The sequence below is a fragment of the Giraffa tippelskirchi genome, chromosome 5 (assembly GCF_054371585.1).
Source record: "Giraffa tippelskirchi isolate mGirTip1 chromosome 5, T2T-mGirTip1v1.2.pri, whole genome shotgun sequence".
Lineage (NCBI taxonomy): Eukaryota > Metazoa > Chordata > Mammalia > Artiodactyla > Giraffidae > Giraffa > Giraffa tippelskirchi.
Genome location: NC_137279.1, coordinates 99,296,258 through 99,437,568, shown reverse-complemented (window position 1 = coordinate 99,437,568; position 141,311 = coordinate 99,296,258). Strand labels below are relative to the sequence as shown.

Sequence of the window (141,311 nt, the reverse complement as noted above, 5' to 3'; positions counted from 1 at the left end):
GAAAGTACATGGGTTCGTGCTAAGACACTTCAGTCCTGTCTGACCCCTTTTGACCCTATGGACTATAGTCCTCTAGGCTCCTCTGTCCATAGGATTCTGGGGGTAAGAATATTGGAGTGAAATATTCCAGGGGATCTTTTTGCCCCAGGGATCAATCCCAGATTTCTAGGGTCTTTTGCATTGGCAGGTGGGTTCTTTACCATTAGCGTTACCTGGGAAGCCCCTAAAGTATATATGTTTATTCTATAAATTTCAAATGATGCAGAAAATACAAATATGTAAAATTTTCAAACATCTTAAATTCAAAAGTAACTTCTGTTAATGTAGGTAAATGTTGATGGAGTCATTTAGGCATATCAACAGAGAGAAGAATATATACAAATAAACTTTTATATTTGAGCTCTTCTAGGTTCTATTCCTATTTTAAAGTATTCCCATTTAACAGTGCATAAATTTAATGGAAAAACACAAAAGTAAAGAAACTGTTGAACTTTCAACTTGTTTATCTTAAGAGAGATATATTTCTAAAAGAACTCTAATGCTAATAATAATAACAAACAATGATTATAATTTAATCAAGAAATTAAAATTTGGAATAATTTTTCTCATTACTGTTTAAAAATATAATTTCTTAAGATATAATTTTAAAATAATGCAATGGATCCATTTCAAGTTTGATGACTTTTGACAAGTGAATGTACCCATGGAACCACTACCCTGTACAAGAACATCTCCAGTATTCCAAAATATCCTCTTGTGCTCCTTTGCAGTTAATCCTCCTACCACTCCCAGTCCCAGGTACTCAGTGATCTAGTTCTTGTCACTAGGGATTAGTTTGCATTATCTAGTAATTCGCATAAGTGGGTCCACAGAGTATGAACTCTTTTCATCATTCAGGATGATGCTTTAATCCATATTGTTGCCATATATCAGAAATTTGTTTCATTTTATTGAAGAGTGTCATTCCTTTGAGTGAATATATCACAATTATATCTATTAACCTCATGATGGAAATTTGAATGGTTTTCAATTTGGGAACCTTTTCATAATGGTTTTCAATTATGAACAAAGCTACTGTAAGAAAGTCCCTTTTGTTGGCATATGATTTATAAATTCCATGTAAAATTTTTTATTCTTTAATATGAATTTATTTTGCAAATTGATGTTAATTCATAAAGAAAAAATTTATTCAAATGTTACAAAAGAATGAAGTACCAGCTTATCTTTGATTGTTTCCCACTGTAACATACTTAATATTAGCCACATGCTGTGCCAGCTGTAGTACTTGATTATCTCATTTAATCTCCACAATAGCTTTATGAAGTACTTATTATTTCTTTCATATGACACTTGTAAAATTGACCTAGCAAACTGGAGTTGACCCAAGGTAAAACATAAGGTAAGTGGTGGCATCAGGACTAAAAGGAGGCCCACCCCTCCGATGTTGGGCTCATTGTATTTGGGCTAAATGTTCTCTGCCCTTCCTGGTTTCCCATCTACCTTTCCCCCTGATCTGTGTGATTGAGACTAACCCTGGTAACCAGCATTTCCAGGTCTTTCTTGCCCACAGAATCCAATAGGTGCAGCCAAACAAATGAGATCAAAAGGGAGAGAGGAGGAAAGTGAATGATAAAGGTTACCTGCCATATCAGCAAATAAAGGCTGATCTAGCCACCAGCCACTACCAACCTTAAAAAGTATGTTAAAAAGAAACCTATCTGCTATTTGAGAGGGAAATGGCAACTCACTGCAGTATTCTTGCCTGGAAAATCCCATGAAGAGAGGAGCCTTGTGGGCTACAGTCCATGGCATCACACAAGAGTTGGATACGACTGAGCATGCATGACTGAACACAGACTTTGGGATCTCAGTTCCACAAACCCTGCCCCACAGCTGTGAAAGCACCAAATTCTAACCACTAGACTGCCAAGGAATTCTTGTCACATCTTAAGATGTCAGTTACCTGGGTGTAAACTTTGTTGAGGAACTTCATTATATGTGTACTTGAAAGATGCAAGAGACTGGATCATAAATATTCTCATCACAAAAAAGAAATGAGAATTATATGATGGGTGCTAGTTAATACTCTGATGGGAATCATTTTGCCATATATAACTGTATCCAATCAACATGCTGTACACCTTAAACTCACACAGTGTTATATGTCAATTATATCCCAATAAAGGTGGAGAAAAGTAAGTTAAAAAAGAAAGAAACTTGTCTGTTACATCTTTGAAACCCATCAAAAGCCAATGGGGACACGTTCCAGTCCTGCAAGTTCAAGCACTACCCAGCTGGGGAGGAGGAAGGCCTGCTTACTCACTGGCTGCCTGGCCAAGATTGTCAGCTTTGGCTCCAGCTGTTCAGGGGAGCTCCACTGATCTTCACCAGCACCAGGAGGACCAGATCCCTGCAGATGCCCACTTCATCTTCATGAGGCATTTAGATGAGGAAATCACCAAGGATTTCTTCTTTTCCCCTAATCTATGTCCACCTCTCAATGTGTATTTTCAAGACCATTGTTGGATGCTGTCTGGATAGGGCTATAAGAGATGCTGCCATTCTCCTACTGGTTTTTTTTTGCCCAGATGTTACTTCCCGCAGGATCAGAACCAAAGGGGCCAGGAGGGCACCAGTTGCCTGAGAACCAGAAGTCGCAACATGAACCCAGGTGTACCACTCACCTGAGCCTCGCCAGCTCCGGGCAATTTGAATTTAGGCCCCATCCGGAGCTTCTCCACCAGCTCCCCACGAGGTGTGGGGCTCTAGACCTGGTGACAGGGGCCACTTGTGGTGCTCTGGCCCTGCCCCTGACCCTGGAGGACAGGCCGGAGAGAGGCCAATATTGACTGGCTTGGCCAAGAGAAGTCTCAACCATGGCCCAGCCCACACACTGGAGGTTAAAAGTCTCAAACCCTCAACTTTTAGAGGAGCTAGATCTCAAATTAAGTCCATCTCCACGCCTTTAAGAGGAAAGTTGAGGAACAAAATCAGACCAAGAAAAAGATTATGTGCATCAAAATGCACAACAAATCAAAGAAAAACAGGATTTTCTGACAAGTTAGCAGTGTGGTATGAAAAACTGGTGTCGAAGAGAAGAGTGTTTGGTCTGAGCAAACAGAGCATCAGGTAAGATGGGAAAACACCCTTGTCACAGAGGTGGAAGAGGAAAGACACAGAGTTTTGCTTGGAGCCCTGGGGCCTTCCCTGGTAGTGTATCCATTGAGGCCATCCACTTTCCTGAGTCTGCAGACCTTAGTGATATTTGGGAACCCAGGTCTCAGCTAGGGGCCTCCTCATCCCCCTCCTTTTGTTTCTGAAGACAGAATCCCAAAGGTTTGCACCACTCTGATGTCTGCTTTTCAACTATCAAGCTCCCTAAAGCATCTGGGCCTTGCTAATTGAACAAGTAACTGACCAGAAGCAGTTCACTGACATGCCTGAACTTCAAGCTTGGGAGAAGAGTGAAGGGTGAGGAGAGCAGATTGTATGGCTCCCAAGTGAATTCAAAGCTCCGATCATCTCTGAGAGCCGAGGCCACCGACTCCCTGTGTGATGAACAGGGCAACCTGGGTGCGCATCCACAGCACTGGAGGAGCAGGATCTACATTGTTGGGCGAGAGATTCCTCTGGGTTCAAACAAACATAACCCCTCTCTCCCCACTCCGGTGGCTTCCTGGAGCTGAGGCGTCCACCTCTCAGAGGCATAGAAGTGGGACTGGAGACTCTGTGCTAGGTGAGAGATCTGGAAGCCAGACTCTGGGGGCCCAAGGGTCTGGTTTCGGGAGGAAGGGAGGAGCCCTAGAGCAGGGGCTCTTGGGAGCTGCAGTTTCCTCCTCTGATATATCACTGGTGGTTCCAGGTTCATTCTTCAGTTTGAAAGACTGATGACCAGGAGAATGAGGGCAGAACCAGAGGTTTACATGGACATAGCCTCAAGCAAAACACAGGCCTTTTTTCCGTAGTGTAGTGGTTATCACATTCACCTCACATGCAAAAGGTCTGGGCAAGAAACAGAATTTGCCTTTTCCTAAAATTTACATTCCCATTCAAGAATTACACAGCAGGGTGAAAAGTGTGGCAGCAGGTGCACTTGCATTTTCCCTGGCCCAAGAAACAGGGGGACAGAAAAAGAAATGCAAAAAGGTAAAATGTTTGTCTGAGAAGGCCTTACCAGTAGCTGAGAAAAGAAGAGAAGCTAAAAGCAAAGGAGAAAAGGACAGATACACCCATTTGAATGCAGAGTTCCAAAGAATAGCAAGGAGAGGTTTGAAAGCCTTCTTCAGTGATCAATGCAAAGAAATAGAGCAAAACAGTAGAATGGGAAACACTACAGATCTCTTCAAGAAAATTAGAGATACGAAGGGAACATTTCATGCAAAGAAATGGTATGGACCTAACGGAAGCAGAAGATATTAAAAAGAGGTGGCAAGAATACACAGAAGAACCAGGCAAAAAAGATCTTCATGACACACATAACCACAATGGTGTGATCACTCACCTAGAGCCAGACATTCTAGAGTTTGAGGTCAAGTGGGCCTTGGGAAGTATCACTACAAACAAAGCTAGTGGAGATGATGGAATTTAGGCTGAGCTGTTTCAAATCCTAAAAGATGATGCTGTTAAAGTGCTGCTCTCAGAGGTCAATAAAATTGCAAAACTCAGCAGGGGCCACAGGACTAGACAAGGTCAGTTATCATTCCAATCCCAAAGAAACGCAATACCAAAGAATGTTCAAACTACTAAACTATTGCACTTATCTCATATTTAGCAAAGTAATGCTCAAAATTCTCCAAGTTATGTCAACAGTATGTGAGCCAAGAACATCCAGATGTTCAAGCTGGATTCAGAAAAGGCAGAGGAACCAGAGATTAAATTCCCAACATCTTTTGGATCATAGAAAAAGGAAGAGAATTCCTGAAAAATATCTACTTCTGCTTTATTGACTACGACAAAGCCTTTGACTGTGTGGATCACAACAAACTGTGGAAAATTCTTCAAGAGATGGGAATACCACATCACCTGACCTGCCTCCTGAGAAATCTGTATGCAGGTCAAGAAGCAAAAGTTAGAACATGACATGAAACAATGGACTGGTTCCAAATCGGAAAATGAGTATGTCAAGGCTGTGTATTGTAACCCTGCTTATTTAACTTTTATGCAAAGTACATCAGGTGAAATGCCTGGCTAGAAAATCACAGACTGGAATCAAGATTTCTGGAGGAAATATCAATAACTTCATATATGCAGATGACACCACCTTTATGGCAGAAAGCAAAGAGGAAGTTAAGAGCCTCTAGATGAAAGTGAAAGAGGAGAGTGGTGAAGCTGGCTTAATATTGAACCTTCAAAAAACTAAGATCATGGCATCTGGTCCCATCACTTCATGGCTAATAAATGGGGACACAATGCAAACAGTGATAGACTTTATTTTCTTGGGCTCCAAAATCACTGCAGATGGTGACTGCAGCCATGAAATTAAAAGACGCTTGCGCCTTGGAAGAAAAGCTATGACCAACCTAGATAGCATATTAAAAAGCAGAGATGTTACTTTGCCAACAAAGGTCCATCTAACAAAAGCTATGGTTTTTCCAGTAGTAATGTATGGATGTGAGAGTTGGACTATAAAGAAAACTGAGCTCCAAAGAATTGATGCTTTTAACTGTGGTGTTGGAGAAGACACTTGAGACTCCCTTGGACATCCAGGAGATCAAAGCAGTCAAACATAGAGGAAATCAGTCCTGAATATTCATTGGAAGAACTGATGCTGAAGTTGAAGCTCCAGTACTTTGGCCACCTGATGTGAAGAGCTGACTCTTTGGAAAAGACCCTGATGCTGGAAAGCTTGAGAGCAGAAGGATAAGGGGACGACAGATGATGACATGGTTGGATGGCATTACCGATTCCATGGACATGAGTTTGAGCAAAGTGAGGAAATGGTGATGGACAGGGAAGCCTGGAGAGCTGCAGTCCATGGGGTTGAAAAGAGTCAGACAGGACTGAGCAACTCAACTGAAGAAACTTGGGAGGAGTTCCTTACCACCTGAAAGCCCAATGGGTCCTACAACCAGCCCTTCTCCTCTCTCTGCTTTGAGTCACCTTGCAGAACAATCCACAGTCTGCATCCAAGGAGGGCACAGGACAAGGCTGACTGCAGGATACTTTTGTCTCTTGATATCCCCTCAACTTTTCATCTGGGCCCTACATCGTCTCTACTGGTGACACCTATTCTCTCTGACACCTATTATCTCTCTGAAAACCAAGAAGTTCATCCTTTGTGAAGAAACTTAGCTTTCCATCACCCTGGCCTACTTGCGGGACAAACCGATTTGAGTCAGAGAACAAAAGGGAATGAATTCAACTCTACACCAGGGCTCGAGCCAAAGACCCAAAGGTGAAGAGGGTCAGGCTCTGCAGATTCAGCTGGTCGCGGAGGAAAAGCAGTTGGTCCTCCTGCCATTATCAGGGGAGGCCCCGGAGTCAGGACAGAGCTCAGGGAGTAGACTGACACGCTCATCACCGGCTGAGAACCAAGTGGCCCCTGCTTCACAAGGAAATAGGTTCTGGAAGAGAGCTTGACTTCTCACCAGCCCTGGATTGCAGGTCTTCCCCTACGACCTGCAGCACTTACCTTGACCGGTCTCGGATGAGGCTGAACCTCTGATTAAGGCGTGAGGCAGCCGGTGTTGTGCTTTGTCTTGGGCTGCGTCTCTCTTTGGGCATGTCTTCGGGGGCAGGGAATGGATCCCTCCCTTCAGCGCGCTCCAATCGCCGGCTCTGGATCCCCGCCCCTTCCTTTGGTACTGCAGGGCGCTGGGTAACTGTGGTCCCTCGGGCGCCCGCTGTGCATCCACCCTGACGGGGAGAGGACCACTGCACCCTCGTCCCGTCCAAGTGGGACGGCAGCACGCCGGAAGCGACAGAAAGACGACGAACCCGCTCCTCTGACTGGACGTGGGAGGTGAAAACTAGGACCTGCAGGGGAGGAAAGCAAGGGGAAATCTCATGAAACGCCCTGATCTAAAGCTATTTTCAAGTCCGCCTCGTTGGGGACACAGGCCTCCAGACTGCACTCGGAGTCCACGCGGAACCAGCCGGAGCCCCGCGGCCCTGGGGCCGGTGCGCACTCTGGGTGCGCGTCCCTAGGGTTTGAGCCCCTGAACCTCAGACGGGAAGGAAACGCAGTGACCGCCGCACTAAGAAAAGGAGAAAAGCCCCTACTGGAGAAAACGGCACATGCATGCCTAAACTTGAGAAGCTTAACTTCTAAAGGAAACCAGAGACAGACAGACAGACAACATTGCATTAAAGTCTTTCAGCGAAAAGAAACTCTGCCTGCTGTGAGGTGAACAGGAAAACCCTTCAAGACACCTGCTTTCTGAGAAAACTGCCTTTACCTCTCTGTTAAAATTCAGTCTCCATGAAATGTTGAACTGGAAAATTATAAAAGGCAAACAAAAGACGTTTCAGACATTGTAAAATGTAAAACAAAGCTGTCCTTCAAGAAAAACTTCAAGTTTGATGAGGAAGGGATGAAGACGGTCAGATCTGCGTGGACCACGCCTGGCTTCTCCGCGGCTTTATGCGGGGCCTGGTCGGCAAACGAATTCAACAAATGACCTGATCCTCAGCCTTTGCTGCGCTTCCTGCTAAACGTGAAAATGTGATGCAAGTCTTAGACTTAAACCAGAGGACTGGAATCAGCCACAGAGGCAGGAACCTGAGGAACCTCTCCCCTACCCCGGCCCAGTGCCTGACGGCGCTGTAGAAGAGGTGCTGTGAAAGGGCTGTGAGAGAGCGCACGGGTCAGGCACATCGGAGCAGAGGGGAGGGCAGGTCAGAGGAGAGGGCGTGCCATTCGTGTCACCAGTGGAATTTAAGCATCGAGCCCACAGCCCGCTGGCGCCATGAAAAGGGATTCTAAAGCGCGCATTTGCAGCCTGGAAAGGCTGCGTCCACCTTGCAGGATGTCAGGCCGCCTGGGTGATACTCACCTAACTCCCCTGGCTGCTGGGGCTCCTGAGAACTGAGGACTCAGCGGGAGCGACCTCTGTGCTTGGGCGCAAAGCTTGCACACAGGGACCTCGCCCCTGGAGAGGCGTGGAACCCTAAATCAGGCCCTTTCAGCAACTGCAGATCCTTACTTGACCGATTGCCTGTGTTTCCAGAGTTCTCTTCCTTTGAAAATTTGAAGGTCAGGTGTGTTCAAACATGCATTTCTTGGATATGTCTCTGGGCACTGTTGACTGCGTGGTTTCCGTAGTGTAGTGGTTATCACGTTCGCCTAACACGCGAAAGGTCCCCGGTTCGAAACCGGGCGGAAACAACTCCACTTTACCGCAAGCTTTTAGATTCATATTTTAAACACGTAATGGAGGCCTGAATGGTGAAGTAAGGCTTGGAACTTCAACTTCACCATCAGTCCTTCCAGTGAATAATCAGGGTTGATTTCCTTTAGGACTGACTGGTTTGATCTCTCCTTGACCTGCATACAGGTTTTTCAGGAGGCAGGTAAGGTGGTCTGGCACTCCCATCTCCTGAAGAATTTCCCATATTTTGTTGTGATCCAGACGAAGGCTTTAGTGGAGTCAATGAAACAGAAATAGATGTCTTTCTGTAATTGTCTTGGATTTTTCTTGGAATTGTCTTTTTCTATGATCCAATGAATGAAAAACGGAGGAATAAGATGGAACAAAATTACTCGGGAAAATATATGGAAAAAGTTAAATAGACAGTACTACAAACAACGGAGGAAATTTCACTGGTTAAAGGAGTTTACAGGATGGTGCTGATGAGCCTACTCTTTCATGAATTCTAGGATTCCCAGTCAACCTGTTTTCCTGCAGAGATCCTCTCTGAGGATCAGTGACTATCTGGTCGTAAGTCCTTCTGTGTGTGTGTACAAGACACAGCGGAGTAAGGTAGTAGTGGAGCTTGGGAGAGGATGCGCAGACTAGAAACAATCGTACATCATTTTCTTTCTAAGAGTGAGATAACTCCCTGGGTGGGCTCGAACCACCAGCCTTTTCGGTTAACAGCCGAGCGCGCTAACCGATTGTGCCACAGAGACGTGAGAAAAGTCTCTTCCTCCCTCCCACCGAAAGCAGGCATAGTTAGGGACCTAGGCAGAGCCACCTGTGTTTTGCAGCACGCAGTTTCTGCCTAACAGCACTTCCACAGCACGGCGTTTCTCCAGAAAACAGGTGAGATGGAGTCCACTCAGCTTGTTCCTTCCTGTCGGAAAGCCAAGATGTTCCTAGGGAGAAGGTCATCTGAGCACCCCCGCTGCACATTGCTTCAAGTTCACCACAGATGCCAGGGCGCAGAGACGCCCCAAGCTTGAGCCGAGGGGCCCCCGAAAGAAGCTGTTGGCTCCTGGTGTTTGCTCTCCCTTCATCCGACAGTTTGTGCTTCTGGGCAGTGGTTTAGTGCGTGTTGTCCCTGTGGCTGCAGCTGGGAAAAGATCAGTTTGTCATGATCCACACAGTTAAAGGCTTTACATGTCTTTGGACTTCGGGAAAAGAAAGGTGTGAGGCCGGCGAAAACATCCGAGGAAGGACAAGAGCAGGAGAGAACAGAGAATGAGCCAGAAGAGAGAAAGGGACTTGAAGGGAGGAGCGGGCTGGTACTGCGGCAGGAGCCGTCGCTGGGTTGGGGCATCCCAGCGCTTCACTCTGGAGCCGTGCCCACCCTTTACTGAGGTGTCCCGGAATCCAGTTCGGTTCAGTTCAGTCGCTCAGCTGTGTCCGACTTCTTGTGACCCCATGAATCGCAGCAAGCCAGGCCTCCCTGTCCATCACCAACTCCCGGAGTTTACCCAAACCCATGTCCATCAAGTCGATGATGCCATCCAACCATCTCATCCTCTGTCATCCCCTTCTCCTCCTGCCCCCAATCCTTCCCAGCATTAGGGTCTTTCCCAGTGAGTCAACTCTTTGCTTGAGGTGGCCAAAGTATTGGTGGCCAAAGTAAGAAGTTTCAGCTTCAACATCAGTCCTTCCAATGAACACCCAGGATTGATCTCCTTTAGGATGGGCTGGTTGGATCTCCTTGCAGTCGAAGGGACTCTCAAGAGTCTTCTCCAACACCACAGTTCAAAAGCATCAATTCTTTAGCGCTCAGCTTTCTTCACCGTCCAACTCTCACATCCATACATGACCACTGGAAGAACCATAGCCTTGACAAGATGGACCTTTGTTGGCAGAGTAATGTCTCTGCTTTTCAATATGCTATCTAGGTTGGCCATAACCTTCCTTCCAAGGAGTAAGCATCTTTTAATTTCATGGCTGCAATCACCATCTGGGAATCCGGTTAACCTCAAAATGCAAAGCTGCTGACCTGGCATTTGTTCTGGCATTGTCCTTTGCCAGTTCCATGAGGAAGGGCGAGGTGGGCTGTGTGGGTTTGCAGGTGAATGAAGACCTGTGGGCTCCCTTGGAGATGACTGGTGGGCAAGGCAACACACAAATTCACTTTCCCCTTTGCAGGCTGGTCTTCAGGGTCTCAGTGGGAAACTGGAAAATCTGAGGGCCAATGTCCATATTTATTTCCAGATAAGGAGATAAATAGCCAAGCAGTCAGTGAAAGTGGTTGTGTTGGTTGGGGAGTGGGGGTGGGAACATGAGAAGGGATCAGTGGACTACTCTTCGGGGCATGTGTAACTTGGTATCATTCATATGTGTGTGTGTGTGTGTGTGTGTGTGTGTATACACACATATATACATAGTAAGGTCCATTGGTTATATTTTAATTTTAAATTTTTATGTAGTGATAAGTAAATATATATTGTATGTAAAGTTCTGGGTCTTGTGTCATGTGTAAGAAGGTTTTCCACTGTAAAACCTTAATTTTTTTTATTGGGGGATTTTTAAAGTAAGGAATTGGACTACTGTTCCCCTTTTGATGAGCTGATCAGATGAACGAGTAAACTGGCAGATGCCAGTAGCCCAGGAGGTGACTGCTGGTCAGAAGGGATTCCTTCACTCTCTCTTGAAAGTTCAACTGCCACTGTAAGGTCTCAGTAACTTAAATAAAACCACACCCATACTTTATGCAGTGTTGTGCCAAAATGCAAGAGCTTACACTCAATGATGACATGCAGATTGCCATGTGCCCAGGCATGGTCTACAAGTTTTACATGGGCGTACTCACTTGATTCTTTCAACAGGCTTCTATCATGTCATCATTTCACATATGAGAAATCTGAGACATGGAAGGTTAAGTAACTTGTCTAGTCACTCAATCAGTGAGTGGCATCTGAAACTAGCATTTTGAACTGGAAGCCTGCCTGGCTCCACAGGATATGGTGCTAATCAAAGAGGAACACAAATGGTAAAAATGTTTGGCAAGAAATTTAAGTCTGTATATTTCTTTGACAGAACACCAAGGAGGAGTCACATAACATGAATAAAATTGTCTGCATTATTCTCACGAACCACTTGCCTCCCAAACACCTTTCTTATTCCAAGAGCTGCTCCCCTTGAATCCCCAACTTAAAAACACCCTCTGCAAGAATTAGGTTTTTCCTTCCTTTTGTCCTTTCCTCTCACCTTTCCAATAGCTCTTCCATAGCTCTTCTGTTCTTTCACTTCCAGGTCATTCATTTTTTTAATTAAAAATATTAAATAGAAAAAAAAAAAAAAAAAAAAAAAAAAAAATATTAAATAGATCTAAAGAAGAAAATAAGCAGTCATCCATAGTCCCACCTCCTGGAATGAACTACTGTTATCATCTTTGCATGTTTTCCTTCAAATCTATTTTTAAATTATTCTAAGTTGCAGCAAAAAGTGCCTGGGTTCATGCTAAGTCATTTCAGTCCTGTCCAACTCTTTTGGACCCCAATGACTGTAGCCTGCCAGGCTCCTCTGACCATGAGAGGATTCCAGGCAAGAATATGGAGTGGGTAGTTATGCCTTCCTCCAGGGAATCTTCCTGAACCCTGGATAGACCCCACATCTCTTGTGTCTCTTGCATTGGCAGGTGGGTTCTTTACCATCAGTATCACTTGGGAAGCCCCTAAAGTATATATGTTTATTTTAAAACTTGAAATGATGCACAAAATACAAATATGTAAAATTTTGAAACACCTTAAATTCAAAAGTAACTTCTGTTAATGTAGGTAAATGTTGATGGAGTCACTTAGGTATATCAACAGAGAGAACAATATATAAATATGCTTTTATATGATTGAGCTCTTATAGGTTCTATTCCTATTTTAAAGTATTTCAATTTAATAGTGCATAAATTGAATGAAAAAACACAAAAATGAAGAAACTGTTGAACTTTCAGTCAAATTGTTTACCTTACAATGTGTATGTCAAAAAGAATTCTCTAATGCTAATAATAATAATGAGTATACTTGAATTAAGTTATTAAAATTTGGAATTATTCTTCTCATTACTTTTTAAAAATCAAATTTCTTAAGAATTAATTTTAAAATAATACAATCTATCCATTTAAACTTTGATGACTTTTGACAACTGAACATACCAATGGAACCACTACTCTGTTCAAAAACAACTCCAGTACTCCAAAATAACTTCTTGAGGTCCTTTGTAGTCAATCCCCCTACCACTCCCTGTCCCAGGTATTCAATGATCTAGTGGTTTTCACTAGGGATTATTTTGCCTCATCTAGTAATTGCATAAGTGGATCCACAGAGTATATACTCTTTTCATCACTCAGGGTGATGTTTTAATCCATATTATTGCCATATATCAGGAATTTGGTTCATTTCATTGAAGAGTAGTATTCCTTTGAGTGAATATATCCAATTATGTCTGTTTACTTCGTGATGGACATTTGAATGGTCTTCAATTTGGGGACTATTATGAACAAAGCTACTACAAGCAAGTCCCTTTTGTGGGCATTTGATTTATAAATTCCATGTAAATTTTTTATTCTTTAATATAAATTTATTTTGTGAATGGATGTTACATTCATAAAGACAAAATTTATTGAAATGTTTAAAAAATGTATTCAAATGTTCCAAAAGACTGAAGTACAGCTTATCTTTGATGGTTTCCTACCAAAACATACTTAATATTAGCCACATGCTCTATCAGCTGTGTTACTTGATTATCTCATTTAATCTACACAAGTTTTATGAAGTATTTATCATTTCTTCCATATGACACTTTCAAAATTGGCCTAGCAAATTGGAGTTGAACCAAGGTCAAACGGAAAGTAAGTGGTGGCACCAGGACTAAAAAGGAGGCCCCCAGATGTTGGGCTCATTACATCTGGGCTAAGTGTTCTCTGCCCTTCCTGGTTTCCTGTCTACCTTTTCCCCCTGATCTGTGTGCTTGAGGCTGACCCTGGCAATCAGCATTTCCAGGTCTTTCTTGCCCATGGAATCCAATGGGTGCAGCCAAACAAATGAGATCAAAAGGGAGAGAGGAGGAAAGTGAATGATAAAGGTTGCCTGCCATATCAGCAAACAAAGCATGCTGTGCCATCTAGCCACCAGCCACTACCGACCTTAATAAGTGCGTTAAGAAGAAACCTATCTGTTGTTGGAGTAGAAAATAGCAACCCACTGCAGTATTCTTGCCTGGAAAATCCTGTGAAAAGAGGAACCTGGTGGGCTACAGTCCATGGTGGGCATCCCCCAGAGTTGGATATGACTGAGCATGCATGACTGAACACAGACTGTGGGATCTTAGTTCCACAAGCCCTGGCCCACAGCTGTGAAAGCACCAAGTTCTAACCACTAGACTGCGAGGGATTTCTTATCACATCTTAAGATGTCCAGTTACCTGGGTGTAAACTTTGTCTAAGCACTTCATTATATGTGTACTTGAAAGATGCAAGAGACTGGATCGTAAATATTCTCATCACAAAAAAGAAATGAGAATTATGTGATGGGATGGAGGTGCTAGATAATGCTCTGGTGGGAATCATTTTGCCATATATAACTGTATCCAATCAACATGCTGCACACCCTAAACTCGCACAGTGTTATATGTTAATTATATCTCAATGAAGTTGAAGAAAAAAATTATAAAAAAGAAAGAAACCTGTCTCTTGTATCTTTGGAACCCATCAAAAGCCTAGGGGGACACGTTCCAGTGCTGCAAGTTCAAGTGCTACCCAGCTGGGGAGGAAGAAGGCCTGCTTACTCATTGGCTGCCTGGCCAAGGTTCTCGGCTTTGGCTCCAGCTGCTGAGGGGAACTCCACCGACCTCACCAGTGCCAGGATGGCCTCGTCCCTGCCTACACCCACTTCACCCTCTGGAGTGGCTTAGATGAGGAATCACCGAGGATTTCTTCTTTTCCCCTAATCTATTCCCACTCCTTCACTGTGTGTCTTCAAGACCACTGTTGGATGCAAATGTACAGGACTTAAAGGAGATGCTGCCCTTCTCCTACTGGCCTCTTCTTGCCCGGACGTTACTGCCCTCGGGTTCAGAACCAGAGCGGCCGGGAGGGCACCGGCTGCCTGACAACCTTTGTCACCACGTGCATCCAGGTGTACCACGCACCTGCGCCTCACCGGCTCCCGGCAATTTGAATCCACGCTGCTGCCCGAGCTTCTCAGGCGGCAAGAGAAGGGTAAAGCAATTCTGTTTGACCAGCAGTAATCTCCAGGGCTGGGAGGATCTGTGAGTTTATCAGCTCATCTGATCAGCTCAACAGAAGAGCAATAATGGTCCAACTCCTTGCTTCAAGCAGGCTGAACTTTTCAAAAAAATCATGGTATTATAGTGGAAAACACTCCCATACTCATGACACAAGACAGAATTTTTAAAGAGTGATACATATGACTACACACAAATTTAAATCCAAAATACAAGCAATGAACTTTTGAAAATATCATATATGTAATACAATGTTACACATGCCCCCAAACAGTAGTCTCCTGAGCCCTTCCCATGTTCCTTTTTTCCAGGGATAACCACTTTCACTGACTGTTTGGCTATATATCTCCCTATCTCTAAGCAAATATTGACGCTCCGATTTTCCGAAGCCGAACGCTGCAGACAGACCTGTAAAGGTGAAAGTGGAGTGTGTGTGGTTCCCTACCTGCCAGTCATCTCCAAGGCAGCCGCCACCTGCAGACCTACATAGCCCACCTCGCCATTCCACGTGGAACCCGCAAAGGGAACTTTGTCAGAACAAATGCCAGGCCAGCAGCTTTGCGATTTGGGGTGAATCGGGTCCCTGGACACCTCAGTAAAGGGTGGGAGCTGCTCCAGAGTGAGGCGCTGTGGTCGCCCTAACCCAGCGACCACCCCGCGCGGTACCCGCCTGCGCCTCTCCCTTCCAGTCCCTTCCTCCCTTCTGGCTCAGCCTCTGTTCTCTCCTGCTCTTTGCCCTTCCTCGGATGTTTTCGCCGGCCTCACATCTTTCCTTGTAACCACTGAAAGTTCCAAATTATAAGTATCAGAAAGATTCTTCTTAGCACAGCGAAGGGAGCATTTTAACTAGCTATTCAGGTCCATCACGGGCCTCATCCGTACTTTTCTCCCGAGCAGTAGAGGACACAAGTGTTTCCATCCGCTCACGTCGTGAGAAATCTTCTCGGTGGAGCAGAGTCGCGCCAGCAGAAACAGGACCCAGCCCCCGGCTCCGGACTCCGAGCGGCTCGTCTCCCCGTCGGCCCCGGAGCAGCCTGGCCGGGCGGTCGTGGGTCAGGGACCTAGGGTCTCATCAGACGCCGGAATCTGCTACCCGCGCTCCTCTTTCGGGCTGAGCTTGGGCCCAAAGGACGCGATTTCCAGGAGTGAAGGTTCGGATCTTGACCGAACAGCGGCTTTGTGTGTCCAGCGGAGATCTGGGAGCGAGAAACTCTGAAAAAAATCATAATAAACTGGGACAGGGTCAATAAAAATCAGAATAATAGAGAACTTGACTAAAACACACTTCTTCCCATTCAGGTCTGGAACCCTCGACTCGAAAGCTGTCGGGATTCCCGGCTGATTAGCGACATCGCAGCCCCTCCACACCACCATTTGCTGACAGGGACAATCTTTCTAATTAAACAGAAAGGTCCTACGAGATTTGAACTTGGATCGCTGGATTCAGAGTCCTCTCCATTACACCATGGAACCTGTTTGGCAGCTACCTTCTCTACCGCCAGGGAAGGGTATCTGCTTCTTCAGCCTCCGTAAGTCCAATTCCAACTCCCAAGGCAGTTCTTCTAGGGACCAACAAGACTTGAACACAGTTGACCCGCGTAGGTGCTCATCCCTCTTGCTTGCTTTCTGCTCCTCTCCTTTGATAGTCTCAGTTCACTCTCACCTCAGAAAATGAGGTAAAATCCACTTTGGGGTTTGTGCCAGCAAAGAGCCCCCTAGATCTCCAACATCAACCACATATTCTGCCTTGGTTAAGCAGAGTGTCCCATCTTGAGGTAAAATTTCTGCAAATAAGAGTGTTATTTTCCTTTTCCTTGCCTTCACCCTTTTCACCATTTTCTCATCTGCTCCAAGAAGGCAGATGGTTGTCAGGGCAGGATGCAGGATTTCCTGGGTCCCTTAGTTTTCTCATAGTACAGATTACACTCCAAAGCCACCACCTTCACCTCTTATCTGTAACATGTGAAGTGTGTCAGCAGTGGAGTGAGAATGGAGGCAGGAGAACTCTCCTTTTCTTCATACATTTATGGTATGGGGAGGGGTAAGGTTTCCTCATAACAAGTGTATATTTGTTAGATTTACAATATAAGTAAAAATAACCATTTACATCAACCACTCAGACAAATCAGCTGTCCTCACCTAAAAGTGAAGTGAACCTCGCTCCGTCTTGTGACCCCATGGACTGTAGCACACCAGGTACCTCTGTCCAAGAGATTCTCTAGGCAAGAATACTGGAGTGTGTGGCCATTCCCTTTCCCAGGGGATCTTCCCAACCCAGGGATTTAACTAGGGTCTCTTGCATTGGAGGGAGATTCTTTACCTCCTGAGCCACTAGGGAAGACCCAAACTCACCTGGGGTGACTCGAAATCAACCACATGTTGTGGAGGACGTGAGGCAGGACTCTGATACTTAGACAGTCACAGACTCCTTGGTCATGTTGGTGAAGTCACTTTCTCTCCCATTTCTTAACATATCAAATCCAGAAATTGCAGTTTAAAAAAAGGCATAGAAATAGCAAGGTACCCAAGAGCACTGATTGCTGAATCATAGAGGATGCACATCCAAGTTGTCTTACCGTATAGACAGCATTTATGTACCCAAAATAGCACCACATTAAATATTTGCAGGTATAATAGATATAAATCCTATCATGGCTCAGAGCAATAATCTTTACTTCTTCATTGTATCCTAAAACTGTTTCTTCCCTAAGCCATTACACATAACAGAAAAAATAGCACCAGTTTATGACTGGCCAAAAGAGTCAGAAAGTTGGATAGCATTGCCTGGAGACATATTTGTTTCTAGAGGCTGGACAGAGGTTGACTCAAGGAGGAAGGAGGCAAAGGGGAGGCTCTTGTTTTGAGGAGGAAGTTCAGAGCTCCAGGGTGAGAAGATGAACTTTCTTTTTCGAAAATCAAGCTGTTGAGTGGTAATCAACAACACAAAGTCAAGTTTTATGAGTTCAAGGATCTGAAATGGACTATGGCTCATATAGGAAGAAAAAAAAAATCCATAGAAAGTATGTTGAGAGATCACAGAATGGCCAGGAAACCTGGAGAACTGGGCTCTCACAAGCGGCAAAGACAGAATCAGGTGAGGTTAGAACTGTGATTGGTAGAGATGTGTGTTCTTCCCATTTCCTCCAGCGTGCACATCAGTCCTGATCTGCAAGCAGAGAACTGGCAATGAAGGGTGGTCCACTGCATTGGAGCAAACTGCAAGAGCAATCACAGGACCCTTTGTCTTGATTCTGTTTACAGAAATTTCTAGAAGTAGCAAGTTAATTCAAGGTGAAATAAATAAGGGTAGCATTTGTCAAAAGATTCTGAGAATAGTGACAACAATGTTTATGATTTCACAGCCGATAACATTATTCATCCAGTAGTTTCTAAACCCAGGCACATCTGACAACAAATGCTTTCGTCACTCCCATTTTAAAGCAGAAAGAAAGGAGGCACAAGAAATTTTCTTTATTTGTCTAAGGCCACATAAGGACAGAACTATTTTTACAATCCAGAATTTGTGCACCAAAGAACAGAGAGCTGGGTCTCTCTTCTCAGAAATGGGTGTATCAAGATTTCTCAGCTGTAGGGATGGGAAGAAGACCAAGAGGAGAGAAGGCAGGAGAGAGAGGGGAGAAGGGTAGAAGCACAAATTCTTTTATTTTCTCTTTCCTCCCCTCTCTTTAGGCCTCCTTTATTCTTGCCTGCCCCAGACCTTTCCGTCCTTCTCTGTTCTGCTATCGGACTCAAGCAAAGTTCACCTCCAAGGATTACGGCCCAAGCCTCCTGGGAGGTCTCAATGCCCTCCTTCCCAGCTTGGTTTCACCCTTTCCCGCTCCCAAGCAGACCTCATAGAACGCAGCCTACCCAGGCTGGGCTGCGGGAGCTCCACCCAGCTCCCACTGCTCCAGGGACCTTTCCCGTTGCCCACCCCACTGGGTGCTGCAGAATCAAAAAACTGTGATAAAGGCTTTTAAAAAAGAACTGTTCACTTCGAACACTGCTCCATTCTCAACGTTTTTCATGGGACGAAGGGCTAAAATTGACAATGTATTCATCCAAGTCCGAGAGAGTCCCGGTAAGTGCCTGACTCTGTCCCGGGTATGCGGACACAGGGCGGCCATCCCTGCGACCAATGTGCTTAGTCGTTAAGTCCTGTCCAACTCTCAACCAACCCAGTGACTTAGCCTGCAAGGCTCCTCAGTCGATGGGGATTCTCCAGGCAAGAATACTGGAGTGGGTTGCATGCCCTCCTCCAGGAGATCGTCCCAAACCAGGGATTGAAACCGGGTGTGCTGCATTGCAGGGGGATTCTTACCGTCTGAGCCCCAGGGAAGCCCACTCTGGTGGAAACCGCCTGGTGGACACAGGAAACCTAAGCACAGCCCCGGAGGCCTTTACCAGGGTGGGCAAACTCTCATTCATTGAGTGTAGGCAAAAAAAGGGGAAGAGCCATCATGGGAGCCCACCATGTGTTCAGCTGTCCTTGGATCTATTTCTGTTCAGGACTGCAGGATTGGAGCCCTGGCTCCCGGTATCTCTGGGGGTGCTGGAATCTGTGGTGTGTAGAGGGCACAGAAAGGCACCATTTCCCTAAGGGCAGGGGTCTTATCCTAGGAATTAAGTGTCAATTCCAAAAAGTCCAGGAAAGGCCAGTACTGCTGTCTCCGTAGCGCGTTCGGCTGTTAATTGTAAAGGTTGGTGGTTCGAGCCCACCCAGCCACGGTGGGGTGGCATTTTAGAGAACACCAAAGAGACTCCCTTTTGCCAGGAGGACACCGGAAAGTGCAGCGGCGAGCCGGCTTGCAGAGAAAGAGCACAGGAGTCAGGTACAGAGGAGCAGCGGGGAGGGCGGGTCCCGGTGGATTGGAAGCATTGGTCATTCCTGAGACCCCAGAGTACTGACCGCCGGCGCCATGAAAAGGGCCACCGAGGCGCCGGCCCGCAGCGGGGGAGGGGCGGCGTCCACACTGATGGGCCGCGGGGTCTCCTGGCCTCCGACGCACCCACCTGTCCCCTGGGTCATCCGGGAGCAGGGCAATCGGCTGGGGCGACCCCTGAGCTCGGATGCGGAACTAAGGGTCTGAGGACTCTGCGTTGGGTGCGGGACCACGAATACAGCCTGTGGGGGCCCGAGTGTCCTCACTTGAGGGGAGGGGAGGAACCCTAAAACAGGACCCTCGGGAACCACCATCTCCACGTCTAATCGAGCTTGGGGACTTAGCTTCCTGTCTGAGGGTTAAAATTTGGTGGTCTGGATGCGGGTGGCAGCGTTCGGGATTTCATGGATACAGTGTTAAGTACTAGAGGTTGTCCCGTTTCCGTAGTGTCGTGGTTATCACGTCCAATCACACGCGAAAGGTCCCCGGTTCGAAACCGGGCTGAAACAGATTACTTTCCACTGCCCGCACCCCGCAGATTTGCATTCGCAGTGGCAAAAGCAAAAGGCATGGGGTGAGGCAGCGGCCTCAGCTGTAGGCCGCAGAGACATTTCCTTTCCTGCTTTCAGACGGTTCATCTGACACTCACCTTTCTCCTGGATTAGCTAAATAACCTTTTCTCTACAGGTGGTCCAGTGCCTAGGCTTTGGCGTTCTCACCACCGGGCCGGGTTCAGTTCCCAGGGAGGGAATATTTTCTTTCTTCCAGCGTCTGCACTCACAGAAGTCACTCTCTTCCTGCTCAGATCAGAACTGTATCTTGCTTAAAGGTCCAGTGCAGAACATTTCTGCACAGAGTTTCTCAATGTCGCTGAGTCCTGGCCTCAGTGTCCTTGACCTTGAGCTGGCTGTTGGAGCTGAGATGCCATCAACAGCCTGGGCTGGCCAGCTCTGGCCTCCATTCTTTTCTCCTGGCATGGTAAACCCAGAGTTTTACAGAGTTTCCATTCAAAAAGAATGTGAGGCTTCAGTTCTAAAAATTCATTAAAAACCAAAACCAAAAGCTCTTGAAATATACCAAAAGTTTGCAAGATGGTATATTCTGTACCTATGTGGGCAGTTAACATCATATTCTTTCTTTATGTAAGAGTTCTGATATCACTTGTTAGTAACATGCTGACATCTCAGGATCCTTCCTTTCCTTTGGCGTCCCTCTCAAAGCTATCTTCTGTGGGACCTATCTTCCAAGGACAGGAACATCTTGGCCCTTCAGGAACCCAGAATCTGATCTCTTTCGGATGTAAACAGGGTATGTGTGTTAGTCGCTCAGTTGTGTCGGACTCTTTGAGACCCTTTTGGACAGTAGCTCACCATGCTCTTCTGTCCATGGGATTCTCTAGGCAAGAACACTGGAGTGGGTTGACATTTCCTTCTCCAGGGGATCTTCCCAACCAAGGTCTCCTGTATTGCAGTCCGATTCTTTACCATCTGAGCCACCGGGGAAGCCCAAAACGAACACGACCCCAGTGTATTGACCAGGAATCAAACTGGGTCTTCCACGTGGTAGGTGAGAATTCTACCACTGAAACACCAACGCCCCTACTGAGAGGCTTTTTACAAGAATAGCCTCGATGGTCTTTTATTCAGCTCTTTCCAGGTGCACGCCTCTCATGCCCTGTGCTTGTAGGATGGTCTAGGCTTTCATCCTCTGCCCTCTGCAGCACTGGCTGCCCTCTGGCCTCTTGCAGGTTGCTTTGGTGGGTAGTCCGTGGTGTTTTGATCAGTCTGATTGATGGAACCACCTCATCCTCACCCCCACTGGCTCAGTCATGTCCAACTCTTTTCAACCCCATGAATTGTAGCCAGTCAGGCTCCTCTTTCTGTGGGATTTCCCCGCTACTTTGCTAGAAATCCATCTTGTCAGTGCAGCTGCCCCCTTCCCTCTTGCCTGATTCCCTGTGTCCTGCAGGGAGCACAAAATGTTCTGTTAGGATACAGAGGTGGAGAATCCTTCCGTGTGGCTGGTGGAATAGAGAACCAGATGGGAAACGCGTCGAAGGGAGGGGGCGGATCCTCAAGAGCTTTCCAGGACTGTTGTGTGGGTGCTGTCAGGTGGGTCTAAGCCCCAGGATAATAATGCTTAGTCTTGTGTTGTTCTGGCCTTGACCCAGTCCCAGGTCCAGTCTGAATTCAAGCGCAGAGGCATCCTGCTTTACCACACGTATTCCACTCTCCCTCTCTCCAAAGTGGGGTAGTGAACACTTTTTCTATCTCAGTGACAAGAACCCATGTGGGTTTTTTTTTTCCCCCTTGAACTTTCTGTTTTGCTGAAATGTAACTCAGGAATATAAAAAACGTTCGACTTTAGATAAATTAGTTCTCCCCATGCTACATACAAGAAAAAAATTTCAAATTGATAGTAAGGATGAATCTTAAATACTTTTAACACACTAGATAATTCTAATAATTGATGTATAATAGCATAGAAAATATTTGTCCTGTCATACTCTCAGAGATGACTCCTGGTATGCCTTACACAGCTTTAATAATTTTGGTCTAAAAGCTACTTCATGTTGACTTTCAGATTTTCTAACAATGTGGAAAATATTGGTGCCATAGTATTCTAGATTGTAGAAGTCTTGGATTTATTTTCTATTCAAAAATCCTAATGAAAGCAAACTGCCTAAATTTTCTGTATTGCTTTGTTTTCCTTAAGAAAACTTTAATCCCCCCAAAAATTCCATTTATAAAATTCAAAATTATGTGTCGCAGAAAATTAAATATACCATATCATATCTTTTCAATGATGATTAAGTCTTTTAATTATAGAAAGCATAGTCACTTATATTCCACCCGACGAGGGGGTGGCAGCGACCCAGAGGAGGGGCCAGGCTCTGATGGGCAGAGCCTCCCCGGTCCAGCGAGAACCATGCCGCTGGGGTAACGGGAACCTGAAGGCAGGACCGTAAAAGTGTTCTCCTAACTAAGCAGAAAGGTCCCACCGAGATTTGAACTCGGATCGCTGGATTCAGAGTCCAGAGTGCTCACCATTACACCATGGGACCCCCTTGAGAGGCACCTAGTCTCCCATCACCAGAGAAGGGTATCTGGTTCTTTAGCCTCCAGACGTCCCACGCAAAACCTCAGGGCAGTTTTTCTAACTTCCTGCTGCTGCTGCTGCTGCTAAGTCGCTTCAGTCACGGTCGACTCTGTGCGACCCCATAGACGGCAGCCCATTAGGCTCCTCTGTTCCTGGGATTCTCAAGGCAAGAATACTGGAGTGGGTTGCCATTTCCTTCTCCAATGCATGAAAGTGAAAAGAGAAAGTGAAGTTGCTCTATCGTGCCCGACTCCTACCGACCCCATGGACTGCAGCCTACCAGGCTCCTCCGTCTATGGGATTTTCCAGGCAAGAGTACTGGAGTGGGTTGCCATTGCCTTCTCCCTGAGGAGACTCCAATACGGTTGACTCCCACAGGTGCTCATCCCTCTTGCTTTCTCTTTGCTCCTCTCCTTTGATTGACTCAGCTCACTCTCACCTCAGAAAATGAGGTGAACTCCACTTTAGGTTTTGTACCAGGGAGGACCCCCCTAGCTCTCTATCACCAACTGCATATTCTGTCTAAGTTAACCAGAGTGTCTCATCTTGAGGTAAAATTTCAGCAAATAAGAGTGTTATTTGCCTTTTCTTTGCCTTCACCCTTTTCCCATAGCCCAGATGGGGCAGATGGTTGTCAGGGCAGGAGGCAGGATTTCCTGGGTCCCTTAGTTTTCTCATAGCACTGATTACACTCCTAAGCCGCCGCCACATCTTATGTGTAACATATAAAGTGTGTCAGCAGTGGAGTGGGAATGGAGGCAGGAGAACTCTTCTTTTATTCTTCATGTATTTCTAATTTGGAGAGGGGTAAGATATTCTCACAAGTGTATATTTGTTAAATTTACAATGTGAGTAAAAATAACCATTTAAAGAAAACACTCAGACAAACCAGCTATAATCACTTAAAGTGAAGTCAATGTCGCTCAGTTGTGTTCAACTCTTTGCGTCCCTAGGGACTGTAGCCCGAGAGGCTCCACTGTCCAAAGATTCTCCAGGTAAGAATACAGGAGTGGGTGGCCATTCCCTTCTCCAAGGGATCTTCCAAAATCAGTAATTGAACCAGGGTGTGCTGCATTGTAGAAGGATTCTTCCCGTCTGAGCCGGGAGGGAAGCCCACTCTGGTGGAAACCGCCTGGTGGACACAGGAAGCACAGCCCCGGAGCCCTTTGTCAGGGTGGGCAAACACTCATTCTTTGGGTGTAGGCGAGGAAACGGGAGGAACCATCATGGGAGTCCACCGGGTGTTCAGCTGTCCTTGGATCTATTTCCGTTCAGGCCCGGAAGGTTGGAGCCCCGGATCCCGGTTTCTCTGGGGGCGCTGGCAGCTGTGGCGGGTAGGGGGCAGGGAAATGGCACCGTCTCTCTGGGGACCAGAGCGCTCACCCTGGGAATGCGTTAAGTGTCTACTCCATACAGAGTCGGAAAGAACCCCGTACTGCTGTCTCTGTGGCGCAATCGGTTAGCGCGTTCGGCTGTTAACCGAAAGGTTGGTGGTTCGAGCCCACCCAGGGACGGCGGGGTGAGGTTTTTAGAGAACACCAAAGAGACTCCCTTTTGCCAGGAGGACACCGAACGAGTGCTGCGGCGAACGGGCTTGCAGAGAAACAGCACAGGAGTCGGGCGCAAAGGAATAGCGGGGAGGGCGGGTCCCTCGTGGACTGGAAACATCGGTCATTCCTGAGAGCCCAGAGCGCTGACCGCCGGCGCCGTGAAAAGGGCCACCGAGGTGCGGGTCCCCAGCGCGGGAGGGGCGGCTTCCACACCGCTGGGTTGCGGGATCACCTGGGCCTCGGACGCACCCACCGTCCCCGCCTCCTGCGGCTTCCGGGAGCTGGGGAGTCGGCGGGCGCGACCCCTGAACTCAAGGTGCACAGCTGAGGGTCTGAGGATTCTGCGGGACTCCGAAGGCAACCTGTCGGGGCACAAGGGTCCTCACTTCGGGAGGGGGGGAACCCTAAAGCAGGGTCCTCGGGAGCCGCCGTCTCCATGCCTGAGAGAGCTTGGGGCTTCAAGGTTCCTCTTTGAGTGTTAAGAGTTGGTGGTGTGGATAGTGGCGGCGGGACCCCGGGATTTCGTGGCTACGGTGCTCAGGAGTAGAAACTGTCCCGTTTCCGTAGTGTAGTGGTTATCACGTTCGCCTCACACGCGAAAGGTCCCCGGTTCGAAACCGGGCGGGAACAGGCTTCCTCTTTCTTTTTCTCCCCCTGAGTTCTGCGTTCTCATCGGCGAAACCAACTGGCGCGAAAGGCACGGGGTGAGGCAGGGGACGCAGCTATAGAAAGGGTTGGTGACCACCTGGAAGTCTATTCAGCGCTCGGAGAGGCCCGGGAACCAGGTCCGAGATCTGGAGGTGGACGGATCCGCTCATCACCGGCCGCTCATCTCCGAGCCTGACTCCAAAGAAAGCCGAGGTTCACGAAGAGAGCAAGACCTGGGCTCGGCAGCACGCAGCGCTAGAGCTAGACCAGGAGGGACCCAGTCCGCTGCTTTGTGCCCTTGCCGCAGAGCAACAGCCACGCCCGGGAAAGGGGAGGTGAAGGGCGATGAGCAGCGCGGCCAGGGCTGGGAGCCTTGCCCAGCTGCACACAGCCCTGCGCCGCTGAGACATTTCCTTTGCAGCTTTCTGATTTTCTGAAGGGTCATCTTCCGCTCACCTTTCACCTGGAGAAGCTAAAGAACCCTTTTGTGTATAGTTCCCTGGTGGTCTAGTGGCTAGGATTCGGCGCTTTCACCCCCACGGCCCGAGTTCAGTTCCCGTTCAGGGAAAACCTTCTTTCTTCCAGCGTTTCCACTCAGATAAGTTTCTCTCTTCCTGTCCAGATCGGAACGGTATTTTGCTTAGAGGTCCAGTGCAGAACATTTCTGTTCCAAAAATTCATTACAAGCCAAAACCAAAAGCTTTTGTAAGATACCAAAAGTTTGCAAGAATACTAACATGGTATACTCAGTACCTAAGTGCCCAGTTAGCATCACATTCTTTCTTTATATAAGAGTTATGACATTACTTGGTAGTAACGTGCCGATATCTCTGGATTGTTCCTTTCCTTTGGCGTCCCTCTCAAAGCTAACTTCCGTGGGACCTGTCTTCCAAGGGCAGGGAACAGCTTTGCCGTCCAGAAGGGGGCCCTCTTGGTCCTTCAGGAAACTGGAATCCGTCCTCTTTTGGATGTAGAGAAGGTATATGAGTGTTAGTCGCTGGGTCCTTTTGGACTTTTTGCCACCCCTTGGACTGTAGGGTTCCTCTGTCCATGGGATTCTCTAGGCAAGACTCCTGGAGTGGGTTGCCATTTCCTTCTCCAGGGGATCTTCCCGGCCCAGGTCTCTTGTATTGCAGGCAGATTCTTTGCCATCTGAGCCACCAGGGAAGCCCAAAACAAACAAGGCCGTAATGCATTGGCCGGGTATCAAACCCTTGTCTCCCGCTTGGGAGGCGGGGATTCTACCACTGAACCACCAGTGCCGCTCTGCAGGGGCTATTTGAAATGATAACCTGGATGGAGTCTCATTCAGGTCTTCCTCAAGTGCAGGCCAGTCATGCCCTGTGCTTGTAGGACGGTCTAGGCTTTCATCCTCTGCCCTCCGCGGCACCGGCTGCCCTCTGGCCTCCTGCGGGTCGCTTTGGCGGCAATCAGGTGTGCTTTGGATCGATCTGAGTGGTGGGACCGCTTGGGGCTCGTGCTCACTGACTCAGTCTTGTCTGATTCTTTGCGACTCCTTGGACTCTAGCGCACCGGGCTCCTCTGTCCACGAGATTTCCCTGCACCTTTGCTAGAAACCCATCGAGGCAGTACAGCTGCCCCCTTGGCGCTTGCCTGGCTCCCTGTGCCCTGCAGGGAGCATAAAGTGTTCTGTCAGGACACAGAGGTGAAGAATCCTTCCCTGTGGTTGGAGGATGAGAGAACCAGATGGGAAATGCTTCAAAGGGAGGGGAATATTCTCGAAAGCTTTCCAGAACTGCTGTGTGGGTGCTGTCGGTTGGGTGGCTGCCCTATGACAATAATGCTTAGTCTTGTGTTCTGGCCTTGACCCAGTCCCAGGTCCAGTCTGAATTCAAGCACAGAGGCACCCTGCTTTCCCACACATATGTCATTCTGCCTCTCTCCAAAGCGGAGTTCTGAACCACCTTTTCTCTCTCAGTGAATAACAACCATGTGGGTCTTTTTTTTTTTTCCCCTTTAACTTTGTTTTGCTGAAATGTAACTCAAGAATATATAAGAGGTTTCACTTTAGATAAATTAGTGCTCTCCATGCTACAAACAAGAATAGCATTCAAATTGATCATAAGGATGAATCTCAAATACTATAATAGTCTAAAAAATTCTGATAATTGATGTGTAATTACATAGAAAATGTTTGTCCTGTCATGCGCCCAGAAATGACTCCTGGTATGCACGACACTGCTTTAATAATTTTGGTCTAAAAACTACCTCATGGTCACTTTCAGATTTATTATTATTTATAAAATTTGAAATTATGTGTCCCAGTAAGTTAAGTATACCATATAATATCTTTTAAATCAGGATTAAGTCATTTGATTCTAGAAATCATAGTGACTTAATTATTCCCTTTTCAATTTGGGGTAAATGTTTTTAGGTATCATCTAATACGTCATTCTCAGTAGCATTTATCTGCCACAATTCAGCTTAATTTGCGATTTTAAGATCTATCAATAACTTTAAGTTCTCTGATATTAAATTGGTTGAATTAATGTATAATCTTTGCTTGGAGAATTTCTAATTAAGGTAGAAATGATGCTGCCCATATTTTTATAGATTATATATAGAAGTGCTATAGCTTAACAGCTTAAGAGATTGTGTGGGTACCTTTAGGAGATGTTCCTGAATGTAGCTGTAATGTCACTTGAAGAGGAGTAGAACACATGGACTCTCTAAGTTAAGTAAGGACCAGTTGCTTACCTGAGGTACTCCTTCATTTAAAAACACCTTCCTGATTCTTAGTTACCTACCTTCTAGATCTCAAGTCACCCATTTTCCCATGTGCTATGTAATTTTTTTTTTACTCACTACTGAGGTCCTCAGGAGCTGGCAGGCAGATGAACCTGAGAAGAACGTGACAGGTTGTTCTCCTGCTGTGATTCCTATTTGTCTGTGTGTGTGTGTGAATCTTATTTTTGATGCCTCCTGGTGTGAGTGCAGCAAGGAGTGGGACTTTGACTTTGCTCCTGATAGGGCGGTTTTCCTGGAGAATGGCCTGGTACCTGGTGAGCACCTAGTAAGTGCTTCCTAGTTGAAGCACTCCTAATGCACAGTCCCAGAAAACTTACCCGGAAGACAGAAAGTGGGTAAGATCCACAGCAGCCTAGAGTATCAGGGACAGAGATAGACAGAAGGGCATACACTCCAAGAGGGAGGGAGAAGGGCAGAGAGAAATGTCCTAGAACCTAGAGACATCCTCATCTGAGTACGGAAAATCTGAAGAGCTCTCTTTTCCTCAGGAGCTTCAACACAGGAATCAGTGGAAGGTGAACCAATAACTCTAAGGATCCAGGTTTGCACAAGATGTATTATTGGTGCAGCCTTCTGTAGCTTGCAACAATTTGTCTCAAATGAGATAATTTTTGCAGATGTAGCCACTAACTCTTGAGATATCATTCAGAGACAGTCTTGGGCTTGCAAATGCACCCGTATACAGGAGGGAGACCCCTCATTAGATTGTGTGCACCCAACCAAAGCAGAAATGCAGCTCATAAAGAGAAGGGAAAAGGATAAATATCTGGGATCAGTTGGCGTTTTTTTAAACTCCTGTAATCCATAAGCTGCTCTGCTAGAGGCTCTCCAGAATCCTTCTGGCTGGCCTTCTCTGGACTCCATTACTTGGTCACCACTGAAAACAATTACAATTATTAGAATACTTTCCAATCAGCTTGGAAGTTTAGCTGCTGAATATGTGCAATCTCTGGGAAATGTACACATTGTCTTTTCAATGTACTCCCCCACCAAGTTGAGTCAGTAGGGCACAAATTACTTTGTTAGAGTAACAGACATGAGTACTGACAACACATTGTGATGGCAAGACCATGAAGAAAAAGACTCTTTCCTTGAGTCGGCAAAATACATGTGAATATAAATTAGCACATCTATTTAGGGAAAACTAAGAACATAAAGAGATGCCTTCAGTTTCCAGCAAAGGTGCAGTGACAGAAATCAGATTAACCCTCCTTCCTAAATCTCACCCTCCCTCTTTGTCCCTCTCCCAAAGGAACAAAAAGAGAAAAAACATGAAATATTGGTTTCTAAGACACTGGAAATCAGGCAGCAAAGGATAGCAAGCCCTGAGAGGTGACAAACAAACAAGATGAGTCTTGCCATGGGCTCAGCTTCCGGCTTTCAGTGAGTTCCCAGGCTGGGCACCAAGAGGAGGATTTGAGGTCAATTCATTGGACTCTGGAGACAAAGCTGAGTGTTGGTGGAGAGCAAGGCAGCCAGAGCTCACAAGACAGAGATCCAGTGATTCCTATTTGCAAAGCAGGAGTAGAAAACAAAGGCATGGATATCAAGGCAGAAAGAGGAGTTGGGGGAACTGGGAAATTAGGATTTACCTATATACACTATTGATGCTTTGTATACAATAAATAACAAATGAGAACATACTGTATGGCATAGGGAATTACTGGATGCTCTGTGGTTACCTAAATGAGAAGGAAATCCAAAAAAGAGGGGCTATATGTATATGTATAGCCGATTCACTGTGCTGTTAACACAACATCGTAATTAACACATTGTAAAACAGGTATACTCCAATAATAGTTAATAATAATAAAAAGAAACATGAAGAAAGGTCCAGTGATGAGAGAGAGTGGGAGAGAGAGAGCATGCTGGGATATGAAAGGGTCTCCCTCAAGTACTCGGCAGAGTAATGATCGGGGTATCTTTATGAAGAAGTGCCTGAGGCCAAGGAAAGAAAGTTTTAAAAAGATCCTGGAACAATGCCTGGTGCTCACACAGGACAAGCAATTGTATGTAAGTGATCTCCCCAGACAGATTGGACTGCTTGAAACTCATGGGCCATTGGGAAGACCATTCAAAAAACTCTTGTGATGGACAGGGAGGCCTGGCTGTTAAAATGCTGCACTCAATATGCCCATAAATATGGAAAACTCAGCAGCGGCCACAGGACTGGAAAAGGTCAGTTTTCATTCCAGTCCCAAAGAAGGCAATGGCAAAGAATGCTCAAACTACCGCACAATTGCACTCATCTCACATGTTAGCAAAGTAATGGCTAAAATTCCCACTGTGAGGCTTTCACAGTATGTGAACTTAGAACCTCCAGATGTGCAAGCTGGATTCAGAAAAGGCAGAGGAACCAGGGATCAAATTGCCGACATCTGTTGGTTCATAGTAAAAGCAAGAGTGTTCCAGAAAAACATCTAATTCTGCTTTATTGACTATGCCAAAGACTTGGACCGTGTGGATCACAGCAAACTGTGGAAAATTCTTCAAGATATGGGAATTCCAGACCACCTTACCTGCCTCCTGAGAAAGCTGTGTGCAGGTCATGAAGCAACAGTTAGAATCGGACATGAAACAACGGACTGGTTCCAAATTGGGAAAGGAGTATGTCAAGACTGTATGTTGTCAGCCTGCTTATTTAACGTCTATGCAAAGTACATCGTGTGAAATGCCAGCCTGGATGAAGCACAAGCTAGAATCAATATTTCTGTGAGAAATATCAATAACCTCAGATATGCGTTTGACACCACCTTTATGGCAGAAAGCAAAGAGGAAGTAAAGAGCCTCTTGATGAAAGTGAAAGAGGAGAGTGGAAAAGCTGGCTTAATACTCAACATTCAAAAAACTGAGATCATGGCATCCAGTCCCATCACTTCATGGCAAATAGATGGGGAAACAATGGAAACAGTGACAGACCTTATTTTCTTGGGCTCCAAAATCACTGTAGATGGCGACCACAGCCATGAAATTAAAAGATGCTTGCTCCTTGGAAGAAAAGCTATGACCAACCTAGACAGCATATTAAAAAGCAGAGATATTACTTTGCTGACAGAGGTCTGCCAAATCAAAGCTATGATTTATCCAGTAGTCATGTATGGATGTCACAGTTGGAGTATAAATGAATGCTGGTGAGGGTGTGGAGAAAAGGGAACCCTCTTATGTTGGTGGGAATGAAAACTAGTACAGCCACTATGGAGAACAGTGTGGAGATTCCTTAAAAAACTGGAAATAGAACTGCCATCTGATCCAGCAATCCCACTGCTGGGCATACACACCAAGGAAACCAGAATTGAAAGAGACACGTGTAGCCCAATGTTCATCACAGCGCTGTTTATAATAGCCAGGACACGGGAGCAACCTAGATGTCCATCAATAGACGAATGATAAGAAAGCTGTGGTACATATACACCATGGAATATTACTCAGCCATTAAAAAGAATACATTTGGATCAGTTCTAATGAGGTGGATGAAAGTGGCGCCTGTTATACAGAGTGAAGTAAGTCAGAAAGAAAAACACCAACACAGTATACTAATGCATGTATATGGAATTGAGAAAGATGGTAACGATAACCCTATATGTGAGACACAGATGTATAGAACAGCCTTTTGGACTCTGTGGGTGAAGGCGAGGGTGGGATGATTTGAGAGAATAGCATTGAAACATGTATATTATCATATGTGAAACAGATCACCAGTCCAGGTTCGATGCATGAGGCAGGGTGCTCAGGGCTGGCTCACTGGGATGACCCAGAGGGATGAGATGGGGAGGGAGGTGGGAGGGGGGTTCAAGATGGGGAACACATGTACACCCATGGCTGATTCATGTCAACATATGGCAAAAACCACTACAATATTGTAAAGTAATTAGCCTCCAATTAAAATAAATAAATTTTTTTAAAAAGGGAAACTGAGCACCAAAGAATTGATGCTTTTAAACTGTGGTGTTGGAGAAGTCTCTTGAGAGCCTTTTGGCCTGCAAGGAGATCCAACCAGTCAATCCTAAAGGAAATCACTTCTGAACATTCATCGGAAGGACTGATGCTGAAGTTGAACCTCCAATATTTTGGCCATCTGATGGGAAGAGCTGACTTTCCCTGATGCTGGGAAAGATTGCAGGCAAGAGGAGAAGAGGGTGACTGAGGATGAGACGGTTGGGTGGCATCACTGACTCAATGCGCATGAGTTTGAGCAAACTCCGGGTTTTGGTGATAGACAGGGAAGCCTGGCGTGTTGCTGTCCTTGGGGTCGCTACTGAAGTGAAGAAATTTGGAAAGAGTTCCTTATCACCGGAAAGCTCCATAGGGCCTACAACCAGCCCACCTTTCTCTGCTCTGAGTCACCCTGTAGAACAAGCCACAATCAGTGAATCCAAGGAGGGCACAGGACAAAGCTGACTGCAGGATCCTTTCACCTCCTGATATCCCCTCACCTTTTCATCTGGGCCCTACATCCTCTCTACTCGTGACACCTATTATCTCTCTGAAAACCAAGGAGTTCATCCCTTGTGATGACACTTCGCTTTCCCTCACCCCAGCACACGTGTGGGTCAATCCGATTTGAGTCAGAGAACAAAAGGGAACGAATTCAACTCTACACGCGCGGTTTCGAGCCAAAGACACAGTGATGAAGAGGGTCAGGCTCTGCGGATGAAGCTGATGGAGGAGGAAAAGCAGCCGGTCCTCTTGCAGCTATCAAGGAAGGCCCCGAAATCAGGTCAAGATCAGGGAGTAGATGGACCCGCCCATCACCGGCTGAGAACCAAGTGGTCCCTGCTTCACAACGAAACAGGTTCAGAAAGAGAGCTCGACCTCTCACCAAACCTGAATTCCAGGTCTTCCCACACGACCTGCCAAGGCTGCCTTGTCCACTTCTTAGATGGGGTTGAACTTCTGATCCAGGCGTTGGGCGGCCATCGTTGCGCTTTGTCTTGGGCTGCGTCCCTCTTCTGGCACATCTTCGGGGGCAGGGGATTGATCCGTCCCCTCTGCGCGCTCCACTCGCCGGCTCTGGAGCCCCGCGCCTACCGTTTCTGCTGCAGGGAGCCGTGTGTCTGTGGTCCCTCGGGCGTCCGCTGTGCGTCCACCCTGACGGGGAGAGGACCACCGCACCCTCGTTCCGTCCAAGTGGGACGTCAGCATGCCGGACGCGACAGAAAACGATAAATCCGCTCCTCTGTCTGGACGTGGGAGGTGAAAACTAGGACCTGCAGGGGAGGAAAGCAAGGAGAAATCTCATGAAACGCCCTGATCTAAAGCTATTTTCAAATCCGCCTGTTTGGGAACTCAGGCCTCCAGCGCGAGTGAGGGTGCTGCCGCGCGGTCGCCCCCTCGACCACACTCGGAGTCCACGCGGAACCAGGCGGAGCCCTGCGGCCCGCGCCTTCCTCGGGGTCTGAGCCCGTGAACCTCAGACGCGAGGGCAACGCCGCAATGAGAAAAGGAGGAAAGCCCCTGCTGGAGAAAACGGCACACGCATTTCCAAAAGTGAGAAGCTCTACTTCTAAAGGAAACCAGAGACAGACAGACACACAGACAACATTGCATTAAAGTCTTTCGGCGAAAAGAAACTCTGCCTGCTGTGAGGTTAATACGAAAACCCTTCAAGACACCTGCTTTCTGAAAAAACAAAACCAACAAAAAACAAACAAACAAAAACTGCCTTTACCTCTCTGTTAAATTCGCGCTCCATGACCTGTTGAACTGCAAAATTATGAAAGGAAAACAAGAGGCACTTCAGATATTGTAAAATGTAAAACAAAGCTGTCCTTCAAGAAGAATCTCAAGTTTGGTGAGGAAGGGATGAAGACGGTCAGATCTGCGTGGACCGCGCCTGGCTCCCCCGCGGCTTTATGCTGGGCCTGGTAGGCAAACGAATTCAACAGATGACCTGAGCCTCAGCCTTTGCTGCGCTTCCTGCTAAACGTGCAAGTGTGATGCAAGTCTGGACTGAAACTAGAGGACTAGAATCAGCCACAGAGGCAGGAATCTGAGGAACCTCGGTGCCAGGCGGCGCCGGAGAAGCGCTGCTGTGAAAGGCCTGCGAGAGAGGAGCTCACGGGTCAGGCGGGCAGAGGGGAGGGCGGGTCCTTTGTTTCACGAGTGGGATTTAAAGCATCTAGCCCGGTCCCCACTGGCGCCAGGAAGAGGGACTCTATGGCGCGCATCTGCCTCCGGAAGGGCTGCGTCCACCGTGACGGACGTGGGGCCACCCGGGGCTCAGACGCACCTTACTCCCCCCTATCCTGAGCCTTCTGAGAACTGGGGAGTCAGCGGGAGCGACCTCTGCGCTTGGGCGCAAAGCTGGCACACAGGGACCTCTCTCCGGGAGAGGCGAGGAACCCTAAATCAGGGCCTTTCAAGACCGGCAGATCCTTACTTGACGGATTGCCTGTGTTTCCAGAGTCCTCTTCCTTCGCAAATTTGAAGGTCAAGTGTGTTCAAACATGCAAATCTTGGCCATGTCACTAGACACAAGTGGTTTCCGTAGTGTAGTGGTTATCACGTTCGCCTAACACGCGAAAGGTCCCCGGTTCGAAACCGGGCGGAAGCAACTTCACTTTTCCGCAAACTTTTAGATTCATAGTTTAAACAAAAAGTGGAGGCCTGCCGCAGGGAGTGAGGCTTGGAGCTTCAGCTTCACCATCAGTCCTCCCAAAGAATATTCAGGGTTGATTTCCTTTAGGACTGATCTTTAGGTTTGATCTCATCTTGACCTGCATACAGGTTTTTCAGGCGGCAGGTCAGGTGGTCTGGCATTCCCATCTCTTTCAGAATTTTCCACAGTTTGTTGTGATCCACACAGTCAAAAGGCTTTAGAGTAGTTCATGAATCAGAAACAGATGTCTTTCTGGAATTCTCTGGCTTCTTCTTTGATCCAATGGATGAAAAATGGAAGAAAAGAACAGAACCAAATTAATTGGAAATGTATACGGAAAAGGTTACATAGAGACTACTACAAACAGTGGAAGAAACTTCATTAGTAAAATGAGTTTACAGGATAGATGATGAGCCTACTGTTTCATGAATTCCAGGATTCCCAGTGACCTGCTTTCCCCCCGGATATAGGTCCTCGTGTGTGTGTGTGTGTGTGTGTGTGTGTGTGTGTGTGTATCCAAGACACAGAGTAATGTAGTACTGGAGCTCAGGAGAGGATGCACAGATTAGAAACAATCGTATATCATTTACATTCTAAGAGTGAGACCCCTCTCTGCGTGGGATCGAACCATGAACTTTTCGGTTAACAGCCAAACTCCGTAACAGATTGCACCACAGAGACACGAGGAGAGCTTACTCCTCACCCCTACAGAAAGCAAGCATGCTTACCTGTGTCTCTCAGAATAGCGTTTCCCCCTCCGAGCCTCGGAAAACCTGAGAGATGGAGTTCACTCAGCGTGTTCATTCCCGCGGGAAAGCCGCGCGATTCCGAGGGCAGAAGGTCCCCGGAGTGTCCCCGCCGCGCATTGCTCCAGCTCCGCCGCAGATGCCAGCGCCCGGGAGACGCCCCGAGCTTGATCCAAGGGACGTCCGAAGGAAGCTGATGGCTCCTTGTTTGCTCCGCATTCATCCGACCATTTGCGCTTCTGGACATCGCTTTAGTAGATGGGGTGCGTGTGGCTGCAGCTGGAAAGAGATCTCGTCCAACGAGGAAACGTGAAAAGGAGCGTGAGCAGGCAAAAGCAGGGAGGCGACAATGAGACCTCCCAGGAAGCCTATGAAGAGGCTCAGGACAGATCGTGAGAGATAAAAGATAAATGTATTAAGTAGCAGAAAAATTTGTTGTGCTGTTCAGTCGCTCCGTCCTCTTGGACACTTTGCGACCCCCTGGACTGCAGCACGGAAGGCTTCCCTGTCCATCACCAGCTCCCAGAGCTTGCTCAAACTCATGTCCATTGAGTCGGTGATGCCATCCAACCATCTCATCCTCTGTCACCCTCTTCTCCAACTGCCTTCAGTCTTTCTCACCAGCAGGGTCTTTTCTACGGAGTCAGCTCTTCTCATCAGGTGGCCAAAGTACTGGAGCTTCAGCTTCAGCATCAGTCCTTCCAGTGAATATTCAGGACTGATTTCCCTTAGGGTTGACTGGTTTGATCTCCTTGAAATCTCAAGAGTCTTCCCCAACACCACAGTTCAAAAGCATCAATTCTTCCATGCTCAACCTTCTTTATGGTTCAGCTCTCACATCCATACATGACTACCGGAAAAGCCGTAGCATTGACTATATGGACCTTTGTTGGCAAAGTAATGTCTCTGCTTTTTAATACGCGGTCTAGGTTTGTCACAGCTTTTCTTCCAGGGAGCAAGTGTCTTTTAATTTCATGCCTGCAGTCACCATCTGCAGTGATTCTGAAGCCCTGGAAATAAAGTCTGTCACTGTTTCCACTGCTTCCCCATCTATTTGCCATGAAGTGATGGGACCGGACGCCGTGATCTTAGTGTTTGAATGCTGAGTGTTAAGCCAGCTTTTTCATTCTCCTCTTTCACATTCATCGAGGTTCTTTAGTTCCTCTTTGCTTTTTGCCAAAGGGTGGTGTCATCTGCATGTCTGAGGTTATTGATATTTCTCCCTGCAGTCTTGATTCCAGCTTGTGCTTCATCCAGCTTGGCGTTTCGCATGATGTATTCTGCATAGAACTTAAATAAGCAGGCTGACAATATACAGCCTTGACGTACTCCTTTCCAATTTTGAACCAGTCCATTGATCCATGTCCGGTTCTAACTGTTGCTTCTTGAGCTCCACACAGGTTTCTCTGGAGACAGATAAGGAGGTCTGGTATTCCCATCTCTTGAAGAATGTTCCACAGTTTGTTATGATCCACACAGTCAAAGCCTTTAGTGTGGCCAGTGAAGCAGAAATAGATGTTTTTCTGGAATTCTCTTGCTTTTCCTATGGCCCAAAAGATGTTGGCACCCTGATCTCTGGTTCCTCTGCCTTTTCTAAATCCAGCTTGAACACCTGGCCGTTCTCGGTTCACATACTGTTGAAGCCTAGCTTGGAGAATTTTGAGCATTTCACTGCTAGCATGAGAAATTAGTGCAACTGTGCAGTTGTTTGAACATTCTTTGGCACTGCCTTTCTTTGGGATTGGAATGAAAACTGACCTTTTCCAGTCCGGTGGCCATGGCTGAGTTTTCCAAATTTGCTGGCAAATGAATGCAGCAATTAAACAGCATCATCTTTTAGGATCTGAAATGGCTCAGCTTGAATTCTATCACCTCCACTAGCTTTGTTTGCGGTGATGCTTCCTAAGTCCTTAAGTTGACTTCGCACTCCAAGAGGTCTGGCTCGAGGTGAGTGATCACACCATCGTGGTTATCTGTGTCATGAAGATCTTTTTTGTATAGTTCTTCTGTGTATTCTTGCCACTTCTTCTTAATATCTTCTGCTTCTGTCCTTTATTGTGCCCATCTTTGCATGAAATGTTCCCTTGGTATCTCTAATTTTCTTGAAGAGATGTGTAGTCTTTCCCATTTTAATTGTTTTGCTCTATTTCTTTGCACTGTTCACTTCAGAAGGCTTTCTTTCTTTCTTTTTTTTAAAATAAATTTATTTATTTTAGTTGGGGGCTAACTACTTTACAATATTGTAATAGTGTTTGCCATACATTGACATGAATCAGCCATGGGTTTACATGTGTTCCCCTTCCTGGACCCCCCACCCACCTCCCTCCCCATCCCATCCCTCTGGGTCATCCCATTGCCCCGGCCCTGAGCATTTGTCTCATGCATCGAACATGGAATGGTGTTCTGTTTCACATATGATAATATACATGTTTCAATGCTATTCTCCCAGAACGTCCCATCCTCACCTTCTCCCTCAGAGTCCATAAGACTGTTCTATGCATCTGTGTCTCTTATTCTGTCTCGCATATAGGGTTATCGTTACCATCTTTCAAATTCCATATATATGCATTAGTATACTGTATTGGTGTTTTTTTTCTGGCTTCGGAAGGCTATCTTATCTCTCCTTGCTATTCTCTGGAACTCTGCATTCATTTGGGTATATCTTTCCTTTTCTCTGCCTTTTGCTTCTCTTCTTTTCTCAGCTATCTATAAGGCCTCCTCAGACAACCATTTTGCATTTTTCTTTTCTTTTTCTTGGGGATGGTTTTGATCAAGGCCTCCTGTACAGTGTTGCAAACCTCCATCCATAGTTCTCCAGGCACTCTGTCTATCAGATCTAATCCCTTGAATCTGTCACTTCCACTGTATACTCAATCGTAAGGGATTTGATTTAGGTCATACCTGAATGGCCTAGTGGTTTTCCCTACTTTCTTCAACTTGAGTCTGAGTTTGGCAATAGAGCTTCTCCATCTTCGGGCTGCAAAGAATATAACTAGTGTGATTTTGGTATTGACCATCTAGTGATGTCCATGTATAGAGTCGTCTCTTGTGTTGTTTGAAGAGAGTGTTTCTTATGCCCAGTGCATTCTCTCGGCAATACTCTGAGGGAGAATCAGAGAAGAGCATGAAAAGAGAGAAAAGCTCGAACTTCTGTAGGTGTTCACAAATAAAACAGCAAAAACAGTGTGAGTATATTTATGTGGGACAGTTACCTTATGCCACGTTGTGTATTGTAACTGTATAGTGTAAGTGCTGCATTGTGGCAGCAGCAACCTTGGTTCAGATCCAGGCTAAGGCAAGGCAGTGTCTATATCCTGTCTTGCCATTTGCCTTTTTCTCTTTATTTTAGTTTGACTTAGAGTTGATTTACCATGTTGTGTTTGTTTCAGGTGTACAACAAAGTGATTTAGTTATACACACATATACATCTATTTTTGGTTCAGATTATTTTTCCTTATACATTATTTCAAAATATTGAGTATAGGTCCCTGGCTATACACTAGGTGCTTGTTGGTTATCTGTTTTCTACGTAGTAGTAGTGTGTATATGTTAATCCCAAACGTCTAATTTATCCCTCCCCCTTTCCCCTTTAGTAACCGTAATGTTGTTTTCTATGTCTGTGGGTTTATTTCTGTTTTGTACATATGTTCATTTGTATCAGTTTTGGTTTTGTTTTTTAGATGTCTCATATAAGCGATGTCATATGATATGTGTCTTTCTCTGCCTGGCTTACTTCACTAGTATGACAATCTCTTGGGCCATTCATGTTGCTGTAATTGGTATTATTTCATTTTTTTTTTTTGGTTGAGTAATATTCTATCCATGTACTTTTAATTCCAGCACCAGTTATGCCCCCTAGCAGTGGTGGGAGAGCAGAATTCACCGCTGGCCCGGAAGCAAAATGCAGTGAGAAGAGGAGTAAATCCCACAGCGCACAAACCTGCCAGTCAAAGCAAAACCTAGAACAACTGCTTGTCTCGCTGTTGGGCAGAACACATTTCCAGAGTTGAAACATTGCCCTTCAAGGAGCCTCGTCTACAGTTTACACTAACAAAATAACATGGTCGCTGTTGTTGTTGTTGTTGTTTTCTGGTAAAGATATTTCTAATATCAGTGAGGTTTTTTTTTACACTAAAGGAGAAGGCGTATTTAAGAGGTTTACAATAAAATGCAAACTAATCATCATGGTCTAGACCAGCTCTTTTCCATCCACCATCCACTGATTTTTACAGAAACAGCAAATCATTGAACTGTAGGCACAGTGTGTTGAATTTTTGCCAATGTAATCAGCACCCAGATCAAGTTGTAGAAAATTTCCCCCATCCTTGAAATGTCACTGAGCCACTTTCTAGGCAATTCCTACACTAGCTCGCTTATTTTATTACTATTCTGAGGTCTACTGCAATAGTGTACTGTTGCCTGCTCTTGAAATTCAAAGGAAGGAAGCTACATTTTTGGTAACTGACTTTGTTTTCATGCAACATTTTGTTCATTAAACATATTCATAGTGTTATGCATATTTCATTAATTTTGGTATTATTGGAGCAATTTTGTTGGGAGTCTTTGGTGTTAACTGGTGTTCTTGATGAATATTCCATGCCGATTTTTTGTGTATTTGTGCATTCATAGGAGTACTACAATTGCTGGGTCATGAAGTAGGTATCCGATTAACTTTATTAGAAACTGCCAACTGTCTTCAAGAATGAGTTTGAACTGACTACTACAGATGCAATTGCTCCACATTTGTCGGCATTTGGTGCACAAACTTTTTAAAAAGCAGTCATGCTGGAGGCTGTGTAATGATATCTCCTTATAGTATGACGTTTATTTCCCCAATGAGTGAATATGTCAGGAGTATTTTTTTTATAACTTCTGGTCATTAAAATATTACCTTTGTGATCCTTGGCTTAGGCCTCACAGGAAAAGGGAACCAGGTGCTGTGGTCCGTCGCTGAGGTGTAGATGGATTTTCCTAAGTGTCTCTCAGAGACAGAGACCCAGGCTCAGGGTATTCCCAGTGTCGATAGGTTTAGATCCAATGACTGGCCCAGCAATAGTGGACATGCCCAGCCTCCCAGGCTTTTACCATCTCCACCCACTTTCAGTTGAGCAAGTGCAGAACATGTTTTTAAAATATTCTCTTTCAACCTATTCATTCACATTCATTCCTTGAGTACTTTGAATAGCCAATTCATCTCACTACCATAAAGAGAAAATTGTTATCAGCAGCACAAGCAGATGGTTCACGTAATAATCAACATCAGAATATCAGTACGATGGTGATCCAGGGAAATGCCTGACTCTCCAGCTGCTGTTGTTTGGAATCCCCGTGGTCTCCACCAGGCAGTGGGCACGTTTTCCCTTTACCCTTGGAAACTCGCTGAGAAGACCTGTTAGGACAAATGTTATGTTCACTGTAGGGCAAGAGGTGAGCGAGGGAGCGGGGCTGGTGGATGGGGGCCGCGGATGCAGACCAAGCCTGCAGAGGCAGCAGTGGATGAGGCAGCAACAGTGGCTGTGCGTGACCGTGGTTCCGGAAGAGCTGATGAAAGGCTGTGAGTCTGGTGGGTGAGAGTGTGTGCTCTGGCTGTGCAGGGTTTGGGGTGGGGTGGGGGGGCGGGGGCATTGGGAGACCTTTGCTAGAATTACTTTGCAGAGAGTGATTTGGTAAGGGTGGGAGAGGGGAGGAGGGCGACCCTGTGTGAAAGATGGTGGCCCGAGGGGTCCATGCTTATAGTTAGCTGGCAGCAGATACGGTGATCTTGAAGGTGCTTTCTCCAATGCAAAGTCTTGTCCGTTGTCTTCCCGGCGTTCTGACCTCTGTGATTTCCCTACTAGGGTGAAATTGACTTCAGAATTTCTGCTTGATAATCCCTAGATAGTAAAATGTCTATATTCATTCAGGTGAATTGAGGAAAGGACAAACTCAATAGTTTAAAGTAGCAGGGAATGGATAGGCATTACCTGGAAAATGTATCAAAGGGCTTCATCCATGTATCAAAGTGTATCTTCCATCCTTGGTTGAGAAAAAAATTTGTACGTCTTGATCTTGGTGATTATTTCACATCAAATAGCTGTTCATTAATGATTTGTGCATCTTGTTCTGTGAATACACCTTAATAATTTTCTTTTTGGATAGAATGGGCGGTCACTTGTTGGAGAAGCCAGTGTAGACCATTACCGTGTTGAAGAAAAAGAAGTCAGACGCCACGTGTAACACGGATGCCATGCCGTGACTCGGATTCGAACCGAGGTTGCTGCGGCCACAACGCAGAGTACTAACCACTATACGATCACGGCGTGCCACACACATATCAAGCGATGAGAACTGTCTTTAATGTATGTCCTTTGACGTAAAATGATTTCGATCGTTGCGCTGCTTTATTCTTGGAGACTGCAGGTATTCGTTTTCTCTCTTTCATGCTCGATCATCGGTTTCCCCGCTCTTTCTCTCAATTCTGATATATTATGACGAAACGAAACAAAATCAAACCAAACACCAATTCTCATCTCCCCAGATCCGGCACGTTCCTTCTGGGAAGTCTGGCTATCCTCGTCCCCACCTCGCCGGCTTCTTTTCCACCTCTTCGCATTCGCCCCATTAGCTGGTTCCGGCTCACGCCCCACCGACCGCGGCGGAGCCCAGGGAGGGCAACACCAGCGGCGCAGACGGTCGGGTGAAGGCAGAGCAAAGAACCACAAGAACCAGTACGGAGTTCAACCCGGCGTTCAACTTCCCTCTGGCCCCCTCGGCTCCGGCCCGGGGCCTCTCTGGCGCGTTTCTGTCCTCGGAAATGTGTGTGACTCCACCGGTCGTGGAAGCGGGTAATTACCCATCCATGCGGATGAGAAGTACCATACTTCGGCGTGTCTCTGTGGCGCTATCTATTAGTGCCTTTGGCTGTTCACGGAAAGGTTGGTTGTTCTAAACACACCTTAGGAAAGCCTTCCTTAAAACACTCAAAAGCTTTGTGGTTCTTTCTACGCTGCGCAACCTTTCCGGGAAAGGGATAGGCAAAAGGGCTCCTCTACTGCTACCCTCCTGTCCTGCATCTTTGGTGCACAGGAGATTTGCCAGGTCACTCACTGGGAGTCCAGAATTTCCTGAAGCAAGGAAACCAGTAACTGTATTTCTTTACGTTTCTCCTTTACTGAGCATGTAACAAATCCACTGTTCTGTGTTTTAATCAGTTACATATTTCTATAGAGATTTCTATTAAAAATCTTTTATTTCCCCCATACAGACACCATTTCTCTTTTCCTTCGTCCCTGTGGGTACATCCAGACTTCCATCTGGTGGTGTTCTTCCTGGAGGATTCCCTTAGCATTCCTTGTATAGTGGGTCTGCTGCTGCTGAAGTCTTTCAGCATTTGTATGTCTGTAATGGTCATTATTCACCTTCATATTGAAGGATTTGAAAGGTGGGTAGTGATAGAATTCCACCTTGACTTTTTTGGCTTCAGTCCTTTGAAGAGGCTGCTCCACTGTCTTATAACTTCCATGCATCTCTCTCCTCCACTCTCTCTTTTCAGTCTTTATTAAATTTGTTACAATATGGCTTCTGTTTCATGTTTTGATTTTTTTTTTTTTTTTTTTTTGCCATGAGGCCTGTGGGGCCTTACCTCTCCAAACAGGGACCCAACTCACACCAAGAAGGCAAAGTTTTAACCACTGGGCCACCCGGAAAGTCCCTCACTTCTATGCTTCTGATGAAATCTGACATGTGTACTTTGGTTTCTATATGTACCTGGTCTTTTTCCTCTGGTCCCTCGGGGACTATATGCTTCTTCAGTGGCTTTGAGCACTTTAATTATGACGTGACTAGATATGTTTCTTCCATGCTGTTGTGCTCATTCATTTTGTTCATTTCGCTCCTTGGATCAGTGGGTTTAATAATCTTTACTATGATTGGAATTATCTGACATTGATCCTCCAAAAACTGTTTCTCGTCCTTGGGTATTTTCAGGAGCATCAGCCACCCATGTATCAGGTCTTTCGATGATGTGCTACCATTCAATGGGCAGTGCCAAAGAACGTTCAAAGTACTGGACAATTGTGCTCACTTCCCATGCTAGTAAGGTTATGCTCAAAGTCCTTCAAGCTAGGCTTCAGCATTCAACTTGAATCGAGAAATTCCAGATGTACAAGCTGGGTTTAGAAAAGGCAGAGGAAGCAGAGATCGAATTGCAAACATTTGCTGGATCATAGACAAAGCAAGGGAATTCCAGAGAAAACATCTACTTCTGTTTCTTTCACTACACTAAAGCCTTTGACTGTGGATCATAACAAACTGTGGAACACTCTAAAAGAGATGGGAATACCAGACCATCTTACCTGTCTCCTGAGAAACTTGTATGCGGGTCAAGAAGCAACAGTTAGAACCTTATACGGATCAACTGACTGGTTCCAAATTGAGAAAGGAGTACAACTAGGCTGTTTACTGGCACCCCGTTTATTTAACTTGTATGCGGAGCACATCAGGGGAAATGCCAGGCTGGATGAGTTACAAGCTGGAATCAAGATTGCTGGGAGAAATGTCAGCAACCTCAGGTAGGCAGATGACACCACTCTAATGGCCGCTGAAAGCGAAGAGGAACTAAGGAGCCTCTCGATGAGAGTGAAAGAGGAGAGTGAAAGAGCCAGCTTAAAACTCAACATTAAGAAAACTAAGATCATGGCATCCAGCCCCATCCCTTCATGGCAAATAGAAGGGGAAAATGTGGAAGCAGTGACAAATTTTCTGTTCTTGGGCTCTAAACTCATTGCGGATGGTGACTGCAGCCATGAAATTAGAAGACACTCACTTCTTGGAAGGAAAGCTATGACAAACCTAGACAGTGTATTAAAAAGCAAAGACATCACTTTGCTCACAAAGGTCCGTATAGTCAAAGCTATGATCTTTCTTGTAGTCATGTACCAGTGTGAGAGTTGGACGATAAAGAAGGCAGAATGTTGAAGAATTGATCCTTTTGAACTGTGGTGCTAGAGGAGACTCTTGAAAGTCCCTTGGATGGCAAGGAGATCAAACCAGTCAATCCTAAAGGAAATCAACCCTGAATACTCATTGGAAGGATGATGCTGAAACTCCAATACTTTGGCCAGCTGATGAGAAGAGCAGACTCCTTGGAGAAGTCCCTGATGCTGGGAAAGGTCGAAGGCAGAAGGAGGAAAGGGCAACAGAGGATGAGATGGTTGGATGGCATCACCGATTCAACGAACACGAACTTGGGCAAACTCTGAGAGATAGTGAGGGACAGGGAGGCCTGGAGTGCTGCAGTCAATGGAGTCACAAAGAGTCAAACATGAGTTAGCCACTGAAAAACAACAAATATTCAATGACACAATGTTCATTAGAAGCATTTTATCTTGACAGTGAGTTTCCATTTGAATATTGTGAACAGTTTTTCATTGCTTTGTGTTCCATAATCTTGTTTTTGTTGTTTTCTGCAATGTCTAATCTGCTCTTCAATCTGGTGAATTTATTGCATTGGATGTTACAGTTTTCAGCTCTAAAGTTTGATTTTTTGCCATTTTTGTATGTTCTACGTTTCTAATTAACATTTTGGACATATGTATACCATCATGATAACTGTTAAAGTCTTCTCTGCAGATTTTACATTGTGTGCCTTCTGGTTCAATTTGATTGACTGATTCCTTCCTTCCTTCCTTCCTTCCTTCCTTCATTAGTCTCCTCCTTACCTGTCATTTTCCTGCCTCTTTGCATGACTGGCATCCTTTGATTGGAGGCCAAGCATTGTCAAAGTTTCCCATTTTGGGCACTGGCTATTTTGGTATTCCTACGAATCTTCTTGAGTTTTATCTGGGGTACATTTGAGTGACTTGTAAATGGTTTGATCCCTTTGGATCTTCCTTTCATGATTTTTTAGGTAGGTCGGTCTAGAGCTGCTTATTCCCAATACTGTAACAGGAGTTTTCTGAGTGTTCTTCCCAATGGCCCATGAGTTAGGAGTAGTCCATTCTGTCTGGGGGGATCGAATACAATTGCTTGTCCTGTGTGAGCCCCAGGCATTGTACCAGGATCTTTGTAAAATTTTCTTTCCTTGGCCTCAGGCACATTCTTCATAACGATACCCCGATCATTACTCTGATGAGTACTTGAGGGAGACCCTTTCATACCCCAACATTCTCTCTCTCTCCCACTCTCTCTCATCACTGGACCTTTCTTCATGTTTCTTTTTTTTTATTATTAACTTTTATTGAAGTATAGCTGTTTTACGATGTGATAATAGCAAAGTGAATCAGCTATACGTATACATATATCCCCTCTTCTTTGGATTTCCTTCTCATTTAGGTAACTACAGAGCATCCAGTAGTTCCCTATGCCATAGAGTAGGTTCCCACTTGTTATTTACTGTTTACATAGCATCAATAGCATATATAGGTAAATCCTAACTTCCCAATTCCTCCAACTCACCTTTTCCCCTTGATATCCATACCTTTGTTCTCTACATCTGTGTCTCTACTTCTGCTTTGCAAATAAGAATCACTGGATCTTTGTCCTGTGAACTCTAGCTGCCTTGCTCTCCACCAACACTCAGCTTCTTGAGTCCAGTGGATTGACCTCAAATCCTCCTCTTGGTGCCCAGCCCGGGAACTCACTGAAAGAAGGAAGCTGGGCCCATGGCAAGACTCATCTTGTTTGTTTGTCACCTCTCAGGGCTTGCTATCCTTTGCTGCCTGATTTCCAGTGTCTTAGAAGCCAGTAGTTCATGTTTTTTTGTCTTTTTGTTCCTTTGGGAGTGAGACAAAGGGGGAGGGTGAGATTTAGGAGGGAGGGTTAATCTGATTTCTGTCACTGCACCTTTGCTGGAAACTGAAGGCATCTCTTTATGTTCTTAGTTTTCCCTAAATAGATGTGCTAATTTATATTCCAGTGTATTTTGCCGACTCAAGGAAAGAGCCTTTTTCTTCATGGTCTTGCCATCACAAGAAATTGTCAATACACATGTCTGTTACTCTAACGAAGGAATTTGTGCCCTACTGACTCAACTTAGAGGGAGGTACAATGAAAAGACAATGTGTACATTTCCCAGAGATTGCACATATTCAGCAGCTAAACTTCCAAGCTGATTGGAAAGTATTCTACTAATTGTAACTGTTTTCAGTGGTGACCGAGTAGTGGAGTCCAGAGAAGGCCAGCCAGAATGATTCTGGAGAGCCTCTAGCAGAGCAGCTTATGGATTATAGGAGTTAAAAAAAAAAAAAAATCCCACTGGTTCCGGACGTTTATCCTCTTCCCTTCCCTTTATGAGCTGCATTTCTGCTTTGGTTGGATGCACACAACCTAATGAGGGGTCTTCCTCCAGCATACGGGTGCATTTGCAAGCCCGAGACTGTCTCCGTATGATATGTCAACAGTACACGGCTACATCTGTAAAAATTATCTCATTTGAGACAAATTGTTGCAAGCTACAGAATGCTGCACCGATAATACATCTTGTGCAAACCTGGATCCTTAGAGTTATTGGTTCACCTTCCACTGATTCCTCAGTTGAAGCTCACGAGGAAACAAGAGCTCTTTGGATTTTCCGTACTCAGTCGAGGATGTCTCTAGGTTCTAGGACATTTCTCTCTGCCCCTTTCTCACCCTCTTGGAGTGTGTGCCCTTCTCTCTCTCTCTGTCCCCGATACTCTAGGCTGCTGTGGATCTTACCCACTTTCTGTCCTCCTGGTAAGTTTTCTGAGACTGTGCATTAGGAGTCCTTCAATCAGGAAGCACTTACTAGGTGCTCCCCAGGTACCAGACCCTTCTCCAGGAAATCCGTTCTATCAGGAGCAAAGTCAAGGTCCCACTCCTTGCTGCACTCACACCAGGAGGCATCAAAAATACACACGCACACACACACAAACACACACACACAGACAAATAAGAAACACAGCAGGAGAACAACCTGTCATATTCTTCTCAGGTTCACCTGCCTGCCAGCGCCTAAGGACACCGGAAGTGGGTAAAAAAACAATTACATAGCACATGGAAAAAATGGTGACTTGAGATCTAAAAGGCAGGTAACTAAGAATTAGGAATTTTTAAAAAATAAACGAGTACTTCAAGTAAACAACAGGTCCTTACTTCTCAGCTTAGAGAGTCCATGTGTTGTACTCTTCTTCAAGTGACATTATGGCTGCATTCAGGAACATCTCGTAAAGGAACTCACACATTCTCTTAAGCTGTTAACCTATAGCCCCTCTATATATAATCTATAAAAATATGGGCAGCATTATATTAAAACAGTGTTTTGTTATTTCTACCTTAATTAGAAATTCTCCAGGCAAAGATGATACATTAATTCAACCAATTTAATATCAGTCAAAGAACTTAAAGTTAATGACAGATCTTAAAATCACAAATTGAACTGAATCGTGGCAGATAAATGCTACTTAGAATCACATATTAGATGATACCTAAAAACATTTACCCCAAATTGAAAGGGGACTAATTAAGTCACTATGATTTCTAGAATCAAAAGACTTAATTCTGATTTAAAAGATATTATATGGTACATTTAATTTACTGGGATACATAATTTTAAACTTTATAAATAATAATAAATCTGAAAGTCACCATGAAGTAGTTTCTAGGCCAACAGTATTAAAGCAGTGTGGTGCATACCAGGAGTCATCTCTGGGCGCATGACAGGGCAAACATTTTCTATGTAATTACACGTCAATTATTAGAATTCTTTAGACTATTAAAAGTATCCGAGATTCATCCTTATTATCAACTTGAATGCTATTCTTGTTTGTAGCATGGAGAGCACTAATTTATCTAAAGCTAAACCTTTTTTGTATTCTTGAGTTACATTTCAGCAAAACAAAGTTAAAGGGGAAAAAAAAAAGAATGACCCACATGGTTGCTATTCACTGAGATAGAAAAAGTGGTTCAGAACTCCGCTTTGGAGAGAGGCAGAATGACATATGTGTGGGAAAACAGGGTGCCTCTGTGCTTGAATTCAGGCTGGACCTGGGACTGGGTCAAGGCCAGAACACAAGACTAAGCATTATTGTCATAGGGCAGTCACCCAACCGGCAGCACCCACACAGCAGTTCTGGAAAGCTTTCGAGAATATTCCCCTCCCTTTGAAGCATTTCCCATCTGGTTCTCTCATCCTCCAACCACAGGGAAGGATTCTTCACCTCTGTGTCCTGACAGAACACTTTATGCTCCCTGCAGGGCACAGGGAGCCAGGCAAGCGCCAAGGGGGCAGCTGTACTGCCTGGATGCGTTTCTAGCAAAGGAGCAAGGAAATCCCGTGGACAGAGGAGCCTGGTGGGCTAGAGCCCAAGGGGTCGCAAAGAGTCGGACAAGACCGAGCCAGTGAGCACGAGCCCCAGGCGGTGCCACCACTCAGACCAAGCCAAAGCACACCTGATTGCCCTCCAAAGCAACCCGCAGGAGGCCAGAGAGCAGCCGGTGCCGCAGAGGGCGGAGGATGAAAGCCTAGACCGTCCTACAAGCACAGGGCATGACTGGCCTGCACTTGACAAAGACCTGAATAAAAGTCCATCTAGGTTATCCTAGCAAAGAGGCCCTCCGAAGCGGCATTGGTGGTTCAGTGGTAGAATTCTCGCCTCCCATGCGGGAGACCCGGGTTCGATTCCCGGCCAATGCATTATGGCCTTGTTTGTTTTGGGCTTCCCTGGTGGCTCAGACGGGTCCGGGAAGATCCCCTGGAGAAGGAAATGGCAACCCACTCCAGGGTTCTTGCCTGGGGAACCTCATGGACAGACGAATGCTACAGCCCAAGAGGTGGCAAAAAGTCCAAAAGGACTGAGGGACTAACACTCATATACCTTCTCCAGGTTCCCCAAGGGTCAAGAGGGCCCTCTTCCCGACGGTAAAGCTAAAGCTGTTCCCTGGCCTTGGAAGACAGGTCCCACAGAAGTTAGCTTTGAGAGGGTCGCCAAAGATAGGAACAATCCTGAGATATCCACCCGTTACTATCACGTGATGTCATAACTCTTACATAAAGAAAGAATGTGATGTTAACTGGGCACTTAGGTACAGAATATACCATGTCAGCATTCTTGCATACTTTTGGTATCTTACAAAAGCTTTTGGTTTTGGTTTTTAATGAAATTTTGGAACTGAAGCCTCACATGCTCTTTGAATGAAAACTCTGTTAAGACTCTGGGTTTACCATGCCAGGAGAAAAGAGTGGAGGCCAGAGCTGGCCAGCCCAGGCTGTTGATGGCATCTCAGCTCCAACTGCCAGCCTGAGGTCAAGGACCCTGAGGCCCGAGCTCAGCGGCATTTAGAAACTCTGTGCAAAAATGTTCTGCACTGGACCTCTAAGCAAAATACAGTTCCGATCTGGGCAGCAAGAGAGAGACTTCTGTGAGTGCAGACGCCAGAAGAAAGAAAGTTTTCCCTGACCGGGAATCGAACCCGGGCCGCGGCGGTGAAAGCGCCGATTCCTAGCCACTAGACCACCAGGGAGCTGTAGACAAAAGGGTTCTTTAGCTTCTCCAGGTGAAAGGTGAGCGGAAGATGACCCTTCAGAAAGTCAGAAAGCTGCAGAGGAAATGTCTCAGCGGCCCAGGGCTGTGTGCAGCTAGGCAAGGCTCCCAGCCCTGGCCGCGCTGCTCATCGCCCTTCACCTCTCCTTTCCTGGGCGTCGCTGTTGCTCTGGGGCAAGGGCACAAAGCAGCGGACTGGGCCCCTCCTGGTCTAGCTCTAGCGCTGCGTGCTGCCGAGCCCAGGTCTTGCTCTCTTCGTGAACCTCGGCTTTCTTTGGAGTCAGGCTCGGAGATGAGCGGCCGGCGATGAGCGGATCCGTCCACCTCCAGATCTCGGACCTGGTTCCCGGGTCTCTCCGAGCGCTGAATCGACTTCCAGGTGGTCACCAACCCTTTCTATAGCTGCGTCCCCTGCCTCACCCCGTGCCTTTCGCGCCAGTTGGTTTCGCCGATGAGAACGCAGAACTCAGGGGGAGAAAAAGAAAGAGGAAGCCTGTTCCCGCCCGGTTTCGAACCGGGGACCTTTCGCGTGTGAGGCGAACGTGATAACCACTACACTACGGAAACGGGACACTTGCTGCTCCTGAGCACCGTAGCCGTGAAATCCCGAGGGCCCGCCACCACTATCCACACCACCAACTCTTAACACTCAAAGAGGAACCTTGAAGCCCCAAGCTCTCTCAGGCACGGAGACGGCGGCACGGAGACGGCTTTAGGGTTCCTCCTCCCCCCTGAAGTGAGGGCCCTCGGGCCCCCACAGGTTGCCTTCGGGGTCCCGTACCCAACGCAGAATCCTCAGACCCCCCAGCTGCGCACCCTGAGTTCAGGGGTCGCGCCCGCCGACTCCCCAGCTCCCGGAAGCCGCAGGAGGCGGGGACGGTGGGTGCGTCCGAGGCCCAGGTGACCCCGCAACCCAGCGGCGTGGAAGCCGCCCCTCCCGCGCTGCGGACCCGCGCCTCGGTGTCCCTTTTCACGGCGCCGGCTGTCAGCGCTCTGGGCTCTCAGGAACGACCCACGCTTCCAATCCACGCGGGACCCGCCCTCCCCGCTGCTCCTTTGCACCCGACTCCTGTGCTGTTTCTCTGCAAGCCCGTTCGCCGCAGCACTTGTCCGGTGTCCTCCTGGCAAAAGGGAGTGTCTTTGGTGTTGCCTAAAATATCACCCCACCGTCCCTGGGTGGGCTCGAACCACCAACCTTTCGGTTAACAGCCGAACGCGCTAACCGATTGCGCCACAGAGACAGCAGTACGGGGTTCTTTTGGACTCTGTATGGAGTAGACACTTAAGGCATTCCCAGGGTGAGCGCTCTGGTCCCCAGAGAGACGGTGCCACTTCCCTGCCCCCTACCCGCCACAGCTGCCAGCGCCCCCAGAGAAACCGGGATCCGGGGCTCCAACCTTCCGGGCCTGAACGGAAATAGATCCAAGGACAGCTGAACACCCGGTGGGCTCCCATGATGGCTCTTCCCGTTTCCTCGCCTACACCCAAAGAATGAGAGTTTGCCCACCCTGGCAAACGCCTCCGGGGCCGAGGTTGTGCTTCGGTTTCCTGTGTCCACCAGGCGGTTTCCACCAGAGTGGGCTTCCCTGGGGGCTCAGACGGTAAGAATCCGCCCGCAACGCAGGACACCTGGGTTCAATCCCTGGTTTGGGAAGATCCCCTGGAAGAGGGGATGCAACCCACTCTAGTATTCTTGCCTGGAGAAGCCCCATGGACCGAGGAACCTGGCGGGCTAAGTCCATGGGGTCGCAGAGAGTCGGACGGGACTTAGTCGCGGACACTGGTCGCGGGGATGGTCGCCCCGTGTCAGCACGCCCAGGACAGAGTCTGGCACTCGCTGGGACGCTCCAGGACTTGGATGAATACATTGTCGTCTTTAGCCCTTCGTCCCATGAAGACCCCTGAGAAGGGAGATACAGAATAGTTTTCGAAGTGAACAGTTCTGTTTTAAAAGCCTTTATCCCGGTTTTTGGATTTCGCAGCACCCCACTGAGCGGGCAACGGTAAGGTCTCCGGAGCACTGCCTGCCGGGTAGAGCGCCCAGCTGGGTAGGCTGCGTTCTGTGGGGTCCACCTGGGGGCGGGAAAGGGCGAAAACCAAGCGGGGAAGGCGGGTTTGGGAGGAGGGCATTGAGACCTCCCAGGAGACTTGGGCCAGGATCCCTAGAGGTGAACATTGCTTCAGTCCGGTAGTAGAGTGGGGAAGGAGGGAGAGGGCTGGCAAACCCAAGAATGAAGGGGGCAAAAGGAGAGGGGAGGGAGGAGAGAATAAAAGAATTTGCGCTTCTACCCTTCCTCCTCCCTCTCTTGCCTTCTCTCCTCTTCTTGGTCTTCTTCCCATCCTTACAGCTGAGATACCTTAATACACCCACTTTTGAGAAGAAAGACCCAACTAAGCTGTGCTCAGGTGCACAAATTCTGGGTTGTGAAAATAGTTCTGTCCTTATGTGGCCTTAGGGGCTTCCCTGGTGGTTCAGATGGTAAAGCATCCGTCTGCAATGCGGGAGAGCCAGGTTTGATCCCTAGGTCGGGAAGATCTCCTGGAGAAGGAAATGGCAACCCACTCCAGTATTCTTACCTGGAAAATTCCATGGATGGGGGAGCCTGGTGGGCTACTGGCCGTGGGGTTGCAGAGAGTCGGACACGGCTGAGCGACTTCACTTCATGTGGCCTCAGACAAATTAAAGAAAACTTCTCGTGCTTCCCTTCTTTCTGCTGTAAAACGGGAGCAATGAGAGCATTCTACTTCATTCTGATGTTATCAGGTGTGCCTGGGTTTAGAAACTACTGGATCTAATGTTAAAAGCAGAGAAATCATAAATATTGTTGTCATTATCCTCGGAATCTTTTGACAAACCCTTACCCTTATTTATTTCACCTTGAATTAGCTTGCTGCTTCTAGATTTTCGGTAAACAGAATCAAGACAAAGGTTCCCATGACTGCTCTTGCAGTTTGCTCTGCTGTAGCTCGGCAGCCCTTCATCGCCAGTTCTCTGCTTGCAGGTCGGGGACCGATGTGCAGGCTGGAGGAAATGGGAAGAACACACATCTCTACCCATCACAGTTCTAACCTCACCTGACTCTGTCCTTGCCCCTTGTGAGAGCCTGGTTCTCCAGGTTTCTTGGCCATTTTGTGATCTCTCAACATACTTTCCAGGGATTTCTTTTCTTCCTATATCAGTCAGAGTCCGTTTCAGGTCCTTGCACCCATAAACCTTGACCCTTCTTCAAGTTCTCCTGGTGGAGCACTTTGTGCTGTTCGTTACCACTCATCATCTTGAGTTTCCAAGAAGTTTCATCTTCTCACCCTGGAGCTGTGAACTTCCTCCTCATAACAAGAGCCTCCCGCCTCCGCCTTCGCCTCCTTCCTCCTTGAGTCAACCTCTGTCCAGAATCCGGGAACAAAATACATCTCCAGGCAACACTGGGCTTCTTTCTGACTCTGTTTTTTGGCTGGCCAAAAACAGGTGCTATTTTTTCTGTTCTGTGTATTGGATTAGGAAAGAAAGAGTTTTAGGATACGATGAAGAAGTAAAGATTATTACTCTGAGCCATGATAGGATTTATATCTGTTCTACATGTAAATATTTAGTGTGGTGGTATTTTGTGTACATAAATACTGTCTATACTTAAGACAACTTGGATGTGCATCCTCTATGATTCAGCAATCAGTGCTCTTGGGTACCTTGATATTTGTATGCCTTTTTTTAAACTGCAATTTCTGGGTTTGATATGTTAAGAAATGGGAGAGAAACTGACTTGACCGACCTGACCAAAGAGTCTGTGACTGTCTAAGTATCAGAGTCCTGCCTCATGTCCTCCACAACATGTGGTTGGTCTTCAGTCACCCCAGGTGAGTATGGGGCTTTCCTGGTGGGCCAGCACGTAAAGAATCTGCCTGCGATGCGACAGACCTGGGTTAAATCTCTGATTTCAGAAAATCCCCTGGAGAAGGGAATGGCCACCCACTCCAGTATTCTTGGCTGGAGAATCTCTTGGACAGTGGAGCCTGGCGGGCTACAGTCTGTGGGGTCACAAAGAGTTGGACACGACTGAGCAACATTGACTTCACTTTTAGGTGAGTATAGCTGGTTTGTCTGAGTGTTTTATGCAAATAGTTATTCTTACTTACATGGTAAATCTAACAAACAGACACTTGTTGTGAGAATAACTTACCCCTCTCCAAATCAGAAATATATAAAGAAGAAGAGTTCTCCTGCCTCCATTCCCACTCCACCACTGACACACTTTATATGTTACACATAAGAGGTGGTGGCAGCTTAGGAGTGTAATCAGCTCTATGAGAAAACTAAGGGACCCAGGAGATCCCACCTCCTGCGCTGACAACCATCTGCCCCCTCTGGGCTATGGGAAAAGGGTGAAGGCAAAGAAAAGGAAAATAACACTCTTATTTGCAGAAATTTTACCTCAAGATGGGACACTCTGGTTACCCTAGACAGAATATGCGGTTGGTGATAGAGAGCTAGGGGGGTCCTCTCTGGCACAAAACCCAAAGTGGATTTCACCTCATTTTCTGAGGTGAGCGTGAGCTGAGTCGATCAAAGGAGAGGAGCAGAGAGAAAGCAAGAGGGATGAGCACCTGCGGGAGTCAACCGTATTGGAGTCTCCTCAGGGCCTTAGAAGAACTGCCCTGAGGTTATGGGTGGGACGTATGGAGGCTAAAGAAGCCGATACCGTTCTCTGGCGATGGAGACTAGGTGGCTCCCAAGGGGGTTCCATGGTGTAATGGTGAGCACTCTGGACTCTGAATCCAGCGATCCGAGTTCAAGTCTCGGTGGGACCTTTCTGCCTAGTTAGAAGAACACTTTTTACTCCCCTAATAGGACCTGTCTTCCGGCTCCCGCGACCCCCAGCGGCGTGGTTCACACGGACACGGCGGACAGGTGTGGGACCGACCCGCGGCGTCCTCGCTGGCCCCGGGCGGCTCTGCCCATCCCTGGCCATCAGAGCCCGGCGCCTTCCCTGCCCTCCACCACCCCCCCAGCCACCCCCACCCCCACCCCCGGTCAAGGGCGCAGCAACCCAGCCAGTGCCGCCCCCTCGTCGTGTCCCCTGGGTCTCGGGAGTAAAAGGCAGAGGCTGAGCCCACCGAGTCCTGCCCCGCGAGCGCGCTTCGCACCGCACGTCTTGTAACTGCACGGTTGTCCCTGTGAGTAAATGGTGGCGGGGAGGGGCTGCGATGTCGCTGATCAGCCAGGATGGCAGCTTTCGGGTCCAGGGTTCCAGACCTGAATGGGAAGAAGTGTGTTTTAGTCAGGTTCTCTATTATTCCGAATTGTTATTGACCCTATCCCAGTTTATTTTGATTTTATTCAGAGTTTCTCGCTCCTAAGTCTCCGTTGGGCACGCAAAGCCGCTGTTCGGCCAAAATTTGAACCTTGACTCCTGGAAATCTCCTCCTTTGGTCCCAAGCTCAGCCCGAAAGAGGAGCGCGGGTCGCGGATTCCCGCGTCTGAGGAGACCCCAGGTTCCTGACCCACGGCCGCCCGGCCAGGCTGCTCCAGGGCCGAAGGGGAGACGAGCCGCTCGGAGTCCGGAGCCGGGGGCTGGGTCCTGTTCGTCCTGCCGCGACTCCGCTCCACTGAGAAGACGTCTCACGACGTGAGCGGATGGAAACACTTGTGTCCTCTACTGCTCGGGAGAAAAACACGGATGAGGCCCGTGATGGACCTGAATAGCTAGTTAAGGTGTTCCCTTCGCGGTTCTAAGGAGCATCTCTCCAATGCTTGTAACCTGGAACTTTCAGCGGTTACAAAGGACTCAACGACGCATCTGTCTTTGGAGGACGGGAAAAGAAAGGGGTGCGTGCGTGCTCTGCGCTCAGTCGTGTCCAACTCTTTGCAACCCCATGGACTGTAGCCCCCCAGGCTCCTCTGTCCATGGGATTCTCCAGGCAAGAATACTGGAGTGGGTTGCCATTTCCTCCTCCAAAGAACGGGATAAGGCCGGCGAAAAGATCGCGGGAAGGGCAAGAGCAGAAGAGAACAGAGGATGAGCCAGAAGGGAGAAAGGGACTGGAAGGGAGAGGAGCGGCCGGGTACCGCGGCGGGGCGGTCCCTGGGTTGGGGCGACTCACAACGCCTCACTCTGGAGCAGCTGCCACCCTTTACTGAGGTGTCCGGGAACCCGGTTCACCCCAAATCGCAAAGCTGCTGGCCTGACAATTGTTCTGGCAAAGTTCCGTTTGCGGTTCCGGTTCCGAGCGGAGTGGTGAGGTGGGCTGTGTGGGTCTGCAGGTGAGTGGAAGTCCTGGCCGCTGCCTTGGAGATGACTGGCGGGCAGGGAACCACACACACTCCACTTTTCCCCTTTTCAGGCCTATCTGCAGCATCTGGGGTGGGAAACTGGAAAATCAATCGGAGCATCAATATTTATCTAGAGGTAAGGAGATAAACAGCCAGTCGGTTTCCTGACATTAAAGTGTTTATTCTTCGAAGAAAAGAAATGTGGGTTGGGATCAAGGTCCACTTTTTCCCATAACAAGTTTTGGGGCATATGTGACTGTATATAATATATACGTACACATTATATGAGTAAAGCTCACTGCCTGTATTTCCAACGCAAATGTTCGTGTAATTATATGTATCACTCATAAAATTCTGGGTCTTGTGTCATGTGTAGGAATGTTTTCCACTGTAAAACCATAAATTTGGGGATGGGCGCATTCTCGAAGCAAGCAATCGGCCCATTATTCCCCCTCTGATGGGCTGATCACGTGAGCTAGTAGACTGGCAGACCCTCCCAGTCCAGGAAGTCACTGCTTTCCTCTCTCTAGGAAGGTTCATCGTCACTGAAAAGTATCAGTGCCCAAGCATGGTCTACAAGTTTTACATGGGTGTACCCACTTGATCCTTCCAAGAGCCCTGTGTCATGTCATCATCCTCATTTCATATTGAGAAAACTGAGACATGGAAAGGCTAAGTAACTTGTCTAGTCGCTCCATCATGAGTGCATCTGAAAGCAGCAATTTGAACTAAGCCCACATGGCTCCACAGGATATGGTACCAACCAAATTGGAATAGAAACAGTAAAAATGTCTGGCAAGAAATTTAAGTCTGCATATTTCTTTGACAAAACACCAAGGAGGAGTCATGTAACATGAATAAAACTGTCTGAAATATCCTCATGACCCATTTGCTTCCTGAACATCCTTCTTATCCCAAGAGCTGTTCCCCTTGGAATTCCAACTTAAAAACACCTTTGCAAAAACTAGGTTTTTCCTCCCCTTTATTCTCTCTTCTCACTTTTCTGATCCCTCTTCTATAGCTTTCTCTTGCTTTATCTATGATTCAAAGGATGAAAAAAGGAGGAAAAGAAAGAACCAAGTTAACTGGAAAAGTATATGGAAAAGGTTAAATAGAGACTACTACAAACAGTGGAATAAACTTCATTAGTAAAATGAGTTTACAGGGTAGATGATGAGCCTACTGTTTCATGAATTTCAGGATTTCCAGTGACCTGCTTTCCTCCAGAGATCCTCTCTGAGGGTCAGAGACTACCTGGACATAGGTCCTCCTGTGTATGTACAAGACACAGAGTAACGAAGTAGTGGAGCTCAAGAGAGGATACACAGACTAGAAACAATGGTACATCATTTACATTCTAAGAATAAGCCACCACCCCTGGGTGGGCTTAAACCACAAACCTTTTGGTTAAAAGCCAGATTTCCTGACTAAGTGATGGAGCGACTAGACAAGTTACTTAGCCTTTCCATGTCTCAGTTTTCTCAATATGAAATGAGGATGATGACATGACACAGGGCTCTTGGAAGGATCAAGTGGGTACACCCATGTAAAACTTGTAGACCATGCTTGGGCACTGATACTTTTCAGTGACGATGAACCTTCCTAGAGAGAGGAAAGCAGTGACTTCCTGGACTGGGAGGGTCTGCCAGTCTACTAGCTCACGTGATCAGCCCATCAGAGGGGGAATAATGGGCCGATTGCTTGCTTCGAGAATGCGCCCATCCCCAAATTTATGGTTTTACAGTGGAAAACATTCCTACACATGACACAAGACCCAGAATTTTATGAGTGATACATATAATTACACGAACATTTGCGTTGGAAATACAGGCAGTGAGCTTTACTCATATAATGTGTACGTATATATTATATACAGTCACATATGCCCCAAAACTTGTTATGGGAAAAAGTGGACCTTGATCCCAACCCACATTTCTTTTCTTCGAAGAATAAACACTTTAATGTCAGGAAACCGACTGGCTGTTTATCTCCTTACCTCTAGATAAATATTGATGCTCCGATTGATTTTCCAGTTTCCCACCCCAGATGCTGCAGATAGGCCTGAAAAGGGGAAAAGTGGAGTGTGTGTGGTTCCCTGCCCGCCAGTCATCTCCAAGGCAGCGGCCAGGACTTCCACTCACCTGCAGACCCACACAGCCCACCTCACCACTCCGCTCGGAACCGGAACCGCAAACGGAACTTTGCCAGAACAATTGTCAGGCCAGCAGCTTTGCGATTTGGGGTGAACCGGGTTCCCGGACACCTCAGTAAAGGGTGGCAGCTGCTCCAGAGTGAGGCGTTGTGAGTCGCCCCAACCCAGGGACCGCCCCGCCGCGGTACCCGGCCGCTCCTCTCCCTTCCAGTCCCTTTCTCCCTTCTGGCTCATCCTCTGTTCTCTTCTGCTCTTGCCCTTCCCGCGATCTTTTCGCCGGCCTTATCCCGTTCTTTGGAGGAGGAAATGGCAACCCACTCCAGTATTCTTGCCTGGAGAATCCCATGGACAGAGGAGCCTGGGGGGCTACAGTCCATGGGGTTGCAAAGAGTTGGACACGACTGAGCGCAGAGCACGCACGCACCCCTTTCTTTTCCCGTCCTCCAAAGACAGATGCGTCGTTGAGTCCTTTGTAACCGCTGAAAGTTCCAGGTTACAAGCATTGGAGAGATGCTCCTTAGAACCGCGAAGGGAACACCTTAACTAGCTATTCAGGTCCATCACGGGCCTCATCCGTGTTTTTCTCCCGAGCAGTAGAGGACACAAGTGTTTCCATCCGCTCACGTCGTGAGACGTCTTCTCAGTGGAGCGGAGTCGCGGCAGGACGAACAGGACCCAGCCCCCGGCTCCGGACTCCGAGCGGCTCGTCTCCCCTTCGGCCCTGGAGCAGCCTGGCCGGGCGGCCGTGGGTCAGGAACCTGGGGTCTCCTCAGACGCGGGAATCCGCGACCCGCGCTCCTCTTTCGGGCTGAGCTTGGGACCAAAGGAGGAGATTTCCAGGAGTCAAGGTTCAAATTTTGGCCGAACAGCGGCTTTGCGTGCCCAACGGAGACTTAGGAGCGAGAAACTCTGAATAAAATCAAAATAAACTGGGATAGGGTCAATAACAATTCGGAATAATAGAGAACCTGACTAAAACACACTTCTTCCCATTCAGGTCTGGAACCCTGGACCCGAAAGCTGCCATCCTGGCTGATCAGCGACATCGCAGCCCCTCCCCGCCACCATTTACTCACAGGGACAACCGTGCAGTTACAAGACGTGCGGTGCGAAGCGCGCTCGCGGGGCAGGACTCGGTGGGCTCAGCCTCTGCCTTTTACTCCCGAGACCCAGGGGACACGACGAGGGGGCGGCACTGGCTGGGTTGCTGCGCCCTTGACCGGGGGTGGGGGTGGGGGTGGCTGGGGGGGTGGTGGAGGGCAGGGAAGGCGCCGGGCTCTGATGGCCAGGGATGGGCAGAGCCGCCCGGGGCCAGCGAGGACGCCGCGGGTCGGTCCCACACCTGTCCGCCGTGTCCGTGTGAACCACGCCGCTGGGGGTCGCGGGAGCCGGAAGACAGGTCCTATTAGGGGAGTAAAAAGTGTTCTTCTAACTAGGCAGAAAGGTCCCACCGAGACTTGAACTCGGATCGCTGGATTCAGAGTCCAGAGTGCTCACCATTACACCATGGAACCCCCTTGGGAGCCACCTAGTCTCCATCGCCAGAGAACGGTATCGGCTTCTTTAGCCTCCATACGTCCCACCCATAACCTCAGGGCAGTTCTTCTAAGGCCCTGAGGAGACTCCAATACGGTTGACTCCCGCAGGTGCTCATCCCTCTTGCTTTCTCTCTGCTCCTCTCCTTTGATCGACTCAGCTCACGCTCACCTCAGAAAATGAGGTGAAATCCACTTTGGGTTTTGTGCCAGAGAGGACCCCCCTAGCTCTCTATCACCAACCGCATATTCTGTCTAGGGTAACCAGAGTGTCCCATCTTGAGGTAAAATTTCTGCAAATAAGAGTGTTATTTTCCTTTTCTTTGCCTTCACCCTTTTCCCATAGCCCAGAGGGGGCAGATGGTTGTCAGCGCAGGAGGTGGGATCTCCTGGGTCCCTTAGTTTTCTCATAGAGCTGATTACACTCCTAAGCTGCCACCACCTCTTATGTGTAACATATAAAGTGTGTCAGTGGTGGAGTGGGAATGGAGGCAGGAGAACTCTTCTTCTTTATATATTTCTGATTTGGAGAGGGGTAAGTTATTCTCACAACAAGTGTCTGTTTGTTAGATTTACCATGTAAGTAAGAATAACTATTTGCATAAAACACTCAGACAAACCAGCTATACTCACCTAAAAGTGAAGTCAATGTTGCTCAGTCGTGTCCAACTCTTTGTGACCCCACAGACTGTAGCCCGCCAGGCTCCACTGTCCAAGAGATTCTCCAGCCAAGAATACTGGAGTGGGTGGCCATTCCCTTCTCCAGGGGATTTTCTGAAATCAGAGATTTAACCCAGGTCTGTCGCATCGCAGGCAGATTCTTTACGTGCTGGCCCACCAGGAAAGCCCCATACTCACCTGGGGTGACTGAAGACCAACCACATGTTGTGGAGGACATGAGGCAGGACTCTGATACTTAGACAGTCACAGACTCTTTGGTCAGGTCGGTCAAGTCAGTTTCTCTCCCATTTCTTAACATATCAAACCCAGAAATTGCAGTTTAAAAAAAGGCATACAAATATCAAGGTACCCAAGAGCACTGATTGCTGAATCATAGAGGATGCACATCCAAGTTGTCTTAAGTATAGACAGTATTTATGTACACAAAATACCACCACACTAAATATTTACATGTAGAACAGATATAAATCCTATCATGGCTCAGAGTAATAATCTTTACTTCTTCATCGTATCCTAAAACTCTTTCTTTCCTAATCCAATACACAGAACAGAAAAAATAGCACCTGTTTTTGGCCAGCCAAAAAACAGAGTCAGAAAGAAGCCCAGTGTTGCCTGGAGATGTATTTTGTTCCCGGATTCTGGACAGAGGTTGACTCAAGGAGGAAGGAGGCGAAGGCGGAGGCGGGAGGCTCTTGTTATGAGGAGGAAGTTCACAGCTCCAGGGTGAGAAGATGAAACTTCTTGGAAACTCAAGATGATGAGTGGTAACGAACAGCACAAAGTGCTCCACCAGGAGAACTTGAAGAAGGGTCAAGGTTTATGGGTGCAAGGACCTGAAACGGACTCTGACTGATATAGGAAGAAAAGAAATCCCTGGAAAGTATGTTGAGAGATCACAAAATGGCCAAGAAACCTGGAGAACCAGGCTCTCACAAGGGGCAAGGACAGAGTCAGGTGAGGTTAGAACTGTGATGGGTAGAGATGTGTGTTCTTCCCATTTCCTCCAGCCTGCACATCGGTCCCCGACCTGCAAGCAGAGAACTGGCGATGAAGGGCTGCCGAGCTACAGCAGAGCAAACTGCAAGAGCAGTCATGGGAACCTTTGTCTTGATTCTGTTTACCGAAAATCTAGAAGCAGCAAGCTAATTCAAGGTGAAATAAATAAGGGTAAGGGTTTGTCAAAAGATTCCGAGGATAATGACAACAATATTTATGATTTCTCTGCTTTTAACATTAGATCCAGTAGTTTCTAAACCCAGGCACACCTGATAACATCAGAATGAAGTAGAATGCTCTCATTGCTCCCGTTTTACAGCAGAAAGAAGGGAAGCACGAGAAGTTTTCTTTAATTTGTCTGAGGCCACATGAAGTGAAGTCGCTCAGCCGTGTCCGACTCTCTGCAACCCCACGGCCAGTAGCCCACCAGGCTCCCCCATCCATGGAATTTTCCAGGTAAGAATACTGGAGTGGGTTGCCATTTCCTTCTCCAGGAGATCTTCCCGACCTAGGGATCAAACCTGGCTCTCCCGCATTGCAGACGGATGCTTTACCATCTGAACCACCAGGGAAGCCCCTAAGGCCACATAAGGACAGAACTATTTTCACAACCCAGAATTTGTGCACCTGAGCACAGCTTAGTTGGGTCTTTCTTCTCAAAAGTGGGTGTATTAAGGTATCTCAGCTGTAAGGATGGGAAGAAGACCAAGAAGAGGAGAGAAGGCAAGAGAGGGAGGAGGAAGGGTAGAAGCGCAAATTCTTTTATTCTCTCCTCCCTCCCCTCTCCTTTTGCCCCCTTCATTCTTGGGTTTGCCAGCCCTCTCCCTCCTTCCCCACTCTACTACCGGACTGAAGCAATGTTCACCTCTAGGGATCCTGGCCCAAGTCTCCTGGGAGGTCTCAATGCCCTCCTCCCAAACCCGCCTTCCCCGCTTGGTTTTCGCCCTTTCCCGCCCCCAGGTGGACCCCACAGAACGCAGCCTACCCAGCTGGGCGCTCTACCCGGCAGGCAGTGCTCCGGAGACCTTACCGTTGCCCGCTCAGTGGGGTGCTGCGAAATCCAAAAACCGGGATAAAGGCTTTTAAAACAGAACTGTTCACTTCGAAAACTATTCTGTATCTCCCTTCTCAGGGGTCTTCATGGGACGAAGGGCTAAAGACGACAATGTATTCATCCAAGTCCTGGAGCGTCCCAGCGAGTGCCAGACTCTGTCCTGGGCGTGCTGACACGGGGCGACCATCCCCGCGACCAGTGTCCGCGACTAAGTCCCGTCCGACTCTCTGCGACCCCATGGACTTAGCCCGCCAGGTTCCTCGGTCCATGGGGCTTCTCCAGGCAAGAATACTAGAGTGGGTTGCATCCCCTCTTCCAGGGGATCTTCCCAAACCAGGGATTGAACCCAGGTGTCCTGCGTTGCGGGCGGATTCTTACCGTCTGAGCCCCCAGGGAAGCCCACTCTGGTGGAAACCGCCTGGTGGACACAGGAAACCGAAGCACAACCTCGGCCCCGGAGGCGTTTGCCAGGGTGGGCAAACTCTCATTCTTTGGGTGTAGGCGAGGAAACGGGAAGAGCCATCATGGGAGCCCACCGGGTGTTCAGCTGTCCTTGGATCTATTTCCGTTCAGGCCCGGAAGGTTGGAGCCCCGGATCCCGGTTTCTCTGGGGGCGCTGGCAGCTGTGGCGGGTAGGGGGCAGGGAAGTGGCACCGTCTCTCTGGGGACCAGAGCGCTCACCCTGGGAATGCCTTAAGTGTCTACTCCATACAGAGTCCAAAAGAACCCCGTACTGCTGTCTCTGTGGCGCAATCGGTTAGCGCGTTCGGCTGTTAACCGAAAGGTTGGTGGTTCGAGCCCACCCAGGGACGGTGGGGTGATATTTTAGGCAACACCAAAGACACTCCCTTTTGCCAGGAGGACACCGGACAAGTGCTGCGGCGAACGGGCTTGCAGAGAAACAGCACAGGAGTCGGGTGCAAAGGAGCAGCGGGGAGGGCGGGTCCCGCGTGGATTGGAAGCGTGGGTCGTTCCTGAGAGCCCAGAGCGCTGACAGCCGGCGCCGTGAAAAGGGACACCGAGGCGCGGGTCCGCAGCGCGGGAGGGGCGGCTTCCACGCCGCTGGGTTGCGGGGTCACCTGGGCCTCGGACGCACCCACCGTCCCCGCCTCCTGCGGCTTCCGGGAGCTGGGGAGTCGGCGGGCGCGACCCCTGAACTCAGGGTGCGCAGCTGGGGGGTCTGAGGATTCTGCGTTGGGTACGGGACCCCGAAGGCAACCTGTGGGGGCCCGAGGGCCCTCACTTCAGGGGGGAGGAGGAACCCTAAAGCCGTCTCCGTGCCGCCGTCTCCGTGCCTGAGAGAGCTTGGGGCTTCAAGGTTCCTCTTTGAGTGTTAAGAGTTGGTGGTGTGGATAGTGGTGGCGGGCCCTCGGGATTTCACGGCTACGGTGCTCAGGAGCAGCAAGTGTCCCGTTTCCGTAGTGTAGTGGTTATCACGTTCGCCTCACACGCGAAAGGTCCCCGGTTCGAAACCGGGCGGGAACAGGCTTCCTCTTTCTTTTTCTCCCCCTGAGTTCTGCGTTCTCATCGGCGAAACCAACTGGCGCGAAAGGCACGGGGTGAGGCAGGGGACGCAGCTATAGAAAGGGTTGGTGACCACCTGGAAGTCGATTCAGCGCTCGGAGAGACCCGGGAACCAGGTCCGAGATCTGGAGGTGGACGGATCCGCTCATCGCCGGCCGCTCATCTCCGAGCCTGACTCCAAAGAAAGCCGAGGTTCACGAAGAGAGCAAGACCTGGGCTCGGCAGCACGCAGCGCTAGAGCTAGACCAGGAGGGGCCCAGTCCGCTGCTTTGTGCCCTTGCCCCAGAGCAACAGCGACGCCCAGGAAAGGAGAGGTGAAGGGCGATGAGCAGCGCGGCCAGGGCTGGGAGCCTTGCCTAGCTGCACACAGCCCTGGGCCGCTGAGACATTTCCTCTGCAGCTTTCTGACTTTCTGAAGGGTCATCTTCCGCTCACCTTTCACCTGGAGAAGCTAAAGAACCCTTTTGTCTACAGCTCCCTGGTGGTCTAGTGGCTAGGAATCGGCGCTTTCACCGCCGCGGCCCGGGTTCGATTCCCGGTCAGGGAAAACTTTCTTTCTTCTGGCGTCTGCACTCACAGAAGTCTCTCTCTTGCTGCCCAGATCGGAACTGTATTTTGCTTAGAGGTCCAGTGCAGAACATTTTTGCACAGAGTTTCTAAATGCCGCTGAGCTCGGGCCTCAGGGTCCTTGACCTCAGGCTGGCAGTTGGAGCTGAGATGCCATCAACAGCCTGGGCTGGCCAGCTCTGGCCTCCACTCTTTTCTCCTGGCATGGTAAACCCAGAGTCTTAACAGAGTTTTCATTCAAAGAGCATGTGAGGCTTCAGTTCCAAAATTTCATTAAAAACCAAAACCAAAAGCTTTTGTAAGATACCAAAAGTATGCAAGAATGCTGACATGGTATATTCTGTACCTAAGTGCCCAGTTAACATCACATTCTTTCTTTATGTAAGAGTTATGACATCACGTGATAGTAACGGGTGGATATCTCAGGATTGTTCCTATCTTTGGCGACCCTCTCAAAGCTAACTTCTGTGGGACCTGTCTTCCAAGGCCAGGGAACAGCTTTAGCTTTACCGTCGGGAAGAGGGCCCTCTTGACCCTTGGGGAACCTGGAGAAGGTATATGAGTGTTAGTCCCTCAGTCCTTTTGGACTTTTTGCCACCTCTTGGGCTGTAGCATTCGTCTGTCCATGAGGTTCCCCAGGCAAGAACCCTGGAGTGGGTTGCCATTTCCTTCTCCAGGGGATCTTCCCGGACCCGTCTGAGCCACCAGGGAAGCCCAAAACAAACAAGGCCATAATGCATTGGCCGGGAATCGAACCCGGGTCTCCCGCATGGGAGGCGAGAATTCTACCACTGAACCACCAATGCCGCTTCGGAGGGCCTCTTTGCTAGGATAACCTAGATGGACTTTTATTCAGGTCTTTGTCAAGTGCAGGCCAGTCATGCCCTGTGCTTGTAGGACGGTCTAGGCTTTCATCCTCCGCCCTCTGCGGCACCGGCTGCTCTCTGGCCTCCTGCGGGTTGCTTTGGAGGGCAATCAGGTGTGCTTTGGCTTGGTCTGAGTGGTGGCACCGCCTGGGGCTCGTGCTCACTGGCTCGGTCTTGTCCGACTCTTTGCGACCCCTTGGGCTCTAGCCCACCAGGCTCCTCTGTCCACGGGATTTCCTTGCTCCTTTGCTAGAAACGCATCCAGGCAGTACAGCTGCCCCCTTGGCGCTTGCCTGGCTCCCTGTGCCCTGCAGGGAGCATAAAGTGTTCTGTCAGGACACAGAGGTGAAGAATCCTTCCCTGTGGTTGGAGGATGAGAGAACCAGATGGGAAATGCTTCAAAGGGAGGGGAATATTCTCGAAAGCTTTCCAGAACTGCTGTGTGGGTGCTGCCGGTTGGGTGACTGCCCTATGACAATAATGCTTAGTCTTGTGTTCTGGCCTTGACCCAGTCCCAGGTCCAGCCTGAATTCAAGCACAGAGGCACCCTGTTTTCCCACACATATGTCATTCTGCCTCTCTCCAAAGCGGAGTTCTGAACCACTTTTTCTATCTCAGTGAATAGCAACCATGTGGGTCATTCTTTTTTTTTTCCCCTTTAACTTTGTTTTGCTGAAATGTAACTCAAGAATACAAAAAAGGTTTAGCTTTAGATAAATTAGTGCTCTCCATGCTACAAACAAGAATAGCATTCAAGTTGATAATAAGGATGAATCTCGGATACTTTTAATAGTCTAAAGAATTCTAATAATTGACGTGTAATTACATAGAAAATGTTTGCCCTGTCATGCGCCCAGAGATGACTCCTGGTATGCACCACACTGCTTTAATACTGTTGGCCTAGAAACTACTTCATGGTGACTTTCAGATTTATTATTATTTATAAAGTTTAAAATTATGTATCCCAGTAAATTAAATGTACCATATAATATCTTTTAAATCAGAATTAAGTCTTTTGATTCTAGAAATCATAGTGACTTAATTAGTCCCCTTTCAATTTGGGGTAAATGTTTTTAGGTATCATCTAATATGTGATTCTAAGTAGCATTTATCTGCCACGATTCAGTTCAATTTGTGATTTTAAGATCTGTCATTAACTTTAAGTTCTTTGACTGATATTAAATTGGTTGAATTAATGTATCATCTTTGCCTGGAGAATTTCTAATTAAGGTAGAAATAACAAAACACTGTTTTAATATAATGCTGCCCATATTTTTATAGATTATATATAGAGGGGCTATAGGTTAACAGCTTAAGAGAATGTGTGAGTTCCTTTACGAGATGTTCCTGAATGCAGCCATAATGTCACTTGAAGAAGAGTACAACACATGGACTCTCTAAGCTGAGAAGTAAGGACCTGTTGTTTACTTGAAGTACTCGTTTATTTTTTAAAAATTCCTAATTCTTAGTTACCTGCCTTTTAGATCTCAAGTCACCATTTTTTCCATGTGCTATGTAATTGTTTTTTTACCCACTTCCGGTGTCCTTAGGCGCTGGCAGGCAGGTGAACCTGAGAAGAATATGACAGGTTGTTCTCCTGCTGTGTTTCTTATTTGTCTGTGTGTGTGTGTTTGTGTGTGTGTGCGTGTGTATTTTTGATGCCTCCTGGTGTGAGTGCAGCAAGGAGTGGGACCTTGACTTTGCTCCTGATAGAACGGATTTCCTGGAGAAGGGTCTGGTACCTGGGGAGCACCTAGTAAGTGCTTCCTGATTGAAGGACTCCTAATGCACAGTCTCAGAAAACTTACCAGGAGGACAGAAAGTGGGTAAGATCCACAGCAGCCTAGAGTATCGGGGACAGAGAGAGAGAGAAGGGCACACACTCCAAGAGGGTGAGAAAGGGGCAGAGAGAAATGTCCTAGAACCTAGAGACATCCTCGACTGAGTACGGAAAATCCAAAGAGCTCTTGTTTCCTCGTGAGCTTCAACTGAGGAATCAGTGGAAGGTGAACCAATAACTCTAAGGATCCAGGTTTGCACAAGATGTATTATCGGTGCAGCATTCTGTAGCTTGCAACAATTTGTCTCAAATGAGATAATTTTTACAGATGTAGCCGTGTACTGTTGACATATCATACGGAGACAGTCTCGGGCTTGCAAATGCACCCGTATGCTGGAGGAAGACCCCTCATTAGGTTGTGTGCATCCAACCAAAGCAGAAATGCAGCTCATAAAGGGAAGGGAAGAGGATAAACGTCCGGAACCAGTGGGATTTTTTTTTTTTTAACTCCTATAATCCATAAGCTGCTCTGCTAGAGGCTCTCCAGAATCATTCTGGCTGGCCTTCTCTGGACTCCACTACTCGGTCACCACTGAAAACAGTTACAATTAGTAGAATACTTTCCAATCAGCTTGGAAGTTTAGCTGCTGAATATGTGCAATCTCTGGGAAATGTACACATTGTCTTTTCATTGTACCTCCCTCTAAGTTGAGTCAGTAGGGCACAAATTCCTTCGTTAGAGTAACAGACATGTGTATTGACAATTTCTTGTGATGGCAAGACCATGAAGAAAAAGGCTCTTTCCTTGAGTCGGCAAAATACACTGGAATATAAATTAGCACATCTATTTAGGGAAAACTAAGAACATAAAGAGATGCCTTCAGTTTCCAGCAAAGGTGCAGTGACAGAAATCAGATTAACCCTCCCTCCTAAATCTCACCCTCCCCCTTTGTCTCACTCCCAAAGGAACAAAAAGACAAAAAAACATGAACTACTGGCTTCTAAGACACTGGAAATCAGGCAGCAAAGGATAGCAAGCCCTGAGAGGTGACAAACAAACAAGATGAGTCTTGCCATGGGCCCAGCTTCCTTCTTTCAGTGAGTTCCCGGGCTGGGCACCAAGAGGAGGATTTGAGGTCAATCCACTGGACTCAAGAAGCTGAGTGTTGGTGGAGAGCAAGGCAGCTAGAGTTCACAGGACAAAGATCCAGTGATTCTTATTTGCAAAGCAGAAGTAGAGACACAGATGTAGAGAACAAAGGTATGGATATCAAGGGGAAAAGGTGAGTTGGAGGAATTGGGAAGTTAGGATTTACCTATATATGCTATTGATGCTATGTAAACAGTAAATAACAAGTGGGAACCTACTCTATGGCATAGGGAACTACTGGATGCTCTGTAGTTACCTAAATGAGAAGGAAATCCAAAGAAGAGGGGATATATGTATACGTATAGCTGATTCACTTTGCTATTATCACATCGTAAAACAGCTATACTTCAATAAAAGTTAATAATAAAAAAAAAGAAACATGAAGAAAGGTCCAGTGATGAGAGAGAGTGGGAGAGAGAGAGAATGTTGGGGTATGAAAGGGTCTCCCTCAAGTACTCATCAGAGTAATGATCGGGGTATCGTTATGAAGAATGTGCCTGAGGCCAAGGAAAGAAAATTTTACAAAGATCCTGGTACAATGCCTGGGGCTCACACAGGACAAGCAATTGTATTCGATCCCCCCAGACAGAATGGACTACTCCTAACTCATGGGCCATTGGGAAGAACACTCAGAAAACTCCTGTTACAGTATTGGGAATAAGCAGCTCTAGACCGACCTACCTAAAAAATCATGAAAGGAAGATCCAAAGGGATCAAACCATTTACAAGTCACTCAAATGTACCCCAGATAAAACTCAAGAAGATTCGTAGGAATACCAAAATAGCCAGTGCCCAAAATGGGAAACTTTGACAATGCTTGGCCTCCAATCAAAGGATGCCAGTCATGCAAAGAGGCAGGAAAATGACAGGTAAGGAGGAGACTAATGAAGGAAGGAAGGAAGGAAGGAAGGAAGGAATCAGTCAATCAAATTGAACCAGAAGGCACACAATGTAAAATCTGCAGAGAAGACTTTAACAGTTATCATGATGGTATACATATGTCCAAAATGTTAATTAGAAACGTAGAACATACAAAAATGGCAAAAAATCAAACTTTAGAGCTGAAAACTGTAACATCCAATGCAATAAATTCACCAGATTGAAGAGCAGATTAGACATTGCAGAAAACAACAAAAACAAGATTATGGAACACAAAGCAATGAAAAACTGTTCACAATATTCAAATGGAAACTCACTGTCAAGATAAAATGCTTCTAATGAACATTGTGTCATTGAATATTTGTTGTTTTTCAGTGGCTAACTCATGTTTGACTCTTTGTGACTCCATTGACTGCAGCACTCCAGGCCTCCCTGTCCCTCACTATCTCTCAGAGTTTGCCCAAGTTCGTGTTCGTTGAATCGGTGATGCCATCCAACCATCTCATCCTCTGTTGCCCTTTCCTCCTTCTGCCTTCGACCTTTCCCAGCATCAGGGACTTCTCCAAGGAGTCTGCTCTTCTCATCAGCTGGCCAAAGTATTGGAGTTTCAGCATCATCCTTCCAATGAGTATTCAGGGTTGATTTCCTTTAGGATTGACTGGTTTGATCTCCTTGCCATCCAAGGGACTTTCAAGAGTCTCCTCTAGCACCACAGTTCAAAAGGATCAATTCTTCAACATTCTGCCTTCTTTATCGTCCAACTCTCACACTGGTACATGACTACAAGAAAGATCATAGCTTTGACTATACGGACCTTTGTGAGCAAAGTGATGTCTTTGCTTTTTAATACACTGTCTAGGTTTGTCATAGCTTTCCTTCCAAGAAGTGAGTGTCTTCTAATTTCATGGCTGCAGTCACCATCCGCAATGAGTTTAGAGCCCAAGAACAGAAAATTTGTCACTGCTTCCACATTTTCCCCTTCTATTTGCCATGAAGGGATGGGGCTGGATGCCATGATCTTAGTTTTCTTAATGTTGAGTTTTAAGCTGGCTCTTTCACTCTCCTCTTTCACTCTCATCGAGAGGCTCCTTAGTTCCTCTTCGCTTTCAGCGGCCATTAGAGTGGTGTCATCTGCCTACCTGAGGTTGCTGACATTTCTCCCAGCAATCTTGATTCCAGCTTGTAACTCATCCAGCCTGGCATTTCCCCTGATGTGCTCCGCATACAAGTTAAATAAACGGGGTGCCAGTAAACAGCCTAGTTGTACTCCTTTCTCAATTTGGAACCAGTCAGTTGATCCGTATAAGGTTCTAACTGTTGCTTCTTGACCCGCATACAAGTTTCTCAGGAGACAGGTAAGATGGTCTGGTATTCCCATCTCTTTTAGAGTGTTCCACAGTTTGTTATGATCCACAGTCAAAGGCTTTAGTGTAGTGAAAGAAACAGAAGTAGATGTTTTCTCTGGAATTCCCTTGCTTTGTCTATGATCCAGCAAATGTTTGCAATTCGATCTCTGCTTCCTCTGCCTTTTCTAAACCCAGCTTGTACATCTGGAATTTCTCGATTCAAGTTGAATGCTGAAGCCTAGCTTGAAGGACTTTGAGCATAACCTTACTAGCATGGGAAGTGAGCACAATTGTCCAGTACTTTGAACGTTCTTTGGCACTGCCCATTGAATGGTAGCACATCATCGAAAGACCTGATACATGGGTGGCTGATGCTCCTGAAAATACCCAAGGACGAGAAACAGTTTTTGGAGGATCAATGTCAGATAATTCCAATCATAGTAAAGATTATTAAACCCACTGATCCAAGGAGCGAAATGAACAAAATGAATGAGCACAACAGCATGGAAGAAACATATCTAGTCACGTCATAATTAAAGTGCTCAAAGCCACTGAAGAAGCATATAGTCCCCGAGGGACCAGAGGAAAAAGACCAGGTACATATAGAAACCAAAGTACACATGTCAGATTTCATCAGAAGCATAGAAGTGAGGGACTTTCCGGGTGGCCCAGTGGTTAAAACTTTGCCTTCTTGGTGTGAGTTGGGTCCCTGTTTGGAGAGGTAAGGCCCCACAGGCCTCATGGCAAAAAAAAAAAAAAAAAAAAAAATCAAAACATGAAACAGAAGCCATATTGTAACAAATTTAATAAAGACTGAAAAGAGAGAGTGGAGGAGAGAGATGCATGGAAGTTATAAGACAGTGGAGCAGCCTCTTCAAAGGACTGAAGCCAAAAAAGTCAAGGTGGAATTCTATCACTACCCACCTTTCAAATCCTTCAATATGAAGGTGAATAATGACCATTACAGACATACAAATGCTGAAAGACTTCAGCAGCAGCAGACCCACTATACAAGGAATGCTAAGGGAATCCTCCAGGAAGAACACCACCAGATGGAAGTCTGGATGTACCCACAGGGACGAAGGAAAAGAGAAATGGTGTCTGTATGGGGGAAATAAAAGATTTTTAATAGAAATCTCTATAGAAATATGTAACTGATTAAAACACAGAACAGTGGATTTGTTACATGCTCAGTAAAGGAGAAACGTAAAGAAATACAGTTACTGGTTTCCTTGCTTCAGGAAATTCTGGACTCCCAGTGAGTGACCTGGCAAATCTCCTGTGCACCAAAGATGCAGGACAGGAGGGTAGCAGTAGAGGAGCCCTTTTGCCTATCCCTTTCCCGGAAAGGTTGCGCAGCGTAGAAAGAACCACAAAGCTTTTGAGTGTTTTAAGGAAGGCTTTCCTAAGGTGTGTTTAGAACAACCAACCTTTCCGTGAACAGCCAAAGGCACTAATAGATAGCGCCACAGAGACACGCCGAAGTATGGTACTTCTCATCCGCATGGATGGGTAATTACCCGCTTCCACGACCGGTGGAGTCACACACATTTCCGAGGACAGAAACGCGCCAGAGAGGCCCCGGGCCGGAGCCGAGGGGGCCAGAGGGAAGTTGAACGCCGGGTTGAACTCCGTACTGGTTCTTGTGGTTCTTTGCTCTGCCTTCACCCGACCGTCTGCGCCGCTGGTGTTGCCCTCCCTGGGCTCCGCCGCGGTCGGTGGGGCGTGAGCCGGAACCAGCTAATGGGGCGAATGCGAAGAGGTGGAAAAGAAGCCGGCGAGGTGGGGACGAGGATAGCCAGACTTCCCAGAAGGAACGTGCCGGATCTGGGGAGATGAGAATTGGTGTTTGGTTTGATTTTGTTTCGTTTCGTCATAATATATCAGAATTGAGAGAAAGAGCGGGGAAACCGATGATCGAGCATGAAAGAGAGAAAACGAATACCTGCAGTCTCCAAGAATAAAGCAGCGCAACGATCGAAATCATTTTACGTCAAAGGACATACATTAAAGACAGTTCTCATCGCTTGATATGTGTGTGGCACGCCGTGATCGTATAGTGGTTAGTACTCTGCGTTGTGGCCGCAGCAACCTCGGTTCGAATCCGAGTCACGGCATGGCATCCGTGTTACACGTGGCGTCTGACTTCTTTTTCTTCAACACGGTAATGGTCTACACTGGCTTCTCCAACAAGTGACCGCCCATTCTATCCAAAAAGAAAATTATTAAGGTGTATTCACAGAACAAGATGCACAAATCATTAATGAACAGCTATTTGATGTGAAATAATCACCAAGATCAAGACGTACAAATTTTTTTCTCAACCAAGGATGGAAGATACACTTTGATACATGGATGAAGCCCTTTGATACATTTTCCAGGTAATGCCTATCCATTCCCTGCTACTTTAAACTATTGAGTTTGTCCTTTCCTCAATTCACCTGAATGAATATAGACATTTTACTATCTAGGGATTATCAAGCAGAAATTCTGAAGTCAATTTCACCCTAGTAGGGAAATCACAGAGGTCAGAACGCCGGGAAGACAACGGACAAGACTTTGCATTGGAGAAAGCACCTTCAAGATCACCGTATCTGCTGCCAGCTAACTATAAGCATGGACCCCTCGGGCCACCATCTTTCACACAGGGTCGCCCTCCTCCCCTCTCCCACCCTTACCAAATCACTCTCTGCAAAGTAATTCTAGCAAAGGTCTCCCAATGCCCCCGCCCCCCCACCCCACCCCAAACCCTGCACAGCCAGAGCACACACTCTCACCCACCAGACTCACAGCCTTTCATCAGCTCTTCCGGAACCACGGTCACGCACAGCCACTGTTGCTGCCTCATCCACTGCTGCCTCTGCAGGCTTGGTCTGCATCCGCGGCCCCCATCCACCAGCCCCGCTCCCTCGCTCACCTCTTGCCCTACAGTGAACATAACATTTGTCCTAACAGGTCTTCTCAGCGAGTTTCCAAGGGTAAAGGGAAAACGTGCCCACTGCCTGGTGGAGACCACGGGGATTCCAAACAACAGCAGCTGGAGAGTCAGGCATTTCCCTGGATCACCATCGTACTGATATTCTGATGTTGATTATTACGTGAACCATCTGCTTGTGCTGCTGATAACAATTTTCTCTTTATGGTAGTGAGATGAATTGGCTATTCAAAGTACTCAAGGAATGAATGTGAATGAATAGGTTGAAAGAGAATATTTTAAAAACATGTTCTGCACTTGCTCAACTGAAAGTGGGTGGAGATGGTAAAAGCCTGGGAGGCTGGGCATGTCCACTATTGCTGGGCCAGTCATTGGATCTAAACCTATCGACACTGGGAATACCCTGAGCCTGGGTCTCTGTCTCTGAGAGACACTTAGGAAAATCCATCTACACCTCAGCGACGGACCACAGCACCTGGTTCCCTTTTCCTGTGAGGCCTAAGCCAAGGATCACAAAGGTAATATTTTAATGACCAGAAGTTATAAAAAAAATACTCCTGACATATTCACTCATTGGGGAAATAAACGTCATACTATAAGGAGATATCATTACACAGCCTCCAGCATGACTGCTTTTTAAAAAGTTTGTGCACCAAATGCCGACAAATGTGGAGCAATTGCATCTGTAGTAGTCAGTTCAAACTCATTCTTGAAGACAGTTGGCAGTTTCTAATAAAGTTAATCGGATACCTACTTCATGACCCAGCAATTGTAGTACTCCTATGAATGCACAAATACACAAAAAATCGGCATGGAATATTCATCAAGAACACCAGTTAACACCAAAGACTCCCAACAAAATTGCTCCAATAATACCAAAATTAATGAAATATGCATAACACTATGAATATGTTTAATGAACAAAATGTTGCATGAAAACAAAGTCAGTTACCAAAAATGTAGCTTCCTTCCTTTGAATTTCAAGAGCAGGCAACAGTACACTATTGCAGTAGACCTCAGAATAGTAATAAAATAAGCGAGCTAGTGTAGGAATTGCCTAGAAAGTGGCTCAGTGACATTTCAAGGATGGGGGAAATTTTCTACAACTTGATCTGGGTGCTGATTACATTGGCAAAAATTCAACACACTGTGCCTACAGTTCAATGATTTGCTGTTTCTGTAAAAATCAGTGGATGGTGGATGGAAAAGAGCTGGTCTAGACCATGATGATTAGTTTGCATTTTATTGTAAACCTCTTAAATACGCCTTCTCCTTTAGTGTAAAAAAAAACCTCACTGATATTAGAAATATCTTTACCAGAAAACAACAACAACAACAACAGCGACCATGTTATTTTGTTAGTGTAAACTGTAGACGAGGCTCCTTGAAGGGCAATGTTTCAACTCTGGAAATGTGTTCTGCCCAACAGCGAGACAAGCAGTTGTTCTAGGTTTTGCTTTGACTGGCAGGTTTGTGCGCTGTGGGATTTACTCCTCTTCTCACTGCATTTTGCTTCCGGGCCAGCGGTGAATTCTGCTCTCCCACCACTGCTAGGGGGCATAACTGGTGCTGGAATTAAAAGTACATGGATAGAATATTACTCAACCAAAAAAAAAAAATGAAATAATACCAATTACAGCAACATGAATGGCCCAAGAGATTGTCATACTAGTGAAGTAAGCCAGGCAGAGAAAGACACATATCATATGACATCGCTTATATGAGACATCTAAAAAACAAAACCAAAACTGATACAAATGAACATATGTACAAAACAGAAATAAACCCACAGACATAGAAAACAACATTACGGTTACTAAAGGGGAAAGGGGGAGGGATAAATTAGACGTTTGGGATTAACATATACACACTACTACTACGTAGAAAACAGATAACCAACAAGCACCTAGTGTATAGCCAGGGACCTATACTCAATATTTTGAAATAATGTATAAGGAAAAATAATCTGAACCAAAAATAGATGTATATGTGTGTATAACTAAATCACTTTGTTGTACACCTGAAACAAACACAACATGGTAAATCAACTCTAAGTCAAACTAAAATAAAGAGAAAAAGGCAAATGGCAAGACAGGATATAGACACTGCCTTGCCTTAGCCTGGATCTGAACCAAGGTTGCTGCTGCCACAATGCAGCACTTACACTATACAGTTACAATACACAACGTGGCATAAGGTAACTGTCCCACATAAATATACTCACACTGTTTTTGCTGTTTTATTTGTGAACACCTACAGAAGTTCGAGCTTTTCTCTCTTTTCATGCTCTTCTCTGATTCTCCCTCAGAGTATTGCCGAGAGAATGCACTGGGCATAAGAAACACTCTCTTCAAACAACACAAGAGACGACTCTATACATGGACATCACTAGATGGTCAATACCAAAATCACACTAGTTATATTCTTTGCAGCCCGAAGATGGAGAAGCTCTATTGCCAAACTCAGACTCAAGTTGAAGAAAGTAGGGAAAACCACTAGGCCATTCAGGTATGACCTAAATCAAATCCCTTACGATTGAGTATACAGTGGAAGTGACAGATTCAAGGGATTAGATCTGATAGACAGAGTGCCTGGAGAACTATGGATGGAGGTTTGCAACACTGTACAGGAGGCCTTGATCAAAACCATCCCCAAGAAAAAGAAAAGAAAAATGCAAAATGGTTGTCTGAGGAGGCCTTATAGATAGCTGAGAAAAGAAGAGAAGCAAAAGGCAGAGAAAAGGAAAGATATACCCAAATGAATGCAGAGTTCCAGAGAATAGCAAGGAGAGATAAGATAGCCTTCCGAAGCCAGAAAAAAAACACCAATACAGTATACTAATGCATATATATGGAATTTGAAAGATGGTAACGATAACCCTATATGCGAGACAGAATAAGAGACACAGATGCATAGAACAGTCTTATGGACTCTGAGGGAGAAGGTGAGGATGGGACGTTCTGGGAGAATAGCATTGAAACATGTATATTATCATATGTGAAACAGAACACCATTCCATGTTCGATGCATGAGACAAATGCTCAGGGCCGGGGCAATGGGATGACCCAGAGGGATGGGATGGGGAGGGAGGTGGGTGGGGGGTCCAGGAAGGGGAACACATGTAAACCCATGGCTGATTCATGTCAATGTATGGCAAACACTATTACAATATTGTAAAGTAGTTAGCCCCCAACTAAAATAAATAAATTTATTTTAAAAAAAAGAAAGAAAGAAAGCCTTCTGAAGTGAACAGTGCAAAGAAATAGAGCAAAACAATTAAAATGGGAAAGACTACACATCTCTTCAAGAAAATTAGAGATACCAAGGGAACATTTCATGCAAAGATGGGCACAATAAAGGACAGAAGCAGAAGATATTAAGAAGAAGTGGCAAGAATACACAGAAGAACTATACAAAAAAGATCTTCATGACACAGATAACCACGATGGTGTGATCACTCACCTCGAGCCAGACCTCTTGGAGTGCGAAGTCAACTTAAGGACTTAGGAAGCATCACCGCAAACAAAGCTAGTGGAGGTGATAGAATTCAAGCTGAGCCATTTCAGATCCTAAAAGATGATGCTGTTTAATTGCTGCATTCATTTGCCAGCAAATTTGGAAAACTCAGCCATGGCCACCGGACTGGAAAAGGTCAGTTTTCATTCCAATCCCAAAGAAAGGCAGTGCCAAAGAATGTTCAAACAACTGCACAGTTGCACTAATTTCTCATGCTAGCAGTGAAATGCTCAAAATTCTCCAAGCTAGGCTTCAACAGTATGTGAACCGAGAACGGCCAGGTGTTCAAGCTGGATTTAGAAAAGGCAGAGGAACCAGAGATCAGGGTGCCAACATCTTTTGGGCCATAGGAAAAGCAAGAGAATTCCAGAAAAACATCTATTTCTGCTTCACTGGCCACACTAAAGGCTTTGACTGTGTGGATCATAACAAACTGTGGAACATTCTTCAAGAGATGGGAATACCAGACCTCCTTATCTGTCTCCAGAGAAACCTGTGTGGAGCTCAAGAAGCAACAGTTAGAACCGGACATGGATCAATGGACTGGTTCAAAATTGGAAAGGAGTACGTCAAGGCTGTATATTGTCAGCCTGCTTATTTAAGTTCTATGCAGAATACATCATGCGAAACGCCAAGCTGGATGAAGCACAAGCTGGAATCAAGACTGCAGGGAGAAATATCAATAACCTCAGACATGCAGATGACACCACCCTTTGGCAAAAAGCAAAGAGGAACTAAAGAACCTCGATGAATGTGAAAGAGGAGAATGAAAAAGCTGGCTTAACACTCAGCATTCAAACACTAAGATCACGGCGTCCGGTCCCATCACTTCATGGCAAATAGATGGGGAAGCAGTGGAAACAGTGACAGACTTTATTTCCAGGGCTTCAGAATCACTGCAGATGGTGACTGCAGGCATGAAATTAAAAGACACTTGCTCCCTGGAAGAAAAGCTGTGACAAACCTAGACCGCGTATTAAAAAGCAGAGACATTACTTTGCCAACAAAGGTCCATATAGTCAATGCTACGGCTTTTCCGGTAGTCATGTATGGATGTGAGAGCTGAACCATAAAGAAGGTTGAGCATGGAAGAATTGATGCTTTTGAACTGTGGTGTTGGGGAAGACTCTTGAGATTTCAAGGAGATCAAACCAGTCAACCCTAAGGGAAATCAGTCCTGAATATTCACTGGAAGGACTGATGCTGAAGCTGAAGCTCCAGTACTTTGGCCACCTGATGAGAAGAGCTGACTCCGTAGAAAAGACCCTGCTGGTGAGAAAGACTGAAGGCAGTTGGAGAAGAGGGTGACAGAGGATGAGATGGTTGGATGGCATCACCGACTCAATGGACATGAGTTTGAGCAAGCTCTGGGAGCTGGTGATGGACAGGGAAGCCTTCCGTGCTGCAGTCCAGGGGGTCGCAAAGTGTCCAAGAGGACGGAGCGACTGAACAGCACAACAAATTTTTCTGCTACTTAATACATTTATCTTTTATCTCTCACGATCTGTCCTGAGCCTCTTCATAGGCTTCCTGGGAGGTCTCATTGTCGCCTCCCTGCTTTTGCCTGCTCACGCTCCTTTTCACGTTTCCTCGTTGGACGAGATCTCTTTCCAGCTGCAGCCACACGCACCCCATCTACTAAAGCGATGTCCAGAAGCGCAAATGGTCGGATGAATGCGGAGCAAACAAGGAGCCATCAGCTTCCTTCGGACGTCCCTTGGATCAAGCTCGGGGCGTCTCCCGGGCGCTGGCATCTGCGGCGGAGCTGGAGCAATGCGCGGCGGGGACACTCCGGGGACCTTCTGCCCTCGGAATCGCGCGGCTTTCCCGCGGGAATGAACACGCTGAGTGAACTCCATCTCTCAGGTTTTCCGAGGCTCGGAGGGGGAAACGCTATTCTGAGAGACACAGGTAAGCATGCTTGCTTTCTGTAGGGGTGAGGAGTAAGCTCTCCTCGTGTCTCTGTGGTGCAATCTGTTACGGAGTTTGGCTGTTAACCGAAAAGTTCATGGTTCGATCCCACGCAGAGAGGGGTCTCACTCTTAGAATGTAAATGATATACGATTGTTTCTAATCTGTGCATCCTCTCCTGAGCTCCAGTACTACATTACTCTGTGTCTTGGATACACACACACACACACACACACACACACACACACACACACGAGGACCTATATCCGGGGGGAAAGCAGGTCACTGGGAATCCTGGAATTCATGAAACAGTAGGCTCATCATCTATCCTGTAAACTCATTTTACTAATGAAGTTTCTTCCACTGTTTGTAGTAGTCTCTATGTAACCTTTTCCGTATACATTTCCAATTAATTTGGTTCTGTTCTTTTCTTCCATTTTTCATCCATTGGATCAAAGAAGAAGCCAGAGAATTCCAGAAAGACATCTGTTTCTGATTCATGAACTACTCTAAAGCCTTTTGACTGTGTGGATCACAACAAACTGTGGAAAATTCTGAAAGAGATGGGAATGCCAGACCACCTGACCTGCCGCCTGAAAAACCTGTATGCAGGTCAAGATGAGATCAAACCTAAAGATCAGTCCTAAAGGAAATCAACCCTGAATATTCTTTGGGAGGACTGATGGTGAAGCTGAAGCTCCAAGCCTCACTCCCTGCGGCAGGCCTCCACTTTTTGTTTAAACTATGAATCTAAAAGTTTGCGGAAAAGTGAAGTTGCTTCCGCCCGGTTTCGAACCGGGGACCTTTCGCGTGTTAGGCGAACGTGATAACCACTACACTACGGAAACCACTTGTGTCTAGTGACATGGCCAAGATTTGCATGTTTGAACACACTTGACCTTCAAATTTGCGAAGGAAGAGGACTCTGGAAACACAGGCAATCCGTCAAGTAAGGATCTGCCGGTCTTGAAAGGCCCTGATTTAGGGTTCCTCGCCTCTCCCGGAGAGAGGTCCCTGTGTGCCAGCTTTGCGCCCAAGCGCAGAGGTCGCTCCCGCTGACTCCCCAGTTCTCAGAAGGCTCAGGATAGGGGGGAGTAAGGTGCGTCTGAGCCCCGGGTGGCCCCACGTCCGTCACGGTGGACGCAGCCCTTCCGGAGGCAGATGCGCGCCATAGAGTCCCTCTTCCTGGCGCCAGTGGGGACCGGGCTAGATGCTTTAAATCCCACTCGTGAAACAAAGGACCCGCCCTCCCCTCTGCCCGCCTGACCCGTGAGCTCCTCTCTCGCAGGCCTTTCACAGCAGCGCTTCTCCGGCGCCGCCTGGCACCGAGGTTCCTCAGATTCCTGCCTCTGTGGCTGATTCTAGTCCTCTAGTTTCAGTCCAGACTTGCATCACACTTGCACGTTTAGCAGGAAGCGCAGCAAAGGCTGAGGCTCAGGTCATCTGTTGAATTCGTTTGCCTACCAGGCCCAGCATAAAGCCGCGGGGGAGCCAGGCGCGGTCCACGCAGATCTGACCGTCTTCATCCCTTCCTCACCAAACTTGAGATTCTTCTTGAAGGACAGCTTTGTTTTACATTTTACAATATCTGAAGTGCCTCTTGTTTTCCTTTCATAATTTTGCAGTTCAACAGGTCATGGAGCGCGAATTTAACAGAGAGGTAAAGGCAGTTTTTGTTTGTTTGTTTTTTGTTGGTTTTGTTTTTTCAGAAAGCAGGTGTCTTGAAGGGTTTTCGTATTAACCTCACAGCAGGCAGAGTTTCTTTTCGCCGAAAGACTTTAATGCAATGTTGTCTGTGTGTCTGTCTGTCTCTGGTTTCCTTTAGAAGTAGAGCTTCTCACTTTTGGAAATGCGTGTGCCGTTTTCTCCAGCAGGGGCTTTCCTCCTTTTCTCATTGCGGCGTTGCCCTCGCGTCTGAGGTTCACGGGCTCAGACCCCGAGGAAGGCGCGGGCCGCAGGGCTCCGCCTGGTTCCGCGTGGACTCCGAGTGTGGTCGAGGGGGCGACCGCGCGGCAGCACCCTCACTCGCGCTGGAGGCCTGAGTTCCCAAACAGGCGGATTTGAAAATAGCTTTAGATCAGGGCGTTTCATGAGATTTCTCCTTGCTTTCCTCCCCTGCAGGTCCTAGTTTTCACCTCCCACGTCCAGACAGAGGAGCGGATTTATCGTTTTCTGTCGCGTCCGGCATGCTGACGTCCCACTTGGACGGAACGAGGGTGCGGTGGTCCTCTCCCCGTCAGGGTGGACGCACAGCGGACGCCCGAGGGACCACAGACACACGGCTCCCTGCAGCAGAAACGGTAGGCGCGGGGCTCCAGAGCCGGCGAGTGGAGCGCGCAGAGGGGACGGATCAATCCCCTGCCCCCGAAGATGTGCCAGAAGAGGGACGCAGCCCAAGACAAAGCGCAACGATGGCCGCCCAACGCCTGGATCAGAAGTTCAACCCCATCTAAGAAGTGGACAAGGCAGCCTTGGCAGGTCGTGTGGGAAGACCTGGAATTCAGGTTTGGTGAGAGGTCGAGCTCTCTTTCTGAACCTGTTTCGTTGTGAAGCAGGGACCACTTGGTTCTCAGCCGGTGATGGGCGGGTCCATCTACTCCCTGATCTTGACCTGATTTCGGGGCCTTCCTTGATAGCTGCAAGAGGACCGGCTGCTTTTCCTCCTCCATCAGCTTCATCCGCAGAGCCTGACCCTCTTCATCACTGTGTCTTTGGCTCGAAACCGCGCGTGTAGAGTTGAATTCGTTCCCTTTTGTTCTCTGACTCAAATCGGATTGACCCACACGTGTGCTGGGGTGAGGGAAAGCGAAGTGTCATCACAAGGGATGAACTCCTTGGTTTTCAGAGAGATAATAGGTGTCACGAGTAGAGAGGATGTAGGGCCCAGATGAAAAGGTGAGGGGATATCAGGAGGTGAAAGGATCCTGCAGTCAGCTTTGTCCTGTGCCCTCCTTGGATTCACTGATTGTGGCTTGTTCTACAGGGTGACTCAGAGCAGAGAAAGGTGGGCTGGTTGTAGGCCCTATGGAGCTTTCCGGTGATAAGGAACTCTTTCCAAATTTCTTCACTTCAGTAGCGACCCCAAGGACAGCAACACGCCAGGCTTCCCTGTCTATCACCAAAACCCGGAGTTTGCTCAAACTCATGCGCATTGAGTCAGTGATGCCACCCAACCGTCTCATCCTCAGTCACCCTCTTCTCCTCTTGCCTGCAATCTTTCCCAGCATCAGGGAAAGTCAGCTCTTCCCATCAGATGGCCAAAATATTGGAGGTTCAACTTCAGCATCAGTCCTTCCGATGAATGTTCAGAAGTGATTTCCTTTAGGATTGACTGGTTGGATCTCCTTGCAGGCCAAAAGGCTCTCAAGAGACTTCTCCAACACCACAGTTTAAAAGCATCAATTCTTTGGTGCTCAGTTTCCCTTTTTAAAAAAATTTATTTATTTTAATTGGAGGCTAATTACTTTACAATATTGTAGTGGTTTTTGCCATATGTTGACATGAATCAGCCATGGGTGTACATGTGTTCCCCATCTTGAACCCCCCTCCCACCTCCCTCCCCATCTCATCCCTCTGGGTCATCCCAGTGAGCCAGCCCTGAGCACCCTGCCTCATGCATCGAACCTGGACTGGTGATCTGTTTCACATATGATAATATACATGTTTCAATGCTATTCTCTCAAATCATCCCACCCTCGCCTTCACCCACAGAGTCCAAAAGGCTGTTCTATACATCTGTGTCTCACATATAGGGTTATCGTTACCATCTTTCTCAATTCCATATACATGCATTAGTATACTGTGTTGGTGTTTTTCTTTCTGACTTACTTCACTCTGTATAACAGGCGCCACTTTCATCCACCTCATTAGAACTGATCCAAATGTATTCTTTTTAATGGCTGAGTAATATTCCATGGTGTATATGTACCACAGCTTTCTTATCATTCGTCTATTGATGGACATCTAGGTTGCTCCCGTGTCCTGGCTATTATAAACAGCGCTGTGATGAACATTGGGCTACACGTGTCTCTTTCAATTCTGGTTTCCTTGGTGTGTATGCCCAGCAGTGGGATTGCTGGATCAGATGGCAGTTCTATTTCCAGTTTTTTAAGGAATCTCCACACTGTTCTCCATAGTGGCTGTACTAGTTTTCATTCCCACCAACATAAGAGGGTTCCCTTTTCTCCACACCCTCACCAGCATTCATTTATACTCCAACTGTGACATCCATACATGACTACTGGATAAATCATAGCTTTGATTTGGCAGACCTCTGTCAGCAAAGTAATATCTCTGCTTTTTAATATGCTGTCTAGGTTGGTCATAGCTTTTCTTCCAAGGAGCAAGCATCTTTTAATTTCATGGCTGTGGTCGCCATCTACAGTGATTTTGGAGCCCAAGAAAATAAGGTCTGTCACTGTTTCCATTGTTTCCCCATCTATTTGCCATGAAGTGATGGGACTGGATGCCATGATCTCAGTTTTTTGAATGTTGAGTATTAAGCCAGCTTTTCCACTCTCCTCTTTCACTTTCATCAAGAGGCTCTTTACTTCCTCTTTGCTTTCTGCCATAAAGGTGGTGTCAAACGCATATCTGAGGTTATTGATATTTCTCACAGAAATATTGATTCTAGCTTGTGCTTCATCCAGGCTGGCATTTCACACGATGTACTTTGCATAGACGTTAAATAAGCAGGCTGACAACATACAGTCTTGACATACTCCTTTCCCAATTTGGAACCAGTCCGTTGTTTCATGTCCGATTCTAACTGTTGCTTCATGACCTGCACACAGCTTTCTCAGGAGGCAGGTAAGGTGGTCTGGAATTCCCATATCTTGAAGAATTTTCCACAGTTTGCTGTGATCCACACGGTCCAAGTCTTTGGCATAGTCAATAAAGCAGAATTAGATGTTTTTCTGGAACACTCTTGCTTTTACTATGAACCAACAGATGTCGGCAATTTGATCCCTGGTTCCTCTGCCTTTTCTGAATCCAGCTTGCACATCTGGAGGTTCTAAGTTCACATACTGTGAAAGCCTCACAGTGGGAATTTTAGCCATTACTTTGCTAACATGTGAGATGAGTGCAATTGTGCGGTAGTTTGAGCATTCTTTGCCATTGCCTTCTTTGGGACTGGAATGAAAACTGACCTTTTCCAGTCCTGTGGCCGCTGCTGAGTTTTCCATATTTATGGGCATATTGAGTGCAGCATTTTAACAGCCAGGCCTCCCTGTCCATCACAAGAGTTTTTTGAATGGTCTTCCCAATGGCCCATGAGTTTCAAGCAGTCCAATCTGTCTGGGGAGATCACTTACATACAATTGCTTGTCCTGTGTGAGCACCAGGCATTGTTCCAGGATCTTTTTAAAACTTTCTTTCCTTGGCCTCAGGCACTTCTTCATAAAGATACCCCGATCATTACTCTGCCGAGTACTTGAGGGAGACCCTTTCATATCCCAGCATGCTCTCTCTCTCCCACTCTCTCTCATCACTGGACCTTTCTTCATGTTTCTTTTTATTATTATTAACTATTATTGGAGTATACCTGTTTTACAATGTGTTAATTACGATGTTGTGTTAACAGCACAGTGAATCGGCTATACATATACATATAGCCCCTCTTTTTTGGATTTCCTTCTCATTTAGGTAACCACAGAGCATCCAGTAATTCCCTATGCCATACAGTATGTTCTCATTTGTTATTTATTGTATACAAAGCATCAATAGTGTATATAGGTAAATCCTAATTTCCCAGTTCCCCCAACTCCTCTTTCTGCCTTGATATCCATGCCTTTGTTTTCTACTCCTGCTTTGCAAATAGGAATCACTGGATCTCTGTCTTGTGAGCTCTGGCTGCCTTGCTCTCCACCAACACTCAGCTTTGTCTCCAGAGTCCAATGAATTGACCTCAAATCCTCCTCTTGGTGCCCAGCCTGGGAACTCACTGAAAGCCGGAAGCTGAGCCCATGGCAAGACTCATCTTGTTTGTTTGTCACCTCTCAGGGCTTGCTATCCTTTGCTGCCTGATTTCCAGTGTCTTAGAAACCAATATTTCATGTTTTTTCTCTTTTTGTTCCTTTGGGAGAGGGACAAAGAGGGAGGGTGAGATTTAGGAAGGAGGGTTAATCTGATTTCTGTCACTGCACCTTTGCTGGAAACTGAAGGCATCTCTTTATGTTCTTAGTTTTCCCTAAATAGATGTGCTAATTTATATTCACATGTATTTTGCCGACTCAAGGAAAGAGTCTTTTTCTTCATGGTCTTGCCATCACAATGTGTTGTCAGTACTCATGTCTGTTACTCTAACAAAGTAATTTGTGCCCTACTGACTCAACTTGGTGGGGGAGTACATTGAAAAGACAATGTGTACATTTCCCAGAGATTGCACATATTCAGCAGCTAAACTTCCAAGCTGATTGGAAAGTATTCTAATAATTGTAATTGTTTTCAGTGGTGACCAAGTAATGGAGTCCAGAGAAGGCCAGCCAGAAGGATTCTGGAGAGCCTCTAGCAGAGCAGCTTATGGATTACAGGAGTTTAAAAAAACGCCAACTGATCCCAGATATTTATCCTTTTCCCTTCTCTTTATGAGCTGCATTTCTGCTTTGGTTGGGTGCACACAATCTAATGAGGGGTCTCCCTCCTGTATACGGGTGCATTTGCAAGCCCAAGACTGTCTCTGAATGATATCTCAAGAGTTAGTGGCTACATCTGCAAAAATTATCTCATTTGAGACAAATTGTTGCAAGCTACAGAAGGCTGCACCAATAATACATCTTGTGCAAACCTGGATCCTTAGAGTTATTGGTTCACCTTCCACTGATTCCTGTGTTGAAGCTCCTGAGGAAAAGAGAGCTCTTCAGATTTTCCGTACTCAGATGAGGATGTCTCTAGGTTCTAGGACATTTCTCTCTGCCCTTCTCCCTCCCTCTTGGAGTGTATGCCCTTCTGTCTATCTCTGTCCCTGATACTCTAGGCTGCTGTGGATCTTACCCACTTTCTGTCTTCCGGGTAAGTTTTCTGGGACTGTGCATTAGGAGTGCTTCAACTAGGAAGCACTTACTAGGTGCTCACCAGGTACCAGGCCATTCTCCAGGAAAACCGCCCTATCAGGAGCAAAGTCAAAGTCCCACTCCTTGCTGCACTCACACCAGGAGGCATCAAAAATAAGATTCACACACACACACAGACAAATAGGAATCACAGCAGGAGAACAACCTGTCACGTTCTTCTCAGGTTCATCTGCCTGCCAGCTCCTGAGGACCTCAGTAGTGAGTAAAAAAAAAATTACATAGCACATGGGAAAATGGGTGACTTGAGATCTAGAAGGTAGGTAACTAAGAATCAGGAAGGTGTTTTTAAATGAAGGAGTACCTCAGGTAAGCAACTGGTCCTTACTTAACTTAGAGAGTCCATGTGTTCTACTCCTCTTCAAGTGACATTACAGCTACATTCAGGAACATCTCCTAAAGGTACCCACACAATCTCTTAAGCTGTTAAGCTATAGCACTTCTATATATAATCTATAAAAATATGGGCAGCATCATTTCTACCTTAATTAGAAATTCTCCAAGCAAAGATTATACATTAATTCAACCAATTTAATATCAGAGAACTTAAAGTTATTGATAGATCTTAAAATCGCAAATTAAGCTGAATTGTGGCAGATAAATGCTACTGAGAATGACGTATTAGATGATACCTAAAAACATTTACCCCAAATTGAAAAGGGAATAATTAAGTCACTATGATTTCTAGAATCAAATGACTTAATCCTGATTTAAAAGATATTATATGGTATACTTAACTTACTGGGACACATAATTTCAAATTTTATAAATAATAATAAATCTGAAAGTGACCATGAGGTAGTTTTTAGACCAAAATTATTAAAGCAGTGTCGTGCATACCAGGAGTCATTTCTGGGCGCATGACAGGACAAACATTTTCTATGTAATTACACATCAATTATCAGAATTTTTTAGACTATTATAGTATTTGAGATTCATCCTTATGATCAATTTGAATGCTATTCTTGTTTGTAGCATGGAGAGCACTAATTTATCTAAAGTGAAACCTCTTATATATTCTTGAGTTACATTTCAGCAAAACAAAGTTAAAGGGGAAAAAAAAAAAAGACCCACATGGTTGTTATTCACTGAGAGAGAAAAGGTGGTTCAGAACTCCGCTTTGGAGAGAGGCAGAATGACATATGTGTGGGAAAGCAGGGTGCCTCTGTGCTTGAATTCAGACTGGACCTGGGACTGGGTCAAGGCCAGAACACAAGACTAAGCATTATTGTCATAGGGCAGCCACCCAACCGACAGCACCCACACAGCAGTTCTGGAAAGCTTTCGAGAATATTCCCCTCCCTTTGAAGCATTTCCCATCTGGTTCTCTCATCCTCCAACCACAGGGAAGGATTCTTCACCTCTGTGTCCTGACAGAACACTTTATGCTCCCTGCAGGGCACAGGGAGCCAGGCAAGCGCCAAGGGGGCAGCTGTACTGCCTCGATGGGTTTCTAGCAAAGGTGCAGGGAAATCTCGTGGACAGAGGAGCCCGGTGCGCTAGAGTCCAAGGAGTCGCAAAGAATCAGACAAGACTGAGTCAGTGAGCACGAGCCCCAAGCGGTCCCACCACTCAGATCGATCCAAAGCACACCTGATTGCCGCCAAAGCGACCCGCAGGAGGCCAGAGGGCAGCCGGTGCCGCGGAGGGCAGAGGATGAAAGCCTAGACCGTCCTACAAGCACAGGGCATGACTGGCCTGCACTTGAGGAAGACCTGAATGAGACTCCATCCAGGTTATCATTTCAAATAGCCCCTGCAGAGCGGCACTGGTGGTTCAGTGGTAGAATCCCCGCCTCCCAAGCGGGAGACAAGGGTTTGATACCCGGCCAATGCATTACGGCCTTGTTTGTTTTGGGCTTCCCTGGTGGCTCAGATGGCAAAGAATCTGCCTGCAATACAAGAGACCTGGGCCGGGAAGATCCCCTGGAGAAGGAAATGGCAACCCACTCCAGGAGTCTTGCCTAGAGAATCCCATGGACAGAGGAACCCTACAGTCCAAGGGGTGGCAAAAAGTCCAAAAGGACCCAGCGACTAACACTCATATACCTTCTCTACATCCAAAAGAGGACGGATTCCAGTTTCCTGAAGGACCAAGAGGGCCCCCTTCTGGACGGCAAAGCTGTTCCCTGCCCTTGGAAGACAGGTCCCACGGAAGTTAGCTTTGAGAGGGACGCCAAAGGAAAGGAACAATCCAGAGATATCGGCACGTTACTACCAAGTAATGTCATAACTCTTATATAAAGAAAGAATGTGATGCTAACTGGGCACTTAGGTACTGAGTATACCATGTTAGTATTCTTGCAAACTTTTGGTATCTTACAAAAGCTTTTGGTTTTGGCTTGTAATGAATTTTTGGAACAGAAATGTTCTGCACTGGACCTCTAAGCAAAATACCGTTCCGATCTGGACAGGAAGAGAGAAACTTATCTGAGTGGAAACGCTGGAAGAAAGAAGGTTTTCCCTGAACGGGAACTGAACTCGGGCCGTGGGGGTGAAAGCGCCGAATCCTAGCCACTAGACCACCAGGGAACTATACACAAAAGGGTTCTTTAGCTTCTCCAGGTGAAAGGTGAGCGGAAGATGACCCTTCAGAAAATCAGAAAGCTGCAAAGGAAATGTCTCAGCGGCGCAGGGCTGTGTGCAGCTGGGCAAGGCTCCCAGCCCTGGCCGCGCTGCTCATCGCCCTTCACCTCCCCTTTCCCGGGCGTGGCTGTTGCTCTGCGGCAAGGGCACAAAGCAGCGGACTGGGTCCCTCCTGGTCTAGCTCTAGCGCTGCGTGCTGCCGAGCCCAGGTCTTGCTCTCTTCGTGAACCTCGGCTTTCTTTGGAGTCAGGCTCGGAGATGAGCGGCCGGTGATGAGCGGATCCGTCCACCTCCAGATCTCGGACCTGGTTCCCGGGCCTCTCCGAGCGCTGAATAGACTTCCAGGTGGTCACCAACCCTTTCTATAGCTGCGTCCCCTGCCTCACCCCGTGCCTTTCGCGCCAGTTGGTTTCGCCGATGAGAACGCAGAACTCAGGGGGAGAAAAAGAAAGAGGAAGCCTGTTCCCGCCCGGTTTCGAACCGGGGACCTTTCGCGTGTGAGGCGAACGTGATAACCACTACACTACGGAAACGGGACAGTTTCTACTCCTGAGCACCGTAGCCACGAAATCCCGGGGTCCCGCCGCCACTATCCACACCACCAACTCTTAACACTCAAAGAGGAACCTTGAAGCCCCAAGCTCTCTCAGGCATGGAGACGGCGGCTCCCGAGGACCCTGCTTTAGGGTTCCCCCCCTCCCGAAGTGAGGACCCTTGTGCCCCGACAGGTTGCCTTCGGAGTCCCGCAGAATCCTCAGACCCTCAGCTGTGCACCTTGAGTTCAGGGGTCGCGCCCGCCGACTCCCCAGCTCCCGGAAGCCGCAGGAGGCGGGGACGGTGGGTGCGTCCGAGGCCCAGGTGATCCCGCAACCCAGCGGTGTGGAAGCCGCCCCTCCCGCGCTGGGGACCCGCACCTCGGTGGCCCTTTTCACGGCGCCGGCGGTCAGCGCTCTGGGCTCTCAGGAATGACCGATGTTTCCAGTCCACGAGGGACCCGCCCTCCCCGCTATTCCTTTGCGCCCGACTCCTGTGCTGTTTCTCTGCAAGCCCGTTCGCCGCAGCACTCGTTCGGTGTCCTCCTGGCAAAAGGGAGTCTCTTTGGTGTTCTCTAAAAACCTCACCCCGCCGTCCCTGGGTGGGCTCGAACCACCAACCTTTCGGTTAACAGCCGAACGCGCTAACCGATTGCGCCACAGAGACAGCAGTACGGGGTTCTTTCCGACTCTGTATGGAGTAGACACTTAACGCATTCCCAGGGTGAGCGCTCTGGTCCCCAGAGAGACGGTGCCATTTCCCTGCCCCCTACCCGCCACAGCTGCCAGCGCCCCCAGAGAAACCGGGATCCGGGGCTCCAACCTTCCGGGCCTGAACGGAAATAGATCCAAGGACAGCTGAACACCCGGTGGACTCCCATGATGGTTCCTCCCGTTTCCTCGCCTACACCCAAAGAATGAGTGTTTGCCCACCCTGACAAAGGGCTCCGGGGCTGTGCTTCCTGTGTCCACCAGGCGGTTTCCACCAGAGTGGGCTTCCCTCCCGGCTCAGACGGGAAGAATCCTTCTACAATGCAGCACACCCTGGTTCAATTACTGATTTTGGAAGATCCCTTGGAGAAGGGAATGGCCACCCACTCCTGTATTCTTACCTGGAGAATCTTTGGACAGTGGAGCCTCTCGGGCTACAGTCCCTAGGGACGCAAAGAGTTGAACACAACTGAGCGACATTGACTTCACTTTAAGTGATTATAGCTGGTTTGTCTGAGTGTTTTCTTTAAATGGTTATTTTTACTCACATTGTAAATTTAACAAATATACACTTGTGAGAATATCTTACCCCTCTCCAAATTAGAAATACATGAAGAATAAAAGAAGAGTTCTCCTGCCTCCATTCCCACTCCACTGCTGACACACTTTATATGTTACACATAAGATGTGGCGGCGGCTTAGGAGTGTAATCAGTGCTATGAGAAAACTAAGGGACCCAGGAAATCCTGCCTCCTGCCCTGACAACCATCTGCCCCATCTGGGCTATGGGAAAAGGGTGAAGGCAAAGAAAAGGCAAATAACACTCTTATTTGCTGAAATTTTACCTCAAGATGAGACACTCTGGTTAACTTAGACAGAATATGCAGTTGGTGATAGAGAGCTAGGGGGGTCCTCCCTGGTACAAAACCTAAAGTGGAGTTCACCTCATTTTCTGAGGTGAGAGTGAGCTGAGTCAATCAAAGGAGAGGAGCAAAGAGAAAGCAAGAGGGATGAGCACCTGTGGGAGTCAACCGTATTGGAGTCTCCTCAGGGAGAAGGCAATGGCAACCCACTCCAGTACTCTTGCCTGGAAAATCCCATAGACGGAGGAGCCTGGTAGGCTGCAGTCCATGGGGTCGGTAGGAGTCGGGCACGATAGAGCAACTTCACTTTCTCTTTTCACTTTCATGCATTGGAGAAGGAAATGGCAACCCACTCCAGTATTCTTGCCTTGAGAATCCCAGGAACAGAGGAGCCTAATGGGCTGCCGTCTATGGGGTCGCACAGAGTCGACCGTGACTGAAGCGACTTAGCAGCAGCAGCAGCAGCAGGAAGTTAGAAAAACTGCCCTGAGGTTTTGCGTGGGACGTCTGGAGGCTAAAGAACCAGATACCCTTCTCTGGTGATGGGAGACTAGGTGCCTCTCAAGGGGGTCCCATGGTGTAATGGTGAGCACTCTGGACTCTGAATCCAGCGATCCGAGTTCAAATCTCGGTGGGACCTTTCTGCTTAGTTAGGAGAACACTTTTACGGTCCTGCCTTCAGGTTCCCGTTACCCCAGCGGCATGGTTCTCGCTGGACCGGGGAGGCTCTGCCCATCAGAGCCTGGCCCCTCCTCTGGGTCGCTGCCACCCCCTCGTCGGGTGGAATATAAGTGACTATGCTTTCTATAATTAAAAGACTTAATCATCATTGAAAAGATATGATATGGTATATTTAATTTTCTGCGACACATAATTTTGAATTTTATAAATGGAATTTTTGGGGGGATTAAAGTTTTCTTAAGGAAAACAAAGCAATACAGAAAATTTAGGCAGTTTGCTTTCATTAGGATTTTTGAATAGAAAATAAATCCAAGACTTCTACAATCTAGAATACTATGGCACCAATATTTTCCACATTGTTAGAAAATCTGAAAGTCAACATGAAGTAGCTTTTAGACCAAAATTATTAAAGCTGTGTAAGGCATACCAGGAGTCATCTCTGAGAGTATGACAGGACAAATATTTTCTATGCTATTATACATCAATTATTAGAATTATCTAGTGTGTTAAAAGTATTTAAGATTCATCCTTACTATCAATTTGAAATTTTTTTCTTGTATGTAGCATGGGGAGAACTAATTTATCTAAAGTCGAACGTTTTTTATATTCCTGAGTTACATTTCAGCAAAACAGAAAGTTCAAGGGGGAAAAAAAAAACCCACATGGGTTCTTTTCACTGAGATAGAAAAAGTGTTCACTACCCCACTTTGGAGAGAGGGAGAGTGGAATACGTGTGGTAAAGCAGGATGCCTCTGCGCTTGAATTCAGACTGGACCTGGGACTGGGTCAAGGCCAGAACAACACAAGACTAAGCATTATTATCCTGGGGCTTAGACCCACCTGACAGCACCCACACAACAGTCCTGGAAAGCTCTTGAGGATCCGCCCCCTCCCTTCGACGCGTTTCCCATCTGGTTCTCTATTCCACCAGCCACACGGAAGGATTCTCCACCTCTGTATCCTAACAGAACATTTTGTGCTCCCTGCAGGACACAGGGAATCAGGCAAGAGGGAAGGGGGCAGCTGCACTGACAAGATGGATTTCTAGCAAAGTAGCGGGGAAATCCCACAGAAAGAGGAGCCTGACTGGCTACAATTCATGGGGTTGAAAAGAGTTGGACATGACTGAGCCAGTGGGGGTGAGGATGAGGTGGTTCCATCAATCAGACTGATCAAAACACCACGGACTACCCACCAAAGCAACCTGCAAGAGGCCAGAGGGCAGCCAGTGCTGCAGAGGGCAGAGGATGAAAGCCTAGACCATCCTACAAGCACAGGGCATGAGAGGCGTGCACCTGGAAAGAGCTGAATAAAAGACCATCGAGGCTATTCTTGTAAAAAGCCTCTCAGTAGGGGCGTTGGTGTTTCAGTGGTAGAATTCTCACCTACCACGTGGAAGACCCAGTTTGATTCCTGGTCAATACACTGGGGTCGTGTTCGTTTTGGGCTTCCCCGGTGGCTCAGATGGTAAAGAATCGGACTGCAATACAGGAGACCTTGGTTGGGAAGATCCCCTGGAGAAGGAAATGTCAACCCACTCCAGTGTTCTTGCCTAGAGAATCCCATGGACAGAAGAGCATGGTGAGCTACAGTCCAAAAGGGTCTCAAAGAGTCCGACACAACTGAGCGACTAACACACATACCCTGTTTACATCCGAAAGAGATCAGATTCTGGGTTCCTGAAGGGCCAAGATGTTCCTGTCCTTGGAAGATAGGTCCCACAGAAGATAGCTTTGAGAGGGACGCCAAAGGAAAGGAAGGATCCTGAGATGTCAGCATGTTACTAACAAGTGATATCAGAACTCTTACATAAAGAAAGAATATGATGTTAACTGCCCACATAGGTACAGAATATACCATCTTGCAAACTTTTGGTATATTTCAAGAGCTTTTGGTTTTGGTTTTTAATGAATTTTTAGAACTGAAGCCTCACATTCTTTTTGAATGGAAACTCTGTAAAACTCTGGGTTTACCATGCCAGGAGAAAAGAATGGAGGCCAGAGCTGGCCAGCCCAGGCTGTTGATGGCATCTCAGCTCCAACAGCCAGCTCAAGGTCAAGGACACTGAGGCCAGGACTCAGCGACATTGAGAAACTCTGTGCAGAAATGTTCTGCACTGGACCTTTAAGCAAGATACAGTTCTGATCTGAGCAGGAAGAGAGTGACTTCTGTGAGTGCAGACGCTGGAAGAAAGAAAATATTCCCTCCCTGGGAACTGAACCCGGCCCGGTGGTGAGAACGCCAAAGCCTAGGCACTGGACCACCTGTAGAGAAAAGGTTATTTAGCTAATCCAGGAGAAAGGTGAGTGTCAGATGAACCGTCTGAAAGCAGGAAAGGAAATGTCTCTGCGGCCTACAGCTGAGGCCGCTGCCTCACCCCATGCCTTTTGCTTTTGCCACTGCGAATGCAAATCTGCGGGGTGCGGGCAGTGGAAAGTAATCTGTTTCAGCCCGGTTTCGAACCGGGGACCTTTCGCGTGTGATTGGACGTGATAACCACGACACTACGGAAACGGGACAACCTCTAGTACTTAACACTGTATCCATGAAATCCCGAACGCTGCCACCCGCATCCAGACCACCAAATTTTAACCCTCAGACAGGAAGCTAAGTCCCCAAGCTCGATTAGACGTGGAGATGGTGGTTCCCGAGGGTCCTGTTTTAGGGTTCCTCCCCTCCCCTCAAGTGAGGACACTCGGGCCCCCACAGGCTGTATTCGTGGTCCCGCACCCAACGCAGAGTCCTCAGACCCTTAGTTCCGCATCCGAGCTCAGGGGTCGCCCCAGCCGATTGCCCTGCTCCCGGATGACCCAGGGGACAGGTGGGTGCGTCGGAGGCCAGGAGACCCCGCGGCCCATCAGTGTGGACGCCGCCCCTCCCCCGCTGCGGGCCGGCGCCTCGGTGGCCCTTTTCATGGCGCCGGCGGTCAGTACTCTGGGGTCTCAGGAATGACCAATGCTTCCAATCCACCGGGACCCGCCCTCCCCGCTGCTCCTCTGTACCTGACTCCTGTGCTCTTTCTCTGCAAGCCGGCTCGCCGCTGCACTTTCCGGTGTCCTCCTGGCAAAAGGGAGTCTCTTTGGTGTTCTCTAAAATGCCACCCCACCGTGGCTGGGTGGGCTCGAACCACCAACCTTTACAATTAACAGCCGAACGCGCTACGGAGACAGCAGTACTGGCCTTTCCTGGACTTTTTGGAATTGACACTTAATTCCTAGGATAAGACCCCTGCCCTTAGGGAAATGGTGCCTTTCTGTGCCCTCTACACACCACAGATTCCAGCACCCCCAGAGATACCGGGAGCCAGGGCTCCAATCCTGCAGTCCTGAACAGAAATAGATCCAAGGACAGCTGAACACATGGTGGGCTCCCATGATGGCTCTTCCCCTTTTTTTGCCTACACTCAATGAATGAGAGTTTGCCCACCCTGGTAAAGGCCTCCGGGGCTGTGCTTAGGTTTCCTGTGTCCACCAGGCGGTTTCCACCAGAGTGGGCTTCCCTGGGGCTCAGACGGTAAGAATCCCCCTGCAATGCAGCACACCCGGTTTCAATCCCTGGTTTGGGACGATCTCCTGGAGGAGGGCATGCAACCCACTCCAGTATTCTTGCCTGGAGAATCCCCATCGACTGAGGAGCCTTGCAGGCTAAGTCACTGGGTTGGTTGAGAGTTGGACAGGACTTAACGACTAAGCACATTGGTCGCAGGGATGGCCGCCCTGTGTCCGCATACCCGGGACAGAGTCAGGCACTTACCGGGACTCTCTCGGACTTGGATGAATACATTGTCAATTTTAGCCCTTCGTCCCATGAAAAACGTTGAGAATGGAGCAGTGTTCGAAGTGAACAGTTCTTTTTTAAAAGCCTTTATCACAGTTTTTTGATTCTGCAGCACCCAGTGGGGTGGGCAACGGGAAAGGTCCCTGGAGCAGTGGGAGCTGGGTGGAGCTCCCGCAGCCCAGCCTGGGTAGGCTGCGTTCTATGAGGTCTGCTTGGGAGCGGGAAAGGGTGAAACCAAGCTGGGAAGGAGGGCATTGAGACCTCCCAGGAGGCTTGGGCCGTAATCCTTGGAGGTGAACTTTGCTTGAGTCCGATAGCAGAACAGAGAAGGACGGAAAGGTCTGGGGCAGGCAAGAATAAAGGAGGCCTAAAGAGAGGGGAGGAAAGAGAAAATAAAAGAATTTGTGCTTCTACCCTTCTCCCCTCTCTCTCCTGCCTTCTCTCCTCTTGGTCTTCTTCCCATCCCTACAGCTGAGAAATCTTGATACACCCATTTCTGAGAAGAGAGACCCAGCTCTCTGTTCTTTGGTGCACAAATTCTGGATTGTAAAAATAGTTCTGTCCTTATGTGGCCTTAGACAAATAAAGAAAATTTCTTGTGCCTCCTTTCTTTCTGCTTTAAAATGGGAGTGACGAAAGCATTTGTTGTCAGATGTGCCTGGGTTTAGAAACTACTGGATGAATAATGTTATCGGCTGTGAAATCATAAACATTGTTGTCACTATTCTCAGAATCTTTTGACAAATGCTACCCTTATTTATTTCACCTTGAATTAACTTGCTACTTCTAGAAATTTCTGTAAACAGAATCAAGACAAAGGGTCCTGTGATTGCTCTTGCAGTTTGCTCCAATGCAGTGGACCACCCTTCATTGCCAGTTCTCTGCTTGCAGATCAGGACTGATGTGCACGCTGGAGGAAATGGGAAGAACACACATCTCTACCAATCACAGTTCTAACCTCACCTGATTCTGTCTTTGCCGCTTGTGAGAGCCCAGTTCTCCAGGTTTCCTGGCCATTCTGTGATCTCTCAACATACTTTCTATGGATTTTTTTTTTCTTCCTATATGAGCCATAGTCCATTTCAGATCCTTGAACTCATAAAACTTGACTTTGTGTTGTTGATTACCACTCAACAGCTTGATTTTCGAAAAAGAAAGTTCATCTTCTCACCCTGGAGCTCTGAACTTCCTCCTCAAAACAAGAGCCTCCCCTTTGCCTCCTTCCTCCTTGAGTCAACCTCTGTCCAGCCTCTAGAAACAAATATGTCTCCAGGCAATGCTATCCAACTTTCTGACTCTTTTGGCCAGTCATAAACTGGTGCTATTTTTTCTGTTATGTGTAATGGCTTAGGGAAGAAACAGTTTTAGGATACAATGAAGAAGTAAAGATTATTGCTCTGAGCCATGATAGGATTTATATCTATTATACCTGCAAATATTTAATGTGGTGCTATTTTGGGTACATAAATGCTGTCTATACGGTAAGACAACTTGGATGTGCATCCTCTATGATTCAGCAATCAGTGCTCTTGGGTACCTTGCTATTTCTATGCCTTTTTTTAAACTGCAATTTCTGGATTTGATATGTTAAGAAATGGGAGAGAAAGTGACTTCACCAACATGACCAAGGAGTCTGTGACTGTCTAAGTATCAGAGTCCTGCCTCACGTCCTCCACAACATGTGGTTGATTTCGAGTCACCCCAGGTGAGTTTGGGTCTTCCCTAGTGGCTCAGGAGGTAAAGAATCTCCCTCCAATGCAAGAGACCCTAGTTAAATCCCTGGGTTGGGAAGATCCCCTGGGAAAGGGAATGGCCACACACTCCAGTATTCTTGCCTAGAGAATCTCTTGGACAGAGGTACCTGGTGTGCTACAGTCCATGGGGTCACAAGACGGAGCGAGGTTCACTTCACTTTTAGGTGAGGACAGCTGATTTGTCTGAGTGGTTGATGTAAATGGTTATTTTTACTTATATTGTAAATCTAACAAATATACACTTGTTATGAGGAAACCTTACCCCTCCCCATACCATAAATGTATGAAGAAAAGGAGAGTTCTCCTGCCTCCATTCTCACTCCACTGCTGACACACTTCACATGTTACAGATAAGAGGTGAAGGTGGTGGCTTTGGAGTGTAATCTGTACTATGAGAAAACTAAGGGACCCAGGAAATCCTGCATCCTGCCCTGACAACCATCTGCCTTCTTGGAGCAGATGAGAAAATGGTGAAAAGGGTGAAGGCAAGGAAAAGGAAAATAACACTCTTATTTGCAGAAATTTTACCTCAAGATGGGACACTCTGCTTAACCAAGGCAGAATATGTGGTTGATGTTGGAGATCTAGGGGGCTCTTTGCTGGCACAAACCCCAAAGTGGATTTTACCTCATTTTCTGAGGTGAGAGTGAACTGAGACTATCAAAGGAGAGGAGCAGAAAGCAAGCAAGAGGGATGAGCACCTACGCGGGTCAACTGTGTTCAAGTCTTGTTGGTCCCTAGAAGAACTGCCTTGGGAGTTGGAATTGGACTTACGGAGGCTGAAGAAGCAGATACCCTTCCCTGGCGGTAGAGAAGGTAGCTGCCAAACAGGTTCCATGGTGTAATGGAGAGGACTCTGAATCCAGCGATCCAAGTTCAAATCTCGTAGGACCTTTCTGTTTAATTAGAAAGATTGTCCCTGTCAGCAAATGGTGGTGTGGAGGGGCTGCGATGTCGCTAATCAGCCGGGAATCCCGACAGCTTTCGAGTCGAGGGTTCCAGACCTGAATGGGAAGAAGTGTGTTTTAGTCAAGTTCTCTATTATTCTGATTTTTATTGACCCTGTCCCAGTTTATTATGATTTTTTTCAGAGTTTCTCGCTCCCAGATCTCCGCTGGACACACAAAGCCGCTGTTCGGTCAAGATCCGAACCTTCACTCCTGGAAATCGCGTCCTTTGGGCCCAAGCTCAGCCCGAAAGAGGAGCGCGGGTAGCAGATTCCGGCGTCTGATGAGACCCTAGGTCCCTGACCCACGACCGCCCGGCCAGGCTGCTCCGGGGCCGACGGGGAGACGAGCCGCTCGGAGTCCGGAGCCGGGGGCTGGGTCCTGTTTCTGCTGGCGCGACTCTGCTCCACCGAGAAGATTTCTCACGACGTGAGCGGATGGAAACACTTGTGTCCTCTACTGCTCGGGAGAAAAGTACGGATGAGGCCCGTGATGGACCTGAATAGCTAGTTAAAATGCTCCCTTCGCTGTGCTAAGAAGAATCTTTCTGATACTTATAATTTGGAACTTTCAGTGGTTACAAGGAAAGATGTGAGGCCGGCGAAAACATCCGAGGAAGGGCAAAGAGCAGGAGAGAACAGAGGCTGAGCCAGAAGGGAGGAAGGGACTGGAAGGGAGAGGCGCAGGCGGGTACCGCGCGGGGTGGTCGCTGGGTTAGGGCGACCACAGCGCCTCACTCTGGAGCAGCTCCCACCCTTTACTGAGGTGTCCAGGGACCCGATTCACCCCAAATCGCAAAGCTGCTGGCCTGGCATTTGTTCTGACAAAGTTCCCTTTGCGGGTTCCACGTGGAATGGCGAGGTGGGCTATGTAGGTCTGCAGGTGGCGGCTGCCTTGGAGATGACTGGCAGGTAGGGAACCACACACACTCCACTTTCACCTTTACAGGTCTGTCTGCAGCGTTCGGCTTCGGAAAATCGGAGCGTCAATATTTGCTTAGAGATAGGGAGATATATAGCCAAACAGTCAGTGAAAGTGGTTATCCCTGGAAAAAAGGAACATGGGAAGGGCTCAGGAGACTACTGTTTGGGGGCATGTGTAACATTGTATTACATATATGATATTTTCAAAAGTTCATTGCTTGTATTTTGGATTTAAATTTGTGTGTAGTCATATGTATCACTCTTTAAAAATTCTGTCTTGTGTCATGAGTATGGGAGTGTTTTCCACTATAATACCATGATTTTTTTGAAAAGTTCAGCCTGCTTGAAGCAAGGAGTTGGACCATTATTGCTCTTCTGTTGAGCTGATCAGATGAGCTGATAAACTCACAGATCCTCCCAGCCCTGGAGATTACTGCTGGTCAAACAGAATTGCTTTACCCTTCTCTTGCCGCCTGAGAAGCTCGGGCAGCAGCGTGGATTCAAATTGCCGGGAGCCGGTGAGGCGCAGGTGCGTGGTACACCTGGATGCACGTGGTGACAAAGGTTGTCAGGCAGCCGGTGCCCTCCCGGCCGCTCTGGTTCTGAACCCGAGGGCAGTAACGTCCGGGCAAGAAGAGGCCAGTAGGAGAAGGGCAGCATCTCCTTTAAGTCCTGTACATTTGCATCCAACAGTGGTCTTGAAGACACACAGTGAAGGAGTGGGAATAGATTAGGGGAAAAGAAGAAATCCTCGGTGATTCCTCATCTAAGCCACTCCAGAGGGTGAAGTGGGTGTAGGCAGGGACGAGGCCATCCTGGCACTGGTGAGGTCGGTGGAGTTCCCCTCAGCAGCTGGAGCCAAAGCCGAGAACCTTGGCCAGGCAGCCAATGAGTAAGCAGGCCTTCTTCCTCCCCAGCTGGGTAGCACTTGAACTTGCAGCACTGGAACGTGTCCCCCTAGGCTTTTGATGGGTTCCAAAGATACAAGAGACAGGTTTCTTTCTTTTTTATAATTTTTTTCTTCAACTTCATTGAGATATAATTAACATATAACACTGTGCGAGTTTAGGGTGTGCAGCATGTTGATTGGATACAGTTATATATGGCAAAATGATTCCCACCAGAGCATTATCTAGCACCTCCATCCCATCACATAATTCTCATTTCTTTTTTGTGATGAGAATATTTACGATCCAGTCTCTTGCATCTTTCAAGTACACATATAATGAAGTGCTTAGACAAAGTTTACACCCAGGTAACTGGACATCTTAAGATGTGATAAGAAATCCCTCGCAGTCTAGTGGTTAGAACTTGGTGCTTTCACAGCTGTGGGCCAGGGCTTGTGGAACTAAGATCCCACAGTCTGTGTTCAGTCATGCATGCTCAGTCATATCCAACTCTGGGGGATGCCCACCATGGACTGTAGCCCACCAGGTTCCTCTTTTCACAGGATTTTCCAGGCAAGAATACTGCAGTGGGTTGCTATTTTCTACTCCAACAACAGATAGGTTTCTTCTTAACGCACTTATTAAGGTCGGTAGTGGCTGGTGGCTAGATGGCACAGCATGCTTTGTTTGCTGATATGGCAGGCAACCTTTATCATTCACTTTCCTCCTCTCTCCCTTTTGATCTCATTTGTTTGGCTGCACCCATTGGATTCCATGGGCAAGAAAGACCTGGAAATGCTGATTGCCAGGGTCAGCCTCAAGCACACAGATCAGGGGGAAAAGGTAGACAGGAAACCAGGAAGGGCAGAGAACACTTAGCCCAGATGTAATGAGCCCAACATCTGGGGGCCTCCTTTTTAGTCCTGGTGCCACCACTTACTTTCCGTTTGACCTTGGTTCAACTCCAATTTGCTAGGCCAATTTTGAAAGTGTCATATGGAAGAAATGATAAATACTTCATAAAACTTGTGTAGATTAAATGAGATAATCAAGTAACACAGCTGATAGAGCATGTGGCTAATATTAAGTATGTTTTGGTAGGAAACCATCAAAGATAAGCTGTACTTCAGTCTTTTGGAACATTTGAATACATTTTTTAAACATTTCAATAAATTTTGTCTTTATGAATGTAACATCCATTCACAAAATAAATTTATATTAAAGAATAAAAAATTTACATGGAATTTATAAATCAAATGCCCACAAAAGGGACTTGCTTGTAGTAGCTTTGTTCATAATAGTCCCCAAATTGAAGACCATTCAAATGTCCATCACGAAGTAAACAGACATAATTGGATATATTCACTCAAAGGAATACTACTCTTCAATGAAATGAACCAAATTCCTGATATATGGCAATAATATGGATTAAAACATCACCCTGAGTGATGAAAAGAGTATATACTCTGTGGATCCACTTATGCAATTACTAGATGAGGCAAAATAATCCCTAGTGAAAACCACTAGATCATTGAATACCTGGGACAGGGAGTGGTAGGGGGATTGACTACAAAGGACCTCAAGAAGTTATTTTGGAGTACTGGAGTTGTTTTTGAACAGAGTAGTGGTTCCATTGGTATGTTCAGTTGTCAAAAGTCATCAAAGTTTAAATGGATAGATTGTATTATTTTAAAATTAATTCTTAAGAAATTTGATTTTTAAAAAGTAATGAGAAGAATAATTCCAAATTTTAATAACTTAATTCAAGTATACTCATTATTATTATTAGCATTAGAGAATTCTTTTTGACATACACATTGTAAGGTAAACAATTTGACTGAAAGTTCAACAGTTTCTTCATTTTTGTGTTTTTTCATTCAATTTATGCACTATTAAATTGAAATACTTTAAAATAGGAATAGAACCTATAAGAGCTCAATCATATAAAAGCATATTTATATATTGTTCTCTCTGTTGATATACCTAAGTGACTCCATCAACATTTACCTACATTAACAGAAGTTACTTTTGAATTTAAGGTGTTTCAAAATTTTACATATTTGTATTTTGTGCATCATTTCAAGTTTTAAAATAAACATATATACTTTAGGGGCTTCCCAAGTGATACTGATGGTAAAGAACCCACCTGCCAATGCAAGAGACACAAGAGATGTGGGGTCTATCCAGGGTTCAGGAAGATTCCCTGGAGGAAGGCATAACTACCCACTCCATATTCTTGCCTGGAATCCTCTCATGGTCAGAGGAGCCTGGCAGGCTACAGTCATTGGGGTCCAAAAGAGTTGGACAGGACTGAAATGACTTAGCATGAACCCAGGCACTTTTTGCTGCAACTTAGAATAATTTAAAAATAGATTTGAAGGAAAACATGCAAAGATGATAACAGTAGTTCATTCCAGGAGGTGGGACTATGGATGACTGCTTATTTTCTTCTTTAGATCTATTTAATATTTTTAATTAAAAAAATGAATGACCTGGAAGTGAAAGAACAGAAGAGCTATGGAAGAGCTATTGGAAAGGTGAGAGGAAAGGACAAAAGGAAGGAAAAACCTAATTCTTGCAGAGGGTGTTTTTAAGTTGGGGATTCAAGGGGAGCAGCTCTTGGAATAAGAAAGGTGTTTGGGAGGCAAGTGGTTCGTGAGAATAATGCAGACAATTTTATTCATGTTATGTGACTCCTCCTTGGTGTTCTGTCAAAGAAATATACAGACTTAAATTTCTTGCCAAACATTTTTACCATTTGTGTTCCTCTTTGATTAGCACCATATCCTGTGGAGCCAGGCAGGCTTCCAGTTCAAAATGCTAGTTTCAGATGCCACTCACTGATTGAGTGACTAGACAAGTTACTTAACCTTCCATGTCTCAGATTTCTCATATGTGAAATGATGACATGATAGAAGCCTGTTGAAAGAATCAAGTGAGTACGCCCATGTAAAACTTGTAGACCATGCCTGGGCACATGGCAATCTGCATGTCATCATTGAGTGTAAGCTCTTGCATTTTGGCACAACACTGCATAAAGTATGGGTGTGGTTTTATTTAAGTTACTGAGACCTTACAGTGGCAGTTGAACTTTCAAGAGAGAGTGAAGGAATCCCTTCTGACCAGCAGTCACCTCCTGGGCTACTGGCATCTGCCAGTTTACTCGTTCATCTGATCAGCTCATCAAAAGGGGAACAGTAGTCCAATTCCTTACTTTAAAAATCCCCCAATAAAAAAAATTAAGGTTTTACAGTGGAAAACCTTCTTACACATGACACAAGACCCAGAACTTTACATACAATATATATTTACTTATCACTACATAAAAATTTAAAGTTAAAATATAACCAATGGACCTTACTATGTATATATGTGTGTATACACACACACACACACACACACACACACACATATGAATGATACCAAGTTACACATGCCCCGAAGAGTAGTCCACTGATCCCTTCTCATGTTCCCACCCCCACTCCCCAACCAACACAACCACTTTCACTGACTGCTTGGCTATTTATCTCCTTATCTGGAAATAAATATGGACATTGGCCCTCAGATTTTCCAGTTTCCCACTGAGACCCTGAAGACCAGCCTGCAAAGGGGAAAGTGAATTTGTGTGTTGCCTTGCCCACCAGTCATCTCCAAGGGAGCCCACAGGTCTTCATTCACCTGCAAACCCACACAGCCCACCTCGCCCTTCCTCATGGAACTGGCAAAGGACAATGCCAGAACAAATGCCAGGTCAGCAGCTTTGCATTTTGAGGTTAACCGGATTCCCAGATGGTGATTGCAGCCATGAAATTAAAAGATGCTTACTCCTTGGAAGGAAGGTTATGGCCAACCTAGATAGCATATTGAAAAGCAGAGACATTACTCTGCCAACAAAGGTCCATCTTGTCAAGGCTATGGTTCTTCCAGTGGTCATGTATGGATGTGAGAGTTGGACGGTGAAGAAAGCTGAGGGCTAAAGAATTGATGCTTTTGAACTGTGGTGTTGGAGAAGACTCTTGAGAGTCCCTTCGACTGCAAGGAGATCCAACCAGCCCATCCTAAAGGAGATCAGTCCTGGGTGTTCATTGGAAGGACTGATGTTGAAGCTGAAACTTCTTACTTTGGCCACCAATACTTTGGCCACCTCAAGCAAAGAGTTGACTCACTGGGAAAGACCCTAATGCTGGGAAGGATTGGGGGCAGGAGGAGAAGGGGATGACAGAGGATGAGATGGTTGGATGGCATCATCGACTCGATGGACATGGGTTTGGGTAAACTCCGGGAGTTGGTGATGGACAGGGAGGCCTGGCTTGCTGCGATTCATGGGGTCACAAGAAGTCGGACACAGCTGAGCGACTGAACTGAACCGAACTGGATTCCGGGACACCTCAGTAAAGGGTGGGCACGGCTCCAGAGTGAAGCGCTGGGATGCCCCAACCCAGCGACGGCTCCTGCCGCAGTACCAGCCCGCTCCTCCCTTCAAGTCCCTTTCTCTCTTCTGGCTCATTCTCTGTTCTCTCCTGCTCTTGTCCTTCCTCGGATGTTTTCGCCGGCCTCACACCTTTCTTTTCCTGAAGTCCAAAGACATGTAAAGCCTTTAACTGTGTGGATCATGACAAACTGATCTTTTCCCAGCTGCAGCCACAGGGACAACACGCACTAAACCACTGCCCAGAAGCACAAACGGTCGGATGAAGGGAGAGCAAACACCAGGAGCCAACAGCTTCCTTCGGGAGCCCCTCGGCTCAAGCTTGGGGTGTCTCTTGGGCGGACTTGGAGCAATATGCGGCGGGAGAGCTCAGGTGACCTTCTGCCCTAGGAACATCTCGGTTTCCCGACGGGAACGAACAAGCTGAGTGGACTCCATCTCACCTGTTTTCTGGAGAAACGCTGTGCTGCGGAAACGCTATTAGGCGGAAACTTCATGCTGCGAAACACAGGTGGCTCTGCCTAGGTCCCTAAGTATGCAAGTATGCTTGCTTTCGGTGGGAGGGAGGAATAAACTTTCCTCAAGTCTCTGTGGCACAATCGGTTAGCGCGCTCCGCTGTTAACCGAAAAGGCTGGTGGTTCGAGCCCACCCAGGGACTTGTCTCACTCTTAGAACGTAAATGATGTACGATTGTTTCTAGTCTGTGCATCCTCTCCCAAGCTCCACTACTACCCTACTCCACTGTGTCTTGTACATACACACAGGACTTACGACCAGATAGTCCCTGATCCTCAGAGAGGATCTCTGCAGCAAAACAGATTGACTGGGAATCCTAGAATTCATGAAAGAGTAGGCTCATCATCACCATCCTGTAAACTCCTTTTACCAGTGAAATTTCCTCCATTGTTTGTAGTACTGTCTATTTAACTTTTTCCATATATTTTCCCGAGTAATTTTGTTCTATCCTTTTCCTCTGTTTTTCATTCATTGGATCATAGAAAAAGCAAGAGAATGCCAGAAAGACATCTATTTCTGTTTCATTGACTCCGCTAAAGCCTTTGTCTGGATCACAACAAAATATGGGAAATTCTTCAAGAGATGGGAGTGCCAGACCACCTTACCTGCCTCCTGAAAAACCTGTATGCAGGTCAAGGAGAGATCAAACCAGTCAGTCCTAAAGGAAATCAACCCTGAATACTCACTGGAAGGACTGATGGTGAAGCTGAAGTTCCAAGCGTCACTCCACGCGGCGGCCTCCATTTTGTGTTTAAAATATGAATCTAAAAGTTTGCGGTAAAGTGGAGTTGTTTCCGCCCGGTTTCGAACCGGGGACCTTTCGCGTGTTAGGCGAACGTGATAACCACTACACTACGGAAACCACAGAGCTAATATCTCCTAGAGACATAACCAAGAATTGCATGTTTGAACACACCTGACCTTCAAATTTGCAAAGGAAGAGGACTCTGGAAACACAGGCAATCCGTCAAGTAAGGATCTGCAGTTCCTGAAAGGGCCTGATAAAGGGTTCCATGCCTCTCCAGGAGCGAGGTTCCTGTGTGCCAGCTTTGCGCCCAAGCACAGAGGTCGCCCCCGCTGAGTCCTCAGTCCTCAGGTGCCCTAGCAGCCAGGGGAGTTAGGTGAGTATCACCCAGGCGGCCTGATGTCCTGCAAGGTGGACGCAGCCCTTCCAGGCTGCAAATGGACGCTTTAGACTCCCCTTTCATGGCGCCAGCGGGCAGCGAGCTCGATGCTTTAAATTCCACTGGTGACACGAATGACACGCCCTCTCCTCTGACCGGCCCTCCCCTCTGCTCCGATGCGCCTGACCCGTGCGCTGTCTCACAGCCCTTTCACAGCACCTCTTCTACGGCGCCGTCTGGCACTGGGCGGGGGTGGGGAGAGGGGTTCCTTAGGTTGCTGCCTCTGTGGCTGATTCTAGTCCTCTGGTTTAAGTCTAAGACTTGCATCACATTTTCACGTTTAGCAGGCAGCGCAGCAAAGGCTGAGGCTCAGGTCATTTGTTGAATTCGTTTGCCTACCAGGCCCCGCATAAAGCCGCGGAGGAGCCAGGCGCAGTCCACGCAGATCTGACCGTCTTCATCCCTTCCTCATCAAACTTGAGGTTCTTCTTGAAGGACAGCTTTGTTTTACATTTTACAATGTCTGAAACGTCTTTTGTTTGCCTTTTATAATTTTCCAGTTCAACATCTCATGGACAGTGAATTTTAACAGAGAGGTAAAAGCGGTTTTCACAGAAAGCAGGTGTCTTGAAGGGTTTTCGTGTTCACCTCACAGCAGGCAGAGTTTCTTTTCGCTGAAAGACTTTAATGCAATGTTGTCTGTCTGTCTGTCTCTGGTTTCCTCTAGAAGTAAAGCTTCTCAAGTTTAGGCATGCATGTGCCGTTTTCTCCAGTAGGGGCTTTTCTCCTTTTCTTAATGAGGTGGTCACTGCTTTTCCTTCCCGTCTGAGGTTCAGGGGCTCAAACCCTAGGAAAGCGCACCCAGAGGGCACACCGGCCCCAGGGCCGCGGGGCTCCGGCTGGTTCCGCGTGGACTCCGAGTGCAGTCTGGAGGCCTGAGTCCCCAAAGAGGCGGACTTGAAAATAGCTTTAGATCGGGACGTTTCATGAGATTTCCCCTTGCTTTCCTCCCTTTCAGGTCCTAGTTTTCACTTCCCACCTCCAGACAGAGGGAGCGGGTTCGTCGTCTTTCTGTCGCTTGCGGTGTGCTGCCGTCCCACTTGGACGGGACGAGAGTGCGGTGGTCCTCTCCCCGTCAGGGTGGATGCACAGCGGGCGCCCGAGGGACCACAGTTACCCAGCGCCCTGCAGCACCAAAGGAAGGGGCGGGAATCCAGAGCCGGAGATTGGAGCGCGCTGAAAGGAGGGATCCATCCCCTGCCCCCGTAGACATGCCCAAAGAGAGACATAGCCCAAGACAAAGCACAACACCGGCTGCCTCACGCCTCGATCAGAGGTTCAGCCTCATCCAAGACCGGTCAAGGTAAGCGCCGCAGGTCGTAGGGGAAGACCTGCAATCCAGGGCTGATGAGAGGTCAAGCTCTCTTCCGGAACCTATTTCCTTGTGAAGCAGGGGCCACTTGGTTCTCAGCCAGTGATGAGCGTGTCAGTCTACTCCCTGAGCTCTGTCCTGACTCCCGGGCCTCCCCTGATAATGGCAGGAGGACCAACTGCTTTTCCTCCACGACCAGCTGAATCTGCAGAGCCTGACCCTCTTCACCTTTGGGTCTTTGGCTCGAGCCCTGGTGTAGAGTTGAATTCGTTCCCTTTTGTTCTCTGACTCAAATCGGTTTGTCCCGCAAGTAGGCCAGGGTGATGGAAAGCTAAGTTTCTTCACAAAGGATGAACTTCTTGGTTTTCAGAGAGATAACAGGTGTCAGAGATAATAGGTGTCACCGATAGAGATGCTGTAGGGCCCAGATGAAAAGTTGAGGGGCTATCAGGAGATAAAAGTATCCTGCAGTCAGCCTTGTCCTGTGCCCTCCTTGGATTCAGACTGTGGCTTGTTCTGCAAGGTGACTCAGAGCAGAGAAAGGAGGAGGGCTGGTTGTAGGACCCACTGGGCTTTCAGGTGGTAAGGAACTCCTCCCAAGTTTCTTCAGTTCAGTTGCTCAGTCCTGCCCAAATCTTTGCGACCCCATGGACTGCAGCTCTCCAGGCTTCCCCATCCATCACCAGTTCCTGAGTTTGCTCAAACTCCTGTCCATGGAATCGGTAATGCCATTCAACCATCTCATCATCTGTTGTCTCCTTATCCTTGTGCTCTCAAGCTTTCCCAGCATCAGTGTCTTTTCCAAACAGTCAGCTCTTCACATCAGGTGGCCAAAGTATTGGAGCTTCAACTTCAGCATCAGTTCTTCCAATGAATATTCAGGACTGATTTCCTCTATGTTTGACTGCTTTGGTCTCCTGGATGTCCAAGGGAGTCTCAAGAGTCTTCTCCAACACCACAGTTAAAAGCATCAATTCTTTGGTGCTCAGTTTTCTTTATAGTCCAACTCTCACAATGATACATTACTACTGGAAAAAGCATAGCTTTGGTTAGACAGACCTTTGTTGGCAAAGTAACATCTCTGCTTTTTAATAGGCTATCTAGGTTGGTCATAGCTTTTCTTCCAAGGAGCAAATGTCTTTTAATTTCATGGCTGCAGTCACCATCTGCAGTGATTTTAGAGCTCAAGAAAATAAAGTCTGTCACTGTTTCCATTGTTTCCCCATCTATTTGCCATGAAGTAATGGGACTAGATGCCATGATCTTAGTTTTTTGAATGTTGAGTATTAAGCCAGCTTCTCCACTCTCCTCTTTCACTTTCATCAAGAGGCTCTTAACTTCCTCTTCTCTTTCTGCCATAAAGGTGGTGTCATCTGCATATCTGAAGTTACTGATATTTCTTCCGAAATCTTGATTCCAGCCTGTGCTTTATCTAGCCTGGCATTTCACATGATGTATTTTGCATAAAGTTTAAATAAGCAGGGTTACAATACACAGCCTTGACATACTCATTTTCCAATTTGGAACCATTGTTTCATGTCATGTTCTAACTGTTGCTTCTTGACCTGCACACAGATTTCTTAGGAGATGGGTAAGGTGGTGTGGTATTCCCATCCCTTGAAGAATTTTCCACAGTTTGTTGTGACCCACACAGTCAAAGGCTTTGGCATGGTCAGTAAAGGAGAAGTAGATGTTTTTCTGAAATTCTCTTGCTTTTTAAATGATCCAGTGGATGTTGGCAATTTGATCTCTGGTTCCTCTGCCTTTTCAGAATCTAGCTTGAACATCTGGATGTTCTTGGTTCACATACTGTTGAAGCCTAACTTGGAAAATTTCAAGTATCACTTTGCTAAATATGAGATAAGCACAATAGTTTAGTAGTTTAAACATTCTTTGGTATTGCCTTTCTTCGGGATTGGAATGAAAACTGACCTTTTCCAGTCCTGTGGCCACTGCTGAGTTTTCCAAATTTACTGGCATCTGAGAGCAGCACTTTAACAGCATCATCTTTTAGGATTTGAAATAGCTCAGCTGGAATTCCATCACCTCCACCAGCTTTGTTTGTAGTGATGCTTCCCAAGGCCCACCTGACCTTGAACTCTAGAATGTCTGGCTCTAGGTGAGTGATCACACCATTGTGGTTATCTGTGTCATGAAGATATTTTTTGCATGGTTCTTCTGTGTATTCTTGCCACCTCTTTTTAATATCTTCTGCTTCCATTAGGTCCACACCGTTTCTTTGCATGAAATGTTCCCTCGATATCTCTAATTTTCCTGAAGAGATCTTTAGTGCTTCCCATTCTATTGTTTTGCTCTATTTCTTTGCATTGATCACTGAAGAAGGCTTTCATATCTCTCCTTGCTATTCTTTGGAACTCTGCATTCAAATGGGTGTATCTTTTCTTTTCTTCTTTGCTTTTAGCTTCTCTTCTTTTCTCAGCTACTGGTAAGGCCTCCTCAGACAACCATTCTGCTTTTTGCATTTCTTTTTATGTCCCCCTGTACCTGGGCCAAAGAAAATGCAAGTGCACATGCTGCTACACCTTTCACCCTGCTTTGTAGTTTTTGAATGGGAATGTAAATCTCAGGAAAAGGGAAATTCTGTTTTTTGCCGGGACCTTTTGAATGTGAGGTGAACGTGATAACCACTACACTACAGAAACAAGGCCTGTGTTTTGCTTGACACTATGTCCATGTAAACCTTTGGTTCTGCCCTCATTCTTCTGTCACCAGTCTTTCAAACTGAAGAATGAACCTGGAACCACCAGTGATATGTCAGAGGAGGAGACTGCAGCTCCCATGTGCCCCTGCTCTAGGGCTCTACCCTTCCCCCCAAAACCAGGACCCTTGGGCCCCCAGAGTCTGGCTTCCAGATCCCTCACCTAGCACAGAGTCTCCAGTCCCACTGCTATGCCCCTGAGAGGTGGATGCCTCAGCTCTGGGAAGCCACAGGAGTGGGGAGAGAGGGGTTATCTTTGTTTGAGCCCGGAGGAACTTGTCGCCCTACAGTGTAGACCCTGCTCCTCCGGTGCTGTGGACACGCACCCAGGTTGCCCTATTCATCACGCAGGGAGTTGGTGGCCTCGGCTCTCAGAAATGATCAGAGCTTTGAATTCACTTGGGAGCCATACAGTCTGCTCTCCTCACCCTCCACTCTTCTCCCAAGCTTGAGTTCAGGCATGTCAGTGAACTGCTTCTGGTCAGTTACTTGTTCAATTAGCAAGGCCCAGATGCTTTAGGGAGCTTGATAGTTGAAAAGCAAACATCAGAGTGGTGCAAACCTTTGGGATTCTGTCTTCAAAAACAAAAGGAAGGAGGGGGATGAGGAGGCCCCCAGCTGAGACCTGGGTCCCCAAATATCACTAAGCACTGCGGACTCAGGAAAGTGGATGGCCTCAGTGAATAACACTACCAGGGAAGGCCCCAGGGCTCCAAGCAAAACTCTGGGTCTTTCCCCTTCCACCCCTGTGACAGGGATGTTTTCCCATCTTACCTGATGCTCTGTTTGCTCAGACTAAACACTCTTCTCTTCGACACCAGTTTTTCATACCACACTGCCAACCTGTCAGAAAATACTGTTTTTCTTTGATTTGCTGTGCATTTTGGTGCACATAATCTTTTTCTTGGTCTGATTTCGTCCCTCAACTTTCCTCATAAAGGTGTGGAGGTGGATTCAATTTGAGATCCAGCTCCTCTAAAAGTAGAGGGTTTGAGACTTTTAACCTCCAGTGCGTGGGCTGGGCCATGGTTGAGACTTCTCTTGGCCAAGCCAGTCAATATTGGCCTCTCTCCGGCCTATCCTTGAGGGTCAGGGGCAGGGCCAGGGCACCTCAAGTGGCCCCTGTCACCAGGTCTACAGCCCCACACCTTGCATGGAGCTGGTGAAGAAGCTCCGGATGGGGCATAAATTCAAATTGCTCAGAGCTGGCGAGGCGCAGGTGAGCGGTACACCTGGGTTCATGTGGCAACTTTTGGTTCTCATGCACCTGGTGCCTTCCTGGCCCCTCTGGTTCTCATCCTGCAGGCAGTAACATCTGGGCAAGAAGAAACCAGTAGGAGAAGGGCAGCATCTCCTTTAAGCCCTATCCAGACAGCATCCAACAATGGTCTTGAAGAGACACAGTGAGAGGTGGGCATAGATTAGGGGAAAAGAAGAAATCCTCGGTGATTTCCTCATCTAAATGCCTCATGAAGATGAAGTGGGCATCTGCAGGGATCTGGTCCTCCTGGTGCTGGTGAAGGTCAGTGGAGCTCCCCTCAACAGCTGGAGCCAAAGCCAACAATCTTGGCCAGGCAGCCAGTGAGTAAGCAGGCCTTCTTCCTCCCCAACTGGGTAGCGCTCGAACTTGCAGCACTGGAACATGTCCCCCTTGGCTTTTGATGGGTTCCAAAGATGTAACAGACAGGTTTCTTTCTTTTTTTAATTAATTTTTCTCCAGCTTTATTGAGATTAATTGACATATAACACTGTGTGAGTTTAGGGTGCACAGCATGTTGATTGGATACAGTTATATATGGCAAAATGATTCCCACCAGAGCATTATCTAGCACCTCCATCCCATCACATAATTCTCATTTCTTTTTTGTGATGAGAATATTTACGATCCAGTCTCTTGCATCTTTCAAGTACACATATAATGAAGTGCTTGAACAATGTTTACACCTAGGTAACTGACATCTTAAGATGTGACAAGAATTCCTTGGCAGTCTAGTGGTTAGAACTTGGTGCTTTCACAGCGGTGGGCCAGGGTTTGTGGAACTAAGATCCCATAGTCTGTGTTCAGTCATGTACGCTCAGTTGTATCCAACTGTTGTGTGATGCCATGGACTGTGGCCCACAGGGCTCCTCTCTTCATGGGATTTTCCAGGCAAGAATACTGCAGTGAGTTGCCATTTCCCTCTCAAATAGTGGATAAATTTCTTTTTAACGTACTTATTAAGGTTGGTAGTGGCTGGTGGCTAGATCAGCCTTTATTTGCTGATATGATAGGTAACCTTTATCATTCACTTTCCTCCTCTCTCCCTTTTGATCTCATTTGTTTGGCTGCACCTATTGGATTCTGTGGGCAAGAAAGACCTGGAAATGCTGGTTGCCAGGGTCAGTCTCAATCACACAAATCAGAGAGAAAGGTAGACAGGAAACCAGGAAGGGCAGAGAACATTTAGCCCAAATGCAATGAGCCCAACACCGGGGGTGAGTGGGAGGTGGGCCTCCTTTTAGTCCTGATACCACTACTTACCTTATGTTTGACCTTGGGTTATCTCCAGTTTGCTAGGTCAATTTTGCAAGTGTCATATGAAAGAAATAATAGGTACTTCATAAAGCTATTGTGTAGATTAAATGAGATAATCAGGTACTACAGCTGGCAAGGCATGCGGCTAATATTAAGTATATTCCAGTAGGAAACAATCAAAGCTAAGCTGGTACTTCATTATTTTGTAACATTTCAGTAAATTTTTAAACATTTCAATAAATTTTTTCTTTATGAATGTAACATCCATTTTCAAAATAAATTCATATTAAAGAATAAAAAATTTTACATGGAATTTATAAATCCTATGCCCACAAAAGGGACTTGCTTATAGTAGCTTTGTTCATAATTGAAAACCATTATGAAAAGGTTCCTAAATGGAAAACCATTCGAATGTCCATCATGAGGTTAATAGACATAATTGTGATATATTCATTCAAAGGAATGACACTCTTCAATAAAATGAAACAAATTTCTGATATATGGCAACAATATGGATTAAAGCATCATCCTGAATGATGAAAAGAGTACATACTCTGTGGACCCACTTATGCGAATTACTAGATAATGCAAACTAATCTCTAATGACAAGAACTAGATCACTGAGTACCTGGGACTGGGAGTGGTAGGAGGATTGACCGCAAAGGGGCACAAGAAGATATTTTGGAATACTGGAGATGTTCTTGAACAGGGTAGTGGTGCCATGGGTACATTCACTTTTCAAAAGTCATCAAACTTGAAATGGATCCATTGCATTATTTTAAAATTATGTCTTAAGAAATTATATTTTTAAACAGTAATGAGAAAAATTATTCCAAATTTTAATTGCTTAATTAAATTATAATCATTGTTATTATTATTAGCATTAGAGTTCTTTTAGAAATGTATCTCTCTTAAGGTAAACAAGTTGAAAGTTCAACAGTTTCTTTACTTTTGTGTTTTTCCATTAAATTTATGCACTGTTAAATGGAAATACTTTAAAATAGGAATAGAACCTATAAGAGCTCAAATATAAAAGTTTATTTGTATATATTCTTCTCTCTGTTGATATGCCTAAATGACTCCATCAACATTTACCTACATTAACAGAAGTTACTTTTGAATTTAAGATGTTTCAAAATTTTACATATTTGCATTTTCTGCATCATTTGAATTTTATAGAATAAACGTATATATTTTAGGGGCTTCCCAGGTAATGCTAATGGTAAAGAACCCACCTGCCAATGCAAAAGACACTAGAAATCTGGGATCGATCCCTGGGGCAACAAGATCCCCTGGAATATTTCACTCCAATATTCTTGCCTGGAGAATCCCATGGACAGAGGAGCCTAGTGGACTACAGTACATAGGGTCCAAAAGTGTCAGACAGGACTGAAGTGACTTAGCATGAACCCACGCACTTTTTTGCTAAAACTTGGAAATTTAAAAATAGATTTGAAGGAACATATGTAAAGATGTTAACAGTAGTTCATTCCAGGAGGTGGGACTATGGATGACAGGTTATTTCTTCTTTATATGTATTTAACATTTTTAAATATAAAAAAATGAATGACTTGCATATGGTGACTGCAGCCATCAAATCAGAAGACTCTTGCTCCTTGGAAGAAAAGCTATGACCAACCTAGACTGCATATGTAAAAGCAGAGATGTTACTTAGCCAACAAATGTCCATCTAGTCAAAGCTATGTTTTTTCCGGTAGTCATGTATGGATGTGAGAGTTGGACCATAAAGAAGGCTGAGCACCAAAGAATTGATGCTTTTGAACTGTGGTGTTGGAGAAGGCTCTTGAGAGTCCCCTGGACAGTAAGGTGATCAAACCAGTCAATCCTAAATGAAATCAGCCCTGAATATTCGTTGGAAGGACTGATGCTGAGACTGAAGCTCCAATACTTTAGCCACCTGATGGGAAGAACTGACTCATTGGAAAAGACCCTGATGCTGGGAAAGATTGAAGGCAGGAGAAGGGGATGACAGAGGATGAGATGGTTGGATGGCATCACCAATTCAATGGCCATGAGTTTGAGCAAGCTCCGGGAGAAGGTGATGGACAGAGAAGCCCGGTGTGCTGCAGTCCATGGGGCTGCAAAGAGTCGGACATGACTGAGCAACTTAACAAAGACAACTCTGTCACTGAGTCCTTCTTTAACCACTGTAGGTTCCAAAGTATAACAATCTGAGAAGTGTTCCTTAGCACCTGGAAGGGAACAATTTAATTAGCTATTCAAGTCCATCCCAGGCCTCATCCATATTTTTCTCCCAAGCAGTAGAGGACACAATTGTTTTGCTCCACTCACCGTCATGGGAAGTCTTCTTGGTGGAGCAGAGTCACTGCAGGATGAAGGAGCCGGTCCGGCTCTGGACTCTCAGTGGCTCCTCTCCCCTTTGGCCCCAGAGCAGCCTGGCCCAGCGGCCATGGGTCAGGGACCTGGGGTCTTCTCAGATTCTGAAATCTGCGACCCATGCTCCTCTTTCAGGCTGAGCTGGGACCAATGGAAGAGATTTCCAAGAGTCAAGGTTCAAATATTGGCAGAACAGCGGATTTGTGTGTCCAGCGGAGACTTAGGAGTGAGAAACTCTGAATAAAATCACAATAAACTAGGATAGGGTCAATTAATATTTGGAATAATAGAGAACCTGAATAAATCATAGTTCTTCCCAGTCAGGTCTGGAACCCTGTAACAGAAAGCTGCCATCCTGACTGATCAGCGACTACAAGGCATGCAGAGTGAAGCCCCCTCTCAGGGCAGGACTCGGGGGGCACAGCCTCTCCCTTTTGCCCTCAAGACACTGGGTGACCCGATGAGGGGGCAGCACTGGCTGGGTCGCTGCTCCCCTGGGCGGGGGATAGAGGGCAGTGCAGGGGCCAGGCCTCCGATGGTCAGGGATGGGCAGAGCCACCTGGGTCCAGCGAGGATGCCCCGGGTCGGTCCCACACTTGTGCGCCAGGTCCGTGTGAACCACGCCGCTGGGGGACATGGGAGCTGGAAGGCAGGTCCTATTAGGGGAGTAAAAAGTGTCCTAGTTCTAACTAACCAGAAAGGTCCCACCCAGTTTTTGGATCCCTGCATTCAGAGTTCTGAGTGCTCACTGTTACACCATGGAACCCCTTTGAAAGATACCTGCTCTTTGTCACCAGAAATGGATAAGGGCTTCTTTAGGCTCCATATGTCTGGCTGGTAATCTCAAGGCAGTTCTTCTAGGGACCCGACCTGACTTGTACACTGTTGACTAGTGTAGATGCTCATCCCCTTTGCGTTCTTTCTGCTCGTCTCCTTTGACTGACTTGTCTCACTTCACTTGCACCTCCGAAAATGAGGTAAAATCCACTTCAGGTTTCGGCCCATGGAAGAGCCCCTGAAGTCTGCATCATCAACCATGTATTCTGCCTCTGTTTGCCAGTGTCCCATCCTGAGGTAAAATTTCTCCAAATAAGAGTGTTATTTTCCTTTCCTTTGCTTTCACCCTTTCACCATAGCCCAGAGAGGGCAGATGGTTGTCAGGAGGTGGGGTTTCCCTTGGTCACATAGCATGGATTACCTCCAAAGCCACCACCATCTCTTATGTGTAATATATAAAGTGTGTCAGCAGTCCAGTGAGCGTGGAGCTGGAGGATTCTATTCTTCTTCACACATCTGAATGGGGGGGGTAGAATTTTTTTTTTTTACAAGTGTATATTTGTTAGATTTACAAGATAAGTAAAAATGAACAAAACACTCAGACAAACCGGGCCAAACTCCCCTGGGGTGACTCAAATCAACTACATGTCAGAGGGGCCACAAGGCAGGGCTCTGACATTTAGGCAGTCACACATTTTTTGTCAGATTGGTCAAGTCAATTTCATTCCAATTAACATATCAAGACCCAGAAGCTTCACAATTTTTCAAAAAGCATACAAAATCAGTATAGCCAAGAGCACTGATTGCTGGATCATAGAAGGTCTGTATCTAAGTTGTCTTACAGTGTAGACGGTATTATGTACACAAAATACCATTATACTAAGTATTTACATGAATAATAGGTATAAATCCACATTATGGCTCAGAGTAATAGTTTTTCTTTCTTCATTTTCACCCAATGTCATTTCTTCCCTTGTCCAATACACAGAACAGAAAAAGTAGCATCTGTTTTTGATGGCCAAAAAACAGAGTCAGAAAGAAGCCCAGTGTTGCCTGGAGACTTATTTTGTTCCCAGAGGCTGGATAGAAGTTGACTCAAGGAAGAAGGAGGCAAAGGGGAAGTTCTTTTATGAAGAGGAAGTTCATTGCTCCAGGGTGAGAGGATGAAACTTTTTTGGATAATGAAGAAGTTGAGTGGTAACAAACAACACAAAGAGCTCTTCCAGGAGAACCTGAAGGTCGGTCAAAGTTTCTAAATGCAAGGATCAGAAATGGTCTCTGGCTGATATAGGAAGAAAAGATATCCAGGAAAATAGGTTGAGAGATCACAGAATAGCCAGGATGCCCGGAAAACTGAGCTCTGACAAGGGGCAAGGAAGGAATCAGATGAGGTCAGTTTATGTTGGGTGGAGATGTGTGTTCTTCCCATTTCCTCCAGCCCATATATTGGTTCCAGACCTGCAATCAGAGAACTGGTGAAGAAGAACAGTCACAGCAGCCAGTGTCTTGATTCTGTTTACAGAAATTTCTAGAAGCAACAAGCTAATTTAACGTGAAATAAATAAGGGTAGGGGTTGTCAAAAGATTCAGAGGATAATGACAACAATATTATTTCACCACCTATAACATTATTGATACAATAGTTTCTAAATCCAGGCATATCTGACAACAGAATGAAGAATGGTCTTATTGCTTTCACTTTACAAAAGAAAGAAGAGAGGTACAAGAAGTTTATTTGTCTAAGACCTCACATGGGCAGAACCATTCTTACAACTAAGAGTTTATGCTTCTGAGCACAGATTAGTTGGGTCTTTCTTCTCAGATGTGGTTGTGTCAGGATTTCTCAGTTGTAGAGATGGGAAGAAGAGCAAGTAGGAGAGAGAGGGCAAGAGAGGGAGGAGGGATGGGTGGAAGCACAAATTCTTTGATTCTCCCCTCCCTTCCCTTCCCCTCTCATCTTCCCCAATTCCCCCCATCCCTTGCCTCCTGCTTTCCTTTTGGGGAGAGCTCTTTGCTTCCTTCCTCACTCTGTTATGGGGACTGAGACAATGCTCGTCTCTCCCAAGCCTCCTGGGAGGTCTCCATGCCCTCCTCCCAAACCCACCTTCCGCACTTGGTTTTCAATTCCCACCCCTCCCATTCCCAGGTGGGCCCCGCAGAATGCAGAGTACCCAGCTGGACTATCCGAACTCCATCGGATAGGTGGTGTCCAATAAGCTTTTCCATGGCCCACCCCACGGGATGCTGGTAAATCAAATAGCTGGGATAAAGGCTTTTTAAAAAGAACTGTTCACTTCGAAAACTTTTCCATATGTACTCAGGGGTCTTCATGGGACAAAGGGCTAAAGATGACAATGTAGCTTTTCAAGTGTTAGAGTGTTCTGGTGAGTGCCAAACTCTGTCCCAGGGGTGCAGACACAGGGCGACCATCACCAGATCTCTGCACTGGTGGAAATTACCTGGTGGACACAGGATACCTAAGCACAACCTTGGCCCCGGAGGCCTTTGTCAGGGTGGGCAAACTCTCATTCATTGGGTGTAGGCGAGGATGCGGAAAGAGTCATCATGGGAGCCCACCGGGTGTTCAGCTGTTCTTGGATCTCATTTGGTTCAGGCCCGGAGGGTCCGAGCCCTGGATCCCAGTATCTCTGAGGGCGCCGGCATCTGTGGCAGATAGGGGGCAAGGGCATGGCACCCTTTCCCTGAGGGTAAACGTCTTACCCTGTGAATGAGTAAGTAAGTAAGTAAAGTCGTTCAGTCGTGTCCTGACTCACTATCAAACCCCAGCATTGCAGGCAGACGCTTTACCTTCTGAGCCACCAGGGAAGTGTCTACTCCATCCAGAGGCAAGGAAGCATTTACATCATTTTCTATGTGGTGCAATCGGTTAACGGGTTTGGCTGTTAACCGAAAGGTTGGTGGTTCAAGCCCACCCAGGGACGGCAGGGTGAGATTTTAGAGAACACCAAAGAGACTCCAGTTGAGCTATTTCAAATCCTGAAAGATGATGTTGTGAAAGTGCTGCACTCGATATGCCAGCAAATCTGGAAAACTCAGCAGTGGCCACAGGACTGAAAAAGGTCAGTTTTCATTCCAATCCCAAAGAAAGGCAATGCCAAAGAATGCTGAAACTACCGCACAATTGCACTCATCTCACATGCTAGTAAAGTAATGCTCAAAATTCTCCAAGCCAGGCTTCAGCAATAAATGAACCGTGAACTTCCAGATGTTCAAGCTGGTTTTAGAAAAGGCAGAGGAACCAGAGATCAAATTGCCAACATCCGATGGATCATTGAAAAAGCAAGAGAGTACCAGAAAAACATCTATTTCTGCTTTATTGACTATGCCAAAGCCTTTGACTGTGTGGATCACAAGAAACTGTGGAAAATTCTGAAAGAGATGGGAATACCAGACCATCTGATCTGTCTCTTGAGAAACCTGTGTGCAGGTCAGGAAGCAACAGTTAGAACTGGACATGGAACAACAGACTGGTTCCAAATAGGAAAAGGAGTACTTCAAGGCTGTATATTGTCACCCTGCTTATTTAACTTCTATGCAGAGTACATCATGAGAAACGCTGGGCTGGAAGAAACACAAGCTGGAATCAAGATTGCCGGGAAAAATATCAATAACCTCAGATAAGCAGATGACACCACCCTTATGGCAGAAAGTGAAGAAGAACTAAAGAGCCTCTTGATGAAAGTGAAAGAGGAGAGTGAAAAAGTTGGCTTAAAGCTCAACGTTCAGAAAACTAAGATCATGGCATCTGGTTCCATCACTTTATGGGAAATAGATGGGGAAACAGTGGAAACAGTGTCAGACTTATTTTTGGGGGCTCCAAAATCACTGCTGATGGTGATTGCAGCCATGAAATTAAAAGAGGCTTACTCCTTGGAAGGAAGGTTATGGCCAACCTAGCTAGCATATTTAAAAGCAGAGACATTACTTTGCCAACAAAGGTCTGTCTAGTCAAGGCTATGGTTTTTCGAGTGGTCATGTATGGATGTGAGAGTTGGACAGTGAAGAAAGCTGAGCGCCGAAGAATTGATGCTTTTGAGCTGTGGTGTTGGAGAAGACTCTTGAGAGTCCCTTGAACTGCAAGGAGATCCAACCAGTCCATCCTAAAGGAGATCAGTCCTGGGTGTTCATTGGAAGGACTGATGTTGAAGCTGAAACTCCAATACTTTGGCCACCTCATGCGAAGAGTTGACTCACTGGAAAGAGCCTGATGCTGGGAAGGATTGGGGGCAGGAGGAGAAGCTTATGACAGAGGATGAGAAACGGATGACAGAGGATGAGATGATATGATGGCATGACATGGTAGGATTGATGGACATGAGTTTGAGCAAACTCCAGGAGTTGGGGATGGACAGGGAAGCCTGGTATGTTGCAATCCATGGGGTTGCAAAGAACCGGACAAGACAGAGACAGAATTGAACTGAGACATAAAAATATTTAAAGATTTCATCAGCTACATCACAAGTAATGTTAAAGGAATCCTCCTGGAAGAACAACACTGACACCAGCTGGAAATCTGGATTTACACAAAGGGATGAAGGAAAAATATAAGATTTTAAGTTTAAATCTCTTAGAAATATGGGACAAATTTTTCAAAATAACGGAAGATTGTAGGGTTTATATATAACGTGCACCGTAAAGGAGAAATGTGAAGAGATACAGTTGCTAGTTGCACTCTTTCAGGATATTCTGGACTCCCAGTGACCCTGGCCCGGCAACCTGCTCTTGGTTTAGGTCCAGAAACGAGGGACAGAAGGGTAGTGAAGGGGGCCTTCTTTAGAAAGGAAGAGTAGCGTAAAAAGAACCAGAGAACCTTGGAGTACTTACTTAAAAGGTGCAAGGAGAAAGTTATCCTTGGGTAGGTTTAGAACCACCAACCTTCCGGTTAACAGGCAAAGGAGCTAAAGGATCGCGCCACAAAGCTCAATACAAATGGCCTTCTTCTCATCCCCTTGGGTGCCCAGTGCCCCAGCCGCGCCTTGCTCCCCTCCCCTCGCAGAAACAGCGCCCCCGAGACGACCCCGGTCTGAGCCGGGAGAATAGGTGGGGGTCGAGGGAAGCTGAACACTCGCTGGGCTCCAGTATTTCTTCGGTTCTTTGCTCCACCTTCACCTGACCGTCTGAGCCGCTGGCGCTGCTTTCCCTCAGCTCGGCCGCGGTCGGTGAGGCGAGAGCTGGAACCAGCGGGTGGGGAAGGTCGGTCCAAAGGGACAAACGCGAAGACCCAGGAAAGAAGCCGGCGAGGTGGGGACGAGGACAGTCAGACTTCCCAGACGGCACGTGCCGGATATGGGGAGATGAGAATTGCTTTTTCATTTTGTTTTGTTTTCTCATCTTGTATCAGAATTGAGAGGAAGAGAGCGGAAGCCAGTAAAGAGAGAATACGAACACCTGAGTAAAGTTTCCAAGAATAAAGTAGTGCAGTGATTGCAATCATTTTATGTCAAATGACATAGACTAAGGACAGCTGTCAGCGCTTGGATTGTGGCACGCCGTGATCGTATAGTGGTTAGTACTCTGCGTTGTGGCCGCAGCAACCTCGGTTCGAATCCGAGTCACGGCATTAGGTTACACCTGGCATCACCTTGTTTTTGTCTTTTCTTAAACCCCATAATGGTCTACATTCGGTTCTCCGAAATGTGACCACCAATTCTATCCAAAAAGGAAATTATTAAGGTGTGTAATCACAGAACAAAATGCACAATTCATTAATGAACAGCTATTTGATGTGAAATCATCACCAGGATCAAAATGCAGAAAAATTTTTATCAACGTAGTATGGAAGATATACTTTGATATATGATGAAGCCCTTTGATACATTTTGCAAGTAATGCCTATCATCCCCTGCTACTCTAAGCTATTCCAATGGCCACCCCACAGATTAAGCTTGTCCTTTCTTCAAACTCACCTAAATGAATATACACGTTTTACTATCTAGGGATTATCAAGCAGAAATTCTGAAGTCGAGTTTCCCAGTAGTAAGGAAATCACGGAGTTCAGCACCACACAAAAGCAATGGACAAGCCTTTGCCCTGGAGAAAGCCCCTTCAAGATCAAGCACCTCTGCTGTCAGCTAACTATAAGCACGTAACCCGAGGGTCACCATATTTCATTCAGGGTCACCCTCCTCCCCTCTACCCTTACCAAATCACCCTCTGCAAAGTAATTCTTGCAAAGATCTCCCAATTCTCCTGCCCCTCCCCACACAAGCAGAGCACACTCTCTCACCCACCAGACTGACTGCCTTTCATCAGCTCTTCCAGAGCCACACACACCCACAGCCACTGCGCTGTCTCTTCTACTGCTGCCTCTGCAAGCTTGGTCCACACCCCCACCCACCATCCACCACCCCCTCTTCTTTGCTCACCTCTTGCCCTACAGTAGAGATAACATTTATCCTAACAGTTCTTCTGAGTGAGTGTCCAAGGGAAAAGGGAAAATGTGCCCACTGCCTGATAGAGACCACAGGGATTCCAAACAACAGCAGCTGGAGAGTCAGGACATTTACCTGGATCACCATCATATTGATATTCTGGTATTGATTTTTACATATACTTTCTGCTTATGCCAACAATAACAGTTTTCCCTTTGTGGTAGTGAGATGACTTGGAAATTCAAATTACTCAGGGAAATGAATGTGAATGAATGGATTGAAAGAGAATATTTAAAAAATATAATCCACCCTCACTCTACTGAAGAGTGGGTGGAAATGGCAAAGGCCTGAGAGATTGGATGAGTCTGCTTTCGGTGGCCCAGTCATTGGATTAGAAGCAGCCGCTCCTGGGAACTCCCCAGTCTTGGGTCTCTGTCTCCAAGGGATGCTTCAAAGGATTCATCTGCACTGCAGTGACCAACCACAGGACCTGATTTCCTTTTCCTGGGAAGCCTAAGCCAGGGTCTTACTGGATCACAAAGGTGGATATTTTAATAACCAAAAGTTATAAGAAAATATTCTTGACATTTTTACTCATCAGGGAAATAAGCTTTAATACTACATGGCAATATCATTACCCTCCAGCACGATTGTATTTAAAAGAACTTGTACGTCAAATGCTGACAGTTGTGGAGCAATTGCATCTGTAGTAGTCAGTTTGAAATCATTCTAGAAGACTGCTGGCAATTTCTGATAAAGTTAATCTTGTACCTACTCCATGTCTCCAAAATTGCAGTACATCCATGAATGCAGAATCATACAAAAAGGTTGATATGGATTATTCATCAAAACACCCGGAATATTCATCAAGGACACCAATTAACACCAAAAAACCCACCAAAATTACTCCAATAATACCAAAATTAATAAGTGATATACATAACAGTATGTATATGTTTAATGAACAAAATGTTGCATGAAACAAAAATCAGTAACAAAGAATGTACATTCATTCATTTGAATTTCAAAAGCAGGCAACAGTACACGATTGCAATAGACCTCAGAATTAGTAATTAAGTGATCTTGTGTAGGAATTGCCTGGAAAAGGTCTCAAATGACATTTCTAGGATGGTAGCAGTTTTCTATATCTTCATCTGGGTGGTGATTACATTTGCCCAAGTTCACAAATTGTGCCTATGAACTAAAGATATGTGCTTTTTACATGGTGTGGAGTATAGTTCAATGATTTACTGTTTCCATAAAAATCAGTGGATGGTGGGTGGAGACAAGCTGCTGTAAACTGTGATGACTAGGTTGCATTTTATTGTAAACCCATTGAAAACTCATTCTCCTTTAGTGTAAAAAAAAAACAAAAAAACTACTGATATTAGAAATACCTTTTCCAGAAAAAAAGTCATTGACCATATCATTTCATTAGTGCAAGCTACAGACAAAACTACTTGAGAGGCAATATTTCCACTTTGGGGATATGTTCTGCTCAACAGTGAGACAAGCAGTTGACCTAGGTTTTGCTTTGACCAGCACGCTTGTGTGCTGTGGGATTTACTCCTCACAGAACACAGATGCAGGGCCAGCAGTGAACTGCTCTCCAATCACTGCTAAGTGGCATAACTCGTGCTGGAATTAAAAGCAAATGAATATTACTCAGCCATAAAAAAGAGAGAGAGAGAGAGAATGAAATAATGCCATTTGGAGCAATGTGGATGACACCAAGATTCTCATATTGAGTGAAGTAAGATGGACAAATATGATATCACTTATATGTGGAAACTAAAACACAAAAACAAAAATGATACAAATGAAATTATATACAAAACAGAAACAGGCCCTTAGATGTAGAAAACAAGCTGCTGGTTACCAAAGGGAAAAGGGTGGAAAGAGGGATAAATTAGGAGTTTCAGATTAACATATATACACTACTGTGTATCAGATTGATAACCAATATGGACCTCTAGCGCAGGGAGGGACCTAAACTCAATATTTTGTAAATAAATAAATAAAATAAATATTTTGTTATAAAAACCTATACAGAAAGAGAATCTAAAAAAAAAAAGTATGTATAACTGAATCACTTTGTTGTACACCTGAAACTAAAAACACTGTATCAACTATATGCCAATTAAAAAAAAAAAGCAAACGGAAAGAGGTTATAGACACTAAGTTGATATAGCCTGGATACGAACTGAGGTTGCTGCCACCACAACACAGCACTATACACTATACAAGCACAAGGCACAACATGACTTCAGGTAACTATCTCGACATAAATATATCCACACTGTTTTATTCGTGGACACTTACAGAAGTTCTTGCTTTTCTCTCTTTCATGCTCTTCTCCGATTCTTCCTCCCCATTTTGCTACTTAAAAAAGTAATTTTCTTTCTCAGGGTCTGGCCCGAGCCTCTTCACAGACTTCCTGGAAGGTCTCCTGGCAGGTTTCATCCATGTCTTTGCTTGCTGTCGCTCCTTTTCACGTTTCCTCTTTGGATGTGATCTCTTTCCCGTTAAGCCACACGGACCACACCTACTAAACCGCTGCCCAAAGGTGCAGATGGCCGGGTGAAGGTGGAGCAAACCGGGAGTCGTCACTGAGTCCACCCCGGGTTCAGCTTCCCTCGGGCCCCGCCTCGGCTCAGGCCCAGGGCGTCTCCGGGCGCTGGCACCTGAGGCGGGTGTGGAGTAAGGGGTGGCAGGGATGCTCGGCTGCACTTCTGTCTTCGGAATCGCCCGACGCCCGGCTTTCCAACGGGAGGGAACACTGAATGGACTCCGTCTCTCCAGTGGCCCGAGGCTTGGAGACCGAGCTGCTCTCCCTCGAAAGGCAGGTGGCTTCGCCTGCCTTTAGAGGTATGCTTGCTTTCTGCGGGGATGAGTGAGTGAGTGAGTGTTAGCCACTGTGCTGAGACGAATAAAGAGTAAGCGTTGAGTCTCTGTGGCGCAATTGGTTAGCGCGTTCGGCTGTTAACCGAAAGGTCGGTGGTTCAAGCCCACCCAGGGACGTGTCTTAGCCTTTTGGAGTGTAAGTGATGTATGATTGATAATTTCTAGTCTGCACATCATCTCCCAAGCTCCACTACTAAAGTCCTTTCCCTTGTGTCTTGTATACACAAACATGAGAACCTATGTCCAGATAGTCACTGATCCTCAGATAGGGTCTCTGGAGGAAAGGAGGTCACCGGGAGTCCTGGAATTCAGGAAAGAGTAGGCTCATTATCTTTACCCTGTAAACTCCTTTCACCAACGAAGTTTCTTCCACTGTTTGTAATAGCCTTAATTCATCCCTTTCCATATACTTTTGTAATTAATTTGGTTCCATGTTTTTCCTATGACAGTCATCATTCTTGCACACATGGCTACAGGGTAGAATCCTGGAAGAGTAATTGCGCTGTCATAGCCTTCACATGGTTTGTATATAATTCCTTATTCTCGCTTTTGTTGACTTATTGGGTGTAAATATTTTGTTACAGGGCTTCTCTGATGGCTCAGGTGGTAAAGTGTTTGCCCGCAATGCAGGAGAACTGGGTTCGATCCCTGGGTTGGGAAGATCCTCTGGAGAAGGAAATAGCAACCCACTCCAGTATTCTTGCCTGGAAAATCCCATGGACAGAGGAGCCTGGTAGGCTACAGACCATGGGGTCACGAAGAGTCAGACGTGACTGAGTGATGTCACTTTCACTTTCAGCAACTGCTCTAGGCATTATAGCAAACATACATCTGTAACTTAGCACAGTCTGCCTTCAAGAGATGGCACACTTCCTCACGTTTCTCCCCTTCCTGCCCTTATGCTTATGTTGCCTTGTATTTTATTTGGCATATGTTTTGAATCCCAAATCCAAGGTTATTACATGTTTTCAAAGAGATTTAGTTGATAAAAAATCATCTATTTCCCATGCATACACCATGTCTCTTTTCCTTCATTTCCTGTGTGTACATCAGGAATTCCAGTTCATGTGAGTTCCCTTCTTCTTGGAGGGCTCCTTTAACTTCTCTTGCTGTGTGGCTTTTCTGGTCATGAAGTCTTTAAACATGTGTATGTCTATAAATGTCATCATTCAACCTCGATTTTCAAAGAGATTTGGGGAGGGGGTGAGTAGGCATAGGATTCCACCCTTTTTCACCCTCAGTCCTTTAAAAGTGTTGCTTCACTGTCTTCTCACTTCCATTGTTTTTGATGAGACATCTGACATAGTTTTTGCTTTTGGTTTCTGAATGGGCTGTGTGTTTCCATTCTGGCTCATTGGGCGTCTCTTGTTTCTTGTGTAATGAATCGGAGTGGTTTAATTACTCTGTGACCAGGTGCAGTTTTCTTCCGGTTCCTTGTGCTCACGGTTCTTTTGGCTCCTTGGATGGGTGGGTTTATAATTTTCATTATGATTGGAGTGTGTCCTCTTGGGTTTCTTCAAAGTTTTTTTCCTTCAAAAAATTTCTCCTGATATTTTTTGAGACTCCAAAAAAAAAGTTGGGGAAAAAAACCTTTAAAAGCCTTTTAAAGTTGCTCTACCATACAGTGATGCTATTAATATGTTCAGTTAAAAACAATTACTGCCATTTCATTTTGAATAGTTTCAGTGGTTCAAGGCTTTCTACTCCCTAATTTTTTTCCTTGCCATGTCTAATTTGTTGTTGATTCACAGATGTTATTGTTTTTATCTCTAAAGTTTGCTTTTTGCCATTTTTGTATATTCCACATTTCTAATGAACTCTTTGGACATATGTAACATAGTCATGATAACTGTTTAAAGTTCCCTCTGCTGATTTTTTCATCATGTCAGTTCTGGTCAGTTTTGACTGAGTGATTATATTCTTCCTTTTGCATCATATTTTTCTGCCTCTTTGCGTGCCTGACATTTGTCGTTGTTGTTTGGGTGCTGGACATTATCAAAATTTCCTTTCTGGATACTAGCTACTTTGATATTGCTATGAATTATCTTGAGTTTTGTACTGGGGTACAGTTAGGTGACTTTTAAACTGTTTGATCTCTTTGGATCTTGCTTTATGATTTTTTTCAGTAGGTCAGTGTAGGGCTGGCTGATTATTCTAGGGCTGTGTTCTTGCCCTAAGGCTCATGAGTTATATAAATAGTCTAGTCTGGTTGATGGCAGTGAGTACAACTGCCTGCCCCATGTGAACACCAGGCACTGTTCCATGATCTGGTCCAAAATTTCTTTTCTTGGTCTCAGGTAATTCTCCACAAGCATGCTCTTATCAGAACTCTGTTTAGTACCTCAGGGAGACTGTTTAGTATCCCTGGATATCTTTTTCTCTTTCATCACTGGACCTTTGTTCTCTGAACCCTAGCTGCCTTGCTCTCCACCAAAACTCAGCTTCCTCTTGACAATCCAAAGACCTGGTCTCAGATCCCCCTTCTCATGCCCAACCTGGACATGCTCTGAAAGCGTTCACGTCGGCCAATGGCAGGACTCACCCTGTTTATCATTCTCAGGGATTGCTGTCCTCTTTTGCCCAATTTCCTTTGTCTAGAAACTGACATTATGTATTTTCCTGTGTTTTTCCTGTGGGAGCAGGCAAGAAAGGGAGGGTGAGATTTCAAGCAGGAGGGTAAATCTGAATTTTGTCACTCCAAATACAGAAAAGCAAAATGGCTGTCTGAGGAAGCTTTACAGAAGAACACTACAAAAAAGATCTTCACAGCCCAGATAATCATCATGGTGTGATCACTCACCTAGAGCCTGACATCCTTGAATGTGAAGTCAAGTGGGCCTTAGGAAGCATTAATTCAACCAATTTAATATCAAAGAACTTAAAGTTAATGATAGATCTTAAAATCGCAAATTGACCTGAATTGTGCCAGATAAATGCTACTTAGAATCACATATTAGATGATACCTAAAAACATTTCCCCCAAATTGAAAGGGGAATAATTAAGTCACTATGATTTCTAGAATCAAAAGACTTAATCCTGATTTAAAAGATATTATATGGTATATTTAACTTACTGGGACACATAATTTCAAATTTTATAAATAATAATAAATCTGAAACTCAGCATGAGGTAGTTTTTAGACCAAAATTATTAAGGCAGCATGGTGCATACCAAGAGTCATCTCTGGGAGCATGACAGGACAAACATTTTCTATGTAATTACACATCAATTATTAGAATTGTCTACAGTGTTGAAAGTACTCGAGATTCATCCTTATTATCAACTTGAATTTTATTCTTGTTTGTAGCATGGAGAGCACTAGTTTATCTAAAGCTAAACGTTTTTTATATTCCTGAGTTACACGTCCACAAAACAAAGTCAAAGGGGGAAAAAAAAACGACCCACATGGTTGCTATTCACTGAGATAGAAAAAGTGGTTCAGAACTCCACTTTGGAGAGAGGCAGAATGACATGTGTGTGGGAAAACAGGGTACCTCTGTGCTTGAATTCAGACTGCACCTGGGACTGGGTCAAGGCCAGAACACAAGACTAAGCATTATTGTCATAGGGCAGCCACCCAACCGGCAGCACCCACACAGCAGTTCGGGAAAGCTTTCGAGAATATTCCCCTCCCTTTGAAGCATTTCCCATCTGGTTCTCTCCTCCTCCAACCACAGGGAAGGATTCTTCACCTCTGTGTCCTGACAGAACACTTTATGCTCCCTGCAGGGCACAGGGAGCCAGGCAAGAGCCAAGGGGGCAGCTGTACTGCCTCGATGGGTTTCTAGCAAAGGAGCGTGGAAATCTCATGGACAGAGGAGCCCGGTGGGCTAGAGTCCAAGGGGTCGCAAAGAGTCGGACAAGACTGAGCCAGTGAGCACGAGCCCCAGGCGGTCCTACCACTCAGACCCATCCAAAGCACACCTGATTGCCACGAAAGCAACCCACAGGAGGCCAGAGGCCAGAGGGCAGCCGGTGCTGCGGAAGGCGGAGGATGAAAGCCTAGATCGTCCTACAAGCACAGGGCATGACTGGCCTGCACTTGACAAAGACCTGAGTAAGACTCCATCTAGGTTATCCTGGCAAAGAGGGCCTCCACTGCGGCACTGGTGGTTCAGTGGTAGAATTCTCACCTCCCACGTGGGAGGCCTGGGTTTGATTCCCGGCCAATGCATTATGGCCTTGTTTGTTTTGGGCTTCCCTGGTGGCTCAGACGGTAAAGAATCTGCCTGCAACATGGGAGACCTGGACTTGGAAGATCCCGTAGAGAAGGAAATAGCAACCCACTCCAGGATTCTTGCCTGGAAAATCCCATGGATAGAGGAACCCTACAGTACAAGGGGTGGCAAAACATTCATATACCTTCTCTACATCCTAAAGAGGACAGATTCCAGGTTCCTGAAGGGCCAAGAGGGCCCTCTTCCTGATGATAAAGCGGTTCCCTGGCCTTGGAAGACAGGTCCCACAGAAGTTAGCTTTGAGAGGGATGCCAAAGGACAGGCACAATCCCAAGATATCCGCACGTTACTAGCAAGCAGTGTCATAACTCTTACATAAAGAAAGAATGTGATGTTAACTGGGCACTTAGGTACTGAATCGGAGAAGGCAATGGCACCCCACTCCAGTACTCTTGCCTGGAAAATCCCATGGATGGAGGAGCCTGGGAGGCTACAGTCCATGGGGTCGCTAAGAGTCGGACGACTGAGCGACTTCGCTTTCACTTTTCCTTTCATGCACTGGAGAAGGAGGCGGCGACCCACTCCAGTATTCTTGCCTGGAGAATCCCGGGGACGGCGGAGCCTGGTGGGCTGCCGTCTGTGGGATCGCACAGAGTCGGACACGACTGAAGCGACTTAGCAGCAGCAGGTACTGAATATACTATGTTAGTATTCTTGCAAACTTTCGGTATCTTACAAAAGCTGTTGGTTTTGGTTTTTAATGAATTTTTGGAACAGAAACGTTCTGCATTGGACCGTTAAGCAAAATACCGTTCCGATTTGGGCAGGAAGAGAGAAACTTCTGTGAGGGCAGACGCTGGAAGAAAGAAAGAAAGTCTTCCCTGACCAGGAATCGAATCCGGGCCACGGCGGTGAAAAATCCGAATCCTAGCCACTAGACCACCAGGGAACTATACACAAAAGGGTTCTTTAGCTTCTCCAGGTGAAAGGTGAGCGGAAGATGACCCTTCAGAAACTCAGAAAGCTGCAAAGGAAATGTCTCAGCGGCCCAGGGCTGTGTGCAGCTGGGCAAGGCTCCCAGCCCTGGCCGCGCTGCTCATCGCCCTTCACCTCCCCTTTCCTGGGCGTCGCTGTTGCTCTGGGGCAAGGGCACAAAGCAGCGGACTGGGTCCTTCCTGGTCTAGCTCTAGCGCTGCGTGCTGCCGAGCGCAGGTCTTGCTCTCTTTGTGATCCTCGGCTTTCTTTGGAGTCAGGCTCGGTGATGAGTGGCGGGTGATGAGCGGATCCGTCCACCTCCAGATCTCGGACCTGGCTCCGGGGCCTCTCCGAGCGCTGAAGAGACTTCCAGGTGGTCACCAACTCTTCTTATAGGTGCGTCCCCTGCCTCACCCCGTGCCTTTCGCGTCTGTTGGTTTCGCCAATGAGAACGCACACCTCAGCGGGAAAAAGAGAAAGAGGAAGCCTGTTCCCACCCGGTTTCGAACCGGGGACCTTTCGCGTGTGAGGCGAATGTGATAACCACTACACTACGGAAACGGGACATTCTTTACTCCTGATCACCGTACCCATGAAATCCCAAGATCCCGCCACCACTATCCACACCACCAACTCTTAACACTCAAAGAGGAACCTTGAAGCCCCAAGCTCTCTCAGGCACGGAGACGGCTGCTCCCGAGGGCCCTGCTTTAGGGTTCCTCCTGTCCCCTGAAGTGAGGACCCTCGGGCCCCCACAGGTTGCCTTCGGGGTCCCGCAGAATCCTCATACCCTCAGCTGTGCACCCTGAATTCAGGGTCGCGCCCGCCGGCTCGCAGCTCCCGGAAGCCGCAGGAGGCGGGGACGGTGGGTGCGTCCGAGGCCCAGGTGACCCCGCAACCCAGCGGTGTAGAAGCCGACCCTCCCGGGCTGCGGATCCGCGCCTCGGTGGCCCTTTTCATGGCGCCGACGGTCAGCGCTCTGGGGTCTCTGGAATGACCGACGCTTCCAGTCCACACGGGACCCGCCCTCCCCGCTGTTCCTTTGCACCCGACTCCTGTGCTGTTTCTCTGAAAGTCCGTCCGTTCGACGCATCTCTTCTCCGGTGTCCTCCTGGCAAAGGGAGTCTCTTTGGTGTTGCCTAAAATGTCACCCCCACCGTCCCTGGGTGGGCTCGAACCACCATCCTTTTGGTTAACAGCCGAACGCGCTAACCGATTGCGCCACAGAGACAGCAGCGCGGGGTTCTTTTGGTCTCTGTATGGAGTAGACATTGATTCCCGAGTTAAGCGCTCTGGCCCCCAGAGAAACGGTGCCACTTCCCTGCCCCCTACTCGCCACAGATGCCAGCGCCCCCAGAGAAACCGGGATCCAGGGCTCCAACCTTCCGGGCCTGAACCGAAATAGATCCAAGGACAGCTGAACACCCGGTGGGAGTGAACACCCGGTGGGCTCCCATGATGGCTCTTCCCATTTCCTCGCCTACACCCAATGAGTGAGAGTTGGCACACCCTGGCAAAGGCCTCCGAGGCTGTGGTTCGGTTTCCTGTGTCCACCAGGCGGTTTGCACCAGAGTGGGCTTTCCTGGGTGCTCAGACGGTAAGAATCCGTCTACAATGCAGGACACCCTGGTTCAATTACTGATTTTGGAAGATCCCTTGGAGAAGGGAATGGCCACCCACTCCAGTATTCTTACCTGGAGAATCTTTGGACAGTGGAGCCTCTCGGGCTACAGTCCCTAGGGACGCAAAGAGTTGAACACGACTGAGCGACATTCACTTCACTTTAAGTGAGTATAACTGGTTTGTCTGAGTGTTTTCTTTAAATGGTTATTTTTACTCACATTGTAAATTTAACAAATATACCTTTGTTGTGAGAATAACTTACCCCTCTCCAAATTAGAAATACATGAAGAATAAAAGAAGAGTTCTGCTGCTTCCATTCCCACTCCACCACTGACACACTTTATATGTTACACATAAGAGGTGGTGGCAGCTTAGGAGTGTAATCAGCTCTATGAGAAAACTAAGGGACCCAGGAGATCCCACCTCCTGCCCTGACAACCATCTGCCCCCTCTGGGCTATGGGAAAAGGGTGAAGGCAAGGAAAAGGAAAATAACACTCTTATTTGCAGAAATTTTACCTCAAGATGGGACACTCTGGTTACCCTAGACAGAATATGCGGTTGGTGATAGAGAGCTAGGGGGGTCCTCCCTGGCACAAAACCCAAAGTGGATTTCACCTCATTTTCTAAGGTGAGAGTGAGCTGAGTCGATCAAAGGAGAGGAGCAGAGAGAAAGCAAGAGGGATGAGCACCTGCGGGAGTCAACCGTATTGGAGTCTCCTCAGGGCCTTAGAAGAACTGCCCTGACGTTATGGGTGGAACGCATAGAGACTAAAGAAGCCGACACCGGTCTCTGGCGATGGAGACTATGTGGTTACCAAGGGGGTTCCATGGTGTAATGGTGAGCACTCTGGACTCTGAATCCAGCGATCCGAGTTCAAGTCTCGGTGGGACCTTTCTCCCTAGTTAGAAGAACACTTTTTACTCCCCTAATAGGACCTGCCTTCCGGCTCCCGCGACCCCCAGCGGCGTGGTTCACAGGGACAGTGCAGACAGGTGTGGGACCCACCCGGGGCGTCCTCGCTGACCCCGGGCTGCTCTGGCCATCCCTGGCCATCAGAGCCCGGCCCCTCCTCTGCCCTCCAACCCCCACCCAGGGGCGCAGCGACCCCGCCAGTGCTGCCCCCTCGTCGTGTCCCCTGAGTCTCCGGAGTAAAAGGCAGAGGCTGAGCCCACCGAGTCCTGCCTCTCGAGGGAGATTTGCACCGCAAGTGTTGTAACTGCACAGCTTTCTCTGTGAGCAAATGGTCGTGGGGATGGGCTGCGATGTCACATTTCACATATTAGATGATACCTAAAAACATTTACCTCCACGCTGAAAGGGGAATATAAGTAACTATGGTTTCTATAATTAAAAGACTTAATCTTCGTTGAAAAAACATTATATGGTATATTTAATTTTCTGTGACACATAATTTTGAATTTTACAAATGGAAATATTTTTTGGAATTATACTTTGCTTAAGAGAAAGAAAGCAATACAGGAAATTTAGGCAGTTCACTTTCATTAGGATTTTGAATAGAAAATAAATCCAAGACTTCTACAATCTAGAATACTATGGCACCAATATTTTCCACATTTTTAGAAAATCTGAAAGTCAACATCAAGTAGTTTTTAGACCAAAGTTACTAAAGCTGTGTAAGGCATACCAGGAGTCATCTCTGAGAGTATGACAGGACAAATATTTTCTATGCAATTATACATCAATTATTACAATTATCTAGAGTTAAAAGTAGTCAAGATTCATCCTTACTATCAATATGAATTTTTTTCTTGTACATAGCATAAGAAGCACTCATTTATCTAAAGCTAAATGTTTTTTATATTCTTGAATTACATTGCAGCAAAACAGAAAGTTCAAGGAAAAAAAAAACAAACCAACCCTCATCGGTTCTATTCACTGAGATAGAAAAGGTGGTTCACTACCCCACTTTGGAGAGAGGGAGAGTGGAATATGTGTGGTAAAGCAGGATGCCTCTGTGCTTGAATTCAGACTGGACCTGGGACTGGGTCAAGGCCAGAGCAACACAAGACTAAGCATTATTATCTTGGGGCTTAGACCCACCTGACAGCACCCACACAACAGTCCTGGAAAGCTCTTGAGGATTCGCCCCCTCCCTTGGACGCGTTTCCCATCTGGTTCTCTATTCTACCAGGCACAGGGAAGGATTCTCCACCTCTGCGTACTGACAGAACACTTTATGCTCCCTGTAGGACACAGGGAGCCAGGCAAGAGGGAACGGGGCAGCTGCACTGACAAGATGTATTTCTAGCAAAGTAGCAGGGAAATCCCATAGAAAGAGGAGCTTGACTGGCTACAGTTCATGGGGTTGAAAAGAGTTGGACATGACTGAGCCAGTGGGGGTGAGGACGAGGTGGTTCCATCAATCAGACTGATCAAAACACCACGGACTGCACACCAAAGCAACCTGCAAGAGGCCAGAGGGCAGCCAGTGCTACGTAGGGCAGAGGATGAAAGCCTAGACCATCCTACAAGCACAGAGCGTGACAGGCCTGCACCTGGAAAGAGCTGAATAAAACACCATCGAAGCTATTCTTGTAAAAAGCCTCTCAGTAGGGGCGTTGGTGGTTCAGTGGTAGAATTCTCGCCTGTTACACGGGAGACCTGGTTTGATTCCTGGTCAATGCATTGCAGTCGTGTTTGTTTTGGGCTTTCCTGGTGGCTCAGATGTTTAAAAATCTGCCTGCAATACAGGAGACCTGGGTTGGGAAGATCCCCTGGAGAAGGAAACGACAACCCACTCCAGTAGTCTTGCCTGGAGAGTCCCATGGACAGAGGAGTATGGTGACCTACAGTCCAAAGGGATCTCAAAAAAATCCGACACGACTGAGCGACTAATACACATACCCTCTCTATATCCAAAAGAGACCAGATTCCAGGTTCCTGAAGGGCCAAGAGGGCCCTCTTCTGGGTGGCCAAAATGTTCCTGTCCTTGGAAGACAGGTCCCACAGAAGATAGCTTTGAGAGGGACGCCAAAGGACAGGAAGGATCCTGAGATGTCAGCATGTTATTATCAAGTGATGTCATAACTCTTACATGAAGAAAGAATATGATGCTAACTGCCCACGTAGGAACAGAATATACCATCTTGCAAACTTTTGGTATATTACAAAAGCTTTTGGTTTTGGTTTTTAATGAATTTTTGGAAGTGAAGCCTCACATTCTCTTTGAATGGAAACTCTGTTAAGTAAGACTCTGGGTTTACCATGCCAGGAGAAAAGAGTGGAGGCCAGAGCTGGCCAGCCCAGGCTGTTGATGGCATCTCAGCTCCAACAGCCAGTCCGAGGTCAAGGACCCTGAGGCCAGGACTCAGCGACATTTAGAAACTCTGTGCAGAAATGTTCTGCACTGGACCTTTAAGCAAAATACAGTTCTGATCTGGGCAGGAAGAGAGTGACTTCTGTGAGTGCAGATGCTGGAATAGAGAAACTTTTCCCTGATAACCTTATATGTGAGACAGAATAAGAGACACAGATGCATAGAACAGTCTTATGGACTCTGAGGGAGAAGGTGAGGGTGGGACGTTCTGAGAGAATAGCATTGAAACATGTATATTATCATATGTGAAACAGAACACCATTCCAGGTTCAATGCATGAGACAAATGCTCAGGGCTGGGGCAATGGGATGACCCAGAGGGATGGGATGGGGAGGGAGGTGGGAGAGGGGTTCAGGATGGGGAACACATGTAAACCCATGGTTGATTCATGTCAATGTATGGCAAAAACCACTACAATATTGTAAAGTAATTAGCCCCCAACTAAAATAAATAAATTTATTAAAAAGAAAGAAAGAAACTTTTCCCTGACTGGGAATCGAACCTGGGCCATGGCGGTGAGAGTGCGGATTCCCAGCCACTAGACCACCAAGGAGGTGTAGAGAAAAGGTTATTCACCTTCTTCAGGAGAAAGATGAGAGTAAGATGAATCTTCAGAAAGCAGGAAAGGAAATACCTCAGTGGCCTACAGCTGAGTCAGCTGCCTCACCCCGTGCCTTAGCCTTTGAATGCAAATATCCGTGGTGGGGTGGTGGGGGAGAGCAAACTATTTTCGTCCAGTTTCCAACCGGGGACCTTTCACATGTGAAGCGAACGTGATAACCACTACACTACGGAAACGGGACAACCTCTAGTACTTAACACTGTATCCATGAAATCCCGAATGCTGTATCCATGAAATCCCGAAGACCAGCAAATTTTAACATTCACACGGGAACCTTGAAGACCCAAGCTCGCTCAGACGCGGAGACAGCGCTTCCCGAAGGCCCTGCTTTAGGGTTCCTCATCTCCCCTCAAGTGAGGACACTCGGGCCCCCACAGGCTGCATTCGGAGTCCCGCACCCATCGCGGAGTCTTCAGACCCTTAGCTCTGCACCCGAGCTCAGGGGTCGCCCCAGCCGATTTCCCAGCTCCCGGAAGCCGCAGCAGGCGGGGGCAGTGGGTGCGTCCGAGGCCAGGAGACCCTGCGGCCCATCAGTGTGGACGCCGCCCCTTCCGCGCTGCGGGCCGGCTCCTCGGTGGCCCTTTTCGGGGCACCGGCGGTCAGCACTCTGGGGTCTCAGGAATGACCGACGCTTCCAATCCCCTGGCACCCGCCCTCCCCGCTGCTCCTTTGTACCTGACTCCTGTGCTCTTTCTCCGCAAGCCGGCTCGCCGCTGCACTTTCCGGTGTTCTCCTGGCAAAAGGGAGTCTCTTTGGTGTTCTCTAAAATGCCACCCCACCGTCGCTGGGTGGGCTCGAAACACCAACCTTTTCAGTTAACAGCTAAACGCGCTAACCTATTGCGCTACGGAGACAGCAGTACCGCCCTTTCCTGGAGTCTTTGGAGTTGACACGTCTTCCTAGGATAAGAGGCCCTGCCTCCAGGGAAACGGTGCCATTTCCGTGCCCTCTACCGACCATAGATGCCAGAGACCCCAGAGATACCCGGAGCCAGGGCTCCAATCCTGCGGGCCTAAACGGAAATAGATCCAAGGACAGCTGAACACACGGTGGGCTCCCATGATGGCTCTTCCCATTTTTTCGCCTACACCCAATGAATGAGAGTTTGCCCACCCTGGCAAAGGCCTCCGGGGCTGTGCTTAGGTTTCCTGTGCCCACCAGGCGATTTCCACCAGAGTGGGCTTCCCTGGGCCTCAGAAGGTAAGAATCCCCTTGCAATGCAGGACACCCGGGTTCAATCCCTGGTTTGGGACTATCCCCTGGAGGAGGGCATGCAACCCACTCCAGTATTCTTGCCTGGAGAATACCCATGGATGAGGAGCCTGGCGGGCTAAGTCCATGGGTTAGCAAAGAGTCGACCAGAACTTAGTGACTAAGCACAGAGGTCGCAGGGATGGTTGCTCTGTGTCCGCACGCCGGCGACAGAGTTGGGCACTCACTGGGATGCTCTAGGACTTGGCTGAATACATTGTCCTCTTTAGCCCTTCGTCCCATGCAGACAGTTGAGAATGGAAATACAGAAAAGTTTTCGAAGTGAACAGTTCTTTTTTAAAAGCCCTTATCCCAGTTTTTGGATTCCACAGCATCCAGTGGGGCAGGCAATGGGAAAGGCCCCGGAGCAGCGCCAGCTGGGTGGAGCTCCCGCATCCCAGCCTGGGCAGGCTGCCTTCTGTGAGGTCCACCTGGGAGCGGGAAAGGATGAAAACCTGGGAAGGCTGGTTTTGGAGGAGGGCATTGAGACCTCCCAGGAGGCTTGGGCAGGAATCCTTAGAGCTACATTGCTTCAGTCTGGTAGCAGAGTGGGGAAGGAGGGAAAGGGCTGGTGCAGGCAAGAATAAAGGAGGCCTAAGGAGAGGTGAGGAAGGAGAGAATAAAAGAATTTGTGCTTCTACTCTTCCCTCCTCCCTCTCTTGCCTTCTCTCCTCTCCTTGGTCTTCTTCCCATCCCTACAACTAAGAAATCTTGATACACCCACTTCTGAGAAGAGAGACCCTTCTGAGAAGAAGAGATCTGTGCTCAGGTGCACAAATTCTGGGTTGTAAAAATAGTTCTGTCCTTATGTGGCCTTAGACAAATAAAGAAAATTTCTTGCGCCTCCCTTCTTTCTGCTTTAAAATGGGAATCATGAAAGCATTTGTTGTCAGATGTGCCTGGGTTTAGAAACTACTGGATGAATAATGTTATTGGCTGTGAAATCATAAATATTGTTGTCACTATTCTCAGAATATTTTAACAAATGCTACCCTTATTTATTTCACCTTGAATTAACTTTACACATCTAGAAATTTCTGTAAATGGAATCAGGACAAAGGCTCCCATGATTGCTCTTGCAGTTTGTTCCGTGATTGCTCTTGAAGTTTGCTCCGATGTAGCTGGACCTCCCTTCATTGCCAGTTCTCTGCTTGCAGATCAGGACTGATGTGCAGGCTGGAGGAAATGGGAAGAACACACATCTCTACCCATCCCAGTTCTAACCTCACCTGACTCTGTCCTTGCCCCTTGTGAGAGCCTGGTTCTCCAGGTTTCCTGTCCATTGTGTGATCTCTCAACATACTTTCCAGGGATTTCTTTTCTTCTTATATGAGTCAGAGTTCATTTCAGGTCCTTGGAGCCATAAACCTTGACCCTTCTTCAAGTTCTCCTGGAGGAGTACTTTGTCTTGTTAATTACCACTCAACATCTTGATTTTCAAAAAGAAGTTTCATCTTCTCACCCAGAAGCTTTGAACTTCCTCCTCATAATAAGAGCCTCCCCTTTGCCTCCTTCCTCCTTGAGTCAACCTCTCTGTCCAGTCTTTTGGAACAAAATACATCTCTATGCAACAACAACTATCTTTCTGACTCTGTTTTTTGGCCGGCCAAAAACTGGTGCTATTTTTTCTGTTCTGTGTATTGACTTAGGGAGGAAACAGTTTTAGGATACAATGAAGAAGTAAAGATTATTATTCTGAGCCCTGATAGGATTTATACCTATTATACATGCAAATAATGTGGTGGTATTTTGGGTACATAAATACTGTCTGTACTGTAAGACAACTTGGATGTGCATCCTCTATGATTCAGCAATCAGTGCTCTTGGGTACCTTGATGTTTGTATGTCTTTTTTTAAACTGCAATTTCTGGGTTTGACATGTTAAGAAATGGGAGAGAAACTGACTTGACCGACCTGACCAGTGTCTGTGACTGCCTAAGTGTTAGAGCCGTGCCTCACGTCCTCCTCGATATGTGGTTGATTTCGAGTCACTCCAGGTGAGTTTGCGTCTTCCCTAGTGGCTCAGCAGGTAAAGAATCTGCCTGCAATGCAAGAGACCCAGGTTAAATCCCTGGGTTGGGAAGATCCCCTGGAGAAGGAATGGCCACCCACTCCAGTATTCTTGCCTGGAGAATCTCTTGGACAGAGGAACCTGGCATGCTCCAGCCCATGGCGTGGCAAAGTCAGACAAGACTGATTGACGTTGATTTCACTTTTAGGTAAGTATAGCTGGTTTGTCTGAGTGTTTGATGTAAATGGTTATTGTTACTTATATTGCAAATCTAACAAATATACACTTGCTGTGAGAAAACATTCAGTTCAGTCGCTCAGTCGTGTCCGACTCTTTGCGACCCCATGAATTGCAGCACAGCAGGCCTCTCTGTCCATCACCAACTCCCGGAGTCTACCCAAACCCATGTCCATCGAGTCGGTGATGCCATCCAACCATCTCATCCTCTGTCATCCCCTTCTCCTCCCGCCCCCAATCCTACCCAGCATTAGGGTCTTTTCCAATGAGTCAACCCTTCGCATGAGGTGCCCAAAGTATTGGAGTTTCAGCTTCAACATCAGACCTTCCAATGAACACTCAGGATTGATCTCTTTTAGGATGGATTGATTGGATCTCCTTGCAGTCCAAGGGACTCTCAAGAGTCTTCTCCAACACCCCCAAATCAGAAATGCATGAAGAAAAGGAGAGTTCTCCTGCCTCCATTCCCACTCCACTCCTGACACACTTTACATGTTACAGATAAGATGTGGTGGTGGCAGCTTAGGAGTGTAATCTGTACTATGAGAAAACTAAGGGACCCAGGAAATCGTGCCTCCTGGCCTGACAACCATCTGCCCTCTGGGAGCAATGAGAAAAGAGTGAAGGCAAGGAAAAGGAAAATAACACTCTTATTTGCAGAAATTTTACCTCAAGATGGGACACTCTGCTTAACCAAGGCAGAATATGTGGTTGATGATGGAGATCTAGTGGGCTCTTCGCTGGCACAAAACCCAAAGTGGATTTTACCTCATTTTCTGAGGTGAGAGTGAACTGAGACTATCAAAGGAGAGGAGCAGAAAGAAAACAAAAGGGATGAGCACCTACACGGGTCAACTGTGTTCAAGTCTCGTCAGTCAGTAGAAGAACTGCCTTGGGAGTGGGAATGGGACATATGGAGGCTGAAGAAGCAGATACCCTTCCCTGGTGGTGGAGAGAAGGTAGCTGCCAAAGAGGTTCCATGGTGTAATAGCGAAGACTCTGAATTCTGCGATCCGAGTTCGAATCTCGTGGGACCTTTCTGTTTAATTAGAAAGGTTGTCCCTGTGAGTAAATGGTGGTGTGGAGGGGCTGCGATGTGGCTAACCATCCAGGAATCCGGACAGCTTTCAGATCGAGGGTTCCAGACCTGAATGGGAAGAAGTGTGTTTTAGTCATGTTCTCTATTATTCTGATTTTTATTGACCCTGTCCCAGTTTATTATGATTTTATTCAGAGTTTCTTGCTCCCAAGTCTCCGCTGGACACACAAAGCCGCTGTTCAGTGAAGATTTGAACCCTCACTTCTGGAAATCTCGTCCTTTGGTTCCAAGCTCAGCCCGAAAGAGGAGTGCAGGTAGCAGATTCCGGCATCTGATGAGACCCCAGTTCCCTGACCCACGGCCGCCCAGCCAGGCTGCTCTGGGCCGAAGCAGGGATGAGCCCCTGGGAGTCCGGAGCCGGGGGCTGGGTCCTGTTCTTTCTGCCACAACTCTGCTCCACCGAGAAGACGTCTCACGATGTGAGCGGATGGAAACACTTGTGTTCTCTGCTGCTCGGGAGAAAAACACGGATGAGGCCCGTGATGGACCAGAATAGCTAGTTAAAGTTTGCCCTTTGCGGGGAAAATGAAGCATCTGATACTTATAATTTGGAATTTTCAGCGGTTACAAAGGACTCAATGACGCAGCTGTCTTTGGAGGACAGGAAAAGAAAGGTGTGAGGCCGGCGAAAAGATCCGAGGAATGGAAAGGACAGCAGAGAACAGAGGATGAGCCAGAAGGGAGAAAAGGATTGGAAAGGAGAGGACCGGGCGGCCGCTGGGTTGGGGCGACCATAGCGCCTCATTCTGGAGCAGCTCCCACCCTTTACTGAAGTGTCCAGGGACCCAATCACCCCAAATCGCAAAGCTGCTGGCCTGGCATTTGTTCTGGCAAAGTTCCCTTTGAGGTTCCGTGTGGAGCAGTGAGGTGGGCTGTGTGGGTCTGCAGGTGAGTGGAAGCCCTGGCTGTTGCCTTGGAGATGACTGGTGGGCAGGGAAGCACACACAGTCCACTTTCCCCTTTGCAGGCCGGTCTGCAGCGTCTGGGGTCGGAAACTGGAAAATCGGAACGCCAATATTCATTTAGAGATAAGGAGATACATAGCCAAACAGTCAGTGAAAGCGGTTATCCCTGGAAAAAAGGAACATGAAAAGGGATCAAGAGACTACTGTTTGGGGGCATGTGTAACTTTGTAATACATACAATTCATTACATATATGTATTACATATATTTTCTAAAGTTCATTGCTTGTATTTTGAATTTAAATTTGTATGTAGTCATATGTATCACTTTTTAAAAATTCTGGGTCTTGTGTCATGTGTAGGGGAATATTTTACAGCGTAAAACCATGATTTTTTTTTTAAAAGTTCAGCATTCTTGAGGCAAAGAGTTGGACCATTATTGCTGTTTTGCTGAGCTGATCAGATCAGCTGATAAACTCAGATCCTTCCAGCCCAGGAGATTACTGCTGATCAAACAGGATTGCTTTACTCTCTCTTGGAGGCTCCACAGACACTGAAAGCCATCAGTAACATAAATAAAGCCACACCCAGACTTTATGCAGTGCTGTGCCAAAATGTAAGAGCTTATACTCAATGATGACATGCAAAGTGCCACATGCCCAGGCATGGTCTACAAGTTTTACATGGGTGCACTCATTTAATCCTTTCAACAGGCTTGTATCATATC

The 141,311-nt window shown here is 46.8% G+C and overlaps 28 non-coding genes across 28 annotated transcripts; 15 read left to right on the top strand and 13 right to left on the bottom strand.

Moving 5' to 3' along the window:
• Window positions 1–8,253: 8,253 nt before the first annotated feature.
• On the top strand, window positions 8,254–8,326 carry TRNAV-AAC (transfer RNA valine (anticodon AAC)). Its single transcript has one exon. It is a non-coding gene; the product is annotated as a tRNA-Val (tRNA).
• Window positions 8,327–22,454: 14,128 nt separating this feature from the next.
• Window positions 22,455–22,526, bottom strand: TRNAQ-CUG (transfer RNA glutamine (anticodon CUG)). Its single transcript has one exon. It is a non-coding gene; the product is annotated as a tRNA-Gln (tRNA).
• A 1,475-nt stretch (window positions 22,527–24,001) lies between these two features.
• TRNAN-GUU (transfer RNA asparagine (anticodon GUU)) lies at window positions 24,002–24,075 on the top strand. The gene has a single exon. It is a non-coding gene; the product is annotated as a tRNA-Asn (tRNA).
• Window positions 24,076–24,668: 593 nt separating this feature from the next.
• On the top strand, window positions 24,669–24,741 carry TRNAV-CAC (transfer RNA valine (anticodon CAC)). The gene has a single exon. It is a non-coding gene; the product is annotated as a tRNA-Val (tRNA).
• A 9,267-nt stretch (window positions 24,742–34,008) lies between these two features.
• On the top strand, window positions 34,009–34,081 carry TRNAV-AAC (transfer RNA valine (anticodon AAC)). The gene has a single exon. It is a non-coding gene; the product is annotated as a tRNA-Val (tRNA).
• A 7,018-nt stretch (window positions 34,082–41,099) lies between these two features.
• On the bottom strand, window positions 41,100–41,171 carry TRNAH-GUG (transfer RNA histidin (anticodon GUG)). Its single transcript has one exon. It is a non-coding gene; the product is annotated as a tRNA-His (tRNA).
• A 7,260-nt stretch (window positions 41,172–48,431) lies between these two features.
• On the top strand, window positions 48,432–48,502 carry TRNAG-CCC (transfer RNA glycine (anticodon CCC)). Its single transcript has one exon. It is a non-coding gene; the product is annotated as a tRNA-Gly (tRNA).
• A 755-nt stretch (window positions 48,503–49,257) lies between these two features.
• On the bottom strand, window positions 49,258–49,329 carry TRNAE-UUC (transfer RNA glutamic acid (anticodon UUC)). Its single transcript has one exon. It is a non-coding gene; the product is annotated as a tRNA-Glu (tRNA).
• Window positions 49,330–49,843: 514 nt separating this feature from the next.
• TRNAV-CAC (transfer RNA valine (anticodon CAC)) lies at window positions 49,844–49,916 on the bottom strand. Its single transcript has one exon. It is a non-coding gene; the product is annotated as a tRNA-Val (tRNA).
• Window positions 49,917–50,516: 600 nt separating this feature from the next.
• Window positions 50,517–50,590, bottom strand: TRNAN-GUU (transfer RNA asparagine (anticodon GUU)). Its single transcript has one exon. It is a non-coding gene; the product is annotated as a tRNA-Asn (tRNA).
• Window positions 50,591–54,080: 3,490 nt separating this feature from the next.
• On the top strand, window positions 54,081–54,152 carry TRNAQ-CUG (transfer RNA glutamine (anticodon CUG)). Its single transcript has one exon. It is a non-coding gene; the product is annotated as a tRNA-Gln (tRNA).
• A 5,056-nt stretch (window positions 54,153–59,208) lies between these two features.
• TRNAQ-CUG (transfer RNA glutamine (anticodon CUG)) lies at window positions 59,209–59,280 on the bottom strand. Its single transcript has one exon. It is a non-coding gene; the product is annotated as a tRNA-Gln (tRNA).
• Window positions 59,281–62,770: 3,490 nt separating this feature from the next.
• TRNAN-GUU (transfer RNA asparagine (anticodon GUU)) lies at window positions 62,771–62,844 on the top strand. Its single transcript has one exon. It is a non-coding gene; the product is annotated as a tRNA-Asn (tRNA).
• Window positions 62,845–63,444: 600 nt separating this feature from the next.
• On the top strand, window positions 63,445–63,517 carry TRNAV-CAC (transfer RNA valine (anticodon CAC)). The gene has a single exon. It is a non-coding gene; the product is annotated as a tRNA-Val (tRNA).
• A 514-nt stretch (window positions 63,518–64,031) lies between these two features.
• On the top strand, window positions 64,032–64,103 carry TRNAE-UUC (transfer RNA glutamic acid (anticodon UUC)). Its single transcript has one exon. It is a non-coding gene; the product is annotated as a tRNA-Glu (tRNA).
• A 755-nt stretch (window positions 64,104–64,858) lies between these two features.
• Window positions 64,859–64,929, bottom strand: TRNAG-CCC (transfer RNA glycine (anticodon CCC)). The gene has a single exon. It is a non-coding gene; the product is annotated as a tRNA-Gly (tRNA).
• A 7,260-nt stretch (window positions 64,930–72,189) lies between these two features.
• Window positions 72,190–72,261, top strand: TRNAH-GUG (transfer RNA histidin (anticodon GUG)). Its single transcript has one exon. It is a non-coding gene; the product is annotated as a tRNA-His (tRNA).
• A 7,020-nt stretch (window positions 72,262–79,281) lies between these two features.
• On the bottom strand, window positions 79,282–79,354 carry TRNAV-AAC (transfer RNA valine (anticodon AAC)). Its single transcript has one exon. It is a non-coding gene; the product is annotated as a tRNA-Val (tRNA).
• A 9,267-nt stretch (window positions 79,355–88,621) lies between these two features.
• Window positions 88,622–88,694, bottom strand: TRNAV-CAC (transfer RNA valine (anticodon CAC)). Its single transcript has one exon. It is a non-coding gene; the product is annotated as a tRNA-Val (tRNA).
• Window positions 88,695–89,287: 593 nt separating this feature from the next.
• Window positions 89,288–89,361, bottom strand: TRNAN-GUU (transfer RNA asparagine (anticodon GUU)). The gene has a single exon. It is a non-coding gene; the product is annotated as a tRNA-Asn (tRNA).
• Window positions 89,362–90,836: 1,475 nt separating this feature from the next.
• On the top strand, window positions 90,837–90,908 carry TRNAQ-CUG (transfer RNA glutamine (anticodon CUG)). The gene has a single exon. It is a non-coding gene; the product is annotated as a tRNA-Gln (tRNA).
• Window positions 90,909–104,972: 14,064 nt separating this feature from the next.
• On the bottom strand, window positions 104,973–105,045 carry TRNAV-AAC (transfer RNA valine (anticodon AAC)). The gene has a single exon. It is a non-coding gene; the product is annotated as a tRNA-Val (tRNA).
• Window positions 105,046–120,557: 15,512 nt separating this feature from the next.
• Window positions 120,558–120,629, top strand: TRNAH-GUG (transfer RNA histidin (anticodon GUG)). Its single transcript has one exon. It is a non-coding gene; the product is annotated as a tRNA-His (tRNA).
• A 3,758-nt stretch (window positions 120,630–124,387) lies between these two features.
• TRNAN-GUU (transfer RNA asparagine (anticodon GUU)) lies at window positions 124,388–124,461 on the top strand. The gene has a single exon. It is a non-coding gene; the product is annotated as a tRNA-Asn (tRNA).
• A 3,987-nt stretch (window positions 124,462–128,448) lies between these two features.
• Window positions 128,449–128,519, top strand: TRNAG-CCC (transfer RNA glycine (anticodon CCC)). The gene has a single exon. It is a non-coding gene; the product is annotated as a tRNA-Gly (tRNA).
• A 1,467-nt stretch (window positions 128,520–129,986) lies between these two features.
• Window positions 129,987–130,059, bottom strand: TRNAV-CAC (transfer RNA valine (anticodon CAC)). The gene has a single exon. It is a non-coding gene; the product is annotated as a tRNA-Val (tRNA).
• A 596-nt stretch (window positions 130,060–130,655) lies between these two features.
• TRNAN-GUU (transfer RNA asparagine (anticodon GUU)) lies at window positions 130,656–130,729 on the bottom strand. Its single transcript has one exon. It is a non-coding gene; the product is annotated as a tRNA-Asn (tRNA).
• Window positions 130,730–131,944: 1,215 nt separating this feature from the next.
• TRNAQ-CUG (transfer RNA glutamine (anticodon CUG)) lies at window positions 131,945–132,016 on the top strand. The gene has a single exon. It is a non-coding gene; the product is annotated as a tRNA-Gln (tRNA).
• The last annotated feature ends 9,295 nt before the right edge of the window (window positions 132,017–141,311 follow it).